We start from the raw sequence: 121,420 nt of genomic DNA on the forward strand, positions 1-121,420 counted from the left end.
CATTTGAAAAAAAAAATTTGGGGGGGGGGGGGGGGGGATTTCATTCCTTTGACTTCTCGCCTTATAACGGCGAGAAAGTAACGGACGTCTTCAAACTCTACTATAAAAGAAAACGGAACCCAAGAACGGGTTTTAGAGTTGTAAGCTAAGCAACGCAGAAACCAGCAAATGGTTTTCGTTCATTTGGCAGCAGGTGGTGAATTCCAAAGGGATCGCATTGATCTGATTTTTCTTGGGTTTTTAGTTTTGGATCAGTTCTGCTTAGAATCTTTGGATCATGCGATCCCTTCGGAATTCTCCATCTGTGGCCTTAAATTTCAAGTCATTTGCTTAAAGAACAGCTGCTACTCGTTTTCTTGCTCTTCTTCTGATTTGTTTGATCTTCGACTGTAACAGCAGTTCTCCGTTTATCAAAGGAGAAGTTTGGGCACTTGGAGATGGTATTTTCTCTTGAGATTAAGAATTTAATTGGTTTTTATTCTTTACATTTAATTTCTGTGTTTGGTTTATGTTCTTATTCTTCTTCTCTTTTTTTTGGTAAACTTCTTATTCTTCTTCTCATGAAACACGAAAAGGCAAAAAAGAACAACTTTTTGCATGATGAGCAGTGATTAGTGAATGATATCTGTGTTATTTTTCTATATTTTAAGCGTTGAAGTCAGTAGCTTTTGTTGTATCTTGGTTGTTTTCTGGAATTATCAACTCAGAAACCCATTTCGAGGTTTTCTACTCTCTTGTTCATATTTTACTTTAAGAGTTCTCTTTTCCCCTTCTTTTGTTTGTTCTTTTAGGTCAGTATCGTTTTGGAAGAAATCCCAAAGTTGTTTTTAGGGTATTTTTGTACCCAGAACTGTTGGTGGTGTGGTGGTAGTGGCACTGAAGGTGATGATAAAACCCATTAACCCAAAAGGAAAGAAACTGCCGAATCCAGCATATATTCTTACCTCAAAAAGAAAAATGAAAAGGCATCTATGGATTTGTTTTTTAATGTCACATGACTGTTGTTCAAGCTATGAAGGTCATTTCTATGGAAAGTTTTCTGTTTCTTGAAATGTCTCAAGTTAATCTCCATCACCAGTGGTTCCTTTTAACTCACAGGTCATTTTAAGAGTTTTTGCTTTAGTTAATCTTCCTTTAGTTTTCGTGGACACTGAAGGAAGACACAAGTCCTACCTAACTCTTTAAATTTGAAATTTGGATAATAACTGATAGGGGATCCAATGTAAATGGTTCAAGTGTACTCTTGTCTGGAAAAGTCAGGTATTATTTACTGAGACATGACCGGGATCTCTATTCCATTGCAGGAAAGTTGTTATTGCGACACTGTGGGGTTCCCCATTTAGACAGGTTGGTTCCTTCAACTTGTGACATGGTGGGGTTGCCCTAATGCTCACTTAGATGGATCAGGTGTTGGGCTGTGCCCAGAAAACATCTTTCTAATGACAGTTGTTCTATGTTGGTGCTGGAACATATTTGCCAGATTTTGCAAGTTGATTTGAATGCCTCTATTTTTACAAGTTTAGCAGTATTCCCTGACCTGTCCAATTTAGTTTCAGTAATATCACTCTTTGAATCTTCTTCTGTACAAGCCTGGTTGTGTTGTGTGATACATTTGAAGTTATTCCAAGTACATCTATCCGGTACATTGCTGTTAGTAGTTATTACTATAAATGTGAATTTTCATATCATACAATGATGACTCTATTACTTCACAACTTATCACTATAAGTTCTGATCGATCTGTTTAGAAGAGAAAGGAAAACCCTATAGATGATTGCTAGTTATAGTTGAAAAACCATCTTTTTCCCACTAACTGACCAAACCAAGATTTTAATGGGATGTTTTGTACTTTTTAAGGATTGGGTATTCTCTATATTGTAGCATGCTGAAATTGCAAGATTTAGTTTGTCCAAGAAAATGCTATACACAAAATTGATTTTGTAAGAGGTTTAGGAGTTAAGGTTTTGTAATCTTTTCTTTCAAGATGATGCTAGCTTGGTTTATTGCTCAGTGGATCATGGATATGTAGCTCATCTTGGTGATGAATTATGTAAACTTTTGTGTTTTGTTATCCTTATTTTTTATTTAAATTTTTTTTTTGGGGGGGGGGGGGAGGAGTTCATTACTGCTATGTTATTAATTCTTTGCTAGACTTGGATATAAATTGCTAGATCTATCAATTGTTATATGTTTATATTACTTGATTGACAACTATGATTCATGCATGGAGACGATTAAAGATGCCAAGATCGGTAAGTATTGCTTTACTGAATGGAAACACAGTACCATATAACTTGCCAAACCTATGGTGTACATGTTCAACCTTGTTTGCTTTCCATTAATGGGGATCAAGAACTGCAAATCAATGGAACCTTACTGTAAATATTGACCTCTAAACCAACTCAAAAACAGTGCTTATAGGGCCAATTCCTGCAACAACAGCAACCCCAACATCTTCAGAAAAGCTCCATCATAATGAATCAACCAATTTCTTGATCTTGGTTGGTTGGAAACTGAAGGAGTTCCACTCAATGTTGGCCATCAAGAAGAACTATAATCACTAGAAGGTCCCTAATGAACCCTATAGATTAATGAGGCCTCGGAGATAATACTTCTCCATCAGCTAATCAAGATTGGAAAATCTAAAACTTGTACGAGAGTGAAAGGATGATAGTTAAAAGGGTAAGAAAAAACAAGATCGATTGAGACAATAATATCAATAAGAAAGTTTGTGTTTATTTTCAGAAAAAAAAGATTTCTATCTAGTTCTTTTCTTCAGGTTTATATGGTTATGGATGAGGAGAGCTAGCTCAGTCCCAATTATTCTGTTTGGGCCTAACATATCAGGCCCATTAGCATTTAGAGAAGCCCAGGATCAGTACTTTGAACCTCATCAAGCCGACAGAGATAATAGGGTCTGAGTGAGTTTTCCATGTTTGGCCCACTGAGCCTGGCTATGTCAATGCTTAGATCCAACGCGTACCCAACCATGGAAATTAAGACGTTATTGGGCCTGGACTTGGGCCTGGAATGGGTTAAGGGACTTTGGATTCTTGGTCACAAAGTTTCAACAACTTTTGCTCCCAAGTAGTGAGTCCGGATCGTCTCCCCCGATGACTGTTGACCAAGAATTACGGGAGGACCCACAAGGTTAGGGTGATGAATATCTTTTATTTTTACTTGTAGGCCCCACATAATTTGTAATTGTAAAACCGGAGATGATCCTAAGGTCGGAGATGATCCGCACTGGCAAGTAACTACTTCATGAGTACATTTGAGAATCTAAAGTTTAAAAACTACTATTTCACATGTAAATTAGGTACAAGGTAATTAGACCCATGCTTAAAAATTAAGCTTATATACAAATAAGGTGGAAAGCATGAATCAGTTAAGCTGTGATGATGCAACATCCATACCATACCTTAGACAGCAAACTCTAAACCCCAAAATCACTGTATCTTAAAATTGATCTTTCTTTGATAAATCTCCTATGAAATAACTAATCTAGAAACCAAACACAGAAACCGATTTTTAACTAAGGAATCGGAAATCTGGAAGAGTTCCTGCCGGGTTCAAATCTGATCTTATTACGTGTCCAAGTGCAGGCGCCACGCAGCCTGGTCGTTAGCTGTGGCCTGCGGGTATCTGTTATTACTTATTAGATTAGATGACAGGTCAGCTTTCTCGAGTCAGACATCAGTTAATGGTGCTTACTGTTTGTCACGTACAGGGGCCCACCTAATATCGAATTTTGATTTGAATCCAACAGTCAATTCCATGTATGGGGTCCATTGTGGTATTATGATGTTGTACGATGTGACGGGTGAGTGTCAAAGTGCATCAGTGGGGCCACAACGCTTTCAGTCTCCTATGAGAATCTGACACCTGGATTGCCAAACTCCAACGAATCCAATCCTTTTTTTTATGTATGTATTAATGTATGTATGTGCGTGAGAGTGGATCAGATCGACGAATCAGTCTCCGCGGATACCGTTCCAATCGGGCCAAATTGGAGATAAACAGCGGTGGGCCCCACCCACATGGATTTCTCACGTATTTATATGATATTCGAATATCTGAGCATTTATGGTTCACTTTTTTTAATATTGTCCAAGGAAATGGACCATCCAGTGATACCATATGAAGATTAAATTAAAATAAAATTAAATCTTTTAAATATAATTTAAATTTTTTTACATGACTAATGGACGTGTATTTTATCATATTCATCCATTAAGGGCCTGTTTGGTTACTTGAATCTAAAGATTTCAAATCTCTGGGATTCATGAATCGAGAATTATACCCGTTTGGTTGTAAAAATCTCCAGATTCATGAAATCTAGAGATTCACCTTTTTACACTAAAAACGTGAATCTGTAGATTTATGGGTAAGGGGTGAAATCCAGAGATTTCAAAAAAGCTATACATTTGCACATTCACAAAAATCACGTCAATCAAATAGTTTTTTAGGATGAATCCACAAATTTCATTCCACAACCAAACATTTAATTTTAAAAATTATGACTCCATAGATTTGAAATCTATAGATTTGAAATCTCTAGATATTTGAAATCTTCAGACTCACGAAACCAAACAGGCCCTAAAAAAATGAATGGTTCAATTTTTTTTACGAGAAATAGATTTGATAAATTTCATCTTCCAAAACTATCTACAAGTAGAGAAATCCCAACTCATGTGTTTATGGTATCAGCTGAATTTTTCAATTCTATAGATTGATGAGGTAACTTATAAGGAATCCGGATCATCTCTCCTTACACTTCCCAACCACAAAACTAAGTTGGGTCTATAAAATAAAAATTAAAAAATTAAGACCGGTGGAATCCACTTTAGCACCCTATGGCCCTCCCACGTTTGTGGTCTGAAGGCGTCTGGGGAGGGACACTAATCCAGACTCAATTACAAGTTTTGAGTTACGAGGTTGGGCTCGACTGGACATATGCAAACCCAATTTTAGCCTTAGCTTTCTTGAATTGAGTTTAACTATTTTTCACTTTTGTAGCCTCTAATGCACCCTACTATTGTGTTAGCATATTAGTAATATAAACCAAATGATCCATACCTATACAATTTTCAATGTCAAAATTTGAAGTTTGAGTTTGAGTTTGAGGTCAGCTATTGGCTGTTGGATTGTTATATTCATTAATGTCATGCATCGACAATCACTGAGTGCAAGATGGGTGCACAAAATCAAAAGATGGTAGAGCTCAATCTAACTTGTCTTTGTATTGAAATTCTGACCAAGTTATTACTTTCGTTGTACTTCTTGTACATTTCATATCATTTTGTAAGAATTACCGTTGGGTTTGGCTGAACTAAAGGTGCTAGAACCATGGTAAGGGTTGTAAAGATCCCATTAATCTTGCACAATTTCATCCATGATCAAGAAACAATAGTAAGTATTTTGATCAAAATATATTATATACTTATGGCTAGACATTCTAATTGTCTAGCAAATTATATTTTGCTACTTCAAGGTGCATCATGTCAAAGTGAAGGAAATACTAAAACAATGTATTATTCATGCAATTAGGAACAAATTTTGAAATTTCAATCTTCAAAATAAAAGTAAAGAAAGGGACTCATGGTCTAATCTCGATTAAGAGTATAAGATCACCTATGTTATATGTCAAGTTGACAGCATTTAATGCAGGTTGTACATGAAATATTTTGCAATATAATTATATGTTCTAATGAATTCTAACCATCTCTTCCTTAGAGCATTTCCGATCCTGATTGATGAATTCTGGAGATGTGATGTCTAAATGGAGTATCAAAAAATTTAAATGATAGAGAGGTACAAATCATATCCCTTAACATGAACTGGAAAGATCACTTTAGTGAGATGTCCACGTCACTTGTTCCACCTTTCCACATGTCCATAGAGGTGAGAAGGTGACTTGTCTTGTTGGGGGTGAAATGGGCCTGTGGCCCTCTTGGTCTTGCAACCACAATAATGTTTTTCAAAATTTGTTTGAATGAAAATTACATATCATAGCACTAGGTTAATAAATTCGTACTTAGTGTTGAAAAAAAAAATGTACTGGCCCATTGGAGGTGACATTTATGATCATAAATATCTAGAATTTGAAAGTCCGATTTGAAGTCTATGATGTATTTTACATTTCTTGGAGGTCCAATATTGCTACTAATCTCTTGGTCAGAAATGCCTAGTCCTTAAAGGGATCGACTATCTGGCCTATTTTTGCTCATTGGTTAGTAGAAATTTGTAATTGGCCTATTTTTGCTCACTGGGTTAGTAGAAATTTGTAATTCCATTGCGTCGACTTTGCGCTTTGAATAAACATGTTGTTTTCCACACACAGACCCAAAAAACAAAATCACTAAATTCGTAGAAGATGTTTTTTGACGAATAAAGAGAGAGTGAGACTTATTCTTAGAAGAAAAAAATGTACTTCATATCCGTTCTAACATGTTTTTTTTTTTTTCTTTTAAATTTAAATTAAAAAAAAAAAAAAAGAAGAAGAAAAAAAAAAGAGAGACTATTTGTAAGTCCGGAGTGAGCAAAGCAAACAACCGCAAATGACATGTCTTAGTTGAGGTGGACCCTAAGACAGTTGGAGGTTCTTGGTTTCAACTTTATATGGTTGACCACTGAAGAACACCATGCCTTTATATTTGAACTTCATCGAACATATTTCTTGGTCATGTCATTTTTTTAATTTGTTTAGAATTAATTAATAGATATTATAAATACTTTCAATTATTATAAGTTGATAATGAAATTAAATACTAGGAAGTGATAACCATGGCGATTTTTTTTGTTAATATTTTGTTTTGAGAGTGGCCACGCAACAAATACAAGGATCTATAAAAAAAAATACAAGGATCAATAGAAGCATATATTTTATTTTTGGGTAAGTAGCTAATAGAAGCATATACGCGATCATCAATAGAATATGAAGGGCATTTAATTCCAGGAGGCAAGCCATTCATTTGGACTCCGGCCCCTTGTGTGTGATAGTGTGAGATGAAGGGCCACACGGCCCACATTCTTCCGCATAAACCACCATGTCACTAATTTTTAAGGTGACAAGTTTTATGAAAAAATTTCCAACTCAAAGAGTGGCTATTGAAGTTTGATCTCCACAGCATGTCCAAACAAGTTTAGAATGTGAATCCACGACTAGCTACTATGATCAGTACATCTCTCTTCTTTTTTAGTAAGAATATCATTATTGAAAATTTTGAAAAAGCTACACACGAAAAGAGGGGAGCCCTCAACAAGCCATGGGGTGGTAGTTGATTAATTAATTGGGTTCGGACTCAATAAGACTACCTTTGTTGGATTATCGGCCATTGAGTTGGCCAATCTAAGGAACATAAGAAACAGATAAATTAGAAAAGTTATCAACTAGTGTCCAAACATCTAAGCTCATTGGTTGAACAGTAAAATGTGCTACCTTTTGTCTATCATGAAGAAGAGACACAAGCTCTAGATGGTCAGACTTGAAACCCCAACTCAATTCCTCCAAGAAGACCCTCTCTCATAGCCAATGCCTCCCCCTCCACGATATCAGTACACTTCTTGAAGCCCAAAATTTTAACAATCAATAGCACACAATTTTGTCTCTCATGGCCTAAAGTTCCTAAATAGAAAAGGCAAATAACAAACAAACGACTCCAAAATGGAAAAGCTATGAAAGGAGAAGGTACGAGTAGGTCGATGTCTCATTTAATTTTTGCAACCATCTACTTTGAGGTTCATAATTAAAGCTTCTACGCATTCAACCAGATTTATTTTGAGGGTTTTGTTTGTTTGTTTATTTGTTTTGTATTGGACTTCAAAAGTTCGATATATTATTTTGGTTCAAAGTTAATGAGTTCGATATGTTTTGCCTTCCATGCATTCTTGATCTCGTATCCAAAGCCCTCGATAAATTTTAGTCATATCATTTGATCATTTCTCATAGAAATGAATTTGTCTACTCTTTAATCCACAACTTTTCCTGTCATGCATGGACTATAGACATTTCTTTATCATCTCTTTCCCGTTGTGATCATGGTTCACTCAACTCAACCTCACTTTAAAAAAAGAAAGAATTTTGAGCAACCAAAACCCAGGTTTCACCATGTGTTGTGTTGATTATACTATTTTATTTAAGAAACGTGTTAAATTATGCTTAAAAGGCAAAATTTGAGTTTTCCTTTGGCTTCTGGATTAGCATGTCATTTTCCTTAATGGGGTATGGAGATTAGTAGGCTAATATACAATTATTACTGGAATTGATTATTCCCTTACATAGACACAGACACACAGTTGCCTCTTTAAGATATTTTCTCCCCTTCATCGCCTCTGGTCCATAAGCATAGTTTCCATTTTCGTCCATGGCTTTTGGATTAATTTAAACAAAGAAATGGCACTATCTTAATCCATCATGGAAATCATAGATTAAGTTAATTAATTACCCAATGGCAACTCTGTTTCTGGTCAGGTACGACTGCATGGGGAAGAGGAAAACAGCCAGACCGTTACACTGGTGGGCCTGAATCCACAACAGTCTCTGGGCCCAGCTTGGCCCAGATTCCCATTAACGAGGGATTTTCAACATGGATCAAAAGAATAGGAGCGGATGATTCATCAGGAGGACGATAATCTTGGCCCTTGAATTGGTATATTATGATATATTCACATAAACCATGCGTAAGAATATTCTAATCTGATGGGAAAGGAACAAGGGATATGCAGAAACAGAGACGCGTGACCACAACGAGATATTTTCGCGAAGAACGTGATAAAAGGATGAGATAATGAGAAGATATCGTGGCTTCGCGAGATGATGGAGGAGTTGGAAGGAAATTATCGTAATGATTGGAGCGTAGAAAAAGTATTTTTCTACAGGGAAAAATCCATCGAAATTCCACCTCAAAATTTTTCTGCACGAAAATCGATGCCACATAAAGCTACCCCGATTTCCTTTCTTTTTCAATGAAACAAACAAGATTACTAGCTGTTTATATAAATCGACTGAAACTGGATAAAAATTAGGATAAATTTGAAAATTTCCTTTGAAAAAGAGAGAAAGTTTCGTTCTGGTGTCCTGTGTTTCTGAGAGCTAAGCAGAAAGTGTCGTCAGAGAGCTCTCTGCCCTAAAAGCTTTGCATGGGACGAGTCGATAAGGACTTGTAATTGAGAGGAGTGACCTCATTGGTCCTTCCGGTTGATCTCTCTCCCTCTCGCTACCCAAGTACCCAGATTCTTCGAATGCAAATTGGGTCTGCTTTTTTCCTTTTCTTCTTTGCTTCTTTGCTTCTTAAATGGTGTCTTCTCTAAATTTTTTTCTCACTCTCTGGGTCAGAAAAATACGGCCTTGACTGGAAAAAGGTGTTGTTGTCTTTTAATTCGAACTTTTAATTTTTAAAGAAATCCTCCATAAATTTATTTCATTTCCGCTTTTTCTTGGTTTTTTTTTTCTTCCGCTGTTCTTCTCCCACTTACCTCTCTGCTTTCGCATTTTATCTGCATGAGCTTCCAAATTCGAATCTTTAGTTCGATTTCTGATTTTGTTTTTAAAGAATTGCTTTTTATGTTATCTGGGTCTGGTTGAACTTCTCTGGATGATCGAAGTAGTGAGGTTTCTTTTTACGAGCTTTTAATATTGATACGGGCTCTTTTTAACTTTGGTTCAGTAGTTCTTTTGCTGCTCATGCTTATGAAGTTATGCATTTCTTCTGCAAAGGCTTCTGGTTTAGGGTTCGTGATCGGTTGGTGAGAATGTAAATGTTCCGCCTTTAACTTTTGCTTTTCTATTGTTCCTGTTCTCAGCTTTTGGTATTTTACTTCCCCGCTCCCTGTCTCTGTTTTCTATTTTGCTAATGCTAATGGAGCTGTAAGAACTAGGGCATCCTAAGCTTTAAAGAATTAAAAGTTGTTGCTGTAGTTTGGGCCTCTTGTCTTCAAATTTGAAATCCTTTTTGCTCATTTTACTCTTTAAATCTCCGGGGGAGGTCCTTTCTGGATCGGCAGAGCTTGTGCTTCTACTCTTTCTCCCTCATAAGTTATCTCCAGATTCTTTCACTTTACCTAGATTTTTCTTTTATGCCTCGTCGTTCTCCTCATTTCTCTTTGGACGTTTCAGTTCAGAATTTTGCCTTTGTCCTTGGTCCGAAAAAAGAAAGAAAGAGCATTTGATCTTTAATTTTATTTTCACTACTTCTGTTGAAGTATGAATTTACGATATTCTACCATCCATTCTTGAAGTTAAGTCTCCTCTTTAACCTTTATAACTTTGAATCTGGGAAAATTAGCTTCATTTCTTTCATGCGAGTCGGAAGGAGATACCTTCTGGGATTTCAAAATTTTCAACTGCATTTCGTGTTTGGATTACGGGAAGCAATTTTTCATGGGATTGCAGCATCTTTATATTAAAAGATTGTGCTTTGGTTCAGAATCAGTGCACGATCTAGTTCTTTTTTCAAATGCTCTTTTAGTTTCATCTACCTGTCACTGTTTACTTTTTTTTTTTTTTTTTTTTGTCTAGTTCTTCCTATTTGATGTTCCATTCCTGCTAAGTTACACTGGAAGATCACATAAAATATCTTATCCAAATCCAGTTGCGGAATTGCTTTTCGTTCAGATCATATTTTGTTGATTTCTTCTCAACCACAAGAAGGAAGTTTCTCAAGTTGCGCCAGTGGTGTGTAATAAGTTCGTAAGTAAATGCATGGATGGAAGAGAAGCCATGGCGTTATCTGGGTCTGCATCATTTTATATGCAGCAGCAGCAACAACAGCAACAGCAACAGCAGCGAGGAGTAGCTGGATCGGTCACGGGAACTCAAGCTGGGTTGCATGGACCGCTTGGTATTCGTCCATTGCCAAACCCAAACATGCCAATGCAATCACATATTGGTGGCAGTTCCATTGGATCAGCATTACAAATAGAGCCTTCGTCGGCTGTATCGCCCCATAACAGTGCCATAAGTGTTCCTGCTACAACTGGGGCGCCACAAGGAGAGCCCGTTCGAAGGAAAAGGGGTAGACCTAGGAAGTATGGCCCCGATGGTACTGTATCGCTGGCATTGTCTCCCTTGTCCTCCTCTGCTCCTCCATCCTCATCAATCTCACCAACCCAGAAGCGTGGTAGAGGGCGGCCACCTGGGACTGGCAGGAAGCAACAACTAGCTTCTCTTGGTTAGTTTTCTGTGCAATCTTTTCTTCTTTCTTAACTTGCAGATTCAGAAGCACTCCTGAATACTAATTAAAATCAGATCTATCCTTTTCCTTCGTAGAAGTACTTTTAAGTGTTTTATTGGAACTTTTTAATTGTAATTGTCTTCTTAGGTGAATGGCTTTCTGGTTCTGCTGGAATGGGTTTTACTCCTCATGTCATCACTGTCTCAGTAGGAGAGGTATTTCATTCTTCTATTGCTCTCTTATAGTTTATGTCATGCTTGAGGTCTAATATGAATAGAATAGTCCCTAGTTTTCCTCATGTAGTGGAAGCATGGGTTGATTATTTAACTGGCCTTCGGTGCCCCATAGGTAGTGCACAATGTTTTGACACAAAAATTAAGAACACAGGGAAGCTTACCACTGAAAAGATATGGGTTATGGTTTTGTCGATTTGGCTGTGTTGTATTCTTCATTTTCCTATAAATTTGTTGTCAAATGTTTTCACGAAGATTGGCTCCACTTTGCCTTTCCCAACTCCTACAATTACTGGGATAATTTGTTATGTCGGATGCGATGTGCAGGACATTGCCACAAAAATAATGGCATTTTCGCAACAAGGACCGAGGGCTGTGTGCATCCTTTCAGCCAATGGTGCAGTGTCTACAGTGACACTCCGTCAGCCTGCAACTTCTGGAGGGACTGTCACATATGAGGTTCAAGCAGTTTTTTTTTTTTAATGAGAATACTATTTGATATTGGTGATTCACTTAGTTTTCCATCTTGGTGGATCTTGGAAACTTTACAAGGTTGGATGGGCAAATAAGGGATGCAGCCTTTTATTTTTTCTTTTTTCAGATTGAAAGCAAGAGATTGAAACTAGAATAAAATCTTCTTTGAGCCACACCACATTTATCAAATTCAGACTATAATAAGAAATCTCAGTCAAAACCACCATATTTCATAAAATAATTCTGATCAACAAAGATCAAAAGGAAAGTGGGTGTGACTCTATGGAAATGTGTTTTTTTAAGTGCCAAGTTTTGATTTTGTTTCAGTATTACCTTGCATGTAAAATCACTGTTTCAATTGATACTGTTCAGCATTTTGTGAATTTTGAATTTCTCCTATCATTGGTAGAAAACTAAGAGATCAAAATGGAAAATAAAAAAATTAAAAAACCCCATATTGGTATGTGGTTAAATCACCTACATTTCCTGAGGAAACAAAGTGTTGAGGTGAACAACCTTTTTCCTACTGTCTACAATGCATCAACTGGTGGGTTTCGCTGCATTTGAGCAGGATTTCTCTGTAGGATAAAACTTAAAGGTTAACATCTCTTTTCAACCTATTATTTGCCATTGTTTGAATGATACTAGAAGATCTTGTGGGACCAATACCTGATCATGAGAAGATTTTAGAGAGGTTGAATTTGTCTATGTTTGGAGCATAGTTATCAAGGCAACATTGAGTCATCCAGTCACAATCTATGTTGGTGTGAAATTCTGTATTGGCGCTTTATTTAATAAATGTTCTTATATTTTGTATTTCATTTGCTTAAGATATTATTCATAAACTAGCAAATTCCCCCTATTTGAATCCATAAAAGTTAGTTAAAAATTTTAATTCAGAAAGGAAAAATAAATGTTAACTTTCCAGATTTCCAACTTTGTATTATTGAGTTTTTCTCAAATTTAAATATTTCATAAATCTTAATATGGTAAGAGATTGCTAAAAACCAAAAGTGCCGTAAATTATTCATTTGAATTTATATGAGATAAAATAATTTCATTCACAATGAAACCAACAACATTGGTGTACACCAGACAAGGTTTGACAATAACATAGCTCTTTTGATATAAGTAATGTTTGTGCAATCTTTGATTTGTTGGGAAGCTGTTCTTGTGTTTTATCTAACATAAAAAGGTCTCATGGAAAATTAGAACCATCGACTGGTCCAATTTCTTGAGGATGATCATATGTGTATGCCATATTGTTATGATTTTATGATGGACATACTATATTTGTACTTTTTATGAATATCTTCCATTTTTGATGATTCTTTAATGTTGAATTTTATATGAATAGAATTATATATATATTTTTTATATTGCACCAAATAAAATTGTTATACTAAAAGGGACACCACAATTCTTTGTTGTCATAAATACACCTGATGGCTGTCTTATCACCAAGGCACTTATGAAGACCCTTAATTGTTGCGGTTGCTTCACCATCTTGATTACTATGTTATGAGGGATTACTGTTCCATCTAGTCTCAACTTTTAATATAAGTTTAGCTTCTATTTATAGAAAGTTTACAACTTATTGTTTCTATTGTAAGTTGAGAGTATCAGTTTTAATTTTTAGAAAGGTTAGTCCCTATTTTTAAGGGTTGGGCCTTGGTGCAATGGTTGGTGGACCATCTTTGTAGCCTAAGGTCAAGGTACCGATACAGTCTCTTAGCAAAAACTAAGCACTAAAGCTTGAGTTCTCCTATTCTTGCGTCCATATAATAGCCTCACCAATGATTTGAAGATTGATTGGTGAAGCTTAGCTTTGAGTTATCCTATTCTCTTGTCCATGCTTGAATGATAAAAAGGGCTTGGGTCATGCTGTGAGAGCTAAGCACGTGGAGTTGAGGAATATTGCTGAGAGAGCTAAATCACCTCTATTCCTTTAGTTTATATTTTTCCCTATTGTTCTTCTCATGTTTAAATTTGTTATTCCCGAGTTGACATTGAGAGGGGGGTGTGAATCAGTGTCTTTTAAAATTCTCTTTGATGTGATGCTTCTTTAAGCTCAAGACAAGGTTGGTTAAGATAAACATGTAGTTATCAATTACACAAGGGCAGGTCCACTACATTCCACAATGTGTCTAGGTTTACCACACAGTGCACCATCACTCTGCAATCGAAGCACTCCAATATATGCAATGAAAAATAAACTAGAAACACAAAACACCGAATTTACGTGGTTCGGTCAAATTGCCTACATCCATGGAGTAATGCCCTAAATAGAGCTTCATATTTACTCAACATTTTCTAACTAAAATCTTGATAAATACAATGATCGAGAGCACCAGAGAGCACCCACTCTCAATACATTCAAAACATGGAGCACCCACTCCAGTATGAACTCTTGCACCCATAAAAGTATAATGCTACAACCTCAAACAACTCAACCCTAACAAGCAACTACTTGAAAAATGAAACTTTTCAAATGAGGGAGAGTATAATAGATTACTCACCTTCTTCTTCAACGTTTTCACCAAAATACACATCCGAGCTTGTCTCAATACCAATCTTGCTTCTTGACTTCTCCTCCTTGTTTTTCTTAGTCTCTTCAAGTCAAAAACCTCAAAAACCCGCTTCCATTTCCCTCAAATTCAAGCTTTTAAAGAGGATGAACGTTGATGTACAGAAACCGTTGGATATCATCTTCTGGATGAGTCCCAAAAAGAATCTAATCATACAACCATTGGATATCTACTTTAAAATGGCGGGTGAGATCTGGGCCGTTGGATGTCTTAAGTTATATGAGACCTCACAAGATTATTTCAAATAGAATCTTTTTGATTCTATCTTAAACATGCAACGCATTGGATCTTTTTAATCACTATACTTCGCAATGTACCATATATGCATACTTTAGGCCAACCAAACACCTCGCGATGGAATCTTTTCCATCATGAACACTTGACCAAGTGCATCAATCTCGTCCCTCAAAATCGGATCTTCGTCCATGTCCTTCTAATAATCATTATATTCGCACCATTCAATCTTTCAAAATTACATACTTCTCCATGAGATATAAAACTGATTTCACAAAGACCCCCAAACTCTTTAAAAATTATTTTTGAACCCCTTAATGTAGATTACATCATAGAGACCAAAAAATTGGATTTGTTTACACTGCTCAGATTTGTTTCCATATCGCACACTCTCATGAGAAATCTCATAACTTTCTTGTTTGATATTGGAATCGCAATCCGAAAATTGCGTTGGAAAGAAGACTTCATGAACTACGTTTTTGTAGTTGAAGTTGAACCTTGAAAACAATTGGATGACTACCAAGAAATTTATCCAAGATGACCCTTGTGCAGTGACTTGTGAAATCCACTATTCTAAGGAATCTTCGCTTCACCCAAAGCACTTAAATCTTCTCACAAACACTCAAAACTATTGTAATAGTGTTAATCACCCTCTAAAAACATAAAAAATACCCAAAGTTATCTATGGGACCTTCACTTCTGTACAAGCCATGTACTCTTAGAACACCTTGTAATTTGGTTGCCAACAAATCTCAGCCAATGGAACAAAAAAATTCTTCAAGAGCTGAGTTTATATTGCTGCTGTTGGTTGAAAGAATAGCATCAAGTGGAGATTGAGAAGTCCTCAAGATGCTGTGTTGGACTCCAGCTGGAACTCTCATTTGAATAGGTGTGTGACTGAACAACTATTGATTCCAGGACAGCTTTCTCTCTTGCCTGGTTTACTACTAGCCTTTTGTTCCATATCATCATCGGTTCATTCAATTCATCTTTCACCCCTCCATCGCTTTCTTCATCCATGAACTTTCTAATTCCAGTCCACTTTCATAACTACAGTTCTAGCCATCAAAATCCTATCAAAATTGAAACATCAACTCACCATCCAGATAAATTACAAGATGAAAACAAAAACCTATTAATGAAATCATATCAAGCCTCCTCCCCCCCCCCAAAAAAAAAAAAAAATTTAAATAAATAAAAAAAATTCAATCTTGGCTTGATTTGGTCGAATCGTTATGGATGGTTGGTCTTGATCACCAAGCTTGTGCTCCAATACTCCATGGCAGTCTCAACCACTTTATATCTCCCAATCTGATGCTTGAGCTGAAGGAAATACTTCACAACCCCTGGAACTTGTATACTTTGTGACAACTTTTCCCTCAACTACGAGGTAATTTCTGATGCCTCATCAAATCTCTCTCGCTCTTAAATAATAGAAAACAAGTCATTGTGATCAGGGCGTGGTAATCACCGGAGGTTCAGAGAAGTTGTTTCAGCCCTCAAAAAGTACATCTTCTAGCAATGGTGCATGCAAACAGTTACACTTTATTATTATATTTTTTAATTGATTATGTCCAGTTGATATGAAGTTCCACTCTTGCTGCTGCAATGGCAATAAGGAAAATGGTATGTGTGTACCTCCCCACGTGCATGTCTCTTCCCATGTGTAATGACTGATGATGCATACAGTTGCATATTTGATGAAAACTACAACATCACAATATGTGATCTAAATCTGGAAAGACTGAGCATATTGAATCATTGCTAAAAAACTGGGGGTTAGTTACATGCTATAAATCCATTTATCTTGAATGGTCTTTCTTCCTCATTTTGTATATATATATATATATTTTTTTTTTTTTGGGGGGGGGGGGGGGGGTGGGGTAGTGGGTCTCATATATGATTGTTGATGCTTTTTATTTGTATTTTTTTTATCTGAAAAGAAAACTCCATTTCCTGGGAATGGTTGTAGTAGTACCTAAATGAGTTTGGTTCCCTCATTACAAGCAAAAGAAGGCTTTTATCCCATCCGTACATTATGATAGGATAAGCAACAAAATTACTAAGTGTTCAATTTTATTAATGGTATTATGGTGAAGTGAAAAGATAAATAACCATTAATTGTGGGTTGCACTAAATTAATGATGGGATAATTCTATGATATCCGTAGCTTTGACTTATGCAATAATAGGGATGCTTATTTACCGATGGAGCTTCTTCCCCTTGTCGATGGAGCTTCTTCCCCTTGGCAATGTTCCAATTATTCCAAATTTCCAATGCCTGTTTTCAAGTTTTAGGGTGACATTAAAAGAAGCAGAATTGTTTTCCCATTTTTCTCTCTTTGTTAATTTTGCTAAATAGTTTATCTGGTTTTTCTGTGGTTGAAATCCCAAAACTGTGAGTTCTTTTTATCTTGTTATTATCATGGTGCACCTTCATTTTCTTATGTCCTGCAATTCTAGTTACTGAGGCAAACCTGTCTAATTTGTTGTAATCTCTGCAGGGTCGTTTTGAGATATTATGTTTATCAGGATCTTACATGCTCACTGACGGTGGTGGCTCTCGCAGCCGAACTGGTGGTCTTAGTGTCTCCCTCTCTAGTCCTGATGGTCGTGTCATTGGAGGTGGGGTTGGAGGAATGCTTATTGCAGCAACCCCAGTTCAGGTAAGAACTTCTATATAGTGTGCATATTTATATTTACAAAGGATTACTTACTGGGTAATTTTAAAGTTGGTTTTAACTGAAATTTGGAAGTTTGGCTAATAATTGGAATGAGGCTTTCTCATCCTGAAATCGTATGGCTAGGCCTTAGCTAGTTATTGCTAGCTTTGGGTATTGAATTCGATTTGGAATTTCTTCCATATGCAGTAACTCCTGTGTTTACCTGTATAACTGTATTAGTTTGATTTAAAAATGTGTGAATCATCAGCAGTCATATAAGTGATTATCTTTTGCAGGTTGTAGTGGGTAGTTTTGTTTATGGTGGTTCAAAGTCGAAGCACAAGATCAAGGCCGGGCCAGAAACAGGTGCAGATTCTAATCAGGCAACAAGTGATAAACCAGCCACGCCAACAAATACCTCTCAAGTTCCAACTTTGACCCCCACGTCTTCGATGACTGGGTGGCCTGCTTTGGGGTCTCGCCCGATGGATATGAGGAATTCCCATATTGATATTGACTTGACTCGTGGATGACAGTTCTTAGCCTTGTGGCGGCGACTGTGTATATGTAAAGATGGAACTGTAAGCTTAGTTGGTGTGTTTTGGCTCTGGCTCGCTTGGGCCAATGTGAGAATCATGCATGGACAAAGAACTCCTGATCGATTGAGTCTGCAGATCTTAGTTGTTCTCTATTCGTTTAGAATTTGAATTCTTCTGATCTTTATCCTTGAGTTGGTCGGGAATCAGGAGGGTAGATTGAACTGGTAATCAAGAAATTTACTGACTTCAACGAAATTTTTTCTGGGCACACCACACCATGGGCTAGTACTTTTGGTTTTCAGTTTCCTAAGCCACTGATGCTATACCAATTGAACTATCCAAGACTGTTGTATACATAGCACTACTATAATAGCTATGGGGAAAACGTGTTGGAGAAGTAGTATTTCTCAGAGTTTTTTCCATATTGTTCACTAAAATTGGGCCTCCAACTTTTGTTTGCTCACTTAAATGGTCAATATTTCAGTTTGTCCAATCTAGTGAACTTGAAATATTATAAGTAATTTAATGTTAGTTTTTTTTTTGTTAATTTTGAATTTTAAATTATCATTTTGGCCATGAGTGAAGAGAAATATTTTACAAAATTTCATTTAATTATTTTAAATTCACAAAAAAAACTCTCTTCAATTTTAAGCAACTTGGAGTCTGACCCATCAATTCAGTGAAGACCTCAAGAAGAAGACTCAAAAGGTAAAGGGTGGGTTGGACATTGCCAGGGAGTTCTTTTATAAATTTGAAAAAATTAAAGAAAATTTTTATAAAATATTTCCTTTCACCCCCAATGTACAGAAAATTAACATTGGATATTTTGTAATATTGCATAATTCATAGGTTTTCAAACACAAATGTTGGCAACCACTTAAGTGACAAACAAGAATTTAGTTCCAACTTAAGTAGGAAAAAAAAAAAAAAAACTCTATTTCTTAAGTTTGTATGCAACGACCAATATCTAAAATAGTGTTTTGGTCCTGATCACAGGATGAGAGAAAGACACACAGAAAATGGATTGACAGAGAGAAACATCTCACTCTTCTGAAGTGTGGCAATCTTGAGGGTCTTCGTTTGTGGACCCAAAAGAGAAAGCCACTATCCTCAATTGACAAAGGAATTCAGGCACCGTTGATGGGGCCGAGTCAAGTGCTAAGAGTTTAACGGTCTTTTAGGTCCTGATCCATATCCCTACAGCTCTCTGGCTCTCCATCAACACTATAAGTTAGGCATTTTATACGAGCAGATGAAGACAGCATTGGTCCAAAATGAAGCAATATAGTGACGAAATATAGACTACTTATACCCCAGTGTAGCTAATGGAACAATAGTCAAGCAAGGTGGTGGTTAACTTCATCTTCAACCCAAAACCTTCATCTAAATCGAAGTATCAATCGCCATTAAATCACACAGAATATCAATAGGGATTTGTTTCCCACATACCAGAGATACCAACCATGACCATTTATCTTTAGATCCAACTATCATCAGGTACATTTATTAAAATAAAGCATAGTCTCATAATTGCAATCTCGAAAGTATAATGCATCATGTTTACTCGCAGTTCTTTATTTACTCAAACAAGGAAATAAAATAAGATCCTTTTGCAGTTCAGATCCTATGAGACTCCCAGCAACTTCTTTATATCTTTCTGCAAAACATTTATAAGAATGAAAGGTCAATACATCTGTTAGATCATGTCTTAGGCACTAGCTATAAAAAAATAACAAGTTGGTTAAACCATTCAAATCAGAACTAAAACTGTAACAAAACAAGTAGCTCAAAATTTACCTCAATGCTAAGAGGAGAAGTTGTTGGCGCATAACGGTCGACCACATTTCCATCTTTGTCAACCAGGAACTTTGCAAAGTTCCATTTTATGTTGTCTCCAAATATACTTCCTTTGCTTGACTTCAAGAACTTGTAGATAGAAGCTGTTTTCTCACCATTGACATCAACCTAAACCAAGAAAGAATAATAATAAATACTTAAATTTCTCTAAATGATTTGTATTTGCCCAGGTATAGACTTTTGTTGCTCCCCTGAAATAAACACAAAAGGTGGTTGCTCAAAGAACTTTCCATCTAACCAATACTGTTAATTATCACTTTCCACCAGGAACTGAAGTAAAAGAGGTTGTATATGTTTACTGTAATCGGCTATAGATTTACATCTTAAGACTTGGTAAACTCAGACCCAATAACTCTCCTCTTGGGAGGCATCAGAAAATCCCCTCGCAAGAAAGCCATTCATAACTCTTCCCTTAACTTTGAAAGTGACAAGCAGGAAAGAAACAGAGGGGTTCTTTCTATTTTCCCCATTTGCTAAGGGATGGAAGTTAGTGGGCACAAGAAAAGATTAAGAATCTAAACAACACAGCTTAATACATGTTCACATTCAGAAGAGGAAAACAATTATCAGGAGGAAAAAAATAGGAGTATGTAAGTTTAGTGACGCCATGCGGGCAAATCAGCGAGGTGGGGAAGCCTATGTGAAAGTGGAATATCAGTAAATACTGGCCCTCATACTGGAAGGACACAAGAACAATCTATCGCCCTTGTGCGCAGCTAAACGTATGGCCAAGGCTGAAAAATTATGCACTTGTGGAGATTCTGGCCTGTTCTAGAGTAATTTAGATATCAAAACAAATGTTGCTGTCAATGAGTTTCTAATATCTTCTTCTGCTTGTATATAAATATAAACGGGGAAAGGTAAATACATGAGGTGTTTCCTTTTGGAGACTACAGACCTAAAGAAATAGAACCACCCAAGAAAGTAGTGTTGTAATGCAGCCAGACTTAACTATCCAATCAAATATTATTTATTATTTAAGCTTGCATATCTGATCGTAGCTCCTAGATGACAAACTATTAGGATAGAAATTACTTAAACATTCGAAAAAGCATACTAATCTATAGGTTTCAGTAGAATGTGCAATCAACTCTATGAAGATTATGACCAGATTGTATCATGTCTTCATTCATATCTGGCTTAGTTCTGTATGTTTTGTGCAACACAAACAAGCAAGATAAGCCTACTGAGATTCATTGATCTGAAGCATCGTTATGGAAAAATCTTTTGGGTGCAGCTTTCTCTAATAATGCACACACTCTGACACTCCCTCCCCCCACCCCCAACCCCAACCCACCAAAAAAAATTCAAATGGGTATGCTCTCATTGATCAAGAAGAGCTTTAGTTTTCTAATTCACCCTACCAAGGACCTCAGAAGTATAATAAAGAAAGAAAGAAATCTGACAGGATCTCTTTTATATTCCGTATTAACAAATGGACTACAAACGTGAAACGTAGTTGTTTTTTCCAGAATAGCCAAGCCACCACTGTCTGAATTTCAACTAATTTTTCCCCTTACCTTGTCAAAGATTGGATACTCAGCTTTAAAGCGAGTGCAGGCAAACTCCAAGATCTGTTCATTACTGCCTGGCTCTTGCCCTCCAAACTGATTGCATGGGAATGCCAGTATTTCTAGGCCTGCGGAACCAATAAACAATTCAACTAAGGTTCATATCACAATTAGAAAGATTAACCGTCAACAGAACTCAACCAGAGAATAAATAAATAAAACCTAACCTTTATCCTTGTATTTCTCATACAATTCACTAAGCTCTGTGTAGTTTGAGTTGGTCAAACCACTGAAAAGCAACCAAATTGAAGGAAAATAAGAAGAAGAAAACATGACGTATAGTAACAAAGTAACAATTAATAAGTGGGATAAGTTAAAAATGACAATTCGTTCACCATTGGGATGCAACATTAACAATCAATAGAACCTTTCCCTTGTAAATGCTAAGATCCACATCGTTTCCCCTAGCATCCTGCAAGAGCAAGCGAAGCCAACAGTTAGAGATATCATATTCAATTTCCTAGCATCAGCCACAGGTAAGACTCTCCAGAAAACAATCTGAAAAGGCGCAAGTCTAGTTTTTTTTTTGGCAGAGAAAAAAACTGGATAAAATCGAAATAGTCTTGTAAGACTCTTGTTAGGTTAAATTGTTAAAACACGCAGTGAAGGATCACAAACTGTATAACAGAGCAGTACAAAAATGAACTCAATTCCCAAGATCGAAGTGACTAACCTTGACGGTGAAATCATGAACGGATTTTGGCTCCGCGGTGGATTGGCTAGCCATGGTAGAAGCCGATCTCAGTGTGTAATTGACAAATCTTGGATGAGAAAACACAGGAGAGAAGGTAGAAGAAGAAGAAGAAAAATATCCTGTTTGAACAGAGGGCGAAACGGAAGGAGACGATAAGATGGATAACCTGATGGGATTGGAAGTGGAGGAGAGTGGGTTTGTGAAATTAAAGTAAGGAGCAGCGGCGGCACAGACGCCTAAACTTCCTCCACATAACAAAATGTGAGCCTTTGGAAGACGGAGCATCACGATTCGCAGACAATATCACAACATTCACATTACCCTTCTTATTACCATATGCCAGCGTTACGAAATTAAGCCACGTGTCCGGTTACAAGTGTGTACACGTGGCAGAAACTGAGGCGAAAACGTGGATCTACATCGTTTGCTACAGTTAAAGGTTGAGAGCCTGCGGCAAACTTAAGACTTGACATAGGCACCTTTACGAATCAAGACAAAGACGTGTTAGATTTTTTGTTGAACGCATGTCATTCATGCCTACACACTAGCAGCCGTGACTGCGAGAACTGGGGGCCTTGCGACCGGAGAGGAATTCGAGCGAAATTGAATTTTGGGCACTCGATTCGAAATTTTAATCGAGATTTCGATCTTGCTCGATTTATTTAGCATGATGTAACATGCACATGACTGAAGCAAGGTCTAAATTCGAACTGTCGAAATCCACTGTGGACTCCTCAGGCAGATATGGAACCGATCCTGATTGGGTAATTCTACGTAAGACTTATGCGGACACATACCGTCTCCATGTTAATCATGAGGATGCTGATATAGTTTTCGTCATTAGAGGCTTTAATTTGGTCAAAGAAAGTGATTATGCAATTCTATTGGACAACAGACTACGCCACACCCCATCTTTCGTTTGCTTGGCCATACTACGAAGAGAGAGATTTTCAGGGGCATGATCCAAACTCCTGCACCCCCCCCCCCCCCCCCCTCCTCTGTAAAGCTGGAACTCATAAAAGTCAGGAAACTGGCATTTATACAAGGGAATAGATGACCATTCTGCTGCAGCAGTTTTTACAGCAACAGCTATCGCAAGATAATTGTCTCAAGAATCAGTAGATGAACCCCTACAGAAATCCTAGAAAGAAGAAAATTTGGGTCCGACTACTAGATAGCAACAAGGAAATATAGAATTGGGAAAATGCTGGGTTTGCTTCCAGCCTAAGCATCTTTTCCTCTCTGTTATACACCCTGTGAACGCTAGGTGAGTCATTTCACATTCCGGATGAGAAAGAGACATACCAACTGGGTGCTCTTGTTTGATAAGAGTCCAACTTCAACAATTTTAACCCACTGGGTAGGTACAGAGAACATAAATTACAATAGAAACTATTATTCATTACTGCATAGTACTACACCTTTGAAATCTTAACCACCTAAAACATAGAAGAATGAAACAACAGGAGCAGGATCCACATACCCAGAATGAGGACCATTCGCCAGGGAAACACCCATTGCCTATTTACAACATACTATCTGTCCTGGCGGGCAGCCGACGGAAGAAGTTGATTGGCACTCCTGGCAACCTATGACGAAACCTTGGGTGCCTCATCAAGTAAAATCCTGCAATAACAGCCACCACCTGGAAAGGCGTCACATATAACACCAATGCAGCAACGAGACAGAACATCACAAAGATTGCTGTGGCACGAGGATCTCGCCAGCTCAATAGTGCCTGGATTCGCTCCCCTTGGGTTGCCACATCCCCAACTACTGTCTGTATCCTCCCCGCCACACTTCTCAGCCTGTCATACCTCATTCGTACAAGCTCTGGATTGCGGGATGTTGGAAAAGTATCAAATTCTTCATCAAGCTCATCAGGGTGCACTGCCTCTGCATGAGAGATCCTTGTATTCATGTGAGGGGGATACCGCGGCCGGTATCGATAGTTCCATATGCCAATCAAGAACATATATAGGAACACTGTTGGAAGTATCAACTCAGGAAAGCATACAAGCATTACAAAGAGAACATGCACAAGCACCGTGGTCACAGGGTTCTTCCACATGCACACGTCCCCAAACCATTTGCCAACTGCAAACAAACCTGAGAACACTGACATTAAACGGAAGAAGTTAGCTTTGCTGCGCCGCATGCTCCAGAGGTGTGAATCCACATCAGACATGTACTCAACCACCTCCTTCCGAAGAGGGGGCTCTGCCCTGCTTAGCCTCGCTGCAACAATGCTCACAGCCTGGTGACGCAACATATCAAGCTGCATCACTGTTAACGGCCGTACGTAGTGCATCTTGGGCAACAATGGGCGTGAATATATGTACAGCATGTTCACCAATGATGTGCATGAAAACCGTATAGCCAAATGCAGCTCTCCCATCTTCTTAACACCAGAAGGATGTAGGACTAGCAATGGGTAAGAGTGTGTATAAACACGACCAGTCTCGAGCGTTGAGATACGTATCCGTACCTTCCCAATCTTTGTGTCCCTGTTACCATTTGTTCCCTTCTCCCCTAGCTGGCCATTATCAAATACACCTACAGTAAGAACTGTAGCTGGATCATATACCTCCCAAGTGTATTGCTCATTGTACTTCGGACTTAGGCTGTTGACAATGGTTCGTGAACGCACCCATTTCTGACCATATTTTGCAACACAATACGTGTCTGACGTGCCTTTGCCATCACGTGTTTTCATTGGGTGGATTCCCTCAGCATTCAAAATACCAAGTTCTAGAACACCAATTGAAGGCTTCCACAGTTGCTTTGCAGTGGGCCGAAGGTCACTGCTGTAGTGTGTTGACTCATCAAGAACATGGTAACCACCATCAAGACAGACACGGAGGTGGAGCCGACTGGAGAACTTCTCCTTCTTCAACTGATCCACATCAACCGCAACTGGCCTTTCAAGGTTGAACCAGCGAGTGTGGATCAACCGGTCATCAGCGCGTCTATCGATAGAATTCAAGGGAATAATAGCCCTCCCAAGGATCTCATCTTTGCTAGGTCCAACACGATCTTCAACAGAAAGAATCAAATGGTCCTCAAAGGGTTCTGCAGCAACAAACAGTAGATCCTCATTCCAGAGGGGGCTCATTGTTCGGGCCTGGACAGGCTTTGTTTTCAAGACCTGGTTACCAATCTGTACTCTGACATAAACTTCAGGGAAACGATTCTTCTCGGTTGGGACCAAATCCTGTGCCTCAATGACATTGACACGTACATACCACAACCTTGGTGCATGGTATACCTTAGACCGTATGTTTATAGAAGCAGAAGCAGAGCTATCAACAGGGGTGGCAGCATCAGAATGCCATGCATCAGGAAATGCTTCATCTGCTTGGGTACCCATCCAAACAGCAAGCATCAGCTCACCTTTTGTCTTGTCCCCTTTCTTGTCCTCCAGCCGGTACCACTGTGGAGCAAGTGGACTATCTGGTGGGACTCGTGTAGGCACCTCATTAAGATCAAATCTAACCACGCCAACAAAGTCATCTTTGAGCAAATCCTTGTCTTTGATCACAACTTCAAGCACAGATGATTGCATTCGATCTCTTGCAAAGGCAAAAACCTCATTCCATTCAGGGCTTTGGTTTTTCTCGAAGTGTTTTGTGACTCCCTTGTAATTCCCGACCCTAACCTCTACATATGGGTCAAGACCACCAGAAATGTCCATGGAAGGAAGTTCATGGGCTTTGACAACTCGGACAAAAAGGAACTGCATCTGTTCTACTAGGTCATAAGTGCTGGAAGGTTTTTCTGCACGTATTATCCGGCCCCCAACAATTTGTCCCCCTCCAAGGACTGGACTAGTCTCCTTCAGTGCATAGTCAACCGGTTGGACTGATGAATTTGAGTACATACGAACAATTTTTGGTGGTTGTGGCTCTGCTTTCATCACATCAGCAGAATATTTTACTGATTGTTGGGACTCTGTTGTTGAAGAATGTTGGTGATGGTGATGCACTTTAGGAAGATGATGGAAGGTATGCCTAGCCTCAGCTTTCTCATTAGAGATTGGATTTGGAGCTTGTTGCATGCGAGGTTGGGACAATCGTGAGTCAGCATTTGTAGAGGATTCAACAGGATTTGAGGATTTTATAGATGGGTCATCGGTGACATAGACTTTCAAGCCTAGCTCACCTTTAACACGTGAGAAAATGCCACGCTTTTCTAGAGGGTAGTGCAAGACAACAGCATCAGAGCAGGGTACAAATGACGTACCAGTAACACAGACCCTTCCAAGGAAAGACCTTGAGTGGATGGCTTTGTTGTTATTGTAGACATTGACATCAAGTGTAAGGTTATGGAGATTGGTCGGGTCAGTGACATTGAAATAAAAGCTTTCGTTCCAAACAGGGTTAAGATCTTTTTCCTTCACAGTGGTGCGGAACTTCTGGCCGTCAAAACAGAGCTCTACAAAAGAACTGGCTGAACCCTCACCATCTTTAGGCATGAGGTTGTGAGCACTCACCACCTCCACCCCTATCTTGAGGTTGCTCATCATGGCTGGGATTTTCCTATATGCAGTTGGTAGGTCTGTCAGAAAAGAATTTTGATGAACCAAATAAGGTTAACAAAGGATCACCAGTACCTGGAAAGAAGATAACAATGGGATACAAAAGGGTAGCTTTCCAAAGATGTCGAATGCAAAATAGAAAGGAGAAAGAAAAAATTTGTATTCAAAGTAATTGGTTCAGATAAAATATAATCATTATTGGCATTAGGACACACATAATATTGAGAAACAGTTAATATAAAATTATTGATGAATAAACTGGTTATTAAAAAGAGTCAAACTCTGAGCATGCACTGAGCACATCTAGAAACCCAATAATAGTGTTGTGTTCATTAAGTAGATCAAAGAATATACAAATTAACAACAACTGAGTTGGGTGAAAATTATACACAAAGAAGCTAAACAGCTGATGCATAATCAAGTTCGACAAGTTAACTATAAAAAATAAGGTAAATTTGCAAGATATAACAAGGACTTGCTATGAAGCAGGGTAACAATTAGGTTTATAGCGAATGCACTATAAAAGTTGGAGCGGGGCAGACTATGAATCATTTTTTTTGTGGGCTGGAGGGGTGTAGTTGGACTGAAGAATCTGGAAAATTCCCAGCTACAATTGACTGCAGAATCCGGAAATTCCAGCTCCAGTCCTAGGCTGTCATGACAGTCCTATCTGCTATCAGACTGGTTATGAGATCTCATTATCATGGCTGTGTTGATTGTGATGGATGTGTGATTGCCGTGACCCTGTGCAATATGTTTCCTCTTTGTTCCACTAGGAAATGAGATGGGGAGTAGCTTTCATTGTAATACAATTTCACAACTGAGATTTAGGACAGGGTACATACCTGAATAATGTCAAAAAAATTACGATAAATTTATGAAAGAAATACACACAGAGCTTAAAGAGTTAAAACTGTAATATAATCTTATAGCTCAAAGATCTGGCAGAATTTTCCCAACCTAACAATTTTAAGGCCTACTTGACATTCTGTGAGAACTTAAGGAAGTTTTTATAATATGTAAATTTATCTACATACGAAAAAAAAGTTTGCCGATAACAACTTTACAAATCCCCTTTACTTGATACCTCATGTGTTAATAAAGTGTCAAATAAAATAGAATTCAGCACAGCAGGTATCTCCAATTACTTAAAAGGGAATTATAGATGGCAATGGAAAGTATCATAAACATCAATTAAGTTGTTTAAGTCTGGCTGATCCAAGTATGGGCCGGCTCCATTGTAGACTAATACCAACTAAATTCTCCTTGGTCTTGATCCCTCAATGTTATTATTTGGGTGAATGGTCCATCAATAGTAGGCAGCAGGGCACCACCAAAAACCTCCCTAGACTAACAAAATATCCATAAAGCTAGTGGAAGTGTAACAAGATTCCAAACATTGAAAATGCTAAAAATTATGTCATGAATCATGAAGTAACCAACACAAGTAGTGATGATACCACCCACTTGGAAACCTTACTATTTCAAAGTCTAGACTAGAGTCTCGACAGCATCAATGCCTAAAAGCCTAATAAAAAAACTTGTTTTCACAATACAGGGGCAGAAAACAATATCCAAAACTGTAATGTGGAGACAACCAAACAATATTTATGACTCTTCCAAGAGCGAGTGACCTCAAAGTGCCATCCATTATGGAAGCTCTCTGAGGACTCAATGATTCTGCTTTCAAGATGCAATCAAGCTTGTGAGAAATTAACCAGTTTTCAATCTACAGGGAGAAATACATTAATTCAAAAAAGAATCCAAAGAATGCACCTGCATTTTTGTGTCATCTCAAGATTTAACTACAGTTTTACTGTGGTATTTTAGAAATACACAAAATATCTGGAGAGTAGCATAAAATAGAATAAAAACTGTAGGAAAAAAGGAATTATACCACCTTTACATTTACTAAAAACTTGGGAGGATGTTGTATACTTAATTACCTCACCTTTATCAAGCTCCAACAACGAAAATAATACTTGCTTCTAAACTCAAGGTTTCTTTGATGCACCCACAGAAGGGAATGGATTACCTGAAATAGCAGGGAGATTGAGAATCTTAGCCCATAGAAATAATTCAGTCATCTAAATATTCAAATGAAGAAGTACTTTATCATGAACGATCAGCAGTTACAAGGAGATATTCTAGTGAAGATTTCAGTTTCTAACTGAAACATACAGTTATTTACACTCTGATATCCATCATTACTATACTAACTTGACAACATATAGGAAAACAGTGGGCCAATAAAAGCTTATTTTCTTGTAAGTATGGTAGACAATTAGTAAACAAATTTTAGGAGTTCCATCTCATCATAATTCATATGCAAGAGAAGTTATAGAATAAGAGTAAGATGCAGCTTTGAGGAATAATCAGTTCATATTTGATTAAAGAAAGGAGAGGATTTCAAAGAATTTAAAAGACAAAAAAGAAATGATTTGTAATTTCCCCCCTAATAAACTGTCAGGATGAACAAATAACAAATGAGAAGCGGCAGCTAGACATTCACTTGCATTGATGAGAGGGAAAGAGTCTGTGACCGTAAGGGTAGCAGTAGAGTGGGAGGATACAGTGAATGAAGTAAAAATTATTAACCATACAGTAGCAAGGTGAATTCTTACGTGGAACTTCCACTCAGAAATGCAGAACAAAGTGGTCACATCATTGAACTTCAAGAAGAATTCAAGTTAAGAATGATTATTATAGTCTAAAAATCTTTCAACGAAAAAAATGGTCACAGATAACTCAGATCAAAAACAGCGGCAACAGATTTTAGAAGACTGAACATTAAGAATTCGTCGTTTCAGGTTTAAAATAGACAAAAACGTCAGAATAATTTAGGTTCCGTCCCTTCGAGAGTGGAAATCATTGAGATAAAAAAGTTGATCCAGTCTTCAGGACTAAAAGATCAGGTACTGAATTCTAAAAGTCAACAAATTTTACAGCCGAGATCCAGAAAGTAAACAGATCCCAAATCTCTTTCTTTTCTTTTCTTTTTTCCGGTACAAACAAATCCCAACTTTAAGGGTTATTATATCTTGAACACAGTAAAGATTGACCAGATATTAGCATAAATTTCACAAAAACCATTTTTTCTAATTAAATCATGAGAAAGCATACGAACACATTTGACCTCTTCCAAATAACATCCCCACGTCCATTTTAAAAACTACCAAAAGAGAAACTAGGAATCCAAATGAGTGACATTCTTAATACAAGGTCGAAAGTATGCTAGGAATTTAAAAATCAAAACGAAAAAAAAAGAAGAAAAAAAGAGCCTTTCAACAACCTCTGAAAAATCTCCATGACGACAGGATCAGAAATAAAAAGAAGCAAGGAACTTCACCAGTATCAAACCATTCTTCAAGAATTATACGGAAGGTATTGAAACAAAGCAAGTAGCTTTTCAAGTTCCAGGTGTTTTACAACAGAGGACAACTAAAGGAGGAGTTTCAAAGTCTTTTCTACGAAGATACACAGGTTACAATCGATGGTCTTCTTCTGTCCGAGGAAAGCTACAGCTAAGACGACATTGCAGATTTGACTCGAAGCAAAACGGACAAAATCTCATCTTTCATTTCTGAAAACGGTAACGACACCACAGAAGAACGGAAGAAAATAAAAGCACTCGAAAATATCATTAAAATTCATAAATGCGTAAATTATTACCTCCCAACCTCGGCTTCTAAGAGCTTAATAGTAAAGCACCAGAAGAGACAGCAGGTTACTATTGGAGAGGAACTCCCATGTTTTCCCCTGAGTAGATCTCCATTTCCGAAATCTCACTTCAGATCTCAGCTTGAGGCAGTGATTTCAGGCAGGCTCAAGAAACGATGCATGGAACCTGTAACAGTAGTGCTAATGGGAAGTAAAAGACGAGAAGTCATCGATTTTTGGTCCCAGGGCCTGGGAAGATGGATCCATTTCAGAGAAGAAAAACAAAAAATTGAATCTTATAAATGCTTCTTGGATGGTACGCAGCATCCACTCACACTGTCACACACATACAGAGAAGGAGACTCGAGTTTCCTATGGGCTGTAGCGGCCATGCCCATCCGTAGAGAGCAATAAAACTTTCCATCTCATTTTATTAATTTTTATTTAAATGGGGAGAAGCGGAGAAACTGGGAATTGTTGACTAGTTTCGCCTTATTTTTATCTCAAATCACAGAAATGCCATTCCTTTTTTTTTTTCCTTCTTTTTTTAGGGTAGAAAAATTAGGAAAATGTGATTAAATAATAAATAGATATATTTTACCCAATGAAAAAAAAGTTAGGAAAGAGACATATCAGAGTTTCTTTACATTGAGGTTTTATGGCTTTGTTCAAGATTTTGAAGCAAATGATGTTTACTAGTGATATGATCTTTTTTTTTGGCCAGAACTACTAATATGATCTATCAATGAAGAAAGTATATTCGGTCTTCTCTGTTTCTGTTTTATAATACATGTAAGATATACTATTAAGTGTAAATAAATAGTGACATGTACCCTTCAGTTTTGAAGGGTGTTATATATGATCCTTTTTTTGGATATTCATGTGCACATATGACAAGACAAATACAGATGCATTACATTTGAGTCTACATTGTATAATATTCAAGGCATTGCAAGAGAGTTCTCTCCTTTTGTCATACACAATCATAATTATGGCAATTGTTACATCCAAAGTTGATCCTGCAAGTGAACCTAGGTTGAACTTTTGGGATTGATTCAACACTTGTTCATAAAAATAACTAGTGAGAGTAGACTGACTATGGTGGTTTAGTAGTCCCACTTGACGATCAAGTCTAATAATGAATGGAATAGTATTTCCACTAGATGGTGGATTAGGGCTTAGGATTGAAGAGTTGTAGAGCCAAAGGGAAAACATGAATGTGCAAGAGTGGTCGTCAATTGATTTTAGTTACCATTGATTGAGGTAGGTGGAAGGTTTATATAAAGTAACCTAAGGTTGGACATTTGTTGGATCTTCCATTTTGGCCCTGATCTTTCATTTAACTGAGTATGTCACCGATGTAGGTGTTGACCTCATATTCAACTACCACAACTATATGTGAATTCCATGGTTAATTGGTGTCTCGTTTATTCTAATATAGGGATGAATATCTTGTATAAAGTGGATATGGTGCAAGATTTTTGAGCCTTTTCTAATGACAACTATAGAGCTAATGAGGTGTTCTAGCGGATAAAGCTATGGCAAAGTGGAAAGAAGAGGAGGGTAGTTTGGTAATTGGAGTAATAGATGAAGCTTTTTTTCCAATTAAGCCAATGAAGACTTTTAATACGGGAACCGGTTGAGGAGTGATTCATAAAAAGGCCAAAAAACTCTTCTCCTTCTTTTTTATATTCCTTCAAATCGAAAACTGTTGCATGTCCATGCAGACGAGATTCAATGGATCAATTTAATAAGATTTACTTTTTATTATTTTTTTAATAATTTACATACTAATTATGGAACTAGTTAGCTGATAGTGAAAGTGAAAGTGTGAAATGGAAAACACTTTCTCCAAAAAAGAGGAAAAGAAAAGAGGAAGGTTAGAAACGGGAAAGGCAGGTTTGATATACGCATAGGTGAACGGGCGTTCAACCACCACCTTCCTTTTTTTTCTTTCTTTCTATATTACTATTTTGCTTTTCCCAAAATAGAACTCAAGCCTGTGTGACCCGTAAATCCAGGTTGGGGAGCGTAGGACAGGGCAGGAAGGATCATGGGATCCTCGTGGTTCGGTTTCGATGATCAGAAACTGATTACCAAAGAAAACACAAAGAATCAGAAGCTGACAAACTACGGTTCACGAATGGTCCCCACATCTAACAAACGTGGCAATTTCCCATGGGACAGTTTGGTCAAAGTAGAATCATCGCGTAGGAAGACAACGTGGAACCAATCCCATTTTTTCATCTCTCATGAAATCACGTGACTTCATGATAATTGTTCTTGGCTTGAGAAGAGAAACCCCGTTACTAAGTTGGCTTCGCACCAAAGGAAAGGAAATCTTTTCAGTTCCGATACTTGGAAGCTGGATCCATCATGGGTTCATGGTTGTTTCTCCTCGTTCTCCTGACGTCAGGATCGTCTGATTGGAATGCCGGCACGAGTATCGGATTCGCCACATCGGTCCCCGGATCGAATCACTCTTCCCTGAAGAATACCAATACGATATCGATCAAACAATTAATAACGTTTAGTGGATATTTTCTCTCTCTGTCCCTCTCTCCTGCCTTATCCTCAATGCATAAATTGTGTTGCGCTTCGTCACGTGAGCCCATTGATTTGGCGTGAACTCTGCCAGTGTAGGTCTTCCTCTTTAATGTTGGGCGAAAGCTTTCATACCCAAGGGGAGAAAAAATAACAATAATAGCAAAATTGACATGAATATCATCAGGAGAGAAGAGAGAGAAACTACTGATCATGATGCATTTTTGAAATACAGCATTGACGGTGACCTGCCTCCACGGGTTCCTACCAATTCTGCTTCATCTGTCTCTAATGGCCAAGGTTGTAGACGCCCAAGTAAGTCTTTTCCCTTGAAAATGAAGAGAAAGATGAGAGACTGTCTTGGTTCTTATTCACCACAATAAGACTTCCAATCCCTTCTTTTCATGAAAAATGGACCAGGAAAGCTCTATAAAGTATTGCTTAAACAGAGTATCTTCATAATTTAAAGGAACATTGTCTTGAGTCATAAACCTGAAAAGTTCCAACAGCCTGGTAAAAGAGTGAGCAGCAGCTCTAAGCTCATGAATTCAGACTCCAATTTTACAAGTAACCAAAAGGTAACAGCTACTTGAGTGGCTATCACCAATTATTAGGGTAACATCCATGATATCATATTCAAGCATTATTTGACAGATCAAAAAATTTGACCTGCACATCTCACTCAGAAATAAATTTATCGCTACAAGTTTCACATCTTGGACTGCAACATCGCCTTTATGCTTGATTGAGTCTCATTGTTTAATCCACCTGAGTTCTTCTGAAACCTGGCTTTAGCTTTGAATAAGATATTTTGTGCTTCATCAAAATGAGGACTTGTAGCATTTCTCGTATCCTCGATCCATTGCAAAACTTTCTTGTGGGGGCCTAATATTCGGTTGACATGCTTGTCTCCCAAGACCTGAAACAGAAGGATCAAGATTTGAAAGTCTGTACGAGGCTCATTGTCCATCTACATTGTATAGGTGCTCCTCTACTTTAGCAAACTTGAAATTTATATGGCATTGATCTTGTACTATATTGCATGGGCAGACAAACATCATAATCCATGATTGGACAATATGACAGTTGATTGCCACTATGACCTCCTTTTGGTTCTGGCACTCTAATCTGGACAATCAGTAGATACCCATCGTCTAGAGTCAATGACAATATACCAAAAGAACCATGCTTATCCTACTACTATGATAATTAACTGGTGCCAAACCTCTGGACAAACCCCCTTTTTTTTGTTGGAAGAGAACAACTTTCTGGATGGATCTGATCATATGATCAGACTAATCAGTAACTCACAGGACATGATACAAGGTTTACAAACCATGATTTGCCAAGTTTACAAGAAGATCTGGCCTACATAAAGGACTAATTTGCCTGCCAATTTTAACTTGAGGAGAATCTTGGCATGAATATCCCTACACAGCACAAGTTTTTAGTTTTTCCCAGCTGAATCTTTGAAACAAGTGGAATAGAGTACGATATGTACATTGGTCTATATTGACAGAAAGAAAGGTATTTTGAGTTATATTCAGCTTATAAAATTTTAAACAAGACTATCATGACCAACAGACCAAGTATCCCCAACCCAGCCAATCTAAATCAAATAGAAAGTCCAATTTAAGTAAATCATACTTGAATGGTTTAGGTTGGCCTTAAAACAGTATTACATAACCATAGAAAAGCAGGAGAAAATGAAGTTCACAATAGGCACAAAAAATGAGAATCATGTAGCAAGACAAGATCTTGAAACAATTAGACAAAGAAATATTATGAGAAAATAATTTGTCTGAAGTTCTCAGATCATCCCATGCCCAAATGGTGCAAACCTCTACAATTGAACTGAATGATGTCCAAAAAGCAGTATATATGAAGTAAGATCTTTTCTCCCTATCTCACGCACACACACACACTACTATTTATATATAGAAGGCCCTGCTGCCACCCACGGGGGGGGGGGGGATTTGGTTCAAGGGGTATAAGGGTGCTACCTCCAATTGCATAATTTCACAAACAAGGCTAAGATCTGCAATAGATGGTTGAAAGCTTCCCAGTAGGAACTTCCCATTCCTTTTAAGCCAAATTGAATACACACACTATATATATAGAAGGCCCTGCTGCCGCCCGGCCGGGGGGGGGGGAGATTTGGTTCTGGTTCAACGGGTATAAAGGTGTTACCTCCAATTGCATAATTTCACAAACAAGGCTAAGATCTGCAATAGATGGTCGAAAGCTTCCCAGTAGGAACTTCCCATTCCTTTTAAGCCAAATCGATTCAATTTTTGATAAGGATGAGGTCAACGTTTTCTCAGCTTCAGCAGCTGCTTGTGGGTCCAATGGACGACCTAATGCAGGTGCTAGAACAGTATTGAAAACAAGAGTTGCTGCAAGGAGACGAGTAGCACTGAGTAAGAAAAATATATCTATGTAAAACTCAATCAACATTTGTGGAAAAAATTTGAAAAGATGTTAGATGATAGCAAAAATGTGCATGACCATGCAAAAAGAAAGACTAAATAATAGATGGAATCTGATACTTGAAAAAATAACTACAGTATACAGACATATTAACAATTCTGACCTTAATGATTCAGTCCATGGTTCTTGGCTTCTTGCCACCTTGTATCCTAAATGTACAAGGCATTGGACAGAGTTTAATGGCAAAACAGGATTCTTATCTCATTTATGGGTAATGCTAACTTGAGTATAGACGTTCAAGTTGTAGCTGCAAGGTCAATAAGGAAAAGAGATTTCAAAAGATGAAACCTAAACAGTAGCAAATATATCAAAATGATCTGCAGTTTGTCAGTAGCATGTTCCTCATGCTTATTCCTGACAAACCAATGACAAGGGAGGCTCTTCCCTAGGACTGGGTATAGGCATCCTGCAGTCAGACTCAGCTTCTTCTTTTTTTTTTTTTTTTTTTTTTTTTTTTTTTTTATTTTTTTTATTTTAATTAAAACCAGGTCCCTCATATAAAATAGAAAATCAAAGAAAACAGAATATTAGCAATCCCAGCAGAGAAAAATAATGTACGGTCCAAGTCCCAACTAAAGAGGTGTAATATGTTCCTACATCCATTTTGTTGCTGACCTGATAAAATATAGCATCTAGGCAGATGAAACAAAAAGGATGGCACAGTAATGGGGAATGCCAAAGCAAGGAGGAAATAGGAGATCTATACATTCACCTGCCCTGATTCTACTCCCAAAATTTGCCAAATAAGTCAATGGTTATGTCTAGAAAAAAAACATCTAGGCTAGCCAACCAACATGAGAACTTTGAAGCAATTTTATTGGTAAAACATTAACACATGAATTTTAATTGCACAACGAGCAGAACTCGCTGATATTTGGCATTCAGAATTAGTCATTAGAAATCAAACATAACAAGATAATGCATACCAAATTGGAAATTTAGCACCATTGAAGTGTACGTCTTTGAACATAATTATTTAAGCCTCATAATAATCCATGAGTTCAATCATAGCTCATCTACTAAACAAGAATGGTTAGTCAATGATGAGACTTTCCAAGTCTTTGGAATATTTTATGTTGATTCTCTGAAAAGATGCAGTGCTTCAAAACTCAAGACTATTCTCATAAAATTGTAGACAGGCAACAGACGTTAACCCAATGTTCTCTGCCATAAATCAACAACGGGAGAGCACTTTAGGTGTTGAATTCACTGAACCTGCACCACGGCGTAAATTCGAATGATGCCAATCCAAGACCGAATCAATTTTTGCTCTTGCAAAAAGATCAGCTGGGTACCTAAAAAGGCATATAAAAAGGTTTAAAGTGGCAATCTTCTCGATAAACAGTGTTGATTATATAAAAGATCACCTGTTTGTGAATAACTAGAACAGAATAATGGGAAACCATTGCAACAGGATATATGTTTGCACAGAAGGTCCCTTCCACTTACCAATGATCTGCAACTCCTGGGAAAGCACAAGCAAGGTAGCGCAGAATGGCATGACTGTAAAAGATTAAAAAAAAATTAGTTGGTCACTCAAAGAAATTTAAAGAAATTATCAAGGAAAGTAAAATGGGAACAAACAGAAATCGGTAACTATATGTTGATTGAGATTTGAGATCCCACCAAAACAAACATACAGGCTATTAAAACCCTCTATTCAAAGCTTCATCACAGACAACAGGTCATTCAATAGTGACTAGTGGCATACGAAGAAAATGTTGCCAGTAGAAAATTTCAGTGTATGAACCTTGAAATTTCCGAAAACAAATGCAAAAACTCATGGAAAACCAGAAATTTCAATAGGAACTGAAAATTAAATCTATGATAGAAGTCCAACAAGGCGTTCATGATCCAAAAGCAAACGTATGTATGTTAAAACCTTGCTTTGAAGAGGTTGCAATGTGTTAACTTTTTAAAACAGGTCAAAGTGGCATCAACAATGAAATCACAAGAAGAGCCAAAAGGGCAAGAGGAAGACTATTCTGATGGGGACAACTAATGGTCAAGTGAGATAAGATGGTTATTGTGGGGGAGGCAATAATAGACTCTACTATAAAATAAATGTCATTATTGAACTTGATATTTCTCATATATTTCAATGCAAAGATGCAATATTGAAACTTCATATTTTCAGATTTGTTCAAGGAGCACATTAGGAACAACAAGCTCCCACTGGTATGCTATTATTTCTGACTTTCAACAAAACAGTGGGATAAGTTTTTCTCAATATTGGAGGAACTGCTACATTTGCATTAGACATTTATCCTGTATGGAGGCCTATACGCAATCTTAGGAAGCTCATAAGGTGCCTGTGGCAATCCAACCCGGCTGGAGTTGACCTTTGGGTAATTAATTATAGGTTTGGTCTTTAATCCTGTCACTTTCATAGTAATGGATTTAATTCAAATCCACAAATTGGGGGGACAAAATCAATACAAGGGTTAGGAGTTACATTGAGTGGTTAAGTTAGATTAAGATACCAAAATAGTTAGATATTTACGCCCAAAAGAAAAGTAAGGAGTTTTGTTTCGAGTTCACGTACTTTATTTAGTGTATGAGTGTCGTTAGGAGTCCTTCTATGATTCAATGATTAGAGACGATTTGATTAAGAATATGAGTTTTAATTTAAGAGTATGGTGCTAAAGAGCTGTATGTACAGGATTAGTATCCCAAACCTAACTTCTTTTCTTCCTCCTAAAGATTCCACCCCCTTCCCCCCCCCTTTTTTTCTGTTAGTCAGATTTCTTCCCTCAACAATGAAGTAGTTTGTTTTATTTAGATGTGATCACGGATTTGATGATTGGGCCTGCTTGCAAGTTGCAACTGAGATGCATAATCCTGGATTTTCAGATTGCATTATGAAGTTACACATAAAACTACCAATTAAACCTTAAGGAAATAAAAAGCTCTACTCAAATCAAATGACATATGCTTATTTCATCCAATAGTCAACCATGTCTGGAAGATGAGAAGTGATCAAAGAGAAATCAGAAATACCTCTCAAACAGCTTAAATCTTCCATCAACAATTGCTGGAACTTGTTTCATGGGATTAATTTCTGAAAATGCACCACCACCACCATACACACAGTTAAAAGCGTGCAGGCATGTGTAAACTTATTCATGAAACCAAAAGGACCCCTTCTTATGATACTGGAAGATACATAGGGACTCTTACCTCAAATGCAGTTTCTGGACATTCTTACATAAGTTTGTTTATAATAAAATATGGATTCAATAATGCGCAAAGATGAAGAGACTTCAGACTTTGAAGAAATTATATCGATGAAGTACTTAGGCAAGTATATTTGCACGAAAAGCAAGCCCAAACTTGGAATTTGTGAATTTTAAAAAATGGTAATTCAAAATGAAACAATTCCTGAAATACTTCAAATTCATTAACTGAGAACAGTTTTTCAATTCCACTTGAGATCATTAATGTTTTGCACAACCATGTAAGTCTTAGCAATAATGCACAAATAAGGATCCTAAGATTGGTCAAAGCAGTTAAATGGTCACTCAGGCTACAAAAATTTAAAGCATCATTTGGAGTAATGGAGCTCTAGACCAAGTGCAATAGACCTTGCATGAAGTCATCGCATATGGTGTTGTGACTAAAACCAGCACAGGAGAAGACCACTGTACCATATCTTCTGTAAGTGTTGATCTGGAGCTTGACCTCTCAAGTTTGAGGTCTCTACCTAGCGGACAAAATAAAGGTGCTATTCAGATTAAAATTAATCCTGCTTTTACTCTTTAATGATTGTCTTAGTAGTAAAGAAAACTTGGCTTAGTCATATACAATGATTCACTCACAAGCAAGTGCTAGTATTAAAGATAAATCTTTGTTTTGGCCAACCTTCAGGCTTTAAATTTGATACATCAAATCTCACCTGTGCTTGAACATTCATTTGTTACACCATTCTGATATTATGCATTTTTCTTCAAATTATATCGTCTCTTTCTGAATGCATTCCTTTTGATATTATTAAAATGTCGAGGAAGCCAAATTTCATTTCATTGTCTTCAGGCTGAATTATGAAGCTTAAGATGAATAAACAGTCCAAGTATAAACAGAAACTAACAGAACTGCAGATTGAGATGCATAAATGGTTATGGACACCTCAACAGCATTTAAGAACTCATGTTGTCACTGTTGCTTGACAACAAAACTGGTTCACTTTTAAATCCATACAGCAAGCCAAATTCAGAAATGACGAGAATAGATGCTCAATAGCAATCTGAGTTTCTGAGTCGGGAAAAGGTAAAGGTCTAAAGAGAGGTTGCGAAACGGATATAACTTCGAGAAAGAAAAAAATCAAACACAGGAGAAAATACAGAGAGAAGCTAAATTAGAAGAAACAGATACAGAAAACGAGAGTTTACGAACCTGCGAATTCTGGAGATAGATGCTGACGTTTCGATATGTCCATTCTAACCTCCTCAAAGTCGATTCCATTAACCCTATTGCACCAATTCATAATTAAAAGAATTTGAGGTTCCAAGTAACACACTATCATTAGAGAATCTGGAAATATCACCGAGCAAAACACACACAAAATTAAACTGTGGATTCACACTTCCTTATCTCCAAATGGCCCCAAAAAATATACAAAAGAAAGGAATCAAAACCAATTAGATTATCGTAGATATAGCAGAAAATTGCAACCCACAACAAGAATCTTGCTTCCCAGATGGAAAAAGAAGACAAGGTGGGAGATTGAGGAGGAAATAGATAAGTGATGAAGGAGAGTGGAAGAAATACTTGCAGAAGATGATAACGGCACGGGTTGGTTGGGACATGCGATCGCCATAGACCTTGAGCTTCATTTTTCCACAACTTCAGTTTCAAAATTTCCAACTTTCTGCTGCCGAAATTCTTCTGCGGAATCCCATCTTTGTTTTGCTGGGTATACTCTGTCACTTATGGCTATGTTTGGTTGGCAAGAAAGAAATAAAAATATAATAAATTTTATTTATTTATTGATGTTGACACAATGATCATTTTCTATCTCTTGACTATTATATGGATGAAAATGCTACAAAAAACAAAGACTCTTATGGATGGAAAATGAAACACTAGCAAAAATTCGAAATCGATCTCGAAAAGTGGAGGATTCAGAAGAGGATTATAGGAATCGGAATTGGGCTCTGCTGGTTAGAATTCTAATTGCCACTCTCAGGGAAAATAAACCACTGGATTCAGCTAGCAACATATATTCTAATCCACACCTTCAAAAACAACAGATTTCATTATTTCATTCATGTCTATGTATACAGGGAAACACATCGTCATCCTCAGTAGGTCCTTTTGGGGATGTTAGTTACATAACATTCTATCAACTTGAAGTTTATATCAGCATATGTACAGAGTTCAAATCCACTTTTGTTTCGGATGAATAAAAAATTCATCACCAAAAGAAAGAAAAATAGGGGGAGGGCAAGCTCAACAGAGGCTCGCAAGGCCAAACAAAAGCAAACACAATGAGGATTACAAACAAGAGATACACATGTGCTCCAACCGAAAAGGCCTAAAGGTCGAATGTGAACTATTTCTTCTCATTTTTCCTCGAAAATGGGAGCTCAACTAAATAATCATCAGTGAGGGAGTAGCGACCTCTTGTTGATTGAGAATTTCTCTAGCTTAGAATCCACTTTATAAAGACTGATTACTCAACCATAATCCCACTAATCTGGAGGGTTTCCAACTTCTTGGGTCTTTTGTAATACTTAAGCAAGAGAGACCAGCAAACCACACTAACTGATGAAGCTGCCATTGCAGCTCCTGCAACCCATGGTGGTAGACGGAATTTAGTGGATGGGAAAAGAACACCAGCAGCAATTGGGATGCCAAGAAGGTTATAACCCAGCGCCCAAAAGTAGTTCATTCGTATTCGAGAGAAGGTTTTCCTAGAGAGGTCAATGGCAGTTATGACATCTTCCAAGTTGCTCCTCATTAGAACAATGTCAGCTGCTTCAATGGCAATGTCTGTTCCAGCACCTATCGCCATTCCCACATCAGCAGCCACTAGGGCTGGTGAGTCATTGATACCGTCTCCAACCATTGCCACCGTTAGTCCTGTTGCCTGGACCACAAAGAAAAAGATTACATAACATGCATGTGGAAGTTGTAAATAGAAAAGACACAGAATTAAGAAAGGTGGCAAAAATTTTCAGAATCCTATAGTTGTTTTACCTGTAATTCCTTGACTTTCTCTGCTTTATGTTCTGGTTTGGCTTCTGCGATTACAGTTTCAATTCCAACCTCCCTGGCAATAGCATTTGCAGTTCCCCAGTTGTCTCCTGTCACCATAATACTTCTCACATTCATAGACTTGAGAATGGATATGGCGTCCCGTGCTGCAGGCTTCAGTGGGTCTGATATGGCTATCAACCCCACGACCTCCCCATCAATCGCAGCCAGAATCCCAGTTCGTGCCATCACTTCAGCTTCTACCAGGAATTCTTCAGCATCAGCAGGAACAGGTATTCCAGATTCCAACATCAGGCTTTTGTTCCCAACTAGTATATCTCTGTTTTGAACAGTTGCTTTCACGCCATGCCCTGTGATGGAGACAAAATCTCGTGCTTCTGGCCAGACTTGGTTCTCTTCATCCTCTCTGAATTTCTTGGCATACTCGACCACAGCTTTGGCTAATGGATGTTCACTGTTAACCTGAAAGAATATTTACAACATGCCACAACATCAAAGGCACCTGATTAATTGATAAGATTGAAAGAGAGGCTACATAATGAAACCAAAGGAAGCAAGACCCTGTTAGAGTTTGAAGCTCTTTTCCTTTTTGGTTTGGTGGGGCTTGGAGGTTGGAAGGGTAAGTCTGAAGTTTCATTCTAGTACTTGAAACACTAGAGACTATAATGGAATGCATGTGAAAATAAGTACCAGCAACACCTGACAGGGGAGGAAGAAAGGGATTACCTCAGCAGCAGCAATTATATCATAGAATTCACGTGGAAGCATGCTGTTCAAGAGTTTTGTTGCTACAACCACTGGCTTTCCAATGGTGAGGGTTCCTGTTTTGTCAAACACAATGCAGTTCACCTGAAAAGATTAAACACAATGCTTCCAAAGATTAAGTTATGCTATTGAATAGTTCTACAAAACTTACAATGGAAAAGAAGAGAACAAAATTTGACTGACACAAAAGAGCTCAGGAAGGCCGAGCGGGGTCAAAATGTTGCATGTCCACCTAATGGAGAAATTCTTACCAAAAAAGAAAAAAAGAAAAAAAATTGCAGCTATTCTTAAAGCTTCTATTAATGTTTGAAATTGCAATCGAAAGATAGTGGCTGCTTTGTACAAATGTAAGTTGATCTTTAAATCCTATGGAAGAGAGAAATTAAGGAAAGCTTGAAAATATGAACTCTCTCCAAATTCAAGAACCATTTGATTTTTAGATGCATTAAAAATAGAAAGAAAAAAAATTATGTGAAATCTTGCATGCGACCTTATGAGCACTCTCCAATGCTTGACCTCCTTTGATCAGTACACCTTGAGAAGCACCAACTCCAGTACCAACCATAACTGCTGTGGGAGTAGCCAGACCTAGAGCACAAGGGCAGGCTATGACCATAACGGAGATGCCAAATTGAAGAGCAAGCTGAAAGCTATCCATGGAGGTAGGTATCCAAGACTTTGGATAACCATTGAGTTTTCCAGCTAAAAACCAGGCAAGCCAAGTGCAAAATGCAAGGGTGATAACCTGCAAGAATTCAAGTCAAACAGTTACCAAAAGTTTGAAAAGCAAAGAGCCTTTGTTTGATAACTGCTGCATATTCATTATTAGGAAGCTAGCTAGACTCAGCACAGACCAGAGTCCTTCTGAACTTTGCATGTAGAGCCAACCAACAGCACAATGGATTAAAAACTGTCCAGGAGAATAATAAAATAAAAACTTTATTTCTCATTAAGCAGATACAAAATTAGTACTCAGTCCTGCTATTAGTCATTCATGTTCTGATTTAGTTTAGATGTATGAAAAAAGTGCATGCACGGAGATTAAATCTCATAATTAATCCAATTCCTGCTATTTATCCCTCAGCATTCGTTTGTCTCAACAGCAAAACTAGAATGATCAAACATGGAAAGTATAGGTCAGGAGTTTCTAAAACTTACTATCCGAAGGCATTACCAATCAAGGGACATTCAATAGAAAAAAATGAAAGACGAAAAAGTACTACCAATTCTTTCCTCAGACTTATTAGCTCATCCAAGCATTTCAACTGCTCACTAAAGTAGAAAAACAGAGCGTTGAAATCGAACCAAGATTTGGAAGAGAATAAAAAATAATAATGATAACAAAATACTCACCAAAGGGACGAAAAATTTTGAGATACGGTCAGCAAACTTCTGGACAGGAGCTTTAGCCATTTGTGCCGATTCCACAAGTCGAACAATCAGTGAAAGAGCACTCTCAGATCCAACTCGTGTTGCCTGAACATGTAAAACACCATTCTCATTCACAGTCCCTCCAATCACAGTATCACCTTTTCTCTTTGCCACGGGCCTGGCTTCTCCTGTTATCATGCTTTCATTGACATGGCTTTGACCCCACATAACCAAACCATCGCAAGCTACTTTTGCACCAGGAAGTATCTTAATCACATCATCCTTTTGGATCAATCGACTGTCAATTTCTTGCTCATTAATCACATTTCCATCACCATCAAGAGTTAATAGTATTGCTGTCTCAGGTGCCAAATTCATAAGCTTGGCAATGGCTTCAGATGTCTTCCCCTTGGCCAAAACCTCCAAATATTTCCCAAGCAAAATAAAGGATATGAGCATAGAACTTGTCTCAAAAAAATCTGTTCCTTCGAATTCCTCTGAAGTAGCAGCACTCAACACTGAGTAAACGGAATAGAAGTAAGCTGTGTTGGTACCCAGTGCGATCAAAACATCCATGTTTGGAGAACCATGGCGCAATGCTTTATAGGACCCTGTGTAAAATCGCCAGCCAATAATGAATTGCACTGGGGTGGATAGTATCCACCTCAAAAGTTCTCCAATAGTCAACATATTGATTACTTTAACATCTAGTCCTTCCTTAAGACCAGGAATATACATGAAGACCATAGAGGTAAGGAACACCGGAATAGTAAAAACAAGACTCCACAGAAATGATTTGTAATAGTTCTTAATCTCCTCTTGCCTAGGAGAATCTCTTTGTGCTCCTTCAGGGAATATCATTGCCTTGAGACGCCCAGAACCAGTTGACTCTATTACTTGGATGAAAGTCCGTGGTCCTGTTTCATGTGACATGTAAGACACGGAAATTTTATCAACTGTTGGGTCAATTGCCACATCCTGAACGCCTGGAAGTGCTTCAAGTGAACTTTTGATCATCCTCAGAGAATGATCAGTGAGTACTCCTTCTACTTTGAGCTGTATCCTGCTTTTGTCTTCCCCTGTACTAATAAGTGTGGCTTCAAAACCAGTGTTCTCAACTGCTTCTATAAGTTGGTTGAGGTTCACTATCTTTTGATCATAACAGATCTCTGCTTCTTCAATTGCTAATCCAACTCTGGCTTTCTTTACACCTTGAATACCTTGTAAAGCAGATTCAACACTTGTTGCACAGGAGGTACAAGTCATTCCTTTTATCTGTAGTTGACATGTTTGCAGGGATTTCTCATTCACCTCATCCTCGATTAATGTTGCCTCAAATCCAACATCTTCAATAGCCTCCCGAATTGTTTCCTCCTGTTTTTTTATGTGAAAGAGTGCCATTAATTGGCGCAATAGAAAAACGACTAAGCAAACCATGGCATCCAACTAATATGTGAAGTGAATTATAAAGACCAAGCACAAATGTGAAGAGAATGAAGACAGAATATAGTCATAACTCATAAATGGTAGTCTCAAAAACTGGAACAAACTCATCACATGCAAGCCCACTTCAACACTTCCTCACAAAAAGATTTAGGGAAAGATTTAGCACTCACTCTTGATTTTAAACATGAGATAGTTCAAAAATGACATTTTACCCTCCAAAATGGTCTACGATCTGATCAACCTTACACTGATATGCCATCTTAATAGCGAAGCAGGAGTCCATTTTTTTAATTCTCAGCTTGGAGAATTATCTCTCACTATAGAGCTAACTTAGGCATCCAAGAGTCTCTGCCAGTTCAGACCAGCTCCCCATTGACTAGTTTGATTCTTCAAGAGAGCATTTGATAGGATCTTCTACAAAAGGGACGAACTCAATTGGGTCCTAATCTGTTTATCCAGATATCATATAAATTTCCTCAGTGTCATGGACAAGGGATGCTCCAAAACCTCATTCTCAAGCGATCAATTTTATGAATTATCTGGTTGACCGGCCTTGGAAAGCCATCAACAAAGGGATGAAGAAAGGTAAAAAGTACAGAACAGATTACCCCTTTCTTGATATAATTAAGGTAGGAACAAAATCGCATAAATTTTTCTCAGTATTAGAACCAAAATGAGAATTTGTTTATCTGATTATCATCCCCATAGAAGGAATCCTAATGATTGTTGTTCCTGATAAATCAGGCCAAGATTTAGAACCGTGGGTTTAATTTGTTGTCAAAAAGAGAAAAATGGAAAAATCTTCGGTAAAAATTCAAATATTCACCATTGAAAGAAGAAAAGAAAAGAAACAAAAGATAATATAAACAACACAGAGACAAAAGTTTCTAGGAGTTGTGGGACTTACATTGACGAAATTCGGATAAAACAAAACCTGGGCTCTGCTATTCAAAACGTCAACTGCGGCATCACGGATTCCTGGAAGTCTTTTAATGGCTTTCTCCACCGAGCCAGCACATGCAGAGCAGGTCATACCAATAACAGAGAAGAGAGCTTTAACCTCTGATTCATCGATGATCTCCTCAACGGCGACACCTGAAGGGTACTTGGGCATCGATGGATAATGTGGTCGAGGAGACAAATCTCCACTGTAACTATCATTTCGAAAACAAGCTAAAGCCAAAAATTTGTTCGCCATGATCTTCTTCTTCTTCTTCTTTCGCTTCCTGAACAACGCCGCTCTGTGTAAATTTCTTCGAAAGCTTAAATCTCCATTTGCACCGTCCCTCCCCGGAAAACTCCCAACTTTTTCCCGTTTTTTGATAAAAGGTTTTAAAGCTTCCAAATTTGCGTAACGAATAAGCGAAACAGAATACGAACTCCCACGTGAGGTGGTAATGCATGCGTAAAGATAAGTTATACCGTTTACCTCTATTATAATATGATTGGCAATGGATTGATTATTATAATCGTGAAACATTCAAACTTGGATTTAAAAAATAAATGGAGAAAGTTAATCTACAGCCGAACATATGAAATGCAAAAGCGTCATTTCTTGCACGGGTATATATACGACAAGCAAGCGCAGAATGACAAGCGCAGAATGATCTTGTTTGAATAACAAGTTTTGAACTCCTAATGATCTAATCAAAGTTTCGGGAAATAACTTTGAGTGCCGATAACCTATTTAGGAAGGCAATGTTGACTAGGAGTACGACTTTAGTACATGTCTTCACTTCTGTGCTTGAAATATCTTTTTATGCTCCTGAATAAAATCACTTTTAACCAAAAAAAAAAATATCAAAGTTCAGTTGCAAATTATAAGAATCAAAATAGTGAAATGGTGGTATAGAGTCAGCCTTTAATAGGGGTAGGGTTAAGTCTACATGATTTATTTTTGTCTGAGACAATAAAATGCCATAGTCCGACTGACTGCATCACAGCTGTATTCTTCATATCTCCAATGAGTTTGGCACCTTCGCTCCATCCAAATACTTCTCATAACTATACATCCTCTTGTTGCGGATAATTGTGTTGTCACTCTAATGACACCAGTTTCTCTGATTTGGAACTGATCCGTTTGCTTAGTATAGCCTTACGTTCCAAGACCTTGTGGTCTCCACTTTACCAATCCTACATTGAGTAAAAAAAAAAAATCATAAAAAATATTTATCAAATTCAATCATACCATATCATACTATCCTACTATTATATAAAAGGATGTACTCCTCTTTCGTTACAAATCTTTTCTTTGACTATTGTATCCTTCATTTCAAATGTTATATTTTGTCTATTAATTTTCTTATATTTTTTTTTATTTTTCTTTACAAATTGTTGGTACCCGTTGTAATTTTTTATTTCGAAAGAGAATTTCCTCCCACTGATTTCGTTCTTTTCTATCAATCTTTAAAGAAAATTTTATTCAAGTTAGATATTATACAAAATAACTCGTAAATATTGTTATTTTAAATCCAACGCCTTGATCCCTAATAAAAAAACTTTCTTCCGCATTAAATTTTCCACCATTTTTTTTTGTCAATTCGTCCAATCTCTAATATTTTACCATAAAAAATCAAATTCTATCATATTATACTATTCGAATATAGTTTGAAATAGGATATGTTATTTTCTTAATAAATAATGAAATATGGTACAAATTTTATTAAATTCTTTCTATCTCAAAAATAAATAATAATAATAATTTAAATTTTTTTCCTAAATTTGAATCTCTTGATTTCTATATTCATTTTTTTTATCATAATTTATTCTTTGCTTAAAATTTTCTTCTTTTGGACCAAATTTCATTTCATTTTATTTATTCTTTGTATTTTTTTAAATAATAAGAGAATATGAGTTGAAATATGAATCTTGATATTTTGTAATATATATATTTTTCTTAATAAAATAACGAAATAGTACAATCAAACATAAAATCATATTTATAAGAACATCTAAGCATTAAAATTATATGAATTAAATAACAACGTTATTGTTATTTAGGTTAAGCAATACCATTAAGAATAGAATATATGATGCTATAGACATCAATTAATTATTTTGAAATTTAATAGATAAATTATTGTTTAGTATGATGGTCTTCTTATCTATTTTTTTCAACTTTATACTTTAATATTTTCTTTCATTTTTTTTCTCATATACAGTTGCATGTATATATATATATATATATAATCTTCTTATCAAATTAATTTTATACTACAACAATTTCAATTTAACTTTACTCCACAATTTCAAATTTGTAACTTTAATAAGCTAATTTATAAAATAATACTCAAAATTATAGTTCATTTTTTTATATTTTAGTTCAACTTCAAAGTTATAATTCATAATAAAAAGAGGAGAAAAAAAAATGGGGAAGAAAAAAAAAAAAAACACAAAAAAAAAAAAAAAAAAAAAAAAAAAAAAAATAAAATAAAAAAAAAAAAAAAAATAAAATATTAATAAAAAAAAAAAAAAAAAAAAAGGAAAAAAAAAAAAAAAAAAAAACAAAAATTAAAAAAAAAAAAAAAAAAAAAACAAAAAAAAAAACCAATTTAAAAACCAAAATTAAGTTCATTTTTTAAGTCAACCAAAGTTATAATTCATAATAAAAAAAATAGGCTAGAAATACGTTAAATTTTGGAATTGAATGATTTGAAAAATCATTCAACTAAATAAAAATAAAAAATATAATTTAATTCATATTTTTATGACATTAGAAATAAAAATTTACCTGTGATTTTCTTCTTATAAATTAGTAGTATTTCAATTTCCTCTACTATGTCAATCATATTATTCAAAAAAGGATAAATTGAAAATCATTGTGTTGAGTTATAACTAAATGCATAGAATAACTAAATACAATAGCAACAAACATTTTGATTATTAATGTGATTTTTGTAATGATATTTATTATCCTCAATCATGCATAATCTATTTAAAATAAAATTTAAGAAAAACCCCAAAACATTTTGCAAAAATGATGGACACCCCAAAAAGATATTAATTTGATAATGACAACCAAAGATGTCTCTTAAATTTTCACAATGGTACACTCCCGTTAGCGAATTTTGTTAAGTCATCCTTAGATAATCTCTTCTTTTTTTTTGTAGGAAGGTAATTCTATTAACTAAAAGAAAAGCCTCTATTACAACCTACCGCTAATTTATCAAACAATAACAACCATCGAATATTAGGGGTGGGATAGCAATATTCAGAAATGCATCATTAGATAATCTCATAATTCATACATTACTATTAATATCTTGTTACTTTACAATGTTGCCCTCAAAAAGATTGAATCCTTATTTTCATCTTGTTGATTTATCTTTAATTCTTCATTTCATATTATAAGATCTAGAACAATACAACTTAGGTATATTTGTCATTTATTTTAATTAATCAATGTTTCTAACGAAAAAAGGAAGTCATTGCCAATTTGACATAGTTTTGGGGTATTATGCTTTTCGCCAATTATCTTGGAGTGTCCCTAAAGTTTTTCTAATAAATATCATGCATAGTGTATGAACAAAGTAATTCAAAATTACTAATAACCAATAAAAAAGAAATGATATACTCTTAAAACGTCTCACCTGATTAACATTTAAAATAAACATTACAATTGTAAACATTTTATTGTGTTCATTTAATTCACTACTTCACATTATACAATTCAAAATATTGTTTGCCTTCATAATACAACAACCTTATAACTAGTATTCTATATAGCCAATAAGCATTAACCAAAACGGTAAGCATAATTCAACTTATATTATATATTGATCTTATTAGTAATTATGTTGTCTCGAAGACTCTTTAATTAGGTTGATATAGAATCACTTCAAACCACACATTTTTTTCTTTTTTGGGAGAAAGAGAGAATTTAAAAGCCTAAGGGCTTGTTTGGTTACATGATTCCAGAGTTTTGAGATATTTATACCTGTTTAGTTGTGTGAATTCCTTGATTCATGAAATCTAGGGATTCACATTTTCATACTAAAAACTTGAATCTGTAAATTTATGAGTATGAGGTGAAAAAATTCAGATATTTCACCCCTATTATAAAGGGCTAAACTTTTGAACTATGACTCCATCAATGTTTTTTTAGGATGAATCTAGATTTCGTTCCAAATAATCAGGTTAACTAAACAATTAATTTTTATGAACCATGATTCCATAGATTCAAAATCTCTAAAATCAAGTAACAAAACAGACCCTTACCCATTTTTAACCTTTTTTTTTTTTTCTCTTCCTTTTTTTCGGTAAACAACCTATTTTTAACATTCATCTTAACATAAAGCAATGAAACAGCACATAATTGTATTACTTTTACAAAAAAAGTTAATAATAATAAAAAATAAATATCTTATAAGGTGGTAGGCTCGAGCTGAGTCTAGCTAAAGGTAGCCTTGATCAAACACTCAACAATGATGGACAAAAAAAAGGGGAAAAAAAATAACCTGCCTTCTTCACCAATCCTTAAGATAAAAGTTTTTATCTCAAGCTCTATTCCGGCTCACCACTTACACCAAGTTAGAACAAGTTCAAGTCATACAAAGCAAACTTGCACCCTTAATTCAAGCATTCATTATATTTTATATATTTCTTGTATTTTTTTTATCCCTTGTTCCTGCTTAGGCTAATAAGAACCTATACAATCTTAATATCCCTCATTTGTTGTTGTTCACGTGTCGATTTTAAGGTGTGGGATGGATGAAACATTCAATCCTCCCCACCCTTTAGGTCACCACACTATATTAGGTCGATTTGCACATCAATAAACAATAATGGTGTGCGTTTGCTACCATGGACTTGACAGCTTGACTAACAAGAGAATTGCATCTCAAAGAGGTGGTCCTCCCATATGCCTTTGAGTGAATTCAGAGTAAAGAAACACCTCACTTTGAATTCCAAAAAAGAATTATAATAATAAAAAACTGATCTTTACGAAAAACAAAAAATTATCCAACTATTATACTACTACTAAAGGAAACTTGAATATAATCCAAACAAGTTCCCAGCGAGGGCATTCAACCAGAGAAGCAAATAATAAGGGATTCAACCAGAGAGAAAATTAGTTAACAAGCTGAAGATGGTTTGCATATGAAATTCTAAATTTTATCTAAGATAAGGTTTCAACAGAATATAATCCAATCTTTTATCAGAAAACCGAAAAAACAGAGATAAAACCCAACAGGCAACAGGAAATTGCGAGTAGAGGAAGCTAAAAGCACGAGACTATTACTTCTCACTCTTCCTGGAGTTCTTCATCCTCGTACTCATCCAACTCTTCATCAGCAGTGGCGTCCTGGTACTGCTGGTACTCGGAAACTAAATCATTCATGTTGCTCTCTGCCTCTGTGAACTCCATTTCATCCATACCTTCACCAGTATACCAATGCAAGAAAGCCTTCCTGCGGAACATAGCTGTGAACTGCTCACTGACCCTCCTGAACATCTCCTGGATGGATGTAGAATTTCCAATGAAAGTTGAAGCCATTTTCAGACCCGTAGGAGGAATGTCACAGACAGTAGACTTAACATTGTTGGGGATCCACTCAACAAAGTAGGATGAATTCTTGTTCTGGACATTAATCATCTGTTCATCTACCTCCTTTGTACTCATCTTACCACGGAACATAGCAGAAGCTGTCAGATATCGTCCATGGCGAGGATCAGCAGCACACATCATGTTCTTGGCATCCCACATTTGTTGGGTGAGTTCGGGTACAGTGAGAGCCCTGTATTGCTGGGACCCTCTCGAGGTGAGTGGAGCAAACCCAACCATGAAGAAGTGAAGACGAGGGAATGGAATAAGATTCACAGCAAGCTTGCGAAGGTCAGAGTTCAGTTGACCAGGGAATCGAAGGCAGCAAGTGACCCCACTCATGGTTGCAGAAATCAAGTGGTTCAAATCTCCAACTGGTTAAGCAACGTGGGAAAAATAATTGTCACAATAAGGTCAATTTTGAAAGGAAAAACAAATTAATTTTGCTCTTCGCCAGCCATCCATTTGCATCATACAGGTGGTAACCAAAACCCCCAGGACCCAATAGCCTCCTCTTAGGTAAAAGTCACACTCAATACAGCAAAACAGATAAAATAAGGAAAAAATCACGTGAGGTCCTACCTGTAGCATTAAGATAGCCCAACAACAATAAATGGATTACTATGATTCACGTGACCGTCCAATCTGGAGGTCCTAAAAGGGAAAACAGGACTCAAGAGGAAAAGCAAGAAGGGAAGAAATGGAAATGCCAGAGATTATTTTCTACACTTCTATTTTTTTAATTGTCCCTTTCCAGGTTAGGAATCCACAGGGAATATACGAAGCTATTTCACATGAAATCTCAGAGAAATGGACAAAAGATAACCGATCTTTACCCTCTTTTTTTTTATAGGTGAAACATAGCTTTAGAGCAAACGCTCTCTGGGTATAGCCAACGAAGCGCCCACCTGGAACTCTAACCAATTTATGGGAAACAACAATCACATGGGAGAAGGTGTCCGGATGTGGGAGAACAAAACCCTAAACATCAATCAAGTAAACAAAACGCAAGCGTTAAATGTAAGAGATTAACAATACTTACAGCTTGGAGTAGTGAGCTTGAGTGTTCGGAAGCATATATCGTACAGAGCTTCATTGTCAAGAACCATACACTCATCGGCGTTCTCAACGAGTTGATGCACCGACAAAGTTGCGTTATAGGGTTCAACAACCGTATCAGACACCTTCGGAGAGGGAAATACAGAGAACGTAAGCATCATTCGATCTGGATACTCTTCCCTGATCTTCGATATGAGAAGTGTACCCATGCCTGAACCAGTTCCACCTCCCAACGAGTGGCAAACCTGAAAGCCTGAAACAAACAAGAAAGAACTCATGAATCTGAACCACTACACAGAAAACAAGAACACAATTAACACAGATAGTATCTGGAGACAGGAAACATCGGTAAACCAAATTACAAGATCCAGAATATTTCAATATCGAAATAGTCTAGAAGGCTGATAAATGTATCAAATGAAAATCTCATCAGTAGATAACAAACGCAAGAAATATCTATACCAAATTACTTGTAAGACTAAATCAGATAGAAACCCTAGCGCATTCATGGCGATTAACGCCCTAGAATCGCAATAAAATCGAGACCAGAATCAAAGAATACAAAGTCGAGATAAGATAAGTCTACGTGATCAGATTAATGTAACAAAGAAACACAAACCATATGCAGCTTCAGAAACGTAAACAAATCAGAAGGAAAACAGGACACAATGAAGATTACCTTGCAGGCAGTCACAGTTCTCTGCCTCTTTTCGAACAACATCAAGAACAGAATCTATGAGTTCTGCACCCTCGGTGTAGTGTCCCTTCGCCCAGTTGTTTCCGGCGCCTGATTGCCCGAAGACAAAGTTATCAGGCCTAAAGATCTGACCGTAAGGGCCTGATCTGAGGCTGTCCATCGTCCCTGGCTCCAAGTCCATCAGAACGGCGCGAGGAACGAAACGACCACAGCTTGCTTCATTGTAGTAAACATTAACCCTCTCAAGCTGGAGATCTGTGTCTCCATGGTACCTTCCTGTGGGATCAATCCCATGCTCTGCACACACTACTTCCCAGAACTTGGCACCGATCTGGTTACCGCACTGACCACCCTGAATATGCAAAATCTCACGCATCTTCGCTTGGATTCAAAGCGAAGAAGAACAGTCAAGAAACTTTGAAGAACGAAACGAGCAGATCTGGTTGAGAAAGACAAGAAGCAGACGATGAAGAAAGAATTGAAAAAAAGAAAGAGGGAAGAAATGAGAAAGGAGGGAAAGTGAAAAGCGAGGAACAAAGAAGGCATGTGTAATTTTATAGGTCAGAGTTAACAGATCCTAAAGACGTTAGGTTTGACGGTAATAGCTTAACCGACGTTTGTTTTTAGTGGGAAATCGAATTTGAAAAGTTTGAATTTGCCGTTGTGACGATGGAAGCCAGCCAATCTATATAAATTAGATATTTCTGCTATGCGTTTAGCCGTTAAATGTTCACATGTGGTTAAATACTATTACCTAAGAAAATTACACGGAGATCACAACGTAAATTTGATAGAGTAATGGGCCCCACAAGGATTGGACGGTTCGATCATCTATTAAGATGAGATCAGAGTTTTCACGGTGTTGCCACGTCGCTATCGGGCTGTAGTCCTGATTCTCCTGAAGTCACACGGTCCTGTATGAGCTGTGAGTTGTGATGACGTGGAAAAAGCAACTTGCAGTTTGAAGTTTGACCTAAAAGTTGTGATTGGGTAATACGGCACAAGGAGAGCTGGCCTGGCCCATAGAAAGCCCAAGAGTGGTGTTGGGCCATACATTCACAGTAACGTGTTTCTTACTCACGAAATTGACAAGATAAATTTCCACTGATGTTTAAGCAAGAAACTTGAGTCTGACAGCTCAACCTTGGCAACGAAGCAAACAAGGCTTCAGCTTCACCACATCCCTCATAGTGAGTTTATGGGTTCTGGTCCAGTCCACTGGCCCATTGCTTCATTCGTTTTATTCTTTTATTTTTTATTTTTTTCGGTGAAAAGCACTTCCATTCAAAAGCCCAGGCAAAAAAGGGAGGACATGAAGAACCCCACCTTCTAGAGTGGAAATAGACCAATAAGTCCGGCTTGGAACAAGCAAGGCCCTCCAGGCTAGAGACTGGACACAAGAATTCCCCTCCCTAGGAATAAAAGTAAAGGAACAAGAAGTAAATTCCTCTGTGAACTGCAACACATCATTGAAGGTTGTAGTTGCTTCAAGGGGGGGAGGATGGATCTACCCCTGTGAGTTACTCTTGAAGTCGAAGGCAATCTATGAAACCTCTAACAAGAGTGAACTCCTAATCCTTAACCGAGTTGAACGCCTCCGAGTTGACCAAACCTTCGTCAACAAAAGCTGGAGAACACAATGCAAGGCTCCAACAGGCCACCTTGATCACTCCATGCTACCAAGCTACAAAACCCACCCCACGCTCAATAGAGTCCAAAGGAACTGCCGCGTCACAGAAGAGAAGTAGCTCCTCCTCGCCTAGATTAGCTCCCGCCACATCAACTACTTGCTTCTCCACCCGATCCTCCATCATGTTGAGGTATTTGAGTCATACCCAACTTAGGTTGAGGTACTCAAGTTATACCCAACTTAGGTTGAGGTATTTGAATCATACTAAACTTATGTTCTAATATGGGCCATCAGATTAGTTATGACCTAATGGTGTAATGAGTCTTTGTAGGAGAGTCTAATTATCAATAGAATTCAGTATTCATTCTATAAATACTAGCTGGAAGCAATGGTTTGGGTATTCCAATCTAGATACTCAGGGAGTAATGCTTTAAGCAACCTTGTACTTAAACCCTAACCCTAACACATCATGCCCCGAGTTGACAAAAAATCACGAAACGCAACTTCGGCTTGTCCTGCCACTTCAAGAGGAGTCTTGGATCTTCATACCTCTGCATAGCAACTCGTTCCTTTGAAGCCAATTAAAAATGCCAACATACAAAAGATATATGACTCAACACTTCCTTGGTTTGCTATTTCGATGGGAATTTGAAATAGTCCCATACTTCCAGGAGAGCAGGCAAGGAAAGCTCCCTCATTGACAGTAGTAGTAACTCGAACCCACTACTAAACCATGCATACAGCTCTCAAAAAGTGACATTGAAACAAAATATGATTGCTTGATTCAGCCTCTTGGTTACCCACCCGAATCAACCTTGACCTACCTCCTCAATAGGTTCTCAGCAGTGGCAACACCCTCAGCACAAAGTTGCCACATAAAATTACGAACTTTTGGAAGGATGATGCAGCTCCATAACCTTTTCCAACCTTTATCCTTAATATCTTCCCACCTATGTCTTCTTAACGAGGAGGTCTACTAAATAAGATTATCTCTACTGTTTAGTAACAACTGATCATAAACTGTATTCGTGGAGAATTTGCTATTCAAAGTAGCTCCCAACTCCATTTTATACCCTGTTACAAGTAAGGGCAAGGTGACTCTCCTTATGGCCGTGACCTCTTCTTAAATAAATAGTTCAAGCAGCAAGTGTATATTCTATGTCCTGTTCCCTCATTCAACCAAATGGGAACTTGAATATGGGAACAACAAAATCCACGCATGTAGGAGCTCTGTCGATGGCTACCTGTGATACATTCTTAGATGTAACTGCCTCCTCAAAGTGGTGAAGCAATTCACTGTAGACTTCATCACTACTTTGGGTCCACTCCCCATTGTCTATTTTCAGCTTGAGCATTCTATTTTTTTTTTTTTTTCGTCTCTTTTTTGAATGGTAGTAGCATGAAAAAAAGCCGAGTTTCGGTCCCCTTCCAGATGCCTATCAATGTGAAAATTTTGCCTCCAAGGCAATTTTTCTAGAGCGATTGCACCTCCTTCTCTCTCTTATTCAACATTTGATCATATGGTAGAGCTTGAATATCAATTATCAAATACCAATGTATAAGATCCCCTTTACACCTTTCGAGCTTCTTGCCCAACACTAAATCTTGGCTTCCAAATTGCCGCACTTCCCAAGCTTCCTTGACCACCTCTTTGCATTGGTGATGTCGTAGCCAGGCAACCTCGAACCTGAAAGAGCGTGGACCCCCTAGCCAGGGGCGGAGCCAGGATTGAATGTTGGGGGGCCAACAATACGTGGGCCAATGATGGATCCAGGTGGGTTCCACAATTATAAATAAATTATAAAAAATATATTAAAATAAAGAATGGCTAAAATTGTGAGAGAAAAAATTTAAAAAAATCTTAAAATTTAAATTGCTATTAGTAGGAATCAAAACTTTATGAGAAAGTTTAAAGATTCAAAAATAAAATTAAATGATTACGATTAGATATTATAAAATTGATGGCTGAAATTCTAAACGAGTTTTAAATTTCCATTAATAGGAAATGAAATTTTAGGAGAAAATTTTAGGATTAAAAAATAAATAAAATCAATGATTATGATTAAATATGATAAAATCAATGGTTGAATTCTAACAAGATTTAAATTGCTATTAGTAGAATAAAAATTTTAGGAGAAAGAAATAACAAAGGACAAATAAAAATTATATTTTAGGAAAATAATACTAGAAAAATCGTGAGTGTGTGAGAGAGAGATGAATAATTTGAGAAAGGGAGAGTGAATACCTAATAACTATGGAGAATATTTAGGAAAATTCCAATGTTTGCTAACCACTCCACTATTTTGTGTAACGTGTGAGAAAAAATAGGAATAAAAGAGGAGATGCATGAGAGAATAAATAAGAATTAAAATATATGAGAATATATAGGGAGAAATTCATGGATCGTGAATTAGTTTTTAATTAGAATTTAACCTTTTATTCCTTAAAACTAGGGATTTAATGAAATCCATTAGATAATGATTAAGAATGACATTTGTACTCATTTTCTTTATCTTAAATTTTTATTTTTAATTTTTGGAGGGAGGCCAAATAGTGGTATTTCACATGTAAGGTAAGAGAAATAATAAAAAATATAGGTATAATTTGAAATTTCAAAAAATCCGAGGGACCATGGCCCCCTCAGGTCCCAACGTGGTTCCGCCACTGCCCCTAGCAGCTCCTCCCTCGGTGCCCATTCAAATGTGATTGTGAATTGTGATATGATGCAATTGCTAATCTCACAAATACCGATGCATTTTCAAAAGAGTATCTCCATTGCACATTCACCATAGCCCTGTCTAGTCGAATGTTCAGTTTGGATATCGACTCTTCTCTTGATATTTATTGCTTCGTTTGTTAGATCATATGGATTGTTACCCAAAAAAACAAGGTCATATGAAATATTTGTTTGACCAAAAAAAAAAAAAAAAAAAAAGAAATATTTGTCAAAAATAATCATGTTTGGACTCTCTACCCAAATGGGTAGGCTTATTTGCTTTCTCCACACTTCTCTCCACCCAATTCGGATCATTTCTCCATCAAAGGAGATTTTTCTACCACACAATAGTGGTTATGTCTGTGTAATACCTAGTAGGTTCTCATCTTTCAATTATTTTAGATTTTTTTTTAATAGGTGTATCTCACAGTTCTCACTTAAGTGATGATAAAATTCATGTGGGTTACTTAGTTTAATAAACTATCATATAGGACTCCCTTTTTTGTAGACTATGATTCACGGTGGATGTAATTGCAAAATGTTTACCTAATTGAAGTTATCTCTATTCTATCAACAAAAAGAAAAACAAAACTCATGTTGGTTCCTCAAGTAGCTTATTTACTAAAGTAACATTGTGACCAATTTTCCTCTCAATTAACTTAATATGAAATGACCAAAATACTATCTTAATATTAAATAACTAAACTAATTTTGTGTCTTATTTAATGCCCCTCCTTTAGTGCATGAAGGGGGATATTCTAATTCATCCATCGTTTCTTCCAATACCTTGTTATAATTTATATATAATTTATATAGCATTATCGGAAACTACAATACCTCCTCCCCCAGCCAGCCTCCACTTTCCCTTTGCTTGAAATCACCTACCCAAAATCTACTATTAGATTGAAGAAATTATTGATTAGGGAACGAGTGTATGTTCCCTCAATGAGGAGGTGATTCAAACTCCAACACACAATAGGCGTAAAGTTCACCTCAAGTGTTATCAAAATGAACAAAGATAAGATCTCCAAGTGGATCTACCTCTTAATATACGCCAGAGAAGTGAGAGTAACATAGACTTCAAGAGAAATTGCTTGTGCTGCACCTGCAGCAAACGAAGATCTGGACCATTTGCAGCACAATGTTGCACAACACTGAAGTCGAACTCAAACTACAACTACTATTCTTTGGCCATGGATAGAAGGTCCGAACTTGAAATATCCACCTGACGACACGTGTCTAAAATAAAAGCACACGACTGCAGTTTCCTGAAGACCAATCCTTTCGAATTGTGGAGAAAAATGTGGATGGAAGGAAATACTTCGTCAAACGCCTTCTCTTTCCCTCCGGCAGCAGTCATCTCCATCCTCCATTTCTAGTGTCTTGTCTTTGTCTTTGGTATGCTTCCTGATGGCGCTCGTTTCGGCGTCTTCACTCCATCATAAAGCCCTAAATGCCTCATCATCATCTTCTTATGGGCTTCGGAATCCTCATCGGACTCAGTCAAGGCCCTGTCTCGTTGCCTGTCATGCGTTTCCGAATTCTAGTTCCACTGGTGAGTTCTGCCCTTCCAACACTTGCCGGCTTTGTGTTTGTTCTGAAATCGTTGTAGACTTCAATTACTATTCACAATTCATCAAACAGAACCGAAGAAGTGGAAGACACTGCTATCAACTGCATTGGTTGCAGCAATTATAAATTTCAGCCCTGCTATGCCCGCCTTTGCCGATCTCAATAAATTCGAAGCCGACGTGCGTGGGGAATTTGGGATTGGCTCGGCTGCTCAATTCGGTTCTGCTGATCTCAAGTCCATTTCATCATGAAACATTTCAAAATTTTCCAAATTTGCCCTCCTTTTTTCGAATAATTGTTTAACTGCTCTGTTTCTTGTTCAGGAAAGCAGTTCACGTGAACGAGAACTTCAGGTGACTAGATTCTTTCAATTCATGTAGTTAATTTTAATCAGAACTTGGTGCAACGGTAAGGTTGCTCCATTCTGACCAAGTGGTCACCGGTTGGGGAGTTTTGTACACTGGGTACCTAGCCCTGTAGATATTATAGTGGAAGTGAGCATATTGGAATGTTCAAGCACAGTAGTATATCGCTTGCTAATCAGCTACTCAATGCTCTACCTAATACTGTTATATTTTGACCCAAATTGTTGTACCCGACTTCTAAAATGAACCCAAATGACATATGTTGGGGATCCAAATGACCGGATTTGTGAGATTTGTGATGAACGTAGACACAAATTATTGTATGTAACTTCGAAGTTATATTCGCATGAACATATTTTGGTGGGCGACTTGAATGATCTGATTTGTGAGATATGTAATGAATGTAGACGGCTTTGGCCGACCCATTTACTTGATTAAATTCTATGCATATGTACCTATGTTCTCTTATTAGGTCATTGTGAGATTTGGGATTTTTGTCTTAAGGGTTTGAGTAAGAGTTTTTGTAATGCCATTATGGCGATTGGTTGAGAGATCTCCATTATAATCTTCTTGTAGTAAAAGTTATTTTTCTTCACTAGTGGACGTAGCATGCTGCGTTGGTGTGTGAACCACGTTAAATCTCTGTGTTATTTGACTTGTTTTCTGTTTCTATTCATGATGTATTGGTGTTCATTCTAATAAATACAGCTGTTGAAGTACTCAGTTGAGTTGGCTTTTGCAGACGGGCCAACTTTACATCTGCTGATATGAGGGAATCTGACTTCAGTGGTTCAACATTTACTGGTGCTTATCTTGAGAAAGCTGTTGCATATAAGGCAAACTTTACAGGTTAATTTGTTGGCTTATGACTGATAGTTTCTATTTCAGAACAGGGTGCAGTTTGTTATGTTAATCAGATGAAGGATAAATCATTGCCATTCCACTCTTGCGGACAGTATCTTGTCTTGCTTTTGGGAAGGCGCAGAGCATATTTTATGTTTTTAAGAGTTGATGCACTGTTGGCTTGATGAAGCTTGCCTATAATTATTAATTCCAAATGGTCTTTGACATTTTCTTCTTTTCCCTTTTTGCTCCTCTCTCTGTCTCAATCTCTGGCTGGTTGTTCAATGCACCCTTCTATATCAAACCCAATGACTGAACATGGATATCTATGAGACACAGATTTGTTCAATTTAAGCATAACTTCTATCTGAGGATGTTGAATCTGGAATAGCTTATCAACTCTCTGGAAGTCCAGTCAGGTAGCAGAGTTCATTTAAGGAAAGTAGTGATGTCAATTCTGTTGGTAATTTTCCAAGTTTATTAGGTTAAAATGGACACTTGGGTTGATGAATTTCTAGAATTCTTACGGGTTTAGGTTCAGAAATTCAGTTGAAAACCGGAATCATGGTGGAAAGAAAAAGAACAAATTCAAGAGAAATTAAATAACTGATATTCAACTACATTGACAATTCTATTTCATAATTAAATTGTTTGCTTAAACAAGGGTTAAGGGTGAAGCTTTAATCTCCTTAGATTTGTGGGCTGCCCAGAAAATTCCAGCGAAGAGGGATGAAATTTCTAGGGTTTCAGAGGGTAATTTTCACACTTTCAACTCAGTACAGTGTGAACGGGGTTTGAGATAATTGCAGAATTCTGGATTTAGGGTTTGCAGACTAGGTTCTGCTTATCGGGTTTGGCTGGTTTTGTGACTCAGATCTAGGGTTCAAAGGTTCAGAAGTTTTAAAGGGTCTGAATAGCCTAAACCCAGGGTTTCAGAAACTCTTCAAATTCTGCAGAATTCTTCTCCACAAAGAAGATGAATTGCAGATTATTTTAGAAGCTGAAGGTAAAGAAAGGGTTTTTTTTAAGTGATTTGAATGTTTGTTTAGTTTTAGGGTTTTAATTAAAAAGAGGTAATATGTGACCTAGTTGGAGTGGGATGGGAGGCTAAAGGGCTGGGGAAAAGGAACTGCAGGGGTGGGGTGCTAGGGTTGCCGTGGGGAAGAAGGAGGGGGAGGGAGACTTGCGGGTGTTAGAGAAGGTAGGGGAGGGGGCTGGGGAAGTCGTGGGGGTTAGGGGAAGGCCCTGGGGTAGTCGTGGGATCTAGGGAATGCTGCTGATTTGCTGCAGCAGCTGGGGAAGGTTGCACAGGACAGGGGAGGGGTGGGGGATGGTTGCGGACAAGAGAGAGGGCTGGAAATGGGGTGGGGGTGCTTCTCTTCCTTGACTGTTTGATGATGTCTTGACGGCTTTGATGAAGGCTTGAAGTTGCTGGATTGTTGAAGAAGATGAGAAATCTCAAACAAAACAGTCAATCAATGCATACCTGATAAGGAGACCCTAGTCCTCAACTCAATCTATTCAATTAATCATCAAAACTGAGAAATAACATTGCAAGAAGAGGCTATTTATAACCTACGATAACAAACTCTGACTCCAACTAGGATCTCCTTACTGATAGGATCCCATTACACATTAGACTGGACTCTTATCTAAACTACTTCATAGGACTCCTTCAAAAACTACTACAACTCAAAATAAAATATTCCAAACAAATCCAAACCTGACTCAGATTGATTCAACAAAATTTTGAAAAATTCCTGAATTAATTTCAGAGGTAAATGAAGGGCTAAAATGCCCAAAATACCCCTCATAAAGGGTTCGACCAGCCAATGGAGGTTTCTTGGAGCCATCCTGGGGTTCCCACTTAGTCTTCTGGCTAGAGGGTCTTTGTGATCACAATGAGTGAGTGCTTAAATTTATATTCAATTCTTTTGTGATGAAGTGTACGTGTTCTCAATCAAAGGAATCGTCTGAATGCTTAGCTTTTGTTCAGTTGAGATATATTTGAGAACCTTTCCTTACATAATACTCATAGCCATAGCTTTTTATAATTTTTGAAGTATTGTTTTTTTCCTATCTTTGTGTCAAGGATATCTTTGTGTCACTCCTTGACACAATTCCTAATGGATTCGATGCTGCAAGTGGACTTTTGGTGTATCACATATAAAGATAGAATAAATCTACACATCTTCATTTGTTTTAGTTTTTGGTGGGTATGGTTCTGTCCTGCAAACATTTATAATAAATAGCTTATTTCCCTCTATTTTATTGGTACTTAATTCTTCTATTTTTATTTTCATTTTCTAGGAGCGGATTTGAGTGACACGTTGATGGATCGCATGGTAAGTCTTGTAAAACTGAAGCACCCAGATCATATCCTTCTCATGCAGTCAGTCAACATACTAATTCATTAGGCAAGATGGGCATTGCTTTTGTGAAAAATAAAGTATTCCACCTAAGCAACAGATTACGCGACAGATACACTCATTTTTTATCCTTCATGTTTTTGTTGGTTAATTTTTCCTAGGTTCTTAATGAAGCCAACTTCACAAATGCTGTGCTGGTTAGATCTGTTCTCACTCGCAGTGATCTTGGTGGTGCAACTATTGAGGGTGCTGACTTCAGTGATGCTGTCATTGACCTTTCTCAGAAACAGGTAGTCACTTGTATTTCCTCTTGATCTCCCTTACTTCATAATTGGGGTTTCTAAACATGCATATAGTGTGGGTCATGCTTAATTCCTGTTTGTTTTGATATACCTTCATAGTCTTGGTTTCTGCATTCAAAAGGTGCTTGCTTCAAATGACACATCATCCAGCAATGAAATTTTTTGGTTGCTGAGGAAGTAATATCTGATGTTAAAGGTACATCAGTGCCTTTAATTCCATTTATGTCCTTGAGGGTTATGTTTTTTGCTCATAACTACTAACTGCATGTTAGTTTGCTGATCCAACTAAATAAAAAAGAACAAATAAATTAGGAAGAGTTGAAATCCAAGAGGGAACAACCATTACGATCTTATCTATCTAAAACATTTTTGTTCTTTCTTGGTGTCTGGGAGATTCTGATCAACTGAATTCAAGTGCAAGTTTTTTTTTTTTTTTTTTTTTTTTTTTCAAGGTCTGCTGTGGAAGCAAAAACATGGTGAACCCTCTAGAAGTTCCTCATTCATAGCATCATGGCATTTGGATATGTTGCACTATTGCTTGACAAAGTCCACTATAGATATAGTTATGGCGATGCCTAGGTGAACGAATGCGTTGAAGAGGGTTAAAACCCCAGGTCTTACCAAGTAAGGGAGCAAGGCATACAATGCACCCAAGTCAAACAAAGATCCTGGACACCAAGGCGACGCTATGTGTAATCTATAGAGTGACTGCATTTATGTTTTGTCTAATGCAGAAGATGGGGAATGGGTAATGCAGGTAAGTCACCTAGAGGGTTATTTTATTGGAAATATACCTTGGGATTGGTTATGCATGAAGTGGTCCTTCTATTCCTTGTGTTCCCTTTGTATGACTCTGGGCTTAGAATGTGAATACAAGATAGGCAGACGGGTAGTAGCTTATAGCTTTACTTTCTCCATGGTAGAAGTTTGAGAAGTTATTTAACAGTTGTTTATATTTTCAGCTAAGTTGTAACCACTCCTACTTATAGTAGGCATTAGTTTTCAATCTATATAATCAATGTAAGGCTGCTTAGCCTCAGATGATTTGATTAATAAAACTTAAGTTGCCTTTCACTGCCAGAATCTATGGTAGAATGGGAGAGATTCGCTAAACCTGGGGTTGGTTTCCCACTCTCCTTTCTGTGTTTATGCTGCTTGTGCTTGTTTCTCTGATAGATACTAGTTTCTGGAGTTGTTTGCTATTTGATTTCAATGCGGTTAATTGTTCTACCGTTACGCAACCCATCCCTGATATCAGGTTAATCTAGTTTGACTTCAGGTTCATAGCTCCATTTTACACCCTGTGTTTCTACCTATTTCACATTTTAGGTTTTTCTCAATTATCCAAAAATTGGCACTTGTTCAGATTGATGAACCTCGTGCTATGGCTACTAATTATGCTATCCTTTGATGAATGTAGTTGCACAACTGTAGTTTGTGTGCTAGTTATTTAGACCTTTGTTACTCTCAACTATGAACAAAATGATTTTCATAAAAGAGAAGCTCCTTCATTTAGAGTAAAGATCCGATCACATATTAGCAGCAAAGGTCCTTAGGGAGCACCTGGAAGATCATGGAGAAATGGTGTGACCTCTATTAACGTCTCTTTTGTTTCCCTTATAATTGCACTCTTTGATTTTTTGTTTGTTGGTGGGAGAGAAAGGAGGGGGGGGGGGGCGGTTCTCATTCTACTTGTTCCCCCTTTGCCCCCTTCCTATTTCCTTCTTTTCCATTCTTTGCAATGGTATTCTCATGCTTTTATATCAGTTACATCATTATTTAGGTATAAAAGTGTACTTTATCAATTTGCATGCTCTCCGTCCAGGCTCTTTGCAAGTATGCTAGTGGGACGAATCCTATCACTGGGGTGAGCACAAGAGTAAGCCTAGGTTGTGGAAACAGTCGTAGAAGTGCATATGGGAGCCCATCTTCTCCTCTGCTAAGTGCTCCGCCACCAAAGCTGCTTGATCGGGATGGGTTCTGTGATCAAGCTACTGGTCTCTGTGATGCCAAATGATTAGGCTACAGAAAAACACTCCATACAGATTGTGTATAAACGTGATCAGAGAATGGAAATGCTTTAAATTATTATCCCTATAGGCCAATTCATCTGCTATTTACATGAATCATGATTATTCGCAACTATTTTGAAAGTTAGTAGGTCATCAGGAAAACTGAGCAAGCTGCAGTGACTCCAGATGAGATATCTTTGGGTCGCCTCTGTCTGATTGCTTCTGTAATTGGTATGCTGTAGGGGGTCAGTTCAGCCATGGTATCATGTTGTGGAACTAAAGACCCAAGGTCAGTTCCATTCCGTTGAACACTTGGGCACATTTCCTACTACACATGATCTGAAGCTGCGCCTGTGGAATTGTGATTTGGGATGCAATAATTAGTTATATAGTGAAAATAATGATAAAAGAAATTGTCTAGCAAAAGCATTTTACATAGTAAAGATCTTTTATTTTCAACCAAAAGTGAAGAAAGCAATTTTGCCGAGAAGCTTCATACAGGGTCAGGTAAAGCTCATCCGTTTCTACAATGCATCACGAATTTCAGTATGGGAACCATCAAGCCCCAACAAGCCACCCAACTCTGTAACTGGGAAGTATGTGGAGCTACAGGAGATGACTGAAGCCGTAAGTGCTTCTTTGCATGAAAAGCTTACAGAAACACATTAATGGAAGCTATGAATAGAAATATACCAACATCCTAGAGCATGTATTACTTTTTATATGAATCACCAAAATTTAATAGCGTATATATGTGGCGACAGTAGGAGATAGGACTGGAAGGTATTCCTGTTTTGAATCATGTATGTTGTTCCCCTGAAAGTATTACCTTCTAGAGTTGTATCTAATCCAAAGTAGATACATAAGCAATAAACACAGAATCACGCAATTGTCTCCATGATTGTTGGCTCAAGCCATGTTCTTTACATTTCTTTGCCACATGTGGGCCATTTAGTATATCGATAGATGCGCCTTTGTCTCATTTTACATGAGCATTGTGACAGTGTGTGATGGTCACAGGATTGTGAACTCTGTGCTTGTCTTGTTATGATCACTGCGTGGAGAGAATTCCATTTCCCAAGTCAAGTTCTTTCCCACCCTTTAAAGTAATGTAGTTGCTCTGTTTTCATTTTTACCAATGGGCCCGAGTCAGCCAAGAGAAAGAGGGGAAATCAATCATTATAGCAGAGGAACCAGGCCACATGTTCCTTTTGAGGTTGTCTCAAGCTTTCCTTGCAGGGAAGGTGCATGCCCCCCCCTTGACTGGCTGGCCCATTAATGGTTTTCCTTTCACAAGCTTTATCCATTTTTGAAAATATTCTCTCTTCGACTCTTCTATTTACGAGCAATAGAATGGAGATCTTCCTGCAACACCAGGCGAACTAGCTAGAAGCTTATATAATGACTTCAAATGGAAGAGTGCTATTTGAATATTGGGCAAGCAGAATTGGGCTTTGGAAAAGAGGAAGAGATTTCATAAGAAGATGGGGACTGGTTAAGTTTTGGGTTTAGGGTACAAATGTATAATGAGATCACATGTGTGTTTCACAGCTTAATGATGTTATCTTCACCTGCAAACAATGCTTAGAAAACCCTAATTATTCACCTTCTGTGTCCTTCATTCATGCTTTGGGGTGCTTGACTTTGCAGGGCAGTGACCTTCTCTGTTTGGCTGTACCAAACGTAAACTAAAATATTCCTTCTGCAGTGCCAAGCGGGGGTAAGAAACAATTTTAACAAAAGTAGAACAACCCTAATGAGAACCTGCACATCAAACTTAGCCAGAAAGTAGTACTTCATTCACACAAGGATTCAATCCTAGGATTCCTCCTTCCAAGCATCTCTGTCTCTGTCTCTCTCACTCTTGCTATCTCTTAGGGATTTTACTAATAATTTCATAAGATCACACACAATGAGTTTGTCGTTTGAAAGATTTCAGTGCTTGAAAGCACCTAGCTACCATGCTTGACTTCCACCCTAGAGTGTTTCCAGTTGAAGAATAAGTGAAGAGTGATAATTTTTCACTACAGCTGTTCTGGGATCGACACTTTGTTTCATTGTCACAGGTATAAAAAGCTTGCTGGGTGCTCGAACACTAGTCACTCAATCTCCAGCTATTGTTGGTTCTTCCTTTCAACTTCCAATTTGAAGTAGAAGTCTTTGTTTCTTGGACCTCCGAAGCAACAAACAATGAGTGGCTTATGGTGGGAGAACTTTGATTCAGAAGAGCACCTCAACTCAGAGCTTGTACTACTTCCTCTTGTGTTTCTCAGCTTTGCATTCTATCTATCCTCTTACTTATTCCTATTTGTAGTGATCACCATTGTGTTTGGTCGAATATGCAGGTAATAACAGTTCAGATTTTCAGTTGTAAGAGAAAGCATTGGTTTAAGTTCAAACTAAAATTTTCAAATTTTGCATGCAGGTGTTATAGCTTTGTACAGCTAGGTGGCTTGTTTCTCCTAGTCATCTACACAACAAGGTATGTTTGAGAGTTTTCGCATTCAGTCACAAGGAGAGAGACGGTAGACAGCTCTACATTTTTCACAAATCTTATATAACATATAAAACTAAGTTCACCACCATCCTTCCTTTTCACTCAAAATGGCATTACTCCAACCTCTCATGTGTCTTAAGCACAGGAGTACACTCCCCCCCCCCCCCCATTAAACAATATTTATCGTCATATTTTCATCTCGTGATAAAAAAAAAATTTTGGATAGTTACCATCAAGGGTTTTTTACTGGGATATATACCTTACATATGACGGGATGTTCTATTCATTTAAGAAATGGTCATTTCAGCTGCCTAATGTTTTGCCTAAGGTTAATTTCTGCCGATGAAATGTTGAAGCTGGATCGGTAGTTCAAGCTTGTGTTTTGTCATAACGATGACATAAGTTTAGGATTCAACACAATACATGGGTCCTTCCATCTAGGAATGCTTAGAAGTTATTATTACAAAGTCCGGATCCTCTACCCTCGACGGATAGAGTTCTGTGCTCCCTCACGCCTCTCCACCGCTTATTAGGAGGAGGCCCACCTCTGAATTCTAATAAGAAAAATTAAAGATGGCCTGAGAAAATATAGGAAAAACATAAACATCTAGCCGGATGGGTAGAGGATCTGGCCTTTGCTGCACATCCCATGATATATTTTTATTCAGTTTTCTTTTGACAAAAAAAAAAAAAAAAACAAGATTCATTTTTTCACGGAATTCATGAAGCTCGCAATACTTGTGAATATGTATAATAATTAAAGCGTCTCAAATAATCAGTCTGAGTCATTGTCTTGAGATAATTATCTCAACAGACACTCAAGGCTCCTAAAAGGAAGAAGTTTATAGCCCCTGAAACCAGGGGATTTCAACATAATTAAAGCAAACCAGAAGAAGCCATCTAGTGCCTTATCCATGATGCAGATTTTACATTTATTACTAGGTATTCGTTGCTTTCAAATCTGGATTGTCTTTAGTTCACTTGCCGGACACTCCTCTCTCTCTCTTTCTGTCTCTCTCTTTCTCTGTCTCTCTCTCTCTCTCTCTCTGTGTATATTGTTTTAGAGAAAATTCTTCAGTACTGATACAACCAACTACTGAACAGAAGCCAATTCAGGAACATAAAACATACTTGAAAATTACTTCAAAGGAAAGGTAAATCTTGCAATATTAGGTAGAACATACAAAGACATCAATGAATCGAGGACCAGTCGATCCCACATGGACAACATAATAAAGTCCATCACATGCATGCAGACAATGCTTGCTGCACAAAGGTAAATATATCAAACACCCACCGAGTCAAACACAGTAGTACTCGGTGCATGTTCCACCTAATGATGATATATTACCTTATTAGCTAGAGGATGGAGTTCCTGGGCTAACACAGTTGGATCTTAGTTATCAATATTACAGAGAGAATAGGCTTACCACATTTCAGTTTTATTATGTACAGCAACCTAAAACAGTAGCTTCTTTTCACTTTCAACTCTTTTTTCCTTTCCTAAGATCAGTATATAGTGTATAGATGTCACTTCCAAAGATCAATTTGGCAACTGGAGGTTGATGTAGATGCGTAATCCGGTGAGATTTCTTGCTTATTGGACTGCTGCAGAAGAATGTTCATGTGATCAGACATGTTAAAGGCATTGGCTCCACTGGAGTAATTGGTTTCTTTGGAAATTACGTCCTCATGACTAAGCTGAGAAGCCACAAACTTATCAAGAACTCTCCAGTCAGTCACTTGATCTACTGCTTGCTCATTATAAAGAGAGTTCATATCCTGATGATGGTTCTGTTGCATCTGTTCTTCCTGTGTAAGTGATGAAGATTGCAATGTGCTTCCATGGTTAACATCAAGACCATATGCAGCCACAGAACTGCAACTAGCACTGGCTGCTGAATGTGGGAATTTTGGACTCTCTAATTGAGGAAGCATGAGGAAGGGACCCTGAGACATGTGAAATTGCAACTCTAGTTCTTGCTTGCAGGAGGAATATGGATGATGATGGTATGCCATATCAGGCTGAGCAATTCGCTTTGGTGAATCAGAATCTGGAATGAATGATATTGGCTCATCGTACCAACATGGGGACTCATGTTCTCTCATTTTCTGTGTAGTCGTTACTCTCTTCTTGAAAACCCTACAGACAACCCAGCCATCTTCCTGTAACAGAAAAGTGGAAAATCCCATGTTGTGAATAATTTCTATTCCACACCATAAAAGTAAGGAGATATGATAAAAGGAAGAGAAGCATGATGAAACTACAAATTCAAAGTCTGCTCAATAGTCCATAAAAGTTCATCTGAAACCTCCCCCTAATCAAGTTCTGCCTCAAGTTCTGCCTAGAGTGTTATACAGGTTTGCCTAAGTAGCAATAACACGAGTGGCTTGTAGCTACTGTGCCTCTTAGCAACAACAACAACAAATAAAAAAAAAAAAAGAATAGATGATTTTGTATGTCAACTTATGATTTTTTGTTATTTTTCTTTTGTCTCAAAATCATTGTATGATTAACAGAATAATCAAAATGGTTTATGGCTAGACTATTGCTCTATCAATCATGAGTTGAATTATAATTGTGCTTGCACTTTCAGCAATGCCCCATTCACGAGGCTCTCATTAAATCAACTTTTGATATGCTTACCTAAGTATGATCGAAGTTTTAAAAGTAGTGATGTGTCCTTTTATGATTTGGGTTAGCATTTATCTTGGGATCGTATATTCCTAGGCAAGGGCATTTTAATTCTTTCTTTCACCTCCTAATATAAATCTAGGCCTAATGTCCTATGTGCAACCGTATATCCAATTCATCACCGAACTTCTATTAACAAAGGATTGCTCTTACCTACTCTTGAACAACCAAACTTCCTGAAAGACAACTCCACTTGTTGTAGTTAATGTGAAATGGACTAATCAACAAGAGAAAAAACAGATACAATGTTGTCTACTTGCCTGGGTTGCTCCATTTTCATTTGTTTCGAGACGATACTCATGCATAATCCAATCTGATTTTTGTCCATTAGGTGCTCGACCTTTGTAAAATACTAAGGTCTTTCGCATTCCCACCAGATTATGCTTGGAGTAAATAGCCTTATCTCTCCCTGTGGCCTTCCAAAAACCTGCTGTTGTGGCTCTATTAGTGCGAGTTCCAGTTGGATACTTCTTGTCTTTATGGCTAAAAAAGTACCAGTCATTCTGCTCTTCAGTTCCTATCTTACATTTTTCTGTTCAAAATAAAAACAAACCCACATTAAGAAGAAAAAAAAATTATGTGATATATAATTGAAAATCAATGAAAACTAAGAAACATTTATATCCTACTAAGAAGAAGGGATAGTGATCTGCAGAATTGGTACCACCTTGAAGATCCCATGGCTCTATCTTATAAAGATCAATATCTTTAATGACATCAAGGTCAATCCTTCTTGAAGCAACTTTTTTTCTGAGGTAGTAATCAACTAGCTCCTCATCTGTTGGATGGAACCGGAAGCCCGGAGGAACATGTGAAGAAGTATTCATATTCTCCAACTGAGTATAACCTGCAACCCACATAGGATAGACCATTAAATTTCATATTACCGATTGGAAATTAAAAGAAGGTGGTTTTACAAGCCCTACCATTTAGAAAGCTTCATTGCAACCTAGACTGTTTATAAATTAAAGGTATCTCTCAAGAAATGATCTGATGCAACAGAGAATCAAATGGTGGTATGAACTATGAACTGTAAATGTTTTCACCTACATGTAATATTAGAAGTTGATCTACATATACATTGGAAATCTAAACTTTTTTATTATAAGAAAATGCAAGAACAGTAGTAGTGATCAAATTGATAATATTAATCAAAATTCTAAAAAGAAACAGTCATTACTATAGCAGCAATTTGGATTATTTAAAGTTTCTATTCGAGATAGCAACTTACTCTTAATTGCTAAAATGAAATATGGAAAAATATAGCGTTATATAACTTGTAGCCTTACTATTAGAGACAAATGTCAACATGCAATTTCTCATAGAATTTACAATTGAGAAAGAAAACAGAAACCAGAAACCAAAAAGAAAAGATTATCTGTTGCATTTTAGTTTAAATGTACATCTATGAAAAATAAAGATACAAATGGATTATCCAAGAAACAGGAATTTCTTCCGATGATAATGTAGCTCAAAATGAAACGACCCACCATGGACAAGATGAACGTTAGTAACCCATTGATAATGGAGTCAAAATTATATGTAAAACATGATTAAGATTATGACCAAGAATGGATTATTGCATTTTGTGTATTAGAGTCGTCTAATTGTCTTGACAATTTAGCATTAAGTGCTCAATGGAAAAAGAGAAGAGAAACTGGTGAGAGAAAGAAAACGATGAACCATACGTGTCTTAAACAAGTTGACAATAATCAACATGCAAGGTTAAAGCAATCTTAAATGCAAGTATATATTAAGAATCCCATCGCAAGATCTTCTTCATTCATGAAAAAAAGAGTCAGCATTAACAGAATTCAGTCTACGTGAAACCCACAAGAGAGAGATGATAACCTCACCGATCAAAGAAGGTGCAGGACGCTTGATTCACTATGCAATCCTGCAGGTATGATGACTTGGTTGGTGTAGTGCTAATAAAGATGCATTCTTGGGTTCCAACTTCCAACTTCCAACTACCCAAGTTCAGATATAGAACTTGCACAGGAACAATGGTGGTAAACTAGAAAGACAAGAAGCACCAGATAGGTAGGATTCAGGAAGATGAAGAATCAGAGAAGAAGAACACCTAAAGTCCTGGGAGTTGAAGCCGCTCTGCCCGTACTACAATAAAAACACTTCTGCCAAATATACAAAATACAATTTGGATGTCTCTTACTGTTTGTAGGAAGTAGTTGTCGTCGATAACAGTTGAACTTGAGGTATCAGATCCCAATGTTTGAGGTGGAGGACAAAAGAGAGGGAGGCAATAGTAGTTATAGAGAAAGGGAGAAAAAAACACGGAGAGAATAGAAGAATGGAGCACAGGTGAGTTTATATAAGAAGAGCAATAAATGTTGAAGAATCAACGGAATCCAGTGTCAGTCTCTCTTTTTTCATTATCTTCCTTTCCTTATCTAGGAAGTAGATGATGTGAGAGAGAGAGAGAGAAAGAAAGCTGGATTGCAGGAAAAGTCTCAGATGGGACTGAAAAGAAGGAAAATGGAATTAGGCTCTATGGGAAGGGAGGGAGAGAGAGTTCTCAGAGTGGTGGCAACCTCTCCACCACCACCCACCACCTGCCACTGAAAGAGACTGAACTAGCTTTCTCTTCCCATCTTCTACCGGGGGGAGAGAGAAAGAGAGGGAAAGAGAGAGATGGGAGAGACGAGAAAGCCAAACGGGATGGATGTACATCAGAGGATCTAACGGGACGGAGCATCGAGCTTTCTTAAAGCCCATCACGGTCCCCAGCTTCTCTCACTGAACCATCTTCCAAAATATTAAAATAATCTTCTCTGTTTGATGACATTTTTCCCTGTGACGTAATTGAACAGCTTTCTCTCTCTCTCTCTCTCTCTCTCTCTAGCTAGGAGTGGGTTTGCGTGTTGCCCTAGCTCCCGTTACATGGCAAAACCACCCTCATTCGACCGTGAAATTACGATGCTATTGAACGTATCGGTTTGTTAGCGAAACGTGACGTTACGTTACTCTTTTAGTATATTCACTATAATGACCCTGATTGTACGTGTACCTCACCCCATACCTATACAAAATTTTGCATTCTTAGGGATTGGGAGGTCATTTCGCGCCATATATATTTCTGTTTTTCTGCCCGTGTAGTGGAATGTGGGACCCAGGACAGAACGGAATGATGCTCGGGGTTCTGTACGTTACGGCTCACGGTCTGGCGTGAGGCTCTAGCTATGATCATTATACATGGACAGAGAACTCGCAATCCTGAGGTCATGGCCGGTTTGTGCATGTGGGCTCCACTCTGGAACCTCCATCGGAAAGTTACCCCGACCCGAACCCACAGAACCTGCCCACCCATCAACCCAAGTTGGTCTTTCTGAATTCTGAACTAGCAGCGACAAATGTAACAACTTAACCACCCCTCTTAACTTGACCGGCATATCGGGCCCGTCCGTCGCCGGTTCCGGTGGAAAAACATGATATTTTAAAAACCCAGCTTTGTTGTCTAAATCAGAATGGTAAAGTGAAGCAAAAGTTTCACACGTGATCCAATGGTCATCTCCGTCGCCTAGTTCCCCTAACCTAACCTAACACCTCCATCATTCTCTCACCCGTCACCACTTTTCAACATTTTCTAAAGCCTCTCCTCTCTCTCTGCAATTACCTTTGCGTGACTGTCTTTTCTGCACGAGCTCAATTTGGTTTGACTGTTCCGATACATTGAAACGGAGTAGGGAAGTGTTCCGGTAAGGCGGGCCCACACTGCTTTTAATCATTGCGAATGTTAATTCATCATTGTTTCCGTCAACCACGTCACTCCGAACTCCGTTTACGGATCCTACGTGGCACTGAATGGTCTGCTCCTTCTGTACCCCAAAAGGTTTGTTAATAAACCCAGAAGGAAACAAATCCCTAGGCAGGAACCAAAAAAAAAAAAAAAAAAAAAGAGAATGCCACTTCTCTAATATACCTTGGGCCCCCATTCAGGCCCACCCACATTGCTGCTACCATCATGTCTGAGTACCTGCGGTCAGAAACTTCCCTTCCCTTCCCTCCCTTCCCTACACTACACTACACACGCGGAGAGAGGAATGTCCGCGTGAACAGTTCTAATTGGCTATTAAACCCCACATAAGTGAGCTTAATAGCCCAGAAGGTAAAAAAGAAATAGATTAATGGGTACTAATTGGTAAGGCGTGACGACAAGTACCACGAACATTGTGACAAATCTGTTCTTTTATCTCTTTCCTAGATATTCCGTTTCCCAACTCAATCCCTCATGCGCCAACAAAGATACGAATTAAAATAAAGAGTGTGTACATAATCTCCTTTATGGATTTATTCTCTAAAGGTGGTCCCACACTATCCTAATCCGATACAAGCAAAAGTCCTTTCATGTAATTTTACATGTACAGAAGACGTACCTACAACACTTATGGGATACTCAACTCAAGGTTAAGTTTACGAATACAAAAAAAGAATCTGGCATTTCATGCCTCAAAAGGAAATCTGGAACCAACCGTCGACGTATTCATGATGTGACGACTGTCTACCTACTTGATGTGAAAAATAGGGCCGGTGGCTCGGTGGGATCGTGAAACCAATTACTATGATATCGGAACGGTTCCGATGTGTCGTGTTGGAAAGGAAAAACCGGTCAGCGAAGCGTGGGAGAAAGGCAAACAGACATGTTTTCGACAGTGTGAGGTTTGGGTTCTTCACGGGCGAGACCACGCGAGGGAGCAAACTATATATATTTCTCATGCAAACAAACACCAACCCTAATATATATGCTTTTGTCCTGCAACTGAAGTAATTTAAGCACGTGGAGGATTATGGATCATGGGTTATTCTTGAATCTTGACCCAATTAAACTGTTGTAGCGATCGAGCTTCATAACCAGCAACCTGTCTCAGCCTTTCCTTCTATGCTTTCTCTTTTGTTGTGTCTATGAAGTGAAGGCCAGATTTGAGTTGAGTAGTTATTCTTAGTGGTTACAGTGTCTCGGTCAACCCAAACCATGACCAAAATTAACTAGTTACCAACCACTGTCTGTTTGTCCTTCCAGATTCAAGAATAGAAACATACCTAGCTAGGTTAAAATCATCACTGAAACTAAAACCTACCTTCATTAAATTAATGGATGCATCACTGCTAAACGGGGTCAGCCCACGAATATTCTCCATAGACTAGGTAGCTATTTACAGTGACCAACAATGATGTCAAACAAGACTTGTGGCCAAACTTCCCATGGTTTTACACCATTGAACATGAAATAATGATCCATCACAGCGCCTGGTTTGTCATTTCTGAGAGCTCTTCCAGTTAAATTAAGGATATGTTAGTTTATAATTAAAACTTGCTACTTTTCTAGAATCATCTGTGGGAGTCACGTTTGTATGATTAATACTGTTGTTTTTTGCTAATTAAATAGCATTTAATACTAATCCTTTGACCACTAAACGAGGTTATCAACCACAGCTGTGCCTCTGACCCGGCCACCCACACATATCACGCTCTTCTTATGGTTTTTGTGTGCTTCAGGGTCCTAATGACTCTAATAATTACTTTCGTTGTTTGTAATGTGGTAATGTCCTTCTAATCAGCTTGGAGTACAGTCACTTGCAAGTTGGGACGGAAAGAAAATGAAATGAAATGACAATAGTTCTTGAGGAGGAGATTTAAAATAATCCTCTAATTATAAGAAGGATTATGATTACATTCTGGTTAATCTGTCCATTCAAAATAGTAATCTTAATTATAGCATTAATAATAAGAATGAGAAATAAGAACAAACAAAGGGTGAGGGAGTGGATCATGGAATGATTAAAACATCCATATTCACTGGTTCTCATTAGAAACTAACAAATTTATCAGGTGATCATCCGATCTAAACGGCGTAATGTGGAGAGTAAATAGAGAAAAAAAGGTGAAAAAGATGATAATGAAGAAGTAACGTGTTTGTGGGTAGAGGACAAAATTAAGTGCTTTAGCAAGATTAATCAGATAGATCTAGGTTAAAAAAGGCTTAGCCAATTAATTAGAATGACCACCAAAGCTCTACATTTATTTGCGTGACATATATATGATTCAAATTAATAAGTAATAATAGTAATAAACTATCATCAAGATCAAATATGATCAAAGATATAAAGAGGATATACATGAAGTAGAGTTATAGCCACTGTAATTAGGACTGAAGTGGGGGTGGGCTGCTGGGAATGGAGAGGACTAGAGGAGTGAGTCAACACGGAAGGGGTTGCCATCATACTCCATGGACCTCACAGTCATTGATTGATAGATCTGCATTGGGTTGTTCAGACTTCAAAGCTTGAACATGTATGCTTCACCAAAGCACAGCCCACATGATCATCATCAATCCAGACTGGTCAACTGATCAGGACCCACTGATTGATAGTTGATATTGAGGCAATGGAGATGATCTGGTTATGGAAGAAGAGTCACCCACTGCTCATCGGGACCGTCCAATCAAATGATCCTGATTACTGGACCCATATGAGTGAAGGAAGATAGGGTAACCACAAGCTAATCATGGGAATGGCCACTTTGAAAAGGGTATAGGGAAGTATTGTATAGCATTCAAACTTAGAAAACAAGATACAGGATTCTACAAGTCTCCATTAATTGATATTTTAGTTGAGAAGAAGAACTTTTTGAGGTGGAGAAACTCAATCTCAACCTCCACTTATCTATCTAGAAGAAGAAGAAGAAGAAGATGATGATGTTCAGGTGGTCCAATCTCAACATGCAGAGAGATGAAAAGTCCTTCCAGAGATCAGAGAACAAGGTCTGTTGCTTTTCCTGAAATCTCCTTTTGTGAGGTTGATAGTTGGTTAGATCAAAAGAAAACTGAGGTTACTCTTTCCCAATGTAAACTCACACTGATTATTAATTGACAAACTGCTAAAACCACTACACCTTCATATAAGTACCTCAAGGGTCCCAGCAAAATCGATTGTGGGCCTTCAACACCAGAGAATGATCATTGTATGTGGCAAAAGGGAGCCCAACTTGGAGCCGTAGGGACCTTGGGTGTTGATCCCTCAACAACAAAGTGGTTCACCTTTCCCAATCTTCTTGAAGAAGATCCACTAAGGGCGAGCAAAGGCAATGAAGAAAACATGTCGCCTCAGAGAATGAATAGAGGCTATTTAACTATTATATTGCCTCAAACGTATGGCCTACATGAATCCTTCTTAGTCTTATATATGTAATTAATTTTCATTAAATAGCTTAATTAAGCCAAACCATCTTTTCAGAAAGGATTATGTTTGAGGGAGATAGGAGAGAAACATGGAGAAAATTCTATCTTGCAATCATGGATGTTATTAGGTTACATTTTGATTCCTTAACTCCTTGTTTCGTGTCAATCAAGTAGTGCTTCATATAGTGTTGTCACTTGTCACTCCTGATTTTCGTTAATCCACAGAACATATAGAAATCAACTATCATATTTTTTTCATTAATACCACCGTGCGGATAGACATTGATGAAGCAAAAGAGGAGAAATGTAGAAACCCTAGTATTCATTGTTGTGCAGAGTCAAAAGTGATGCTAAGGTTCATTAATTAAACAACAGATTTCTTCCTCATATGATGGTGAATGATGTCCATCATTTCCTTTTTAATTTTTTTGAATCAAGAACCGATCAAGAGGGGGTGGGCGCTCTGCGTTCATGACACCACTCGACGAGAAGTAAGATAGTGTCATTTTACATGTGTACTATAAAAAAATTTCTAAAACAATGATATAAGAGTAAATTACTTCAATTAAAAGTGAATTAAAAAGAAAAATAAATAAAAGGGCAATCAAAGAGAAGAGAAAAAGACAAGTTCTAAATATCTAAAGAGGTGTCATGGACAAAGGCATATATCATCATATTTTACCAAAAACAAAGGCATATATGATCATACAAAAGTTGGGGGCATGTTGGCCAGCCCAACCCTGAAATTACCTTTCTCTGGGCCTAACATTAGCCCAATATCTTACCAGGCTTAATGAGGTAATCTTATATTCGACAAGCCAACTTTTATGGGCCTGGCCCAGTGAAAACATCCCAAGGTGGGCTTGAATATTCTTACCAGAAAAGGGATAAGCCCAAGCCATGAATGCCTAGTGGGTTAGGCAGCCCAACTGATTCCCAAATGGAATCGAATTTGGGCAACATCCCAACATGTGGTGGTGAACAAAAGAGGTATTAACATATAATGGATGTTTTGCATGTAATGAATTTATGTAATTGCTAAGATGTTCTTCCTTATCCTGCCAACACATTTTTCTTTCCAAATTATCAAAATAATCATGAAAGAGACGCTTCGTAGATAAATTTAACTTTTTGATGAATTTGGGTAATGTTGGAAAGCAACAAATAAAGGAGCATAAATCCAAAAAATTAGTGGGATCTTCCATTGGATTCGTAGTATTGTTGTGATATGACTTCACTTTTTAATGTCTTGAAGAAACGTTATGTCATATTATTATGTTTTACATATGGTACTTAGGTTATGTACGGTAGTTGGAATTTCCAACAAGAAAAACGTTGTAAGCGTGTTAGGACCGGTTTAACTTTGTTTTTTTTATCATATCTTTATATGTATATTTAAAGTAAGATATTCCATCATATATTTATCAAGTTTACGTGTCATCACATCTATACCAATCAAATAATTGACAATAATTTTTTTACTCTTAAGCATTGAAAGGGTGACCATCCATTTCACATGAACAAATGATAAATAGATTCGCAATTTATAAACATAGGTGAACTCGCTCGATCCCTTGAGTCATTTGGTTAATGAATTTGTATCCATTATCAAGATGGGAAAGTTGTTTTTCTTTTTCTTTTAAAAATAAAAAATCAAATTGGACTTAAATATTATAGATTTTTAATAGATTTTTATATTGAAAATGTTTGTGGAAGGAAAGAATTTGTGATACAAGTTTGTCTCATATCAAGGTAATCCGTGACACTAGAGGACATCTTATGACATTGATCCTCACCAATGGAATCTTTTTCAAGGTTGGAAGATAATATATTTTTGGAATCATTTATCAATTGTTATCTAATTTTTTTTTTTAAATAAATCTTAAAAAAAAAAAAAAAAAAAAAAAAGAGACATATGGAACAACCTAGTTATCAGACGCTGATCTTCTGCTTATTTATTTGAATAAAAAAATCGATTGGAGTAAGCTTAAACCATGTCAATGTTAATGAAGAGGCCATTAATGGCAAAACAGTGCAGGGCAAGCGGCAAGCAGCCAAGCATTGATGAAGAGGAGTTTGTCTATATTGTCCAGATTTGATAGACAAGTTGGTCTGGATACTGGGTTTGGTTTAACTTGTTCATGACAGTATCATTAATGCATCTGCATTCGTGTTTTATCTTAAATTAATTACTGGCTTAATTTTTTCTTGAAGGGATGATTATGTGCTGGTACCGCAAAACCAAGCATCCAATGAAGATTCTTGACAATTCGCATTCACCTTCGAACCCCAAAAAATAATTTAAAAATGAAATAAAAGCAGCATTAACCGTGCAATCCTTGATATTAAAAGTAAATTGATCTCTAACTTCTCTCACAGAGAATCGGATTCGGAAACCATACTATTGGACCAGGTCTCTTCTCTTTTGCCAAACATTTTGGACCGTAGACCGGATTAATTGGACCACTTCACTGATCGCTCATTCGCTCCACTAATTTAGAGTGGGGGCGGTTACCGACCGGCGTTTACTCTGTGACGCCAGATACGAATGTACTACCGACGCTCCACGTTGCGACGCCACTTACCCTATCTTTGTCATGGTGTTCCGGTACGGTCTCTGTACGAAACCGTCCAGTTCTAGAAAACAGTCGAGGTGTTGTGTTTTGGGTGGAAGTCAACAATCGCCTATCCTTTATTCCTTCTCCTTCTGGGTTGATAATTATTATGGGGAGTTATGCTAGGCTGCTAGCTGCTCCTCATGGTCATGTCCAAACTCCAAAGCTCAAACATCACATCCTTCGGTCCCACTCAGCACTAACTCCATTACTCCACGTCTCTTTAGTTATTGGCCTTCCACGCACACGTCACGTTTTCCGTCTTTTCAATTCTCATGTTGGTAATAGACTAGTAGGTTGAGCCGTTGAGGTCGAGGTGGAGGTGGGCATTTATTGATTTATTTATGACAAACAGAAAAAGAGTGTGCCGTTACGGAACGACATCCCAAAGCTTTTACAAATTCGTTCCACGGGAACGGAAGGAACTCCAACGGATTTCCATTCGATGTCCACGTTTGATTTGATGCAGTAGTGGCATTTCCGTAGTTTACAGTTTACACATCGTAACCATGGTCCAAGAGCAATGGGAATCATGAGTAAGTAAGATTTCCAAAGCATCTCTTGGGGTGGGGAGCGGGGACTGGGGACTGGGGAGGGGCTCTTGCCTGGTGCGGGCCCCACTCTTTTTTTTCTTCTTCTTCAAAATTCAAATACGATAATTTCAGTGCGCGTGGGGGGTTTCACCTGTGTACGGAAGTCCGTTAGGTTAACAGGTGTATGGTGGAAAATAGGAAGAGTACTTGGGGTTCGGTTATTCTGTGTGGTACGGCCCAATTGCTCATTGACCCAGTCGCGGGATTGGTGAACCTGATAAGAACCTCCACGTGGCCTTGACTCAGTGCCTTGAGGCTAGAGTTTTTGACCTTTCTATTAATGTCCATCCATCTCTATGAAGGAGTGAAGGACAGACAAAAACAAAAAAAACTATCTAGGCAACTCTGCATCACTGCATGGAGGAAGCTCGAAGCTCTCTTGTCTTCATCGGACCGTTGAAGGAACTACTCAATAAAACGTTTCAGGTTTCAGGTTTCAGGTTTCGAGATGGGCCTCGTGTCGTCTGACTCGCTACCAAATCGATTCTTTCCATAAACTGTATCGAGATTTACTCCATTACGTTGTTTTTTTGGTAAACAAAGATGTTCATTTAATAATTTAATTACCGAGTTACACACTCTGCCTCGGAAGAAAAAAAATCCCTACTCAATCACAGCAGTAACAACTCGATGATATTTAAATATTTAGAACATTTTTATTTTCTAAACTAATTATTTGACATAAATGTGTAATGCAACAAATGATGGTTTTTTTTTCTAACTGGCTGAGGCACCAATTGAGGGAACGTACTGTAGTGAAAACCATCCTATTCCAGCGTTTGGCTTCATATATTGTGTAGCACCAAATTGCTTTCAGTCGGGATCAATCCCTGTAGTCGATATTGATTCTCTTGTTTTAATTATTTATATATATATATTTTTCTGAACTACACCGACTGAAAGCCAATGAAAAAAAAAAGAAAAAGGGAAAAAAAAAAAATGTGGTCGAGACCACCTTTAAATTCGGACCGTGGGCAGCAAGACTGAAGCACAACCCCTACACCATTTTCCACTACATTAAAATTGAAATAACTGAATTACCAAAAATAAATAAAAATTGAAATAACTGTATCTTTACCTGATTAATAAAAGAGAAAAATTAATAAAAATGGGAAGTTGCATGGAATCATCATCCAGTCAGCTGACACTTCAACTTTCGCCCTCGTCAGAGTAGCAACCCCTCTCTCTATATCTATTTAACCCCTGCTTCATACCTGTTACAGAAGTCCTCCTTAGCCGGCCCTTCTCTGTTTCTTCTCTCGTTAAACCCTGATTTTTCTGTCTCTCTTATCTTTTCCTTTGACTTTCAAAATCCATATGCGCGTGCGATCCTCAATCGGAGGAGCTTCAATTCTTCTTATTCTTCGACTTCGAATCAGGTTCCTCTTCTTCCGCGTAGCCTCCACTACCACTACAAATCACAGGAATTTGCACCTACAGTGCTATAGAGACAGGGAATAAGGGTAGAGCAGAGCCGGAGCAGCAGCAGCAGCAGTGAAACTACAAAGCGCAATTTTGTGATTCTGCTTATGGAAAATGCCCCAGCCTTCCTCTCTGAAGGCTTTGTAATTGTATTACCATGTCGATAGCCGATCCATGGCCCTTCAATTGAGCACTGGGTTCTTGGTTTTCTGTTTCAGACGATTAAATTAACCCAACAGGGAACAGTTTCTCTACCCTTCCCCATGAGGAAAATGCAGGGTTTCAAGTTGGGACGCAAGCTTGTAACGGCCTTCAAATGGGTCCTGAAGCGTAAGCCAAAGCGAGGTCGCTATAGGGCTTTAGAACACCCACCATCTCAAAGCCAGAAGAGCAGGACGATTTCGAAACTGTTCGATTGGGGTCGAAATCTGAAGCGAGGAGCAAAGGGTCTCTGCTATGGGAAACCCAGGTGCCGATACGCGCGTCTAGGGCCGGAGCCATCGGAGAAGATGCCAGATCCGGCGGTGCCGAAGGGTCACCTGGCGGTATACGTCGGAGAGAAGGACGGTTACCCACATCGGGTTCTGGTTCCGGTGATCTATTTCAACCATCCTTTGTTCGCAGAGTTGTTGAGAGAAGCAGAGGAAGAGTACGGATACCAGCATCAAGGTGGGATTAACATTCCTTGCCGGATTTCTGATTTTGAGAGCGTTCAGACCAGGATTGCCGCCGGCGAGAGCTTCCGTAAACAGGCGCTTAAATATCGCATTTAATGCGATGATGATGACGATAAAATATGGAATTTAGAGATCGTAAAAGGCCAGATACATGATTTCCCTGTTTTTCTTGTGATTTTTGACAGGGCTTGTAATTACACACACCATCGTCTTGGCTTTACAATTTAGTTGTGGAAATGAATGAGAGAGCTTTTCATTTTTCTTCTTCATTTTAGAAGCTTTTAATTTTCCTGTGGTCCAAAACTTGATTCTTGAGATATCTTCTATGGCGATTGGGGATGGCGATGGCGATGGCGGTGGCGCTCTTGGTGGTCGCTTTTGCAGGAAGGCTTTTTCTGGTGGTGGAATGCAGAATCAACCAAAATAATGCGACTTCTGTCAGCTTCATGATAAGTAACAGTTATAGCTGAAATAGTCCTGATAGGACCAGGGTAGGGTCCACGTCAGATTCTACAATGATACGTGTCAAAATCTGAAACAATTAAATCATTAAGATATTATAAATTTGTTTTGTATTGAAGCCTCCTCAAATAATACCATAAGAAAATCTTCAACTTCTCATTCTACTTCTACTCCATTCCCTTCAGAAACGTCTGCGTTCAACCATGTAACCAAGAAAATCAATTAATAATTCTGCAATACGGGTTGTGATAAGAAATGTTAAAATTTTCATGTTTAAGCTACAGTCAAAATAACTTGTTCAATCCAAGAATAGCTATAATATCTTGAAGTTCTTTGTAATATAATAAACTGTGTAATTTTTTTCGCAACAATGATCCGAGATTGGAGCATAATTGACGTTAAATCTAAAAGACCTTGCTGCTAAATACATTTCTCTGAGAAATAATCCTCTTGACAATATATTATTAGCGTTTTGATGTGCTAATGTTGTGGCAAGAGTGTCGGCCAAATTGTGTGAAAGTACATAAACTCCTTGAATAGAAGTTATGAATTTCTTCTTTGATAAAAATAATTATTTATTGTAGACCAACCTATCTTAGTACTAAAAATCTTGTTCAACCCACATAAACATTTTTAATTTGGAGTGTGGCAGCTGCATGCCACTCACAAGCTGATAAGATTTTTCTTCTGTCAAACATCAATGTCTCTTTTATATCAAAAGAAAAGCCAACCTTCACATGAAATTTTCTGTTCTTATAAGAAAAAACCAAAAATCCTTCCACTTGAGCATTAAAAATGAAAAATGATCTGAATTTTTATATTATATTTTAGTATTTTACTAAAAGATTAAATATTATTCAAATTATACAGTCAAAAATTCAAATTATTAACACTAATGAGAATATAGAAAATGGTCTCAGCAATATGGGGGTCATATTCGAATGGTCAAAATAAGAGAAGAATGCGTAAATGCGAATCTCATTTATTAATATACGAGGAAGGTATATTTAAACCTACTTAAGGACTATATACATGTGTTTCACTTAATATCTATGTGATAGTTCTATTTTCAAATTTATTGAGACAAATATTATAAATAAAAAATTTACATTGAATAAATAGATAAAGGACTAAATCATTCGAGTTGGAGAAGGTTGAACACACAAGAATTATTTGATAATTTCTAGATATAATCAAAAAAGTTTAAATGACTAATTAATTTATCTATTTATTTAAGCTGGCCGGTTGGAGGAGAAGCAGTGGCTCTTTTATATTGTTGAAAGGTTAACACTAGTATCATTCTCAACTTACTAAAATTATATTTATTCAACCACATAAGCATTCATGGATCATACCTTGTTTCACTAACAAAAACAAGAAAGAAAAATATTGAAGCTTCCAACTATGAGCAAATTGATTGCTAGGTTTCTAAAATATTCAACCCTTTCCTTCTAGCTAAGACTATACCATATTTTAATTAGGGTGGGTACTCTCGGAAGGTAGCCAATCCATTCAATGACTATATGAATAAAACATATAGATTTGAGCACGGGCCCAATTAGTGAAGAAAATATATATTCATCTAGATTTGCAAATGTGTTATCTTTCCCATACCAACTTGATAATATAAATGGAAATAAATTTCTCGATTCTTTCCTACATTATTTATTCTCGTATAGTTGTTGACGAAGAAAAATAGTCTCATTTGATATAGGTGTTCTCACTATAATACGTGAAAAATCCTCTTAACGTACGTTTGCCGACAAAAAGAGCTAGCACAACCAATATTCAACAACATCATGTAGACCCATTATATTTATTTTCTTTGTGTGAAATTATCATTTTAACCCTCAATAGATTGATGAAGCAACTCATCATACCATAGGGGGAAGTGCATTTTTCTAGACTTAATACTTTTGTGTTAATTTTGTTTAAAATTAATATTTTAAACATCAAGGCCTATTAGCTCAGTTGGTTAGAGCGTCGTGCTAATAACGCGAAGGTCGCAGGTTCGAGACCTGCATAGGCCAATGCAATTTATTTTTAATCAATATTTTTCATTGGGATTGAGCCAATTTTTATTTTTTTTTTTTTTTATTATTTTTTAAGTGTTGAAGTTCATCTGGGCCAGCTTGCATGCACCTCGACTACATCCTCAGGGGAGACACTTCGACAAGAGTCATGGGTTTTTACTGCTATAACAACTCTGCATTGGAAATTTTTCTTTATTTTTTGTTGAGCATTCAAAAATTTGAGACTTGCTGACAAAGGAAAACAAAAATCAAACCATAAAAGCCAAGGGGAGATGAATCAAATAAAAGAAACAAAAGAAAGTAGTAGCTAGAAAAATCGATCTTCCCTTCTCTTAAGAGTCTAAAGCATCGATCCCCACATATTTTTCCTTTGTTTCAAAGTCCAAAAGTTACCATTTTCTATCCTTTCTAAAGCTCCCAAATCAATGAGTTTGAGAAACGAAGATAAAGCCATGGAATAGTATTAAAGAAAAAGATGGATCAAATCCTGACTTCCCTCCCTCTCTAATGAGCTTTATTACCTCATAGATTTCATTGACTCAACTACCTCCAGAGATTCATGAGATTGATGCATACGTAACTTGGTTCCATAAGTTTGTGCTTGGAACTTGAATTGTAGAGATAACACTGAATTAATGTCTCTTTCTTATCAAATGTGAAAAAAGGAAAGAAAAGCATTCCAACTTTAAAGCAAGAGTATTTTTATCCACAAGTTGTAATTTTGTTTTCTATCTTTTTGTATGTGGCGTGGGCATCAGAGCTTTATCATCCATAATGTCCAAACTGAATGGAGTATATCCATTAACTAGCTAGCATAAATATATTACATTATTACTACTTGTTTTCTTTTTCATTAATTGTTTACTTTAATTCCTTCTTCTCTTCCCTTTTCTTTTCTTTTCTCTGATGATCAAAGCATTCTGAAATGATCTAATCACGATAAGTAGGTACGATGTTCACGATCATCATCAGCTCTATTAAGTCAATTTTGGTACGGTTTGTCCTCAATTTTGATATATTAATTTAGAGAAATGGATATCCTAAGATACAATTTAATGAATAAAAGTAAGGGAAAGTTATGACCAGATTATCACCTTCATTATCAAAGTTTAACTGAAAAGAAGGAGAAGGTTCCAAAGTTTGATTACCTAAGAAACCTGCTGTTGTTCACTTGTTCTTGTCAATAACTTACTTTCACTAGCCTAATTCCACATGTTTTTATTTTAATTTTTCTTTTTTCTTAGGGGTGTAAACGGATCAGATTCTGATCGGATAGTGGTAATACCATATCTGCATTCTATTATATTCAAACGGATTTAGATGATATCCTATTGGTTTTTGGACTGATTCAGTTGGATTTGGATGATAATCGAATACTTATTTTTCTAAATGGGCATGAAAACAGATTAAATACAAGTTTTCGGTTACGTGTTTACATCTTGACCGTTTTATTTGTGAGGACTAGGTTTGAAATTTATTAATTTTGAAAGTTATTTTAGTAGAAAATCTAGAAAAATAGTCACATGTCATAGGTAAAAAATTATAACAAAAAGAATCTAAATAAGTAATTTAATCGGACGGATAATAATCAGTAAGTAAGGGATATACCATATCAGCAATAGGATGGATTCGGATACCCCTAAATGGATGCGGAAGCGGATTTCGGTTATCCATTTACACCCATACTTTTTCCCAATGGGCCAAGATGAGTTAGAAATATTCGTTTCCTGCATAAGCCAATAACTTTGTCTTTCACTGGGCTTAGCCCATGAAACTTTTAATCCATTTTTCTGTTTGGACTGGGCCAGACCAACCAACTCAATGTTAGGCCCAGTTACTTCCCTAATTTTCTTCCAGTTATCTTTATTGGGTTTGGATCCAAACACCAAATATTCCAATTTGAAAAGCACTGACCACAAGGGGAGGGAACCGAATTATTCGACACTGGTGTGGCCATCCAAGAATGAAGAATATGTTCTCCATTACAACAATTTAAACCATATAAGAGTATCAAACATCGGTTCAGTCCTGTTTGGTGGGCCACTTTGGATCGATCTTATGGTCCAACCCCATTTTTAAAATCTGTTGCTATTGCCAACACTGGAAAATTCTGGAATGGAAAACACTACTCAAGACTAGACCAAGACAATTCCAGGTGTGTTATTTACACTTAAAAGAATGCATCTATCATAGTGATATTGTTTGATGACAATCTTGACTTATCTAAACAATATGAGCAGAATGAGGCACCTGGGTAAGTAGCTTCATGGATTTATCTAACAATATAATTACAATCAGACACTTGGTCTTTCCATATGATTATTTCTTTTCTAGATCCTTGAAACACAAAAAGAAAATCAAACACTATAGTCCACAGGTTTTTCATTAACTCTCCAGGTAATATGAATTAGACAAATTGAAGTCTGTTTTCCCAAAAACGAAACACTAGAAGAGTGGTGAAATTGATGGTCAAAAGATGTCTGGAAGTCAATAAGAATAGAGAGGGGGATTCTTTTATACAAATACAGAAATATTCTAGCTGAGCAGGAGAGACCAATGGCTTTACCAAAGGGAGGGAAAAAAGCAAGACCAAATGGCTAGTGGAAAGTGAAAAGTAATGAACAGATGAGTTCCAGCCAGGGCTTTGCACAAAACAAGCAAAAGACAAGCCCAAGGGGAGACAAAATTTAAAGAAACCACAATTGAAAGATCAAAGATGTGGAGGAAGAGGAACCTTCAACTCCAACAACCTTGCTTCCTCCATCAGGTCATCTCAGTAGCTCTGAATCTTGCTTCTCTGTTGCTTGTTTCCTCTTTCCTCAGTGCCCATCAAGTCAAGGCTTATATCTTCATCTATGGAGGTTGTTCCCAAGAGAAGTACCAGCCCAACACACCCTTTGAGGCCAACCTCAACTCCCTATTATCATCTATTGTCAGTTCAGGTTCTGAGTCTGATTTCAACAGCTTTGCCATCGGAAACGCCACTTCTGATTCTTCAGACGCCGCAGTCTATGGTCTTTACCAGTGCAGAGGTGATCTGAAGACAACACAATGTGCTACTTGCACCCGAAGTGCTGTAAGTCAGATCAGTCTGCTCTGTCCTTACTGCAAAGGGGCTAGTTTACAATTGGATGGCTGTTTTGTTAGATATGAGAGCTTTGATTTCTTAGGGAAGCTAGATACCCAACTTATGTTCAAGAAGTGCAGCCGAAGTAGCACCAATGATGCTGACTTCTTTAGACGAAGGGACGATGTTCTAGCAGACTTGCAGAGTGCAACAGGTTTCAGAGTTACTACTTCAGGGTTACTGGAAGGTGTGGCTCAGTGTTTGGGGGATATAAGCTCAGCAGATTGTTCAACTTGTCTCTCTGAAGCTGTTTCAAAACTGAAGAATGTTTGCGGTTCTGCAGCATCAGCTGATGTTTACTTGGCACAATGTTATACCAAGTACTGGGCTTCTGGTTACTATGATTCTTCCTCAGGTGCCATTCATTCATTTATTCGTTCTTCTTCCATTTTAGTGTTTTCTGTTGGCTGTGAATTGATCCTTTATTTTTCAGCTCTAAAATATTCTTCCAGTGTAGAATGCCCTCTCAGAGAACTAGAACAGTAGGATCAGTGTAGATAATCAGTGTAGATGTTCAAAAGAAGCACCTAAAGCACCCAATATAGTTTATTCTAGGGGAGGATATCCTCACCACTGGCACTCATTTCCAAAAAGAAAGCTATAGGGAGCCCACCTGAAATGTTCCCCCTGATCACCAAGGGCCAAACAACTATTTAGTTCCTTTCATCCACAAAGCTGAAGGCATGGAAGAATACTGAAATTTCAGCCCTTTTTCTATACTAATTCATCTCACACTAACAAAAAGTAATAAAAAACATGTTTTTAATCAAATTAGGATCAACCCACCTCATAGGCTCATATGACTAATAAGAAACATGAATGGGATTTTTGTGGGCATTTTACATAAGAGAACTGACTCCAATATGGTTTTGTGTTTTTTGTTGGGGGTGATGATACTCAGATTCCTCCAAAGAAGACCAAGTTGGTAAATCGGTAGCCATCATCGCTGGGTCATTGGCCGGTCTTGCAGTTGTAGTTGTTCTTCTTTCCTTTCTCCGCAAAGCACTGTGTGGTCAGTTACTACCTTCTCAACACTTTCTATTACCTCTTACTGTAATGCATCAACATCAACTAATTTACCTTCCATATTTGCTTTTCTGAATGCAGAGTAACAATATGATGATGGGTTTTAAAGATGTCCACCAAACCGCACTGACGAAGACTGAAGTGTGACCTAACTACTTCTAGGGTTCATGTTCTTCTTCATAATTAAATATCTCGTCTTTGTGCCAAATTTTAATCTTTTCTTAATTTATTCGTTTAGTCTATTACGATAGTGCACTAAAAAGTGGATTTTATGGCTTATCTCTGGCCCCAGAGCCACTCTTTACCGCCGATTCCCTTTCAAAAGAGCTGCAAGATTATTCTCAACTTTCCTTTAGAACTTCCTTTTGCTATTTAAGAAGAGTACTAGACCAGAGAATTTTGTTTTCAATACTTTGGATGGTTTGCCGATACAGATTAATTAACTTCTCAGTGGGTAAACCATCCATCTAGTGTCCCCCTTAATAGACACAGAAACAGATCCAGTATCATATTAACTTTTAATTTTTTTTCAAATTCTCCTTGATAGATGTAAACCCAGTTGCTGGAAGCCTGTATTAAGGCTCTAATGGCAGAAAAGTAGCACATAAAGACAAGCTGGAAAGAGGATTCCCAGCCCTTTGTGGGAATATTTTGAAGACCATTTTGCAAGGTTGGGGGGCATAAGGGAAAGGGGCTGGTTTTATTATGATACAAGGAGGCACACTGATCAACATCCATTGAGAGAAAGTATACAGAGACCCCATAGAAAAGGAAATTAAACCTCACTAAGACTAAATATCAAAGTCTACTTACAACAATTATTTTAACCGTAATCAATTAAGCACTGTAACCTCGGCTAGCAGGGGACCATGTCTCCAGTAAGTTCTTAATTAGTATTACATGCCTCCGTAAAGGCTTTCTCCATTGTTTCCTGTGAGTGTGAGATCCCTCTCTTGCACATGTTTGCAAATGCTCGCGTGTGCTTCATCCACATCTTTCTTTGCTGGTTGCTCGGATTTTCATTTTCTGCCATGGTTAACAGACGGACCTGCATACACACGGAGACGTATTAAATATGCAGCAGTAAACAGGCAAAAATAGTAACAATTAGAGAGGTTTTTCGGTAGGAGGTGTTGAAGCAAAAATGAAAGAAAAGAATAGACTTGTCTGAATTGAAATTGCTAGTTCTAGGTCTCGAAGGGAAAACAAATAATAGTTTGAAACCTTTGCTTTTATGTATAGTTAGAATTTAGGATTTAGGCAACAAACACAAATAGCACGAAAAGAAGGCAAAGAGAAAAGCTGTTGATCAATGCGAACATAAAATAACACAAGCAAATCACACAAGGGAAATTTAACGTGGTTTGGCAAAACCATGCTTACGTCCACCACCAGAGATAAAAAAGAGTTCCACTATTTTCAGGAAACCACACACCATTCTCACACCCACAAAGTACTACCCTTTGCTTGTCTGCATCGTTATCCTCAGGATGAGTTCCCCAATCTCCTACAAAGATTGATGCCTATAGGTTATCAGATTATTTATAAGAAAACCTAAAATCCTAATCCCAATGTAATTACAATTTTATCCCAGTATTAGTAATTTACCCAAACCCTGTTTCAATTACAAATACAACCAAAATCATAATTATATGGACCCATAGAATACAAGACACACAAACCCAACAAGATCGTGAGGAGGGAGCGTGAGCAAGAGGGGAAGCAGAGAGAGCATGAGCAAAGGGAAAGCAGAGCAAGCGTGAGCAGAGGGAAATCAAAGCAGAAGCGGGAGAATGAAAGTGAGGGTGTGGATTTAGGCATTTTTGGCGATGGTTTCTTATAAACCGTTGCCGAAAATAGTTATTTCCCTACATACGGACTTTTCGCAATTATGCTCTTCTACGCGATGATATCGTCATAGGGGACAATAAGGTTGCGAAGGTTTATAGGGATATTATGGACTAGTTGGGCCTGCCGGCGCCTAGCTAAGACGCTAACTTCTTATATCGGGGTTATAAATGAGTGTCGCCCGATTCTAATATTTGGTGACGGTTTTTGTAAATCGTCAGTGAATATAAGATATGGCGACAGGTTTACTAAAGTCGGTGAATATGCTATTTTGGATTTTTAGGCGACGGTTTAATGATTTCCCTACATTTTTAAATAAGTGTCGCCCTATCCTAATATTTGGCGACGATTTATAAGAAACGATTGGGATAAATGTTTTATTTGGCGATGTGGTTGAATATTTTATTTCCCGACAATTCTTGTAAATTGTCGGGAAAATGCCTATTTGGCGCCGCCAAAAATTGGTTTTTTTTTTTGTTTGTATGTGTGTAGTAGTGGATCCTTCCTTCCATGGAGAAGGATGAAAAATGGAAAAAAATTTCTTATTCAGTTGTTCTAATATTGTTCTCCCATTGCATGCTGATCTGGCAAAGTAGGAATCCAAATCCACTTCCGTGTTTTTCTTATTTTTTTATTTTCCATTTAGCATTCCATGATAAAATGTCATCTATTTTAAGTGAAAATTTTTAGTTTTTCAAATTATGATTTATTTGGTAAAAAAATCATGCATTTTTCATGAACCGTCGATTCATAAACATTGTTAACGTGATAGTTTTTTGTAAATAATTAAAACTCGTAGTTGTTATTCAGCAACCTAATTTTCAGTTTTTTCTCTCGTGATGTTTATAGAAAAAGAGGATGAAAATTAAAGGGAAAAAATTGAGATATTGAAGGAAACCAATGAAATAAAATATTTAGTTTTGAGCAAACGGCTCAAACTGAAGCTCATAAGGGTTCTGGTTTAATTAAATAGAAGAGGAAAAAATACAAGGGAAAAAAATACAAGGGAAAGGAAAATGAATTAGTAGAACTCATCAATACAGGAAATTCAGATTTGAGATTTATAAGCATTAAGTTGAAGAAAAAAGACGAAGAATATGGAAATCAAACGTAAATAGAACTTTTTGGGTTTGGATGTCTTGTATTTTGTGAGTCCGTATAATTATAATTTAGTTTTATAGGTTTGGATGTCTTATATTTGGTAGGCCTGTTTAATTATAATTGGGTTTTATAGGTTTTGATGTCTTGTATTTTGGTTGGTCTGTATAATTATAATTGGGTTATATTTGTAATTGAAACTTGAAACAGGGTTTGGGTCAATTATTAGTATCGTTAAAATTGTAATTATATTGAGATTATGATTTTAGGTTTTCTTATAAATAATCTCTATGTGAAAACCTAATAAATCAACCCATGTAAGAGATTAGGAGAACCCATCCCGAAGCAAACAAAGGGATAGTATTTTGTGAGGGTGAAAGTGATTTTAGGTTTCCTATAAATAGTGGAACTTCTTTAAATAGGGTAGTAGTAGGATTTTGTCGAACCAAGTTAAATTCCTCGTATCTATTTTACTTGTGTTTTCTTATTTGTTCATGTTTGTGCATCTATGATCTCCAAGAATTGTTGGAACCTATTATACGTGCCCTCTACGCATATGGGAGAGTGTTGTGACTGTAATGGCCTGAAGTGTTTGTATAAGATTATTTGAACTAAACACCATCAATTTTAACATACATTTGCACTTATCAGCCATTAAAATAGAATCTATCTAGACAATGATTCCTGTATGTTTTCCGCGATAACCAAGGTTTATCTATGTCTCGTTGTCACTCCAATTACTTTTTCAGTTGGGTTCTTCCAATAACGTATTTTTTCCCCATAACCTATAAAGCATGGCATTTTATTCATTATAAACATATATCATATATGCAAGAAAAAATGAAATGAAAAATAACGAAAAAATCTATGCAAATTTATTAGCACATGTAATCAAATGATATGTATGCAAGAAAGTGTTAAAATATCATATGCTATTTTTTTGGGTTGGAGATAATCAACTTTTCATTCGGTAGCAACCAATGGGAAAATATCCGAGTTAGTGACCTCGGTAATCAAGGTATGGAAATAGGTTAGTTAGTTCTATTCCATACGGAGACTGCCTAAGCAATACTGAGAGACCATTATTTCGTCTAAGGATGCCCAACCACTGCATCGATCATTCCAGAGGCACGAGACACTGCAAGGCGAGTCATGAATAATATCCTCAATCACAATTCACAACAGCATAGGGATGTCTACTTAGATGTTTATAGCCTTTATGAGGGAGAGGCAATCAAACACAAGATCAAAGGAATCATAACCTTAAGCAATGCAACATAGTAGACACTCTCTAATCACCATGCTATGCTAGAAGTTATCCATTTGAACCAAATAAAGTTTGGATGAGACAATAAGTATATGTATACCAACAGGATTGATACAATTACAACTTAAGGTCAAGGTATCGACTCAATCTCTTAGCAAAATTTATTGAGTTAAGACAGCATAAGAAAAATACCATCAAACTCTACATGTACGAATGGTTCTAGCACGAAATTCACCCACTTCATGGACACATAAGAGTCTTTTTCTTCAAAGAAAAAGAAGATGGGTAAACCTAGTTTTTTTTATTATAGTCTTTCTTTTATTTTATTTTTTTGTTTCCTGGATTAATGATTTATGATGCGTGTGTAGCCCCACATTCCCTCTATTGTTTATACATGACTTTTAGAATTTATGACTTCTCAATTTGAGAATAAACCTATATTTGGGGATGTTATATATTTGGAAACTATTTTTTTAAAATTATTTTTTGGTACAGTATGTCTTGGAACTTCTACTTTGCAATGTCTTCTTCAAAGGTTGGAGGAAAATTAAGTAAACATTAGTTTTTTTTTTTTTTTTAAAAAGGAAGAATCGAAGCCACGACTTCTAAGCTAAGAAGTATGGATCTCTACCACTCTACCAATCTTGCATTGGCAATAAGTAAACATTTTGCCAATGCAGGATTGGTTGAGTGGTAAAGATTCATATTTATCAGTGGAGAGACATTGAGTTTGACCCTTGCATACATCATTTTATTTCCAGCATTAAAAAAAACACCAGTATCAAAAAAAATAATAAATATTAGGTTAGTTTGATAAGGTCTATTCTTATTCCTTCATAAAAAATAATGTATATTCTTTTTCTACCCTCCAAGATTTGTGTTAAATTGGATTCAATTGGTTATAGTAATGGAAAGAGATGAATATTAAACAACTTCAATCAGTTCTAGGGTATTTTACTAAAAAAAAAAAATAGTTTTAGGGGATCTTTCCCAAAATTGTGTCATATTTGTTTCAAATGTTTCATATACTTTATTTTTTTAAATCGGGGTATACATATACTTTACTTTTTCTTTTTCTGTTTTTTTTGGGTAGAAAGATCGGGGTATACTTAGGAATACTTGAATGGGATAATAGATTACTTCCATCTGAAAAAATCCCGTATTTATTATATATTATTTTTCTGTTTAATATATTTAAAAGAAAAGTAACTTTCCATTTTCGCCCACAGCAACTTCTTGCAGATGACGGCAATCCCGCTGGGATTTTGCTTGGGAGGAATGCCTACGTGGCACTGCTCCAAGCAGTGAGCGGTCAGATTTCAATTTAAAGTTTGGATTAGATCTCCACCTTTGATTATCAGCATGTGCAACATAAGTTATTTTAAGTGACTATGACTCGATTTAACTGGATTTAACTCGGACCGTAGGGTCGGTTTATTTCGAACCAAACGAATTATATGCTTCTCTACCATACCGTCAACTGAACAGAAACCATTTATCAAATGGTTAAAGTTTCGATTGGGATTTTGCGACACCATTTCTCAATTCTTATATCTGAAACATTGCAGAGTCACCACTAGAAGTTTTCGAGTTTCAAAACGTTGTTCCTTGAACATGGTCGTTTTGTTGTTGGTGGCGATCAATTGGATCAAGTTGTTTTGCTGGAACACACCTCCCCTGCAGTTGCGCAGCCTCCTCTGGTTTGTCCTCTGGCTGTTCCTAATTTCAACCCTCTCTTTCACTTGGGGTTTAAACTATTAATTATCATAGATGACCCAAAACATTCCAAAAGATTAGAATTTCCGATTCAGCCATGGTGGAGCAATTAAAGACGAGAAGAACCAAAAGCTCATTTAAATGTAAGGAAACACAAGCCAATCAACACAACAGAAGAACCCAGATGAGAAATAATCGTACCATTGAGCATAATGATGGAGGGTTCAGGGAAATTGAATATATTGATAAGGAGGTGACGCATCACTTGGCATCATTAATGCATCCTTTGAGCTCGTGCCTGGTGTTTCGATATGATATGCAACATATAACTGCCCTCTTGCGGCTGTGAGGCGACGGCGGAGGACCAGGAGGCGTGTGGTTATAGGGAGAGAGTGATGGTGGCTGTACCGGCGGAGTAGAATAGTAATTATACGGGTTGGGAGGCGGAGCAAGGCTTCAAGGGTCGGTGATGTGGGTGATTGCTTGGCATATTGCACATCTAATCGATTTAGCTCCCGGTGGGAGTTGCAGCGCTATATGGTAGCTGGAGCAGTTCACTAGCATATGCATCTCCTCCTGCTTTCAAAATCAATCGATCTCAGAACATACCCAACAGAGAGACGTAATGATCCCATGGTTGAAATTAAGAACGGAGAACAGGACAAACCAGAGGAGGTGGCGCAACCGCAGGGGAGGTGTGATCCGGCAAAACAGCTTGATCCGGTTGATCGCCACCAAAAACTGAAAAGGACCATGCTCAAGGCACTTAGAAGCATATGATTCGTTTGGTTTGGAATGAACCGACCTTACGGTCCAACTTAAAACCACTTAAACCGAATCACAGCCACTTAAAATAATTTTGTTGCACAGGCTGATAATCAATGGCTAAAAATCTAATTCAAGCTTCAAATTGAAATCTGACCGTTCACTGCTTGGAGCAGTGCCACGTAAGCACTGCTCCCAAGCAAAATCCATTCCGCTGAACCCACTAACTGACTTTCATGCATTTTACTTTTCCATCAAGAAACAAACGTAATTAATGTGCAATACTGTGCTGCGAAGAGTCAAAGTTAATCTCAACTGTTTGTTGCAGGTACTGCGCATTAATTATGCAGCACTGAAGCAATTTTCAATTTTCCCCGATAGTAAAAAGAAACCAGTAAACGCTTCTCATCCATCGTCTATAAGACTATAATTATAAATAGCCCCCGTGCTTTTCGTACTCTTCTATGATAAGAAAGTTCAAACGGTTCATATCAGCTTGACTGACCCCATGATAATTTGCTTACAACTTCCCTCAGTCATCGCTATCGCATCCATAGAAATGGACTCATTGAGAACCCTCTTAAGTGGCTTGGTCACATGAACATCAATGACGCAGCAGTCTCACTTGTTGCTGCAAAAGCTCTAGCTGCACTGGCATACATAGAATCAGAAGAGATAATAAATCCTTCACCTACTAGAGGGCATATTTTCTTCACAGTTGCAAGTGGGACCTCATCACCGACTGTTCTTCTTTGTGAGAGCTTTTTGGGGTCAAGTGTGGGTTGAGCAAGGCTTAATAGAGGTGTGGTGCTTAGTGTTTTCATGTTTAAACTGACTCCATGCATGTGGTGCAGCTGATCCTAGGTGTTCTTGAACCTCCTTGGTATCCGTTGGGTGTTTTGAAAAATATTCAGGGGTTGTGAGTGAATTTTAGTTCTTATATTATCTCCCACATGGTGCGTGCATGAAACGAACCGCTGTGTCGATTATTTGCCATTATTGGCTCCAGTGTCAGATGTCTTTCATCTTGATCATTTGTCTCTCCCAACATTTTTATGACGATAGATCTATCTTCTGCGAAGGTATTGAAGTTATCTTCAAGTGCGGTAGTAAATAGCAATCTTATATTTAGGAATTAGAACACAATTAGGAACTGAATTTAATAAATCCATCAAATTCAACCCAATTTGTCTCTCCACTTTTCTTGAGGCTTAATTTTAGGGATCTGTTAGATTGTGTTTTAATTCTGGCCCTTGGATAATGAACAGAGTCACATTTAGCATTAATCCTAGATAAAAATTACAAGGAATAGTAGGGGGTGGGAACCCGGTTCCCACCTGTTCAAAAACGATTCCGCTTGTTCCAGCACTAATGACCGGACTCCTTTGGCCAAAAGAAACATTTTGCCCACTTAAGTTGGGCCTGATCTCTTGTTTGTCCAATCTGGTGAAAATATTACAAAAAATCCTAAATTAGTTTTTTTAACCCTAACTATCAAGTTTTCATGTGTTAAGACATAAATACCCTTCACTCATGTAAACAATCAAAATGTCCCTCTCACTCACTGTGTACCTAACCCCTTGGTAGGTGAAGGGATTCTCCTTTCACCCATCTTCTTTCTACACCTCGCCAAAAATCCCGTCATTGCTGACAACCACCACCCTTCCCTTGTCTACAACCACTGCGCGCCCCACCTCACTGAGTCAAGATAGTAATATCCTCTACCCTCAACGACTAAGAGGAGCACTAGTAGCATTTTGGTGCAACCAAGCGGCTCCAACACTTAGGTCCGCATCTGCCTAGGATCCCTAACAAACACTCGTACCTAACATCCCATATTATTGGTTTGGTTAGGCCACCCATATCTCTGTCTAAATGCCATGAGAGGCTAACATGCATCCCTTATTATTGCTAGGCCACCCGTATTCCGGTTTATGCATTTATTTGCCATGAGAGGCTAACATGCATCCCATATTATTGCTAGGCCACCCGTATCCCTGTTTATGCATTTATTTGCCATGACGTGCCTAACAGTTGAACCCAGATCGAGGTGGTTCCCCACCCCCAACTGTCAGGATAAATGTGAGGTATGAGGGGAGCACAACTTCTACCCGTCTAGTTCTCAACTCTAGCGAACAGCAGACCTCTGTATAGCCTCTGCTAGTTAGATGTATTTATAAATTTTCTCTTGGTAATGTGTTGGAACACCATGAGACTTTTCTTTCTCCATCGTTGGCTTGCTCTTCTCTGAGGCTAGGAGATCACCTAAAGAAAACAATGGTGGGAACCATAGTTACTCGACTTGTCTCAACTAGTTTCGTCTCTTCAAAGGCTTTCGAGAGCCCTTCACCCCGATTGTATGATGGTGTGACAGTGCCGACTCTAGTCACCATTAGCCATTCGTCCAGATACAAAGGTAATGCAGACCTTTACTCGTGCAAATAACTACTAAAATTGATAGATTAAGCCACCAAAGTTAGCTCATACAAAGCTCCTATATATGTGCAGGTTGGAGGGCACACTCAACAATGGAAGGTTCACATGGAACTGGAGTAGTAGAAGCACTTAAAACAACGAAGTCTAAGCCTGATGTTGTTCGTCCAACAATGGAGACTTATGATGGGCTTTATTATTTGTCTCCTATAGATGAGTTTCTTATGGGTCCTATTCATGTCTTATTTCCCTTCCAGATGGATGGGACGCAGAGGACAGAGAACCCCTGTGAAATAATCAAACAAGCTTTGGCTAAAGCTCTGGTTCATTTCTATCCATTTGCAGGGAGCCTTGTACAGAACCCAGATGGGAAATTCATGGTGCATTGCACAGGAAAAGGTGTATCATTTGTTGAAGCAGTCGCGAATTGTGATCTTCGTGATTTGGGTGATTTTACAGTCCCTAATCTCGCAGCAAACAGACAGCTTGTTCATGTTTGCAGTGAATCAAAAAACCTTCTTGATATGCCATTGCTTACAGTACAGGTAATCTATGGACTAATTATTTACTTTCATTTAGATATATATGTATATATATATATATATATATACGTGTTGAGGTTCCACATGGAATCAAGGCAGAAGTAAGTAACAATCTAACATCAGATATGATGCTAATGACCTTATGTGAAGAGCTATAAATAAGCCATTCTAAGATGTAGTTAATTGCATGTCATTTAGGTGACGAGGTTCCATTGTGGAGGTTTCGTTATTGGATTAGCAGTCAACCATTGCATGAGTGATGGAACCTCATTTATGGAATTTATGGAATCATGGGCTGAAATTGCAAGAGGCTCCTGCTCAACTCTTTTTCCATCATTAGATAGATCTCCATTGAAGCCAAGACAACCCTTTAAAATTGAATATAATCACGACGACAATATTTCTACAATGAGCCGAAATGACTCAACGCTAATTCCCATTTTACGTCAAGATGAGAATTCTGTATTCAAATCCTTTGCTTTTGATGTCGGAAAACTGATGCAACTGAGGAAAATTGCGATGGAGGATGGAACCATAAAGATCGCTACAGATTTTGTATTGATCATGGCATTTGTATGGCGTGCAAGGTCCAAGGCCCTTAAAATGGAGCCTTCTAAGCCATCAAAGCTTCAAATCGCTGTTGATGGACGGCACCGAATGGGTCAATTTTTTCCAAAACGCTACTTCGGAAATGCCATTTTGTTGACAAATTGTGAATGCAGTGCAGGAGAATTATATGAAAACCCACTATCCTTTGCAGTCGATTTGATCAACAGGGCACTTAAGTTGGACCACATTCGATCTGCACCTAATAGCTATTTGGAGTACATTCAAATGATGAAGGACAACATGGAAGCAATAAGAAGAACCCTACTACAGGATGGAGCATTTGTAGGCAACCAATGGACTGGATTCCTTTCCTCTGGTATTGATTTTGGTTGGGGGAGTCTCCAACAAATTGGAAATGCTTGTCCGCAGAGGGAAATAGTACTTGTCCATGCCCAGAAAAAAGATAGTAAGAACAAGATCCTAACACTGGGTTTGCTTCCTCCAGAGATGAAAGCTTTTGAGGAGATCATGCAGTCAGAGATGGGAATAAAACCATATATCTAATTAATCCCCTAGTTTGTCAGCACTTATTTAAGGCTCTTCTCATAGAAAGAACGAAGCAAATTCAATGGTTTTTTAACAATAAGTCTAGCTAGGGTTTCTACTTGTTATTAATATAATAATGCCAATGCTTCCCCCCCTGGTGGTGGTGGGTTCAAATTGGTGTGAATTTATGCTTGTTTGTAGGATAAAACTCAGAATGTGAGAAGCTTGCTGATGAAGTTCCATTACTTGTAGGCATAGTGCATCTACTATTATGCCACCATATTTAATTAGCAAATATAATAACTAAAAATTTTAAACTTCAAAGATGAAGTTTGAATTTTTCCCCAAAAAAAAAAAGATGAAGTTTGAATTTGAGGTTAGACGTTGAATCTTGGATCGCTATATTTGCAGTATGATGCATCTACGGAGTACGCCATGGGTGCACAAGATCAGATTTTGCTTGGGAGCAGTGCCTACGTGGCACTGCTCGAAGCAGTGAACGGTCAAGATTTGAAGTTGGGTGTTAGATTAAATTTCTACCGTCCATTATGAACATGTGCACTAAATACCCACTTAAATGAAAACAAACCGTTTTTATTTCAAACAAACCGAACCATCTGGGTTCAATTCAAATAAAAAATCTGAGGTTTAATCCTGAGTTAACCCCGTTGGCCAAGGCACTTGAGAACTTGACCGTGCCCCCCCCCCCCCCCCCCCCCCCCCCCCCCCCCCCTCCCCCCCCCCCCCCCCTCCCTCACTGCTTGAAAGGAGGAATTGTGCCTACCTGCTTGGAGCAGTGCCAAGCAAAATCCCGCAAGATTAAGAAATAGTAGAGCTCAATCTAACTTGTCTTTTATTTAATATTTCGTTTGTATTACATATTTTTGTTGTGCTTTTTGCACGCTTCCTAACATTCTGTAAGAGTTAATATGGTTTGGTTTTTATTTATAATTTTTTTGGGGTGGTCAAAGACTTGCGTCGATGGGTGCTACCGTGCTAGGCTCGAAATATGATTTGCAAAGATCCAATCAATCTTTGCCCGATTTCACCCCAGATCAAGCAAGGATGAATAAGTTCTTGGACTGAGATATATTCCATATTATGACTACAAATTCTAGTTTTTTTATGAACTAGTAAAAGGGTCACGTGCAAATGTACGAGATATTTTTCAATCATCATGTATTGACCATAGAAGTTGAATGGCCTATGCATAAGTGAACTTGTTAAGAATAGTTAATATTAGAATTTGGAATAAAATTTATCTTTTATATGCGTGATTTTTATTAACGTTTTTTAATGCAGTTTCTTTTTCTTCAAGTAACATTTCTTGATTTTTGGGAGAAACTCTTTATATTTCTTTGGTTGTTAATAGTTTCTTTCTTGAATTATATGTCTCTAGTTCTTTTTGTACTTGGAATGACCATGGACTTAAAAATATGATCAGACACTCAACCAGCAAAGATATTTTTTTTTTTTTTTGAGACGAGGTTCATGCATCCAGGCCAGCTTTCGCGCACCACTCATCTGAATTTCACCGCATACGCACGGATGCCAGCAATCTTTGTTGGTAGCAGTCTCCACTCTTCCTTCAGGAATCTTTCCCAATTTGGATTCAAAATTCCAGCGGCATTTTAATCCAAATGGTGCTTCTGCAGATCCCTCTGTTTGAATCTTGAACCATATCTTATGCTGTTGCTTATTGTGTATAAGTCCTCATGTCTCAGCAAAAAGATGGATATTCAATGCAATCTACCATGGAGTAGGATGAAAAATGGAAAAGAATTTCTTAAACAGTTGTTCTAGTATTGCTCTCCCATTCCGTGTAGATCTGGCAAAGTAGAGATAATCCCAATCCAGTTCCGTGTTTTTCTTATATTTTTTTTTATCTCCCATTATGAGTTCCATGATGAAATGTCTAATTCATGTGAAAGTTTTTAGTTTTTCAATTATGATTTTTTTTAAAAAAAAAAAAATCATGCATTTTTCATGAACTGTGGATTCATAAACACTGTTAACGTGATATTTGTTTGTAAAATTTTAAAACTCAAAGTCAATCATTCAGCGACTTAATTTTCAGTTTTCTCTCTCAACGTTGAAGTTTATAGAAAAAGATGATGAAAATTAAGAGGGAGAAATTTGAAATATTGAAGGAAATCAATGGAAAAAAATATTTAATTTTAGCACAGAAATGAAATTGAAACTCATTGCGTGAAAAGCTGCAGCTTGATTAAACAGAAGTGAGACATGAAGAATTCTCACTATTTTCTTTATGTTTTACGCGGTCACTAGGATTTATCTGTGTCTTGCTATCACTCCTTTAAGCACATGACTGAAACTGAAACTGAAACTGAAGCCCATTGAATGAAGAGTTGCAGTTTGATTAAACAAAAGTGAGACATGAAAAAATCCCACTATTTTTTGTATATTTTCAGCATAGTTGTCACTCCAAATATTTGGGTCTGGATCTTCAAATAACGTATTTTTTTTCCCCATAACCTATAAAGCAGGACATTTTATTCAATTAAACATATATGCAAGAAAAAAGGAAATAAAAAAACAACAAAAAAAAATCTATGCAAATTTATTGCCACATGTAATTAAATGATATGTATGCAAGAAAGTGTGAAAGTGTTAAAATATCATATGCTATGTATTTATTTTGTGAGGGTTGGAGATAACCAACTTTTCATTCCGTAGCAACCAATGGTAAAATATCTAAGTTAGAAGACCTCAATAATCAAGGTATGGAAATAGGTTAGTTAGTTCTATTCGATAAGGAAATTGCCTTTTTACCACAAAAAAAGATAAGGAGACTGCCTTCCGTCTTAGCCAGGGAATTAGCATATCCATTATTTTTCCTTGGTGTACGAGGGCAAACAATAAAATAAACGATTCTTAATAGAGTATCAACGACGAGACGATAATTAAGCCCCCATGCACTTTGACTATTGCATTTTAGTGACAACCTTGATTGAATGTGAAGGATATGTGGGAGGTGGTGACTCACAACAAGCAATCCTAGACCACTATTTTGTCTAAGGATGCCTAACCACTGCACTGATCATTCCAGAGGGAGGCACGAGACACTGCGAGGGAGGTAGGTCATGAATAATATCCTCAATCACAATTCTTAAAGTCATAGGGATGTTTACTTGGATGTTAATAGCCTTTATGAGAGAGGGGCAATCAAATTCAAGATCAAACGAGTCATAACATTTAGCAATGCAACGTAGTAGACACTCTCTCATCACCAATGCTATGCTAGAAGTTATCCCCTTGAACCAGATAACTGAGTTAGTTAGTTAGTTAAGCTAAGCGTACGTCATCCATCGTCTATAAATAGTTAAATAACTCTTCTGTGATAAGAAAGTCCAGACGGTTAATAACATCAACATGTACTCTCGATCGTTTTGTTTGTCTCCGACTCTCCCTGCAAATGGATAGAAATGGACTCAGCCCGGCCTCTTGGCCCAACATCATGACATTGACCGTCGTCAGATCTTTCGCAGGATGATGGTCTTCTGTCTTCTTCATCATCATCATCAATGGAATTATGGAATGGAACCACAAGTGTAAGTGTAGACAGTCTGCGATGCTGATAGGGTTTTGGACTTTTGGTTATCTCTTAAGTGCAGTGGCGGCTTGGCCACATCACATGAACGTCAAATGACGCAGCAGCAGTCTTAATTACTTGTTGCTGCAAAAGCTCTAGCTGCACTAGCATACATAGAATCAGAAGAGAAAATAAATCCTTCACCTAGTTACTAGTCTAGGAGGCATATTAATATTAATTAATTGTCTTCGCAGTTGCAGGTTGAACAACTTCATCACCGAATGTCCTTTGTGACCTATTTGGGGTCAAGTGTGGGTTGAGCGAGGCTCGGAGATGTGGTACGTGCTCCGCGTGTTGATGTTCAAACTTCAAACCAACTCCATGCATGAGGGACGGTGCCTAACAGTTCAACCCCGATTGAGGTGCTAACATCACATGTTATTGCTTAGGCCACTCATATCCTTGTCTATGCATTTATCATGAGGGGCTTAACAATTGAGCCCGGATCGAGGTATTAACATCACATGTTATTGTTTAGGCCACCCATATCCCTGTCATGCATTTACCATGAGGTGCCTAACAGTTGAGCCCGAATCGAGGTGCTAACATACCATGTTATATATTGCTCAAGGCATCTATATCCATGTATATGCATTTACCATGAGGTGCCTAACAGTTGAGACCGGATCAAGATGCTAACATACCATGTTATTGCTTAGGGCACCCATATCCTTGTCTATGCATTTACCATGAGGTGCCTAACAGTTGAACATGGATCGAGGTGCTAACATCCCATGTTATTGCTTAGGGCACCCATATCTTTGTATATGCATTTACCATGAGGTGCCTAACAGTTGAGCATGGATCGAGGTGCTAACATCCCATGTTATTGCTTAGGGCACCCATATCTTTGTATATGCATTTACCATGAGGTGCCTAACAGTTGAGCCCGGATCGAGGCGCTAACATCCCATGTTATTGCTTAAGACACCCATATCCCTGTCTATGCATTTACCATGAGGTGCCTAACAATTGACCCCGGATCGAGGTGCTAACATCCCATGTTATTGTTTAGACCACCCATATCCCTGTCTATGCATTTACCATGAGGTGCCTAACAGTTGAGCCCGGATTGAGGTGCTTCCCCCCCCCTCCACCCCGGCGGCAAAGGTAAATGTGTGGTAGAGGGGTAGAAGAGGAGCACAATCTCTACCTGTCAAGGTAGTTCTCAACTCCAGTGAAGAGCGAACCTCAATATAGCCTCTGCTAGTTAGATGTATTTCTAAATTTGCTCTTGGTAATGTGTTGGAACACCATGAGACTTTCTTTATCCATCGTTGGCTTGCTCTTCTATAAGGCTAGGAGATCACCTAAAGAAAACAATGGTTGGGAACTTGGGACCATAGTTACTCGACTTGTCTCAACTAGTTTCGTCTCTTCAAAGGCTTTCAAGCACCCTTCACTCCAATTGTATGATGGTGTGACAGTGCCCAGTACTCAAGTCACCATTCGCCATTCGTCCAGATACAAAGGTAATGCAGACCTTTACTTGTGCAAATAACTACTAAATTTGATAGATTAAGCCACCAAAGTTAGCTCATACCAAGCCCCTATATATGTGCAGGTTGGAGGGCACACTCAACAATGGAAGCTTCACATGGAACTGGAGTAGTAGAAGCACTTATAATAACAAAGTCTAAGCCTGATGTTGTTCGTCCAACAATGGAGACTTATGATGGGCTTTATTATTTGTCTCCTATAGATGAGTTTCTTATGTGTCCTATTCATATTTTATTTTGCTTCCAGATGGATGGGACGCAGAGGACAGAGAACCCCAGTGAAATAATCAAACAAGCTTTGGCTAAGGCTTTGGTTCATTTCTATCCATTTGTAGGGAGACTTGTACAGTACCCAGATGGGAAATTCATGGTGCATTGCACAGGAGAAGGTGTATCATTTGTTGAAGCAGTCGGGAATTGTGATCTTCGTGATTTGGGTGATTTTACAGTCCCTAATCTCGCAATACACAGACAGCTTGTTCATGTTTGCAGTGAATCAAAGAACCTTCTTGATATGCCATTGCTTACAGTACAGGTAATCTATGGACTAATTATTTACTTTCATTTAGTTATACGTGTTGAGGTTCCACATGGAATCAAGGCAGAAGTAAGTGACAATCTCACATCAGATGCTAATAACCTTATGTGAAGAGCTATATATAAGCCATTCTAAGATGTAGTTAATTTCATGTCATTTAGGTGACGAGGTTCCATTGTGGAGGTTTCGTTATTGGATTAGCAATCAACCATTGCATGAGTGATGGAGTCTCAATTATGGAATTTATGGAGTCATGGGCTGAGATTGCAAGAGGCTCTTGCTTAACTCTTCTTCCATCCTTGGATAGATCTCTATTGAAGCCAAGACAACCCTTTAAAATTGAATATAATCATGACAATATTTCTACATTGAGCCGAAATGACTCAACGCTAATTCCCAGTTTACCTCAAGATGAGAATTCTGTATTCAAATCCTTTGCTTTTGATGTCGGAAAACTGATGCAACTGAGGAAAATTGCGATGGAGGATGGAACCATAAAGTTCGCTTCAGATTTTGTATTGATCATGGCAATTGTATGGCGTGCAAGGTCCAAGGCCCTCAAAATGGAGCCTTCTAAGCCATCAAAGCTTCTAATCGCTGTTGATGGACGACACCGAATGGGTCAATCTTTTCCAAAACGCTACTTCGGAAATGCCACTTTGTTGACAAATTGTGAATGCAGTGCAGGAGAATTATATGAAAACCCACTATCGTTCGCGGTTGATTTGATCAACAGGGCACTTAAATTGGACCACATTCAATCTGCACCTAATATCTATTTGGAACACATTCAATCGATGAAGGACAACATGGAAGCAATAGTGAGAACCCTACTACTGGATGGTGCATTTGTAGGCAACCAATGGTCTAGATTCTTTTCCTATGATATTGATTTTGGTTGGGGGAGTCTCCACCAAATTGCAAATGCTTGTCCTCAGAGGGAAGTAGTAGTTGTCCATGCCCAGAGAAAAGATAGTAAGAACAAGATCCTAACACTGGGTTTTCTTCCTTCAGAGATGAAAGCTTTTGAGGAGATCATGCAGTCAGAGATGGGAATAAAACCATATATCTAATTAATCCCCTAGTTTGTCAGCACTTATTTATGGCTCTTCTCATAGAAAGAACGAAGCAAATTCAACGGTTCTTCATAACAATAAATCTAGCTAGGGTTTCTACTTGTTATTAATGTAATAATGCCAATGCTTCCCCCCCCCCCCCCTGTGGTGGTGCTGGTGCTGGTGCTAGCTGGTGGGTTCAAATCGGTGTGTATTTATGCTTGTTTGTATAATAAAACTCAGAATGCGAGAAGCTTGCTGATGAAGTTAGTCATATACTGCCCATAAAAGGTTTCTTTTGGTGGATTGTTGTCAAAGTATTTGCCCTCACTGTATTAAACTATTACCTAATTCGAGTATTCAACTTAAGTAGTGGGCAGCAAAGGTTTCAGACTTCAGTTGTGAAGTCTTTTCAATCTTATGTCATTTAGAAGAAGATCAGACTTTAGTTGATGTTGGGGGTTGCTGCAATTTTTGAAATATTTAAAGGGAAAGGGGCTGATGTTATTATGATACACAAAAGAGGCTAGCTACATTGACCAACATCCATATTCCATTGAGAGAAAGTATGTTACAATTCAAAGACCCCACAGAAAAAAAGAAACCTCACTAAGACTTTTAACATCAAAGTCTACTCATAACAATTACTTTAACCCTAATTAAGCAGTATAACCTCGGCTAGCAGGAGTCCATGTCCCCAGTAAGTTATTACTGTTACATGCCGCCATGCAGGCTTCCTCCATTGCTTCATGTGAGATTCTTCTGTTGCACAAGTTTGCAAATGCTCGCATGTGCTTCATCCAATACGCAGTTCTGAGTTTTTCTTATTTTTGATTTCCCATTACACACGTTCCATGCATGATAAAATGTCATCTATTTCAAGTGAAAGTTTTTGTTTTTCAATAATGATTTCTTTGGTTAAAAAATCATGCATATTTTTCATGACCGTGGATTCTTAAACATTGTTAACGTGATATTTGTTGGTAAAAAATTAAAACTCAGAGTGGGTTTGGATATTTTGTTTTTCGTGGGTCCGTATAGTTATAATTGGGCTTTATAGCATTGGATGTTTTGTATTTTGTGGTTCGTATAATTATAATTGAGTTATATTTGTAATTGAAACAGTATTGAATTAATTACTATTATGGTTAAAATTGTAATTATATTGAGGTTATGATTTTAGGTTTCTCTATAAATAATCTCTATGTGATAACTTAATAAATCAACCATAACCTAATAAATCAACTCTTGTAATTTGGCAAAAAAAAATTAAAAATCAACTCCTGTAAGAGATTTGGAATATCTGAGTTAGAAGACCTTGATAATCAAAGGATGGAAATAGGTTAGTTAGTTTTATTTGATAAGGCGATGTTGAGAGAGCATTATTTCGTCTAAGGATGCATAACCACTGCACTGATCATTCTAGAGGGAGGCACGAGACACTTTGAGGTGGGTCATGAATAATATCATCAATCACAATTCTCAAAGGCATAGGGATGTTTACTTGGATGTTAATAGCCTTTATGAGGGAGAGGCAATCAAACTCAAGATCAAACGAGCCATAACCTTTAGCAATGCAACGCAATAGACACTCTCTCATCACCAATGTTGTGCTAGAAATTATCACCTTGAACCAAATAAGGTTTGGACAAGACAATAAGTATACACCAACATGATTTCTACAACTGTAACTTAAGGTCAAAGTATCAACTCAATCTCTAAATAAAAATCATTGAGTTAAGACTGCATAAGAAAAATACCATCAAAATCTAAGTGTACAAAAGTTTCTAGCTCGAAATTTGCCCACCTCACAGACACAAAAGAGTCTTTTTCCTCAAAGAAATTTAGGAAATGCTTAATTAAAAAATTTTATAAAAAATCAGATCAGGGAAATGCTTAATTAGGAATACTTGAATGGGAAAATAGATTACTTCCATCTCAAAAATCCCGTATTCATTTTATTATATTATTATTATTATTATTCTGTTTCATATATTTAAAAGAAAAGTAACTTTCCATTCCCGCCCACAGTAACTTATTGTAGATGACCGCAATCCCGCTGGACACTAACCGACTTCATGCATGTGGTGCAGCTGATTCTAACTACTGTTCTTCAACTTCCTTGATATGCGTTGGGTGTTTTGAAAGAGGGTTGTGGTGAATTTAGCTCTTGTATTATCTCCCACATGGTGCGCGAAATAAACCGTTATGCCGACTATTTGGCATTAATGCCACCCATATTATTTGCCATGAGGTGCTAACATCCCATATCATTGTTAAGGTCACCCATATCCCTGTATGTGCATTGCCAGGAAGTGCTAACATCTCATATTATTGTTAAGGCCACCCATATCCCTGTCTATGCATTTATTTGCCATGAGGTGCTAACATCCCATATTATTGGTAAGGCCACCCATATTATTTGCCATTAGGTGCTAACATCCCATATCATTGTTAAGGCCACCCATATCATTGTCTATGCATTTAATTTCCACGAGGTGCTAACATCCCATATTATTGTTAAGGCCACACATATTATTTGCCATGAGGTGCTAACATCCCATATTATTGTTAAGGCCACCCATATCGCTGTTTATGCATTTATTTTCCATGAGGTGCTAACATCCCATATTATTGTTAAGGCCACCCATAGGGGTCTATGCATTTACCATGAGGTGCCTAATAGTTGAGCCCGGATCGAGGTTCTTCCCCACCCCCCGCGGCGGGGGTAAATGTATGGTAGAGGGGTATGAGGGGAGCACAATCATCTACTTGTCAGGGTAGAAGTTCTCAACTCCAGTAAACAACTAGCCTAAGTATAGCCTCTCCTAATTAGATGCATTTAGGGTTTGTTTGGTTAGCTAAATCAAGAGATTTCAAATTCCTAGATTCATGAATTGAAAATTTATACCTGTTTGGTTATAAAACATCACTAGAATCATGAAATCCAGGGATTTCACCTTTTTGCCTAAAACATAAATGAATTACGCCACTCTTGGGTATTGGGTGAAATCCATGGATTCCACTATAAATATAAAATTAATGAAATTTGCGGATTCATGCGAAGTAACCCAACTGAATTCTATAAACTTCGATAGATTTGAGGCTAACCAAACAGTTAATTTTTTGAACCATGAATCTGGAGATTAAAATCTTATTTCATTTCAAATCCCTGGATTCAAGTAACCAAACATGCACTTATAAATTTGTTGTTGGTAATGTGTTGGAACACTGTGAGACTTTCTTTATCCATCGTAGGCTTGCTCTTCTCTGAGGCTAGGAGAACACCTAAAGAAAACAATGGTTGGAACCATAGTTACTCGACTTGTCTCAACTAGTTTCGTCTCTTCAAAGGCTTTCAAGCGCCCTTCACTCCGATTGTATGATAGTGTGACAGTGCCCAGTACTCAAGTCACCATTCGCCATTCGTCCAGATACAAAGGTAATGCAGACCTTTACTTGTGCAAATAACTACTAAAATTGATAGATTAAGCCACCAAAGTTAGCTCATACCAAGCCCCTATATATGTGCAGGTTGGAGGGCACACTCAATGGAAGGTTCACATGGAACTGGAGTAGTAGAAGCACTTACAACAACGAAGTCTAAGCCTGAAGTTGTTCGTCCAACAATGGAGACTTATGATGGGCTTTATTATTTGTCTCCTATAGATGAGATTCTTATGGGTCCTATTCATATTTTACTTCCCTTCCAGATGGATGGGACGCGGAGGACAGATAATCCCTTTGAAACAATCAAACAAGCTTTGGCTAAGGCTCTGGTTCATTTCTATCCATTTGCAGGGAGCCTTGTACAGAACACGGATGGGAAATTCATGGTGCAGTGCACAGGAGAAGGTGTACCATTTGTCCAAGCAGTCGCGAATTGTGATCTTCGTGATTTGGGTGATTTTACAGTCCCTAATCTCGCAGTACACAAACAGCTTGTTCATGTTTGCAATGAATCAAAGAACCCTCTTGATATGCCATTGCTTACAGTACAGGTAATCTATGGACTAATTATTTACTTTCATTTAGATATACGTTTTGAGGTTCCACATGGAATCAAGGCATGCAGAAGAAGTAAGTAACAATCTCACATCAGATGCTAATAACCTTATGTGAAGAGCCATTCTAAGATGTAGTTAATTGCATGTCATCCAGGTGACGAGGTTCCGTTGTGGAGGTTTCATTATTGGATTAGCATTCAACCATTGCATGGGCGATGGAACCTCCCTTAAGGAATTTTTATGGTCGTGGGCTGAAATTGCAAGAGGCTCCTGCTTAACTCGTCTTCCATCCTTAGATAGAACTATATTGAAGCCAAGACAACCCTTTAAAATTGAATATAATCACGACGACAATATTTCTACAATGAGCCGAAATGACTCAACGCTAATTCCCATTTTACGTCAAGATGAGAATTCTGTATTCAAATCCTTTGCTTTTGATGTCGGAAAACTGATGCAACTGAGGAAAATTGCGATGGAGGATGGAACCATAAAGATCGCAACAGATTTTGTATTGATCATGGCAATTGTATGGCGTGCAAGGTCCAAGGCCCTCAAAATGGAGCCTTCTAAGCCATCAAAGCTTCAAATCGTTGTTGATGGACGGCACCGAATGGGTCAATCTTTTCCAAAACGCTACTTCGGAAATGCCGCTTTGTTGACAAATTGTGAATGCAGTGCAGGAGAATTATATGAAAACCCACTCTCCTTCTCAGTCGATTTGATCAACAAGGCACTTAAATTGGACCACATTCGATCTGCACCTAATATGTATTTGGAATACATTCAAATGATGAAGGACAACATGGAAGCAATAAGAAGAACCCTAGTACAGGATGGAGCATTTATAGGCAACCAATGGTCTGGATTCTTTACCTATGAGATTGATTTTGGTTGGGGGAGTCCCAAACAAATTGCAAATGCTTGTCCGCAGAGGGAAGTAGTACTTGTCCATGCCCAGAGAAAAGATAGTAAGACCAAGATCCTAACACTGGGTTTACTTCCTTCAGAGATGAAAGCTTTTGAGGAGATCATGCAGTCAGAGATGGGAATAAAACCATATATCTAATTAATCCCCTAGTTTGTCAGCACTATTATGGCTCCTCATAGAAAGAACGAAGCAAATCAAGGTTCTTCGTAACAATAAATCTAGCTAGGGTTTCTACTTGTTATTAATGTAATAATGCCAATGCTTCCCCCCCTGTGGTGGTGGTGGTGCTGGTGCTGGTGGTGTTGGGTTCAAATTGGTGTGTATTTATGCTTGTTTGTATAATAAAACTAAGAATGCGAGAAGCTTGCTGATGAAGTTAGTCATATACTGCCCATAAAAGGTTTCTTTTGGTGGATTGTTGTCAAAGTATTTGCCCTCACTGTATTAAACTATTACCTAATTCAAGTATTCAACTAAGTAGTGGGCAGCATAGGTTTCAGACTTCCAGTTGGGAAGTCTTTTCAATCTTATGTCATTTAGAAGAAGATCAGACTTTAGTTGATGTTGGGGGTTGCTGCAATTTTTGAAATATTTAAAGGGAAAGGGGCTGATTTTATTATGATACACAAAAGAGGCTAGCTACATTGACCAACATCCATATTCCATTGAGAGAAAGTATATTACCAAAGACCCCACAGAAAAAAAGAAACCTCACTAAGACTTATAACATCAAAGTCTACTCATAACAATTACTTTAACCGTAATTAAGCACTATAACCTCGGCTAGCAGGAGTCCATGTCCCCAGTAAGTTCTTACTGTTACATGCCGCCATGCAGGCTTCCTCCATTGCTTCCTGTGAGATTCCTCTGTTGCACAAGTTTGCAAATGCTCGCATGTGCTTCATCCCATATTGAGTCAATGATCCACAATGGGTCTCAAACGATCGCACCTGTTGGTGACATTCATATATTTAAAGAGGTCAGTTGTGTGATGAAACAAAAAGAGGTGCCTGATGCATGAGCCTCCCACCACTGCACAGCCTGGAGAGGGACCTTAGGAACCACCACATCCTTGCCCCTGCCTATCCTTCACGGAGATGAGTATTTCCGCACACAATCAACCCATGACCACTAAGTCTCAATGGACTAACCTTACATTTGTGTGATGAACTTTACTAGTCAAACTGAATAACCAGATTAATAAATGGATAATAGATGAGAGCCGTTTAAGATGATAAAGCAAGCTATCTGGATTCTATAATACCAATTCAGAGCTGGCAGATGATCCAAAACAGCCAAACAGAACCCCACCAATATCCATTTAATGTTGGAGAAGCCTTGTTGCTAAACAAGGTGTTCAGCATATACCCTAGATGGGGCTAAAAGAAAGATAGATCACATTCTAAGTTACTCTCAGCCATCAAAATTGTGGTCATTTTGAAGCAGACTTCTTGCCCTGCCTCCATGTTTTTTTGTCACTTGTCCCACAGTACTTAGAAAATTACATATCCTTCAATATGGCAGCAGGAGTTAGACAGAGATTACTTACCATTGCTTTCAAACACCCCCAATCATCAACCAACGGTTCACCTGACGGTCTCACCGCACCAAGCACAGAGGAACCTTTTCCTGGCCCAAAGAGAAGCCCTCCAATCAACTCTATGCTACCATCAAGATGTTTTCTATGCATCATGGTCTCTGTGAGTTGCTTGAGAATTTCTTCCTTATTGGATCCTTCCTTGGTTTTTTTGTACTACAAAACAGGTAGACATCGTCAAGAGGGTCGCATAAAACTTATCCTTCACAGATTCGCTTTCAATTTTCTGATGTATACATCAATAAAACAAAGAAGTTAAAACTCCTAGTCTACAGAGGCTCCATAGAAAGTTATGTGTTTTTTCCCAATACTTGGTCACTTGGTAGTTGCAAAGGTAGAAGAAAAGTATATACTTGTGCTCACCCTATGCCATAAGAAGAGAAGATCTGCATCTCTTTGGTTGACAACTTCCATATGGGCATTCACATAAAGTTCATTTTTAGAGACATTAGCACTGGCAGGGTTGAAACCTTGATACAGATAAAGCTTCTCTGCTTTGATGCTTTTGTTTCCATACTCCATCACATGAGACCCAGCATTGTAAGTGTTGTAATTGGAAGTCCGATCTTTTACCTATTAAAAAATAATAAATAAAAAATAATTTAGATGAAGATTTCAGATGTTGTGATAGATACATATTAGAAGAACCAAAAAAAAGAGAAAGAAAGAAGAGATAAGTGCACGAAGCTTGGTTCCCAGAGGCTGTTTCCAGTCCTATACCCATGACCTTGATTTATAATAACCATTCATGGAATTAAAGGGCGAAAATTGGAAGCGTATATCATACCACTTGATATTGTTGTTTAATTGTTTCTGTCTTGAGATTGTGGACCTGACTGCATCAAAACTCACAATGAAAGAAAACAAAATAATTCAAACTCTAATCACAAGTCAAGATACTCACAGTTTGTTAAATGTTTATATCCTAAACATCAGAAAATTAGGAAGAATTATATGCTGATATCCGAGGGTTGATCCATCCATGGATCATTTCCTTCTTTCTATAAGATATTCTGTTGGTTATAAACGAAATAGTTTATACTCAAATCACAAATCAAGATATACACAGTTTGTTAGATGTTTATATCATAAATATTAGAAAACTAGGAAGAATTACATACAGATATCAGAGGGGATGATCCATCCATGGTCATTTTATTCTTTTTTATAACAAGCTCTCTTGGTTAAGTCTCAAAATTAGGCCTACTCCAAGTACGTCAAGTCAAATTCGAATATGGAAGCAAAATTTACTTCATCCCTTCTATAAATAAGCAGTTATGCATTTAAATAATAGTTTGATCCCTATGAATTGATCATGTCTTAATCCTAACCAATAATGTGTTTTTCCGAAGAGAGCTACAATTCTTATAAGCTGCTTCCTACTTCTACATCACAACCAACATGAAGCAAATACCTCATTATCAACTGGCTTTACAAGTGACTTCGCATCCTCCCAACCTAGTACAATCAAAATACCCCCATACTTTTCGAAATTATTCCAATCTCAAACCTGAATACTATTTCATCCCCTTGACAGGTAACAACACTAGAATGTCACTCAAGTATTATGTCCTGTTCACAACTAGACCAAGATGACATTCAAGATATGTAATATCCAATGACAACTCCATGTTAGTGTTGATCCCAGCACCATCGGCTGAGAAAATGAAGGCAGATAGAGAGTATCATGTGTTTTGGTATCCACTCAAGCAGGGTTTGTCAAGACCATCCAATCACCAAATCAGCATTTCATAATCCACCTTATTTATATATATAGAAAATCATATGCTAAACTTTCCTTCAATTGTAGCCAAAGAAACTTCAAAAATCCTTCTTTCCCCCTATGGCAGGTCCAGAAAAGAGTGAGACACTCTTTCAAACTGTTACTTATAAGATAAAACCAAAACCTTGTAAGAGCTGCGATGGAGTACATTCCCATAGCCTTTAGCCAGCATAAACCGAAAATGTTTTATCTAGAGAAATAATAAAATGTAACTAATAACAGGAATAAACTTAAGAATTCCTAAGAGAAGGGGGGGGGGTTGGGAAGCAGAAAGAAATTATCAATCCCAAGAATCACCTGAAATTCAATTAATTATTTTCTATTAAAGTAACATATTTGATTTACCTGTCTTCCATCCATGCAACACTATACAAATCTGCTAAGCAAGTAATATATCCAGAAGGAGGAGGAGGTTGCATCCCAGGACAATAGGTCCCATAACTGCTTTCCTCAGCATTCGATGCTGTTGTAACATAAATATTTAGGTTTTCTGGCATCAAACCTTGAAAAATACTTCCAGCCTCACATGCTTCAATATAAATAACCTGTATGAAGCCACACCCCCCAAACCCAAATTTTTTAGGAAAATGACAGTTTTCTAGTAAGAAAAAAATTTCATTCGATATTGAAACTCTCCAACTGGAAAGAACATTTCCCTCACCATCTCTTTGTAACCTCCTGCTGCGTGTTTCTTCTTTAAGACCTCAATGAAATCAGCAGCATATAGGAAAGGCAGATTTGGCATTCCTGAAAAGAAATCGCAAGTCCTTAAGTAAACATTGGACCCTAATATACATCATTTAGCAAAGCAAAAACAGAGATAAAGGAAACCATTCAGAAAATCTTGTTATGATGAATTTGAACCTTTAGTTAACTTTGTCTTTGATACTTTATTTGGATGAATGAGAGTTCTTGCAATAAAATTAAGGATTTGAAATGGTAGAAAGTGGCTTTATTTTGGAACTAGCTTTGTTGTATATCCACAATTATTCCTCCAATGTTTCTATAGAGACCTCGTTGTCTAGATTGTATTACCTCTATCTCAAAGGAATGATGTTATGTTTTGTATTTAAAAGATTAGATTAAATAGCAGCTAGGAAAATATTGACAGTATGAGATGTAATTAATCTCTAACTCTATTCTTTTAAGTAATCCTACCCATTAATTAATAAGTTCTAAACATATGCTATTATGCTTATTATCTCAACATAAAAAACTAGTTAGGCAAAACAAACAAATATTAATTAATTAATAAATAAATAAATACTAACCAAGCACTCCTGGGCCTCCATGATCTGAGTAGTATATAAAGATCCGATCATTAGGTTTGCTATCGATGACCTTCCCACTTCCACCTTTCACTGCATTCTTCAGTCCAAGGAGTACTGCATAGAGATTTTCAGCAGTAACTTGTTTCCCAGTGTAATCCTGAAATAATATGCAAACACCATCAATATGAAGTTATGAACCCGAACCCAGACTTAGAACAAGACCAAACAGAGAGAGAGAGGCACGCAAATCGACCTTAGGCACGCCGGCATAAACATTAGGGCCTTGAGGATGGTTGATGATGACTCCAGGTTTGGGGTTCAACTGGTTGCTGGCGATATCATCGAACATAAAGACTACGATGTTTTCCTCCTTAATTCCTCCTTTCTTTAACAACTGATACGCATGACATACGTCTGACTGCAAATGCAACAACAAATTTAGATACAAGGAAGGAAGAGGCAAGAAGAAGTAGTGATGCATGATATAAATACCTGGTGCCGGTAGTTCCCGAAACCAGAAGAACCAGCAACGAGGACAGCCCATCTCGTTACATTTTGATTCTCTTCTACTCCCAAATCTTCTTTCTTCGTGGGCATTCTGATGATTGGATCCCATCTCTCTTTTCGAGCAGCTCCACAGCCTAAAATGGTGGAGAGCAATAGAAGGAACAGTAGCAGCAATAAAGGCGATTTCTCAGCTGCACAAAGTTTAGCCATTTGGAATTTCAGATTAAACTACAACCCCCAAGCACCGGAGATTGAAAAATCCAGCAACTGAAGAACCAGAGCTCACAACAGAACTGGTGGCCTCTCCTCTCCTCTCCTCGTGTTGTTGGATATGGAGTGAGACCGAAACGGTGACGCCTGAATCCTCTCCTGAGAAGGGGCGTTATTACCGACCGACCGCTTAATTTAGGAGTTGACGTGTCAAGTACATGCAGAGAAAGTGAAGTAAACTGTTGACACGTGTAATTAAAGTTCCTAAAACAAGTGGACAATAAAGTGTGGGTCCCACCCACAATCTGAAGAATTTATCCGATGAGGTGCTGGTGTTCGTTATGGGAGGAACGAATCTCTTGGTTAGTGGGCCTGCAGAAGCCCGCACATTACACGTGAGCTTTCTCGTCCACTTCCCATGGATTCTGGATTTCCACCAAAACGGCCTGGTCCTGACGCTCTTTTCAATTTTTTCTAAGATCTTGGGAAGAATCTACGCTATAACTGATGAATTATTTTTCTTTTCCAGACAACCAAACACAGCTTAAGGCTAAGGCAGAGAAAGATACATACTAGTTTTTTTTTTTCTGTTGACTCTGCTTCCGATAACCTAAAATTCATGTATTGTAATAATAAATTTTTGGGCAAGAAATTTCTGTATAGACGTTGCCGTATGGATTATTTATCAACAATGTTAATGGTGTGGGGGTGTAAGATCCGTGCTCTGTTTAGGGTTTATAATTGTTTTATGTATCATTTTTAAATGAGGAGTATATCAGGATTGTGGGTTTTATATTCGCATGGTGAAGAAATTTTCAATTCATATAGTTAAATTCTTACTTTGAGATTAGAAACATTTTAAAAATTCATTAATGTGAATTGATAAATTCTCTCAATGTAAATAAAGGATCTAGAACTCATATATAATATTTGATAATAAATTCTTATATTTTTAATTTATTTTAAAAAATAGAATTTTAGTTTTTGAGTGAACACATGTCATAAATCTAACTATTGAATTTAAAATTTTTCTCGCTATATGGGTAGAGAATTCCGACTTGGTTCTCTCATCAATGGCTGAGTGTTCGACAAAAAAAAAATCAATGGCTGAGTTAATTAGAATTTATATGTGGACATTAATATATGCATTCTTACCCCCAAAAAAAATATTAATGTATGCATGGAAATAGAAATATCCATTTTTTATGTAAAGTATCTAAATTTAACTTGAGGATATCTAATAAATTAAAGACACTATTAGGGAATTGAATAATGAAAAAACAAAGAAAAAAAAAGAGTAGCAATATCATCAATTTGATTTTTTTTTTTTTTTCGCTACTAAAACGTGCAACCCACAATAATGTGGTCTTCTACACACTAACAAATCCACTTATTAGAATGTCACAACAAATCACAGACATAAAATAAAAGAATTAAACCATACAATAAATTTAAGTTTAGTCAGCCTAATCGACAAATCAGGGCCGTCCACTGCATAGACCACATCTCATGCAGAAATGTCATCTGGAGACTTGATCAAAATCGAAAGGCTCAAAGCCCTGATGTGTAAGGCACGCCAGTGCTTGGTAACCAAGAATTACCACTTATAAATCTCCCCACTGTGAACTGTAATGCTACAGCCGCTTGTCTGATGACATGGTAGCCACGCCACCTTACTCTTCTAGCAGTAGATGAACCCGGTCCAAAGTTCTTATACTCTCCATAGTATAACGTACTGAGAGCAAAATTACCATTCCATTCGAGCCAACCAGCAGGATCAATCAATGACCCAAGATAGCATTGCATGTAAACAGTTCTAGAGTACTCCTTCCATGGTCGACCCAAATATGACCTAACATGTTTTTGCACTCGAGCCAGGTCTGAACCAGCCATGATTCTGGAGTTATGAATTGAAATTCCAGTGTTTTGGTTTGGGTCGGTTCTGCCTTGGGCCGTTATTGTATTCTCCTGGCCCATTATGGGTCTCCTTGCATAGATCATGCAATTCTGCAACACTACAGCTGCATTACCAAAGATGAAATCCACTGTGCCCATAATGTAACAATCTCTGTAGAATTGGCGCTGTGAGTGAACATAGAGAGTGTCTTGATAACCTTCAAAGCTACACAGATAGAAGACGGATTTATCAGCACCGGAGCGAAGAGCTACTGCTTGATAATTTTGAGCACCCGCAGTATTACGGATTGTAATTCCACGAGCAATAAATCCTTCTCCGACCACACCTGGGAATCATAACATTGTACATATATAAGAAAAATTAAGTAGGAGAACTTGTCTAGGTTCAACAAATATGCAAGTTCTATTGAGGTATTTGAGTTATGCCCAACTTATATTCTAATGTAAATCATCAAATTGTTTATAATGCAATGGTGTAATGGGTTTTATGAGAGAATCCAATTAACTGTACAATTAACCTAGTTTTGTTTGTAAACACTAGCTTGAAGCAAATTCTAAGTATTCAAAACTAGATTTTCAAGACATAATTCTTTAAGTAAACTTTGTGCCAAAACCCTAACCCTAACAAGTACTATCCAAGAAAGGAGCAAATAATGTGAGAGCTAATGGTTGCCTTACCAAGTGTTGCAGATCTAAAGGTGGTGGAACCTCCACCAACGCTTCTGCTGCCAGTGATAATGGTGTATTTGAGGCCATCTCCAACGAGCATGATGTTCTTCATTTTGCTTCCAATGTCAAGGTTCTCCCTGTAAACACCTCTTTTCACATAAATCACGAACCTCTTACCTCCTTTGTTCATCTTCGCTGCAGCATCGAGTGCAGCTTGTATGGTGCGATACCTCGAAGACCCATCTTGTGCCACGACGAGGTTAGCCTTTATAGAAGTAGATCTTGTAGCCAAAAGCTTCCGATCACCTGGGGATACCCAAGTTGGGAAGCCACCTTGATTAGTTTGTTCTTGGGGTTGTTCAACCTTGTTAACAGCCAAGGAATTTGAAATCATCTTAGAAGCGTCGTTGGACATGAGAGGAAGAACGTAATCAGAGACATTAAGCTCGTGGAAGCCTTCTTTACAAGTTTCAAGGTTAGTAAGGGCAGTACTCAACCATGTCTGTTTATCCAAGTCAGTGCAGCCGCTGTAAGGGTTAACGGTGTTGTTGAGTTGATTGATGGTGTGTGTGTGAAGATCCACACAATCAGCCCATGCAGCTTTCTCCTTCTCATTTCGACACTTTGATCCAAGGGATTCAGTGAGTTTCTGGGCTCGCAGGGTATGCTCGAGAGCAGCATGTATTGCCATTTGCTTGAAATCTGATTTGACTTTAGGTTTGTAAGGGTGAAGGCCATTGTTCATGGAGGATTTGCAGACTTCAGGGTATGGGGTTTTGCCACAGAACAAATCTATGTTAGCTTTGGAAGAGTAAAAAAAAGAGAAGAAGAAGATGAATGTGAGGAATATGGCAAGGGTGGTGGTTCTCATGATCGCCATTGATGGCTAGGTCTTTGAATTGGAATGAGGGAGGAGGGAGACCTTATATATATATATATATAAAGAGATGAAGATTGAAGAATAAACAAATGCGAGAAAACGTGCCAAGGTTTAATTTTCCTGTAGCTGTAGACTCATTCTCTTCGAGGAGCTTCGATGAAAGTTATGAAGAGTCATAGATGCTTACCCTAAGCTAGTTTATCATTTGTATTCCAAGTTGTAACACAGAAGGCGGACAAAAGCTTTGTTTTCTTTATTTGACTTCTGGACTTTCAGGGGACGGCACCAAACTGATAGACGCATTTGGTTTTCGCTGTCTGTATCACTGTCGGTTGCATTAACGTAAATTCCGGTTATGCAGCGCACGTATATTAGAGAGAAAGCGATAGTAATTTCAAATTTATTGTTAACGGTTATACAGTTTGGATGTATTATGGTGTCACCCTGAGCTGTGGGAAGAGAAGAGAGAACTACACCACAATATACATAAAATTGAGACATCAGTCATCAAGTTTGCACTTGTGGGTCTCACATCTCAAGAGGATGGGGCCTCCACCATAGAACACCATATCTATGGTGGACTTCAAACCAACTCTCTGTTAGGAAGAGGAATGTCCTCCCTGATGTCTCTTCACTATAAAGTAAGGGTAAAACTCATGTGTGATTCATTGGG

At 37.7% G+C, this 121,420-nt stretch overlaps 14 protein-coding genes, 1 non-coding gene and 1 pseudogene across 24 annotated transcripts; 8 read left to right on the forward strand and 8 right to left on the reverse strand.

Moving 5' to 3' along the window:
• The first annotated feature begins 9,023 nt into the window (after positions 1-9,023).
• Positions 9,024-18,389, forward strand: LOC149013865 (AT-hook motif nuclear-localized protein 11-like). Of its 3 annotated transcripts, none has more exons than XM_089158929.1 (6): positions 9,024-9,755; positions 10,593-11,171; positions 11,322-11,389; positions 11,735-11,866; positions 17,207-17,368; positions 17,662-18,389. In XM_089158929.1, exons 2-6 carry the CDS (start codon positions 10,703-10,705, stop codon positions 17,896-17,898), a joined length of 1,068 nt encoding a protein of 355 aa, XP_089015055.1. In that variant the 5' UTR covers positions 9,024-9,755; positions 10,593-10,702; the 3' UTR covers positions 17,899-18,389. The 3 variants fall into 3 exon arrangements, with proteins under 3 accessions (XP_089015055.1, XP_089015056.1, XP_089015054.1); XM_089158930.1 differs by having other exon boundaries at positions 9,024-9,254; XM_089158928.1 differs by having other exon boundaries at positions 9,024-11,171.
• An 815-nt stretch (positions 18,390-19,204) lies between these two features.
• LOC149013866 (putative phospholipid hydroperoxide glutathione peroxidase) lies at positions 19,205-22,337 on the reverse strand. The gene is made up of 6 exons (XM_089159451.1): positions 22,006-22,337; positions 21,668-21,744; positions 21,500-21,561; positions 21,282-21,400; positions 19,702-19,869; positions 19,205-19,561 (listed from the first exon to the last, which is right to left on the reverse strand). The coding sequence occupies exons 1-6, from the start codon at positions 22,309-22,311 to the stop codon at positions 19,529-19,531; spliced, it is 765 nt and encodes a 254-aa protein (XP_089015577.1). The 5' UTR covers positions 22,312-22,337; the 3' UTR covers positions 19,205-19,528.
• A 777-nt stretch (positions 22,338-23,114) lies between these two features.
• Positions 23,115-30,617, reverse strand: LOC149013867 (multiple C2 domain and transmembrane region protein 7-like). 5 transcript variants are annotated; one of them, XM_089158643.1, is made up of 3 exons: positions 30,236-30,617; positions 28,515-28,598; positions 23,115-26,564 (listed from the first exon to the last, which is right to left on the reverse strand). In XM_089158643.1, exon 3 carries the CDS (start codon positions 26,549-26,551, stop codon positions 23,552-23,554), a length of 3,000 nt encoding a protein of 999 aa, XP_089014769.1. In that variant the 5' UTR covers positions 26,552-26,564; positions 28,515-28,598; positions 30,236-30,617; the 3' UTR covers positions 23,115-23,551. The 5 variants fall into 5 exon arrangements, with proteins under 5 accessions (XP_089014769.1, XP_089014770.1, XP_089014773.1 ...); XM_089158644.1 differs by having other exon boundaries at positions 23,115-26,583; XM_089158647.1 differs by having other exon boundaries at positions 23,115-26,638.
• A 2,552-nt stretch (positions 30,618-33,169) lies between these two features.
• Positions 33,170-40,179, reverse strand: GSTT1 (glutathione S-transferase THETA 1). The gene is made up of 7 exons (XM_089158336.1): positions 40,025-40,179; positions 39,650-39,723; positions 38,258-38,318; positions 36,707-36,760; positions 36,473-36,552; positions 34,958-35,163; positions 33,170-33,686 (listed from the first exon to the last, which is right to left on the reverse strand). The coding sequence occupies exons 1-7, from the start codon at positions 40,087-40,089 to the stop codon at positions 33,477-33,479; spliced, it is 750 nt and encodes a 249-aa protein (XP_089014462.1). The 5' UTR covers positions 40,090-40,179; the 3' UTR covers positions 33,170-33,476.
• Positions 40,180-40,266: 87 nt separating this feature from the next.
• On the reverse strand, positions 40,267-46,436 carry LOC149013869 (putative copper-transporting ATPase HMA5). Its single transcript, XM_089158335.1, has 6 exons — positions 45,963-46,436; positions 43,592-44,983; positions 42,729-42,983; positions 42,200-42,322; positions 41,456-41,935; positions 40,267-41,345 (listed from the first exon to the last, which is right to left on the reverse strand). The coding sequence occupies exons 1-6, from the start codon at positions 46,251-46,253 to the stop codon at positions 40,929-40,931; spliced, it is 2,958 nt and encodes a 985-aa protein (XP_089014461.1). The 5' UTR covers positions 46,254-46,436; the 3' UTR covers positions 40,267-40,928.
• Positions 46,437-50,975: 4,539 nt separating this feature from the next.
• Positions 50,976-53,881, reverse strand: LOC149013870 (tubulin beta-1 chain-like). The gene is made up of 3 exons (XM_089159107.1): positions 53,338-53,881; positions 52,642-52,911; positions 50,976-51,973 (listed from the first exon to the last, which is right to left on the reverse strand). Exons 1-3 carry the CDS (start codon positions 53,729-53,731, stop codon positions 51,300-51,302), a joined length of 1,338 nt encoding a protein of 445 aa, XP_089015233.1. The 5' UTR covers positions 53,732-53,881; the 3' UTR covers positions 50,976-51,299.
• Positions 53,882-58,844: 4,963 nt separating this feature from the next.
• Positions 58,845-66,059, forward strand: LOC149013871 (Pentapeptide repeat-containing protein). Of its 3 annotated transcripts, none has more exons than XM_089159430.1 (7): positions 58,845-59,256; positions 59,346-59,508; positions 59,597-59,626; positions 60,381-60,487; positions 62,792-62,826; positions 63,012-63,140; positions 63,605-64,789. In XM_089159430.1, exons 1-7 carry the CDS (start codon positions 59,112-59,114, stop codon positions 63,656-63,658), a joined length of 663 nt encoding a protein of 220 aa, XP_089015556.1. In that variant the 5' UTR covers positions 58,845-59,111; the 3' UTR covers positions 63,659-64,789. The 3 variants fall into 3 exon arrangements, with proteins under 3 accessions (XP_089015556.1, XP_089015557.1, XP_089015555.1); XM_089159431.1 differs by lacking the exon at positions 63,605-64,789 and adding an exon at positions 63,252-63,348; XM_089159429.1 differs by lacking the exon at positions 63,605-64,789 and adding an exon at positions 64,978-66,059 and having other exon boundaries at positions 58,854-59,256.
• A 2,721-nt stretch (positions 66,060-68,780) lies between these two features.
• On the reverse strand, positions 68,781-72,966 carry LOC149013872 (NAC domain-containing protein 7-like). 2 transcript variants are annotated; one of them, XM_089159124.1, is made up of 4 exons: positions 72,213-72,966; positions 71,024-71,203; positions 70,617-70,888; positions 68,781-69,827 (listed from the first exon to the last, which is right to left on the reverse strand). In XM_089159124.1, exons 2-4 carry the CDS (start codon positions 71,181-71,183, stop codon positions 69,192-69,194), a joined length of 1,068 nt encoding a protein of 355 aa, XP_089015250.1. In that variant the 5' UTR covers positions 71,184-71,203; positions 72,213-72,966; the 3' UTR covers positions 68,781-69,191. The 2 variants fall into 2 exon arrangements, with proteins under 2 accessions (XP_089015250.1, XP_089015249.1); XM_089159123.1 differs by lacking the exon at positions 72,213-72,966 and having other exon boundaries at positions 71,024-71,470.
• An 8,993-nt stretch (positions 72,967-81,959) lies between these two features.
• Positions 81,960-83,127, forward strand: LOC149013873 (auxin-responsive protein SAUR36-like). Its single transcript, XM_089159125.1, has one exon. It carries the CDS (start codon positions 82,445-82,447, stop codon positions 82,952-82,954), a length of 510 nt encoding a protein of 169 aa, XP_089015251.1. The 5' UTR covers positions 81,960-82,444; the 3' UTR covers positions 82,955-83,127.
• Positions 83,128-85,276: 2,149 nt separating this feature from the next.
• Positions 85,277-85,350, forward strand: TRNAI-AAU (transfer RNA isoleucine (anticodon AAU)). The gene has a single exon. It is a non-coding gene; the product is annotated as a tRNA-Ile (tRNA).
• A 2,395-nt stretch (positions 85,351-87,745) lies between these two features.
• PDLP8 (plasmodesmata-located protein 8) lies at positions 87,746-89,830 on the forward strand. Its single transcript, XM_089159260.1, has 3 exons — positions 87,746-88,835; positions 89,382-89,492; positions 89,588-89,830. Exons 1-3 carry the CDS (start codon positions 88,070-88,072, stop codon positions 89,590-89,592), a joined length of 882 nt encoding a protein of 293 aa, XP_089015386.1. The 5' UTR covers positions 87,746-88,069; the 3' UTR covers positions 89,593-89,830.
• Positions 89,831-98,336: 8,506 nt separating this feature from the next.
• Positions 98,337-100,485, forward strand: LOC149013876 (omega-hydroxypalmitate O-feruloyl transferase-like). The gene is made up of 3 exons (XM_089159713.1): positions 98,337-98,616; positions 98,709-99,178; positions 99,374-100,485. Exons 1-3 carry the CDS (start codon positions 98,478-98,480, stop codon positions 100,286-100,288), a joined length of 1,524 nt encoding a protein of 507 aa, XP_089015839.1. The 5' UTR covers positions 98,337-98,477; the 3' UTR covers positions 100,289-100,485.
• Positions 100,486-105,467: 4,982 nt separating this feature from the next.
• LOC149013877 (omega-hydroxypalmitate O-feruloyl transferase pseudogene) lies at positions 105,468-106,993 on the forward strand (annotated as a pseudogene).
• A 3,533-nt stretch (positions 106,994-110,526) lies between these two features.
• On the forward strand, positions 110,527-112,051 carry LOC149013878 (omega-hydroxypalmitate O-feruloyl transferase-like). Its single transcript, XM_089157754.1, has 2 exons — positions 110,527-110,976; positions 111,137-112,051. Exons 1-2 carry the CDS (start codon positions 110,527-110,529, stop codon positions 112,049-112,051), a joined length of 1,365 nt encoding a protein of 454 aa, XP_089013880.1.
• A 523-nt stretch (positions 112,052-112,574) lies between these two features.
• Positions 112,575-117,415, reverse strand: LOC149013879 (vacuolar-processing enzyme-like). The gene is made up of 9 exons (XM_089159231.1): positions 117,057-117,415; positions 116,818-116,982; positions 116,565-116,721; positions 115,955-116,040; positions 115,639-115,838; positions 114,298-114,346; positions 113,874-114,083; positions 113,463-113,666; positions 112,575-112,863 (listed from the first exon to the last, which is right to left on the reverse strand). Exons 1-9 carry the CDS (start codon positions 117,279-117,281, stop codon positions 112,678-112,680), a joined length of 1,482 nt encoding a protein of 493 aa, XP_089015357.1. The 5' UTR covers positions 117,282-117,415; the 3' UTR covers positions 112,575-112,677.
• A 976-nt stretch (positions 117,416-118,391) lies between these two features.
• On the reverse strand, positions 118,392-120,758 carry LOC149013880 (pectinesterase 2-like). The gene is made up of 2 exons (XM_089158264.1): positions 119,877-120,758; positions 118,392-119,524 (listed from the first exon to the last, which is right to left on the reverse strand). The coding sequence occupies exons 1-2, from the start codon at positions 120,745-120,747 to the stop codon at positions 118,833-118,835; spliced, it is 1,563 nt and encodes a 520-aa protein (XP_089014390.1). The 5' UTR covers positions 120,748-120,758; the 3' UTR covers positions 118,392-118,832.
• Positions 120,759-121,420: the final 662 nt, after the last annotated feature.

The sequence above is a fragment of the Hakea prostrata genome, chromosome 6 (genome assembly GCF_041222555.1).
Source record: "Hakea prostrata isolate BN-2017 chromosome 6, UWA_Hpros_2, whole genome shotgun sequence".
Taxonomy (NCBI): Eukaryota; Viridiplantae; Streptophyta; class Magnoliopsida; order Proteales; family Proteaceae; genus Hakea; species Hakea prostrata.

Bases quoted from the DNA above. Each gene is read 5' to 3' on its own strand.
- LOC149013871 (XM_089159429.1), top strand. From the start codon at position 59,112: ATGGCGCTCGTTTCGGCGTCTTCACTCCATCATAAAGCCCTAAATGCC. The intron at 59,627-60,380 runs GTGACTAGATTC...TGGCTTTTGCAG, and splicing joins CACGTGAACGAGAACTTCAG to ACGGGCCAACTTTACATCTG. The intron at 63,141-64,977 runs GTAGTCACTTGT...CTCTCCGTCCAG, and splicing joins TTGACCTTTCTCAGAAACAG to GCTCTTTGCAAGTATGCTAG.
- LOC149013865 (XM_089158928.1), top strand. From the start codon at position 10,703: ATGGATGGAAGAGAAGCCATGGCGTTATCTGGGTCTGCATCATTTTAT. The intron at 11,172-11,321 runs GTTAGTTTTCTG...TTGTCTTCTTAG, and splicing joins GCAACAACTAGCTTCTCTTG to GTGAATGGCTTTCTGGTTCT. The intron at 11,390-11,734 runs GTATTTCATTCT...TGCGATGTGCAG, and splicing joins TCACTGTCTCAGTAGGAGAG to GACATTGCCACAAAAATAAT.
- GSTT1 (XM_089158336.1), bottom strand. From the start codon at position 40,089: ATGAAGCTCAAGGTCTATGGCGATCGCATGTCCCAACCAACCCGTGCC. The intron at 36,761-38,257 runs GTATTTCTGATT...AATCTTTTACAG, and splicing joins AGATTTAAGCTGTTTGAGAG to TCATGCCATTCTGCGCTACC. The intron at 35,164-36,472 runs GTTCAGTGAATT...GTCTCCTTGCAG, and splicing joins GAATTTACGCCGTGGTGCAG to CAACTCTTGTTTTCAATACT.
- PDLP8 (XM_089159260.1), top strand. From the start codon at position 88,070: ATGTGGAGGAAGAGGAACCTTCAACTCCAACAACCTTGCTTCCTCCAT. The intron at 88,836-89,381 runs GTGCCATTCATT...GATGATACTCAG, and splicing joins TTACTATGATTCTTCCTCAG to ATTCCTCCAAAGAAGACCAA.
- LOC149013869 (XM_089158335.1), bottom strand. From the start codon at position 46,253: ATGGCGAACAAATTTTTGGCTTTAGCTTGTTTTCGAAATGATAGTTAC. The intron at 42,984-43,591 runs GTGAGTATTTTG...GAATTCTTGCAG, and splicing joins CAAAATTTTTCGTCCCTTTG to GTTATCACCCTTGCATTTTG. The intron at 41,936-42,199 runs GTAATCCCTTTC...ATATTCTTTCAG, and splicing joins ATATAATTGCTGCTGCTGAG to GTTAACAGTGAACATCCATT.
- LOC149013878 (XM_089157754.1), top strand. From the start codon at position 110,527: ATGGAAGGTTCACATGGAACTGGAGTAGTAGAAGCACTTACAACAACG. The intron at 110,977-111,136 runs GTAATCTATGGA...CATGTCATCCAG, and splicing joins TGCCATTGCTTACAGTACAG to GTGACGAGGTTCCGTTGTGG.
- LOC149013879 (XM_089159231.1), bottom strand. From the start codon at position 117,281: ATGGCTAAACTTTGTGCAGCTGAGAAATCGCCTTTATTGCTGCTACTG. The intron at 115,839-115,954 runs GTGAGGGAAATG...GGCTTCATACAG, and splicing joins CAGGAGGTTACAAAGAGATG to GTTATTTATATTGAAGCATG. The intron at 112,864-113,462 runs GTAAGTAATCTC...TGTCACCAACAG, and splicing joins GGGGGTGTTTGAAAGCAATG to GTGCGATCGTTTGAGACCCA.
- LOC149013870 (XM_089159107.1), bottom strand. From the start codon at position 53,731: ATGCGTGAGATTTTGCATATTCAGGGTGGTCAGTGCGGTAACCAGATC. The intron at 52,912-53,337 runs GTAATCTTCATT...TGTTTGTTTCAG, and splicing joins GAACTGTGACTGCCTGCAAG to GCTTTCAGGTTTGCCACTCG. The intron at 51,974-52,641 runs GTAAGTATTGTT...TTGCTTAACCAG, and splicing joins CAAGCTCACTACTCCAAGCT to TTGGAGATTTGAACCACTTG.
- LOC149013867 (XM_089158643.1), bottom strand. From the start codon at position 26,551: ATGATGAGCAACCTCAAGATAGGGGTGGAGGTGGTGAGTGCTCACAAC.
- LOC149013873 (XM_089159125.1), top strand. From the start codon at position 82,445: ATGAGGAAAATGCAGGGTTTCAAGTTGGGACGCAAGCTTGTAACGGCC.
- LOC149013880 (XM_089158264.1), bottom strand. From the start codon at position 120,747: ATGGCGATCATGAGAACCACCACCCTTGCCATATTCCTCACATTCATC. The intron at 119,525-119,876 runs GTAAGGCAACCA...TATGATTCCCAG, and splicing joins CTTTAGATCTGCAACACTTG to GTGTGGTCGGAGAAGGATTT.
- LOC149013876 (XM_089159713.1), top strand. From the start codon at position 98,478: ATGGTGGGAACCATAGTTACTCGACTTGTCTCAACTAGTTTCGTCTCT. The intron at 98,617-98,708 runs GTAATGCAGACC...ATATATGTGCAG, and splicing joins CCATTCGTCCAGATACAAAG to GTTGGAGGGCACACTCAACA. The intron at 99,179-99,373 runs GTAATCTATGGA...CATGTCATTTAG, and splicing joins TGCCATTGCTTACAGTACAG to GTGACGAGGTTCCATTGTGG.
- LOC149013872 (XM_089159123.1), bottom strand. From the start codon at position 71,228: ATGGTCTATCCTATGTGGGTTGCAGGTTATACTCAGTTGGAGAATATG. The intron at 70,889-71,023 runs GTGGTACCAATT...TATTTTGAACAG, and splicing joins AGAGCCATGGGATCTTCAAG to AAAAATGTAAGATAGGAACT. The intron at 69,828-70,616 runs GCAAGTAGACAA...TTTCTGTTACAG, and splicing joins ATGAAAATGGAGCAACCCAG to GAAGATGGCTGGGTTGTCTG.
- LOC149013866 (XM_089159451.1), bottom strand. From the start codon at position 22,311: ATGCTCCGTCTTCCAAAGGCTCACATTTTGTTATGTGGAGGAAGTTTA. The intron at 21,401-21,499 runs GTTAGGTTTTAT...TTGGTTCCGCAG, and splicing joins TGAGAAATACAAGGATAAAG to GCCTAGAAATACTGGCATTC. The intron at 19,562-19,701 runs GTAAATTTTGAG...AATGTTTTGCAG, and splicing joins CTTCTCCTCTTAGCATTGAG to AAAGATATAAAGAAGTTGCT.